General features: G+C 43.1%; 2 protein-coding genes across 4 annotated transcripts in view; both read right to left on the bottom strand.

Annotated features, from left to right (window-relative positions):
- LOC112234974 (serine/threonine-protein kinase 17B) overlaps nucleotides 1-9,114 on the bottom strand; it is a 21,691-nt gene extending 12,577 nt beyond the window's left edge. For 2 of the 3 annotated variants that reach the window (XM_024403321.2, XM_042315233.1), the window contains exons 1-3: nucleotides 8,878-9,113; nucleotides 8,370-8,505; nucleotides 5,498-5,710 (exon numbers count right to left, since the gene is read on the bottom strand). In XM_024403321.2, the coding sequence (XP_024259089.1) occupies nucleotides 5,498-5,710; nucleotides 8,370-8,505; nucleotides 8,878-8,944 (416 nt within the window). In that variant the 5' untranslated portion in view covers nucleotides 8,945-9,113. Of the gene's footprint in view, nucleotides 1-5,497; nucleotides 5,711-8,369; nucleotides 8,506-8,877 lie in introns of all 3 variants that reach the window. The other variant, XM_024403331.2, reaches the window with a different exon arrangement.
- Nucleotides 9,115-20,430: 11,316 nt separating this feature from the next.
- On the bottom strand, nucleotides 20,431-87,231 carry LOC112234966 (E3 ubiquitin-protein ligase HECW2). Its single transcript, XM_042315215.1, has 30 exons — nucleotides 86,572-87,231; nucleotides 63,690-64,512; nucleotides 61,376-61,483; nucleotides 60,357-60,451; nucleotides 60,191-60,260; nucleotides 59,297-59,466; nucleotides 58,733-58,872; nucleotides 58,374-58,474; nucleotides 57,386-58,245; nucleotides 56,240-56,540; nucleotides 55,883-55,975; nucleotides 55,036-55,186; nucleotides 54,686-54,792; nucleotides 54,384-54,508; nucleotides 53,840-54,025; nucleotides 48,925-49,059; nucleotides 48,437-48,533; nucleotides 48,238-48,334; nucleotides 48,028-48,111; nucleotides 47,784-47,869; nucleotides 47,363-47,483; nucleotides 47,106-47,219; nucleotides 46,530-46,682; nucleotides 46,238-46,336; nucleotides 45,750-45,879; nucleotides 30,753-30,899; nucleotides 29,363-29,477; nucleotides 29,000-29,085; nucleotides 28,334-28,446; nucleotides 20,431-22,031 (listed from the first exon to the last, which is right to left on the bottom strand). Exons 2-30 carry the CDS (start codon nucleotides 64,081-64,083, stop codon nucleotides 21,920-21,922), a joined length of 4,590 nt encoding a protein of 1,529 aa, XP_042171149.1. The 5' UTR covers nucleotides 64,084-64,512; nucleotides 86,572-87,231; the 3' UTR covers nucleotides 20,431-21,919.
- Between the last annotated feature and the right edge of the window lie 30,936 nt (nucleotides 87,232-118,167).

The raw sequence follows: 118,167 nt of genomic DNA, 5'->3' as shown, positions 1-118,167 counted from the left end.
TGCATTGACACAGGTCCCCTGGGATTCTGGTAGGAATGGGAGATTAGTTCTAGAGTCAAATTTAGGACAGGATCAAAAGTCTACAGGAACCGGCAGTACAAGAATAGTTAAGAGTTATACAGTGGGGCAAAAAAGTATTTAGTCAGCCACCAATTGTGCAAGTTCCCCCACTTAAAAAGATGAGGCCTGTAATTTTCATCATAGTTACACTTCAACTATGACAGACAAAATGAGAAAGAAAATCACATTGTAGGGTTAATGAATTTATTTGCAAATTATGGTGTAAAATAATTATTTGGTCAATAACAAAAGTTTCTCTCAATACTTTGTTATATACCCTTTGTTGGCAATGACAGAGGTCAAAAGTTCTCTGTAAGTCTTCACACTGTTGCTGGTATTTTGGTGCATTCCTCCATGCAGATCTCCTCTAGAGCAGTGATGTTTTGGGGCTGTTGCTGGGCAACACGGACTTTCAACTCCCTCCAAAGATTTCTCTATATAAAACCAGTTCATTTATTTAAGTCAGTTAAGAACACATTCTTATTTACAATGACAGCCTACCCCGGCCAAACCTTAACACGGATGACGCTGGGCCAATTGTGCGCCGCCCTATGGGCCTCCCAATCATGGTGGGTTGTGATACAGCCTGGAATCGAACCAGGCACTGGATCGGGAGCCCCAACTGTAGGCTAGGCCTAATAAAGATTACTTAATATCATTTAAAAAAAGAAAAGTCAGTCATTTCCCCCCTCCCCTCAGCTCACTCTTGCGCCTTGCTCCAGTTGTAGCCAGTCATGAGGCTACCTCAAATGCCAACCCATATCGGATAAATGATGAAGCCTTTGATGGAGGAATTGCAACGTCTTGCACCAGCCAAGGACCATCACTAACATTAGAGCCAAGGAAAGAGCAATGTTTTAGCTAAATATGATAAGAGTTGTCTTTAATAATGAAGGAACCAAGCTCAAGGAACCAAGGTCATCGAACATCATTCCAAAAATCATGGACATTAATATGGAGTTGGACCCCCCCCCCCCTTCACTGCAATAACAGCCTTCACGCGTTTGGTAAGGCTTTCCACTAGATGTTGGAACAATGCTGCATGGACTTGCTTCCATTCAGCCACAAGAGTATTAGTGAAGTCGGGCACAAGAAAGGGCCATCCCCGAACTGTTTCCACAAAGTTGGAAGCACAGAATTGTCTGGAATGTCATTGTATGCTCTAGCATTAACATTTCCCTTCACTGAAACTAAGAAGTCTAGCTTGAACCATGAAAAACAGCCCCAGACCATTAATTCCTCTTCCACTAAACTTTACAGATGGCACTATGCATTGGGGCAGGTAGCGTTCTCCTGGCATCCGCCAAACCCAGATCCAGCCGTCGGACTGCCAGATGGTGGAGCGTGATTCGTCACTCCAGAAAACGTGTTTCCACTGCTCCAGAGTCCAATGGTGGCAACACTCCAGCCGACACTTGGCATGGTGATCTTAAGCTTGTGTGTGGCTGCTCGGCCATGGAAACCCATTTCATGAAGCTCCCGACGAACAGTTCTTGTTGCTTCCAAAGGCAGTTTGGAACTTGGTAGTGAGTGTTGCAACCAAGGACAGGTCCTTCAGCACTCGGCGGTCCCTTTCTGTGAGCTTGTGTGGCCTACCTCTCAGAGAGCGGGACAAGCGGCATGAAGCTCTACTCCTAACAAGTTTACCTTCAAACCCAATTGTTTGCGTATTTAACTAAACCCATGCCATCTGAGGTGAAGAGTGATATATAAATAGATTGACTTATGCAGTACTGACGCTCAGGTTAATTTTGTGTTTTATGTTCAAGTTGTAAATGTTAATGTGTTGTAAATGTTCATATGGTATACAGTGTTCAGCTGTAGGCTACAGTTTTATGAAGGTGCTGAGCAGACCATCCTGCTGGGGGTCTGTCCTCATCCTCCAGCCTTAATCATCTACATTTAGGTCATTTAGAATACAGTCTTAACCAGATCGACTTAGGCCTACAGTCAGTGCAGGTAAGACAACTACATGTCACTGTCGCATATTGAATTACTGAAATTATTTTCAATACTTCCAAAACAAATAATAGCCTACATATTTCTGGCACAAAAATGAGCACGGGACGGGAGTGATTTTTTAAATATGGAAGGGACATGAAAGTTCTGAGGTTATAGAACTGTTGCAAGATCAGGAACAGTACAGGAAAATAATTAACATGACAAGATGGGACAGGAATTACCTTTCACTCCCTGTCAACCTCTACTAGACGTAGCCTACAAAAGTAACCTACAAAATGGATCGGCAGAAAAGCACCGCCTCCATTCACTTTTTGAGTGCATGCAGATGACATGTATTTTTTCGCCTGCCCATGTGATAACGGGCTATTCTAAATCGAAACTATGTTTACATTTTAGTGAAGACAAGACTCAATTGAGAATAGTCTGATCAGTGAAAATATGATAACTTGATGAGAGAACAGCTGTGCAGCCTGAGGCAAGGAACAGAGTGCAAGCTTTTTTTGGGGCTACTTTCTCAAATCATCAACAGCCTATAGTTGTACCATGCTGTTTTGATTTAGAAGACAGTCTAAGGTTTGTATCATTCACAACTAAAGTTACAAATAACTCTCAATCTAGCATATAGGACCTGTTTCAAATGATAACTTTTACGCTCAATACAGCCACTTCATATGCACACTCACTAATGGGAAAAATGTATTTATATTTTCTTTAGCTAAGTTCAATTATATGCCTCTTTCTATAAACTCAGATTAAAATAATGGCACGGGACTTAAGCATATCTTGTCTTCTAAATGAACATGCCTACAGCCTATGGCATGGAGCATAGCCAGATAACATAAGCCAACATTAGGCCAACTCATATTCTGTTCATCTGAAATACAAGAGCTTCCTATCATGTTGCTTTAGAACTAACTAAAATAACTAATGGATTGATTGTGATGGTGTACATTACATTTATTTATTATACTTATTTTTTTATGTAGATGTTCAAAAGGAGTGCATCAGCAGCTTGTATGGGTAGAAGCCTGGAAATGCTAAACAGGTTTACATTAATAAATGGTCAATTACTGTGAGACCAGCATTCTTTTGCATGACAATAACAGGCTGACAATTTCATGACCACCACAGCCCTAGTCATACATCTTATGTATTATATTCGCACAGCATACAGAGCCTAGTTGGCGCAGCAGCGCCTCTTCAACCTCAGGAGGCTGAAGAAATTCAGCTTGTCACCAAAAGCACTCACAAACTTCTACAGATGCACAATCGAGAGCATCCTGGCGGGCTGTATCACCGCCTGGTATGGCAACTGCACCGCCCTCAACCGTAAGGCTCTCCAGAGGGTAGTGAGGTCTGCACAACGCATCACCGGGGGCAAACTACCTGCCCTCCAGGACACCTACACCACCCGATGCTACAGGAAGGCCATAAAGATCATCAAGGACATCAACCACCCGAGCCACTGCCTGTTCACCCCGCTGCCATCCAGAAGGCGAGGTCAGTACAGGTGCATCAAAGCTGGGACAGAGAGACTGAAAAACAGCTTCTATCTCAAGGCCATCAGACTGTTAAACAGCCACCACTAACATTGAGTGGCTACTGCCAACACACTGTCAATGACACTGACTCTACTCCAGCCACTTTAATCATGGGAATTGATGGGAAATGATGTAAATATATCACTAGCCACTTTAAACAATGCTACCTTATATAATGTTACTTACCCTACATTGTTCATCTCATATGCATACGTTGATACTGTACTCTATATCATCGACTGCATCCTTATGTAATACATGTATCACTAGCCACTTTAACTATGCCACTTGGTTTACATACTTATCTCATATGTATATACTGTACTCGATATCATCTACTGTATCTTGCCTATGCTGCTCTGTACCATCACTCATTCATATATCCTTATGTACATATTCTTTATCCCCTTACACTGTGTATGACAGTAGTTTTTTTTTGGAATTGTTAGTTAGATTACTTGCTCGTTATTACTGCATTGTCGGAACTAGAAGCACAAGCATTTCGCTACACTCGCATTAACATCTGCTAACCATGTGTATGTGACAAATAAAATTTGATTTGATTTGATTTAGTTTGAGGAGCGGAATAGCCTATCACCTGTCAGACTGTGCGAGAGCACCTCCTGAAAAAGCTGGTAAGGGAGTGAAACGTGCTTTTATAAACCCAGTCATTGCCCAATAAATAACCATTCTAAATGCAATCGCTATTAAACTCTTGATGACCACGATTATTTCTCAATCTCAACTCGTAATTCAAGAGCACCTCACATTCCCATTCGAGGCCATAGGCTATAGTCAACAGTAGGAAGGCTATCAGTGCGTCACCCACCACTTTGCAACGTGAGCTTGAGGCAGTAAAATTGTTTGAAACCTGAACGTTTTACTTTACTTCAAATAATGAGCCATGTCTTACATTGCTTCAAAGTAGCCTAGCCAAAATCCTACCATAGAAACCTGGAGGAAATTTTATAAAGACATCCTCATGCCATTAGCGGCAGGTAGCCTAATGGTTAGAGCGTTGGGCCAGTAACCGAAAGGTTGCTGGTTTGAATCCCCGAGCTGACAAGGTAAAAATCTGTCGTTCTTCCCCTGAACAAGGCAGTTAACCCACTGTTCTCTGGTAGGCCGTCATAAATAAGAATGTGTTTTTAACAGACTTGCCTAGTTAAATAAAGGCTAAATTTAAAAAAAAATCTCTGTTTTATTGGTTTTTATATGAACTTTCTTTTGCTGTCCAGAAGCCTAAGGCACCATCCTAGCCATAGCAACCCATCCTAGTTGTTGGTATTAGATTCCCCATCTTTTAGGTTCTAACAGAGATTTTTTAGCTCTGTCATATATGGAACTGCTCACATTAGGTGCGCTGTTAAGAACTGTGTTTTTCCGCAAATTACATTTTGGCAAATATTTGAAAACTGCGTTTTATTAACTGCTTCATTACAGGGGTTGCATGCTCAATTATAGGATATAGCCTTTTGACTGTAAAATGATAGGCTTGCTATTGTTGCATGTTTCCATTAAGCTCTTAATGAAAAATGTCAGTTCCTGGTATGCATGCATAGTATTTTCTGTTGGTCACGTCCCTTTAGTCTTGTAAAAAAAATATAACCGTTTGCTGACCCGGTTAATGAGGGGGGCTTAGTCAGAAGCAAAATGTGTCTAAATTTGCATCCATAGGAATCACACATTATACTGTCTCAGGTATATGATAAACTGTTAAGATTTTAAATAGCCTATCATCTGTCCTGTACATTATACATTTAAAAAAAATTGAAACATACACGAGTTAAGGAGCTGACAGATGTAGTGGAGGAAGTTGATGGTGGTGTGAAGTGGATGTTGTGGGAACAATGAACATTTCAAATGTTACCGACTGAACTGATAGCATTGAGTGCAATTTTTTTTTTTTTTTTACATTTTAAATAATGACTCACTATTCCAGCAGCAGGATTATGTCGTGGTCTGTCTCGTAGGCAGCTTGCAGGTTGACCACACGAGGGTTGTTGCGGGTCGCCTCCAGCACGGCCATCTCGTGCACCACCTCGGCCCGGCAATCTCGGCCCTGCCTCCGCTTCCGCAGGAACTTGGCGGCGAACATCTTTCCCGTAGCCTTCTCCATGCACCGCTTCACCACGGCAAATTTCCCCCTGGCACCAAGGACAGATCGAGGGAGGGCTGAGTCATTTTTTAAAAATCACACACTATCTGGGTCATTTTCGTCTTCTCTGAAGGAGACAACATTGTTACCATTTGAACATCAGTTCACACAGTACCAGTCAAAAGTTTAAACACACCTACTCATTCAAGGGTTCTTTATTTTTACTATTTTCTACATTGTTGAATAAAAGAATACATCAAAACTATGAAATAACAAATGGAATCATGTAGTAACCAAAAAGGGTTAAACAAATCCAAATATATTTTAGATCCCTCAAAATAGCCACCCTTTGCCTTGATGACAGCTTTGCACAGGGGGCATTCTCCCAACCAGCTTCACCTGGAATGCTAATCCAACAGTTTTGAAGGACTTCCCACATATACTGAGCTCTTATTGGGTGCTTTTTCTTCTCTCTGCGATCCAACTCATCCCAAACCATCTCAATTAGGTTGAGGTTAGGTGATTGTGGAGACGAGGTCATTGATACAGCCCTCCATCACTCTCCTTCTTGGTCAAATAGCCCTTGCACAGCCCGGAGGTGTGTTAGGTCATTGTCCTGCTGAAAAACGAATGGCGTATCACTGCAAAATGCTGTGGTAGCTATGCTTGTTAAGTGTACCTTGAATTCTAAATAAAACACCGACAACTTCCCCAGCAATGCAGCCCCACACCATCACATCACCACCGCCATACTTCATGGAGGGAACCACACATGCGGAGATCATCCGTTTATTTACTATGAGTCTCATAAAGATACAGCAGTTAGAACCAATAATCTCAGATTTTGACTCATCCGACCAAAGAAGATTTTCCTCGGTCTAATGTCCATTGCTTGTGTTTCTTCGACAAAGCAAGTCTCTTCTTATTGGTGTCCTTTAGTGGTTTCTTTACAACAATTTGACCATGAAGGCCTGATTCACGCAGTATCCTCTGAAAAGTTGATGCTGAGATGTGTCTTTTAGTTGAACTGAAACATTTACTTGGGCTGCAATTTCTGAGGCTGGTAACTGTAATGAACTTATCCTCCGCAGCAGAGGTAAATCTGGGTCTTCCTTTCCTGTGGCGGTCCTCATGAGAGCCAGTTTCGTCATAGCGCTTGATGGTTTTTGCAACAGCACTTGAACTTTAAAAGTTATTGAAATATTATGGATTGATTGACCGTCATGTCTTAAAGTAATGATGGACTGTCATTTCTCTTTGCTTATTTGAAGTATTCTTGCCATAATATGGACTTGGTCTTTTACCAAATAGGGCTATCTGCTGTATACCACCCCTACCTTGTCACAACACAACTGATTGACTCAAATGTATTACGGAAAGAATTTCCACAAATTAACTTTTACCAAGGCACACCTGTTAATTGAAACACATTCCAGGTGACTAACGCACAAAGCTGGTTGAGAGAAAGCTTTGCACACTCTTGGTAATCATCAAGGAAAAGGGTGGCTACTTTGAAGAATTTCATATATAATATATTTTGATTTGTTTAACACTTTGGTTATTACATGATTATATGTGTTATTTCATAGTTTTGATGTCTTCACTATTATTCTAAAATGTACAAAAAGTAAAAATAAAGAAAAACCCTGGAATGAGTGAGTGTGTCCAAACTTTTGACTGGTACTGTATGTAAATGTAAAATGTACATTTAGGTCATTCAGCAGATGCTCTTGACCAACGTTTTAGTGGCCCTCCTGTTGACAGCAGAGAGGAAATGTTGCAGTTTTAAAGCAAGTTCTGGATTTTACACATTTTCCATTGGGCGGAGAGAACATTTAACAATTTTATAACAAATTTCATTCAATTCTACTCATTTCGCCATGTGGTAGTGGAAAATGAGCTGTTTTACAGCTAATTTCCTGCAATTCTACACCTTTTGCCACAGGGTAGAGAGAAACGTTTGCCGTTTTTAATATATCTGAGCGAGGCTGACTAACAAAGACAAGGGGGGTCCTGCGCCTGGTAATTCAACCATGATAACAGATCTTTGTTTGGGCACACATTCTTAATGTAGCCAACGTTTCCCCTTCAAACTTTGCCAACACCACCAAGAAAGAAAAAACACAAACTGGAAGTTGCCAGACATAGTTGATTTCCTCATTTCTTCTGTGGCTGAATTCAAGTCTGGTTTTCACATGCCCTTGCTTCCTTCCTCCTGAATTGCACTAGCAAGGTTGGGGACACCAGCGATGTGACATACCCTAATGGGTCCTTTATGATAGGCAACAAATGTTAGGTTTGGCTCATGTAGAGCACTTATAGCCACATCGCTTACAAAAGGACAATGTGGTAATCGTATGAAAATGGAACAAAAAATTTCCACCAAGTATGCATTTTCATGAAATTTCATAAAACGAAATGATCTTGTAAGAAATGCCTTTCCATACATCTATTTGTAGACTTGCCTATTTGGTGCAATTTCTAACATTTAGCCTATCCAACAATAAAAACTCTAGGTACACCAAAACTATCTGATACACAATCTTAGAGGTAGCCTTGCTAGCTATATTGTAGGTAGGCATTTACAGTTGGTAAACAAAGTTCAAGTATCAATGTAGTTAAAAAGTCTTAACTGTTAGTCAACTACTATTGCTACTACTATTAGAAAGCTTTAAAAGGGGGAAATAGTAACGTTAGCATTGGCTCACCTGCCCAACTCGCCGGTGATTTCGTACATACTGTCCATCGGTTCCGTATTGATAAGGGTTTGAATTTCTCCAAGTAACCCAGTAGGTCCATTGCGGTTGTCAAGCCGCCTCCGAGACATCGTTGTGGTTAGCCTGACTGTAGGAATAAATTAGCGCCTGTTAAGGCTGTAGACTAGCTAGCGAAATGTGTTTAGTGCTAAACCAGTTAAGGTTAGTTGGCAGTTGTATAGCTAACTAGCGTTTACTAACATCGTTATATTAGCTGGATAACGTTACATAGCTTACTAGCTAAATAACTAGCTAGTTGTAAATGTTTTAGCTGTTGAGAACTTGTTAGCTAGTTGTAGAAAAGCTAGCTAACGTTAGTTACTTCTTTGACAAGACAGGTCAAGAACAACGGTTAACGTCAGCTCATCTACGGTACTGCAGCTACCTAAACAAGCAAACAACACTAACACGTTAACTAGCTAACGTTAACCTTTTCTAGACAGCGAATTACGTCACTCACGAGTTGCCACTTGTGGGGTTGATTGACAAGCGTGCCGAAACTGTCCCTTGTGACATCGTTGAGCCATTTGCGACTTTAGTGTCTAGTTTGGTAACATCTGTCTAAAATCCTTCCCCTCGTCGATGTGCCCAAAACGTCTTTTATTTTTTACTACCAATCACCTGTCCACAGGTTTGATTTTTGCCGCTTCGTTATGCCCACAGCTTCTTCGTTGGTTTCATGGCGTTCGCACAATTTCTTTGTGCAATGCCGCCACCTGCTGTGAGGTATGGAAGGCCAAGAGCTTACCGGGAACACTTGTAATTATCATTTTTCACTTGCTTTTTTCAAGTGTCAAATGCAATTTTTTTATACTATCGATTTTTGTTCACCTGTCCAGTTCGTTTACAGGTGCTTTGAACGCTTGTTATGGGCATTTTTATATGGACGGTCAAGAGTTTCAAATCGTGTTGATTTGAACGCTTGTTATGGGAAATTTTACACGAGTTCATTACAGCTGCATTTACAAGGTGATTAGAACTTTTGAATATTGTGCTTTCAGACGCATGAAATTGTGCCATTGCACAAGAAAAAAATGTGCTATCTAGAACTTCAACAGTTATTCAGCTGTCCCTATTAGAGGTCGACCGATTAATCGGAATGGCCTATTAATTAGGGCCGATTTCAAGTTTTCATAACAATCAGACTTTTGGACGCCGATTTTGCCGATTTTTTAATAATTTTTTTACACCTTCATTTAATCTTTATTTAACTAGGCAAGTCAGTTAACATTCTTATTTTCAATGATGGCCTAGGAACGGTGGGTTGTTCAGGGGCAGATCGACAGATTTTTACCTTGTCAGCTCAGGGATTCAATCTTGCAACCTTACGGTTAACTAGTCCAACGCTCTAACCACCTGCCTCACGAGGAACCCGCCTGTTACGCGAATGCAGTAAGAAGCCAAGGTAAGTTGCTAGCTAGCATTAAACTTAATCAATCATAATCACTAGTTTTAACTACACGTGGTTGATGATATTACTAGTTTATCTAGCGTGTCCTGTGTTGCATATAATCGATGCAGTGCGCATTAGCGAAAAAGGACTGTCGTTGCTCCAATGTGTACCTAACCATAATCACCAATGCTTTTCTTAAAATCAATACATAGAAGTTTATATTTTTAAACCTGCATATTTAGCTAAAAGAAATCCAGGTTAGCAGGCAATATTAACCAGGTGAAATTGTGTCACTTCTCTTGTATTCATTGCACGCAGAGTCAGGGTATATGCAACATTTTTGGCCGCCTGGCTCATTGCGAACTAATTTGACAGAATTTTACGTGATTAATGACATAACATTGAAGATTGTGCAATGTAACAGGAATATTTAGACTGATGGATGCCACCTGTTAGATAAAATATGGTGTCACGCCCTGACCTTAGTTAACTTTGTTTTCTATATTATTTTGGTTAGGTCAGGGTGTGACGAGGGTGCTTTGTTTAGTTTTTGTATTGTCTAGGGGTTTTTGTATTGTCTAGGGTTTTTTGTATGTCTAGAGGTTTTGGTAGTCTAGGTGTTTATATGTCTATGGTTGCCTAGATTGGTTCTCAATCAGAGGCAGCTGTTTATCGTTGTATTTAGGTAGCCATATTCCTTAGGTAGTTTGTGGGTTCTTATTCTATGTTTAGTTGCCTGTCTGCACTAGCCATATTTGCGTCACGGTTAGTTTTGTTCAGTGTTCTTTCTTTATTAAAGAAGTATGTACGCTTACCACGCTGCGCCTTGATCTCCTCCATATGACAACCGTGACATACGGAACGGTTCCGTATTTCACTGAAAGAATAAACGTCTTGTTTTCGAGATGATAGTTTCCGGATTCGACCATATTAATGACCTAAGGCTCGCATTTCTGTGTGTTATTTTGTTATAATTAAGTCTATGATTTGATAGAGCAGTCTGACTGTGATGGTAGGCCCCAGCAGGCTCGTAAGCATTCATTCAAACAGCACTTTTGTGCGTTTTGACAGCAGCTCTGCTGTTTATGACTTCAAGCCTATCAACTCCTGAGATTAGGCTGGTGTAACGATGTGATGTGAAATGGCTAGCTAGTTAACGGGGTGCGCGCTAATAGCGTTTCAAACTTCACTCGCTCTGAGACTTGGAGTAGTTGTTCCCCTTGCTCTGCATGGGTAACGCTGCTTCGAGGGTGGCTGTTGTCGTTGTGTTCCTGGTTCGAGCCCAGGTAGGAGCGAGGAGAGGTACGGAAGCTATACTGTTACACTGGCAATACTAAATTGCCTATAAGAATATCCAATAGTCAAAGGTATATGAAATACAAATGGTATAGAGAGAAATAGTCCTATAATTCCTATAATAACTACAACCTAAAACTTCTTACCTGGGAATATTGAAGACTCATGTTAAAAGGAACCACCAGCTTTCATATGTTCTCATGTTCTGAGCAAGGAACTTAAACGTTAGCTTTCTTACATGGCACATATTGCACTTTTACTTTCTTCTCCAACACTTTGTTTTTGCATTATTTAAACCAAATTGAACATGTTTCATTATTTATTTGAGGCTAAATTGATTTTATTGATGTAATTTATTAAGTTAAAATAAGTGTTCATTCAGTATTGTTGTAATTGTCATTATTACAAATAAATTTGAAAAATCATCTGATTAATCGGTATCGGCTTTTTTCGTCCTCCAATAATCGGTATCGGCTTTGAAAAATCATAATCGGTTGACCTCTAGTCCCTATAGGATAACTTTTTGAAGAACCCTTGTTGGTTCCAGGTAGAACCGTTTTGGGTTCCATGTACAACCATTTTCACAGAGTGTTCTACCAGGAACTAAAAAGGGTTATACTATGGGGACAGCTGAAGAACCCTTTTGGAACCCTTTTTTCTAAGAGTATCTAGTTCTAATGCTATGTCCATATTACAGCCACAACATGATGATCATGTATTCAAGCATCTGAAGACTAACGAGGAGGGAAAAAGCCTGCTTTGGATGAGCAAGGAAGAACAATAACAACTAGCTATATCAGATAAACATGGTCAGGAAAAGCAGGGAGAGGACAAGCTAGTCGTAGTAACATTATTATTTGAAACCTCACATGCGCATGTATCTTTATATTTAAGCAATTAGGTGCCTCAGAGGTTTGTGGTATATGAACAAAATATCACGGCTTAGGGCTGTTCTTATGCACGTTGCAATGCGGAGTGCCTGGATACGGCCCTTAGCCGTGGTATATTGGCCATATACCACAAACCCCCAAGGTGCCTTATTGCTATTAAAAACTGGTTACCAACGTAATTACAACTGTAAACAAGTAAGATTGACACATACCCGTGGTATACAGTCTGATATACTATGGCTTGCTATTTGTCTCATGTTGTACCGATCATGAACAAGACTGAATTCTGTTGAATTGTCAACTTGTCTAAATTCTTGTTAGGAAGACATTGCTGTTCAGAATGACATGTTTATGACTGTTGGTGATCACAGGAATCTCCACATGCTATGTTGAACGAGCACCAGGGATGGAGGGGGAGGAAAACGGACAGCTTCTTTCTACCACACCTTCACCAAGTCATACAATGTTTGCTTCATGAACAATTGTTACATCTTAAATAAATACAGAATTATTTTAGTTTATTCTGTTTCTAATATTTTTTTATGATGGATGTGAGTAATTTAGCAGGTCTATAGTATGTATTGGTTCGAAACGTTTATTAAGTATCTATTCAGTCAACTCACTTTTATTTTTGCTAAAATGTATGTTTTGTACTGTTACTTTTTACATGCTGAAACAGTCTCATTAGTTTTGAGCTAGACTATAATCAGGGAAATGTCTACTGTAAATGTCTACTACCCTTTTTTTAAATGTTGATGAATGAAATTAGCACCGCTTCTAATAGTTTGTTGCTTTTGTCTGGTGACGAAGTGGGTAACATGGACTTCATTGGAGGAGGAAGGGAGAATTAATGAGAATCAGAACTTGGACAATGTCAGGAAATAAGTAGGATAAATGTACATCCTAGCAATGACAAAATAAATTGCAGAGGTAGCCTTAAGATAACATTAGATACTGTATGTGCATGTTATGTACTGGACAGATGGCCAGCCAGCTATTTTCAAAACATTAGATAACCAACTTGAGCGGTGATGTCTCAGTTTGCACCATATTTTCACATGGACGTATATACGTATAAATGTCCGTGATCGGTGTTCAAAAATGCTGATTACCGATTGTTATGAAAACTTGAAATTGGTCCTAATTAATCGGCCATTCTGATTAATCAGTCGACCTCTAGTCCAGATGTGAAACAGGGGGCTCAGTCCATGGCAGGGGGCTGCCCGTCTGAGGCCCAGGGAATGAAGGCAGGGAAATGGGGGACAAGGATGAGGGAACGGGGAATACAGTCCATGGCTCCGGGGAACCACGCGGTGACACAGGGAGGGAGACTGGGTGAGTGGGCTGTCTGGAGCCTTGTATGCAGCGCCTGGGTGTGGGTGCCTGGGGAATGTCATTGCCAGAGAGGGGAATTGTGGGGGTCCCTGGGGTTTGGAGAGAAGAGGCCCCTCTGTATGGGGCTAACCTGTCCCAGGACAGTGTCACCTTTCTCCCCCTGGGAGACAGCTGCAACCGCTACACAACCTCCCCTACCCTCTCCAGAATGCTGCAGGGCCCCACTCAGTGGCTGTCCAACTTGGGCCATCTGCCTTTCTTTCTCATGGGGCTGTAGACCTAGACCAGCTCCCCAGACACAAAGTCCCTTCCCCGGGTATGCACGTCATAGTTCCTCTTCTGCCTCACACCTACATTCATCAGCTGCTCTCTGGCAAATGTGTGGGCTGTCTCCAGGCAGTCCTGGAGTCTCCGGCCCCGGGGGAACAAGAGGGCTATACAGGGGCCGACCAAACGCCATCTCTGGAGGGGTGCGGATCTCTCCCCAGCATGAAGAGGGCAGGCGTGCAGGTGGAGTCTTGGACAGTGAAGCGGCATGCCATGAGGACCATGGGCACATGCTTGTCCCAGTCATGCTGATGTTTGGCAGAGACGATGGCCAGCTGCTGTCCAAGTGTTTTGTTGAAGCGCTCCACAAGGTGAGCAGTGCGGGTCTTGTGCATACCCAGCCTCTCACACATGGTGGTGAACACATGGGACTCAAAGTTTTTGCCTTGGTCGCTGTGGATGGACTCCGCAGCTCCAACATCCCTGCTGTCAGGGTGTTGACAATGGTCTCTTTCTCCTGGTCAGGCAGAGTATAGTCTACAGGCCATTTTGTGAAGTAGTCCATGGCCGTGAGCACCCAGTGGTTTCCACTACATCCACTCCCACCCGACTGCAGTACAGGGTCAACGGGACATGGCGTTGGAGTGGCGTGCCTCTGCCCTGTGAAGTCGTACGGCTGAAGCTCCTCCAACCAGCATGCAACCTGCCCCTCTGGCTCTTTGAAAGACATGAGCCACTGGAGAGCAGAGTGGTCAGTCCTTACAATAAAGGGCAGGCCACCCAGGTAGTACTTGAAGTGTTTGATGGAAGCCACAGCAGCCAGGAGCTCCCGCCGGGTGACACAGTAGGGGTGCTCATGTTTGTTTAATGTTTTGCTAAAGTATGCCACCACTGTCTCCCTCTCTGGCCCCAGCTGGGCCAGCACCCCACCCATGCCCACATTGCTCATGTCTGTGTCCAGGATAAAGGGCAAGGTGAGGTCAGGGGGGCAAGCACAGGGACCTTGATCAGTGCACGTTTGAGGCTGTTAAATGCCTTGTCTTTTGGCAGCATGCGGTTCAGGGGAGCAGCAACGCTTGGGAAGCCCCATACAAACCTCCTGTAGTACGAGGCCAGGCTCAGGAAGCTCTTCAGCTGATGCTGGTCGTTGGGGGTGGGCCAGTTTCGGACAGCCCCCACTTTGTCCTCCATGGTGCTGATACCCTTCTTCCCAAATTGGTGGGCCAAGAAGGACACCTCTCTCCTCATAAAGTGGCACTTCTCGGGGTGGAGCTTCAGGCCTGCGACAGGCACCCTCGCCAGCACATACCGTTGCGCCCCCAGGGCTGGCCGGAAGGAGCTGCCATGGGCCAGGATGTCGTAGAGGTATACCAGACACTCCTGTCGGGGGATGCCATCCAGCAACCCTGTCTATCAAACATTCAAATGTAACTGGATCGTTGCACAGGCCGAAGCACAGGACCTTGAACTGCCAGTGTCCTCTGTTAGTGGAGAACGCAGTTTAGGCTTCTGGGGAGAGGGGCACCTGTCAATAGCCACTGCGGAGGTCCAGTGAGGAGAACCACCAAACCAGGTCCATTGACTAATCGATATGGGGTATGAGTCCTTCCTGGTTACCTCATTCATCTGCCTGTAGTCCACACAGAACCTCAGCTTGCCATTTCAAGAACTTTGAAAGTTTCTTCAATTGCAGTCGCAAAAACCATCAAGCGCTATGACGAAACTGTCTCTCATGAGGACGTCTTTGTGAGACGCAGAGTAGGTGAACAGATGATCTCCGCAATGTGTGGTTCCCACCTTGAAGCATAGAGGAGGAGGTGTGATGGTGTGGGGTTCTTTCCTGGTGACACTGTGATTTACTATCTACTCCAGCCCGAGTTGTCTGTTTAGCTCACATAGACCTCTGTACAGTAGTGTGTGCACCCCATAGAAAATGTGTGTGTGTGTGTGTGTGTAAATAAATCCTTTGGGTAGGGGTTATGCACTGAGAAGTCCAAAACCAGGATGAAAACAGGCTTTCAAGAAATCGTAAGCATCTGTGTTGGTGTGTAGTGTATGCCCCATGCTTAAAAATGCTTCTATAGCTGTGTGGATGGTACTGAAGTACAGTTTTAACCATGTTTTGAGGCTACAAAGTCTCTCGTTACAACTGAGTTTTTAGTCGTGACCCAATAGGAAATGGACGCATCCCTTCGTAAAACAATGAGTAAAAGTGTCTCTCATAACAAGGCACGAGTCCGATGCCACAGTCTCGGCTTCCATATTCCTCAATCAACCACAGTCAGCAATTGTACAAGCTACACTTTGTGCGGCTCTGGTTTTTCTTCTTCTTTGAAGGCTCCTCAGTCTTCCAACTACGGTAAGCTGGAGGTTCATACATTCACTCTTTTGTGATACATTGATCAGTTCACTGAATGGGAGAACATTTCTTCATTGAGAAATAAAGCCTTTTGTTTGGCAATGTCTCAGTGTGTGTGTATTTGCAGCCAGGTGATGGATTTGTGATTTTAAGGTAACTAACAAGTTGCCCCAACCAGGCTGAAATGCCATAGAATAGAATGCTCTCTATGACAGCATGATAGAATAGGAGCATGTCCTTCTGTTTGACAAAAAAAACCTGAACCTACTCAAAAAATAAAGTCATTGTTGGACCCTGGTGCATTTGTAAAAGTAGACCTGAGTAATATCCACATTATGGACCACCACAGATGTGGTCGCCAACAGATTTGGGGGTTGAAAACCATTTCCTCAGTTTGCTTGACATTTAGGATGAACCTCTGTATCTCTTACAAACTTCTGTTTCTCTGACCTATACACAGTAGTCGGTCTCTTTACATTAGACCCAGAATGGCAGTATCATCAGAAAACTGGACAATATAGCTATCAGTGTGAATAGGATAGGTTCGCTCTGACCTGCTGGGTCCTGTTGGTCAGAAATGAGTGATACCCCCTGATGGTATAGGGTTTGACTGACATTTTCTGAGTTTACTGTGGAGGATGTGTGGCTGCAAGATGTTAAATGCTGAACCAAAATCCACAAATAGCAGTTGAGCATAGGCCGATGAGGATTGCTTCATCAGTGCCACATTTGTATTTGTAAGTAAGCTGATGAGGGTCCTTGAATACTCTTCATTTTAAGCTGCCCAATTCTATAAGAGTAATTATTTTGAGCCAAACACATTTGTCGTCATCATCTGACAGTCAAATAGATGCCATGAGTTATAATAATCAAACATAGATTTATTGGTAAAAACCAGTAGGCTGTTTGCTACCCAATTATTCAAGAGTTGTTATTTTTATTGGTAATAAATAAAGACTGATAGACTAATAACTGACATCAAAATTACTTTTATTTTCATATTTTCACTATACGTGAGGTGTTTTTTGTGTGTTTTGTTAACATTCAAATGGCACAGTATGATTCTCTATCAAGAATAGAGTGCCTTGTAGTTCTCCCAGTCTTGTTGCACACGGTCGGGAACCAACCAATAAAAATGTGTTAAGAAACTAAAAACAAAACACTCAATTAAAACCGCCTAACCAATTACAGAGCACTGGTGTAATGCCTATCGCTGTTGTTCCTCCCACTTCTGTTGACACGCCCACTTTCAGACAAACTCCACATACTGTATGCGGTTACCCATACTTGCAGCGCGTGGCTTCTCAAACACCATACTTACGATGAGGGGCTTCTTCAAACGGACGGCATCATCGATGTGAACCTAGTATCTCACAATGATAGGGTCATTCACACATGTATTGTACAAAAAGCTGTAAAGCATAAATACAATCATAGATCAGAAAAAAAAGAAAAATAAATGGGGCAATTCAATTGTTTAGCTGGAACTCTGTATTTTCCTATTTTCCAAAATACTTTATGGAATGCAGAGTTAAAATAAAATGTGTGTGTGCGTGTGTTTCTTTCTTTCTGCAAAAATAAATATAGAGAATAAAAAACCATGTCCATTTTATGCTGTAGATCTCTATATGCTGCTCTCTAAGTGTAATCCGTTTTGTCACCAAAGCCCCATATACTACCCACCATTGCGACCTGTACGCTCTCGTTGGCTGGCCCTCGCTTCATACTCGTTGCCAAACCCACTGGCTCCATGTCATCTACAAGACCCTACTAGGTAAAGTCCCCCCTTATCTCAGCTCGCTGGTCACCATAGCATCACCCACCTGTAGCACGCGCTCCAGCAGGTATATCTCTCTGGTCACCCCCAAAACCAATTCTTTCTTTGGCCGCCTCTCCTTCCAGTTCTCTGCTGCCAATGACTGGAAAGAACTACAAACATCTCTGAAACTGGAAACACTTATCTCCCTCACTAGCTTTAAGCACCAACTGTCAGAGCAGCCCACAGATTACTGCACCTGTACATAGCCCACCTATAATTTAGCCCAAACAACTACCTCTTTCCCTACTGTATTTATTTTATTTATTTTGCTCCTTTGCACCCCATTATTTTTATTTCTACTTTGCACATTCTTCCACTGCAAATCTACCATTCCAGTGTTTTACTTGCTATATTGTATTTACTTTGCCACCATGGCCTTTTTTTCCCTTTACCTCCCTTATCTCACCTCATTTACTCACATCGTATATAGACTTGTTTATACTGTATTATCGACTGTATGTTTGTTTTACTCCATGTGTAACTCTGTGTCGTCGTATGTGTCGAACTGCTTTGCTTTATCTTGGCCAGGTCGCAATTGTAAATGAGAACTTGTTCTCAACTTGCCTACCTGGTTAAATAAAGGTGAAATAAATAAAAATTAATAAAGTGTTGTGCCCTACTGGCTGAGCCCCTGCTTCACCTAAAAAAAATACAGAGAAAGAAAACACACATTCATGTATCGCTAATTAAAACTTGCCCTGTGCCATTGTCTTTTAATACAATCATTGGGGGTGAAAAGGAGAAATACAGGAGCTTTTGCATAGAGTGGAGTTCTGACAGTGGGATGTCCAATCCTATTGGTAATTGATCAGGCAAGGGGAGTGGTGGTGGCGGTGAGTTTTGTCCTTATTGGGCGAGAAGCAGACTGACTTTATTCTTATTGGACATTCGCAGCAGAAGAAAAAAGCCTTAGCATGGAAAATGTCTTGATTGGCAGAAATTCTTCGAACCCCATTGTGAAAGGTTACTGCCCATGCCACAAAGCTGTCCCTCCAAGCTCGAGGTGATGAGGGGATGTGTGGATGTTCGAGACTGGGGTCATTCCATTAAACAGAAATAGGGAGACATGGTTGACTATGCGAGCCCCAAACCATTAGTACATTTGGTGCAAAATAAACAGTACCAGTCAAAAGTATGGACACACCTACTCATTAAAGGGTTTTTCTTTATTATTACAATTTTCTACATTGTAGAATAATAGTGAAAACATCAAAATTTAAATAACACATGGAATCATGTAGTAACCAAAAAAAGTGTTAAACAAAGAGAATGCCAAGAGTGTGCAAAACTGTCATCAAGTCAAAGGGTGGCTACTTTGAAGAACCTCAAATGTAAAATATATTTTGATTTGTTTAACACCTTTTTGGTTACTACATGATTCCATATGTGTTATTTCATAGTTTTGATGTCTTCACTATTATTCTACAATGTAGAAAATAGTAAAAATAAAGAAAAACCCTGGAATGACTAGGTGTGTCCAAACTTTTGAATGGTACTGTATATGTATACACAACAGGGACAGACATACAGTACATGTACAAGTATATACAAAGAAAAGTGCTCTCACTTCCTCTTCGTCATTCATTACACCCCTATTGGTTCTCTGTGTAGCCATGAACTATGACCCTTAACCTCCATCCTCCGATATATCGTCACGACAAGTGAACACTTGAATGTAACAAAACAATTTCCCTTAAAGCGTGCTGGCACAGTTCTTCAGTAACACTCGTCATAACCTGTCACATAAACAACAATGCCTGTTATAACATTTCATAGTTAGTGAACCCATACACAATGGGACACAAAACAGAGATATATTTGACGTATCCCTCGTCATGTCTTTGGACGTATTTATAACAGTGCTACGAACACATTATAGCAACATACCCTAAAGTACTGTCTGGCTCCTCCCGCCATTTTCTCCACATCGATTGCGATATCCTCATGCAAAATCTAATAAGGACAAACTTGTGTTGCACTATTTCGGCATGCAAATATCGAGCTATAACACAACACCGTCTAGGGGTTCCGGACTCAGTGCAGCTCACAGAGTTGCTGAGATGGACCCTGCATGCAGTATCGAGCCAGGCTGAGATATGAAGGCTGCCTCCACAGTGCATCACAGTGGGGCTTCTATTACTATCTACTCCAGCCCAAGTTGTCTGTTTAGCTCACATAGACCTCTGTACAGTAGTGTGTGCACCCCATAGAAAATGTGTGTGTGTGTGTGTGTGTGTGTGTGTGTGTGTGTGTGTGTGTAAATAAATCCTTTGGGTAGGGGTTATGCACTGAGAAGTCCAAAACCAGGATGAAAACATGCTTTCAAGAAATCGTAAGCATCTGTGTTGGTGTGTAGTGTATGCCCCATGCTTAAAAATGCTTCAATAGCTGTGTGGATGGTACTGAAGTACCCATATATGATGTGCTGCCCTCTTGTGTTTGCATCCTGGAACTGTTTTGGAATACACTTAAAGCTAGAATCCTTAATTGAAAGAATAACAAAGTGGCACCCCGCCTCTGTTTTGGTAGAAAGCTGAGGGTTGGGCCTGGAGAAATGTAACCCCTCTCAAATTCATGTACAGAGCTATGGATGCAAGGACTGACCATCCATGATATAAAAAGTACAGTTTTAACCATGTTTTGAGGCTATACAGTTTGTTTACATTTACATTGTTTACAATTATTGGAGTAAAACAAGTTTATATTTTGGGTTCTGATGGGGTACAACTGTTGAACTAAGTTCATAATGCATTTATAAGTTATATACTTCAAGAATCAATGGGTATATATCATTAATTTATAGGTCCAAAAATAGATGTAGAAGCAACTAAGGATTCTAGCTTTAAAAGTTGTGTTTTTTGTGTGTGACACAGATAAACCTTTTGAATGTAATTTTGAACAATCAAATAGACAATACAAAGTCTCTCGTTACAACTGAGTTTTCAGTCGTGACCCAATAGGAAATGGACACATCCCTTCGTAAAACAATGAGTAAAATTGTCTCTCATATCTCTCATAACAAGGCACATGTCCGATGCCACAGTCTCGGCTTCCATATTCCTCAATCAACCACAGTCATCAATTGTACGAGCTACACTTTGTGCGGCTCTGGTGTTTCTTCTTCTTTGAAGGCTCCTCAGTCTTCCTACTACGGCAAGCTGGAGATTCATACAGGTTCATACACAGGTTCACTCTTTTGTGATACATTCATCAGTAAGTACACTGAATGGGAGAAAATTACATCAGTGAGAAATAAAGCCTTTTGTTTGGCAATGTCTCAGTGTGTATGTGTGTGTGTGTGTGTGTGTGTGTACATGCATGTGGACCTACATGCGTCTATGAGAAAGTGCATCTCATCTATTTGGAAAAAGAGTGACCCTACAATTGTATCCGTACGTAAGTGTGTGTCAGTTTTAAAGCCTTGCTCATGTAGTCTAACATAAGGTAAGTGCAGTGTGTTTTGGAGTATGACAATGCCTTTGGTGTCCCTTAGGAGCTCTGACATACAATTGAATCCCTTCAGAAATGATAACGGTCTTACTCATGAGGGTCATCTTGAAAGTGTGTGCGTTAGAAGCGTGTATGTGTGTATGTTCGAAGCCAAGGCATTAGTTCATTATGTATTATAGTGTGCATAGTCTGCAGCCCCAGAGTAGAAAATGAAACAGTTCTGAGGTCCAGAACACGAGGTCACTCCAGGAGGAAGCATAGGGGATTAGGATAAGGTTTCTCTGGGCTTGAAGTGCAGGCTGAACCCCTGGAGGAAGGAGGAGGACTGGAGATACAGTAACCAAGGCCATTAAACTGATAAGAGATAAAGCACAAGTGTGGTGGTTGTACGCAGGAATTGAATGGAGGGCATCAGTGTAGGTAAAAGAACAGTAACGTTATTCCAGGAAGTATGGGCTCATGGAGCAGGGAGGTATAGCAAAGCCAGGGGGTCAAATTGGGATTATCTTCTTGGTGAAATTGTCCCAAAGGTTGTTGTTTTTTCTCCACAATGATAATTTCTTGTCGATGTCTATTCAGTCTCCATTGTGTACTGTGAGTCCTGTCTCGCCTCAAGCTAAGGTGGTGGGGTTTCCTATCCACCATTGTTCTTACCCAATTCAACCCCTGGCTGTGGTGGACATTTTGGAGAGGTTACTCCAGGCCAAAGGTGCTGGTTTCCTCCACAGCCGTCAGCATTTTCTCGTAGAGCATGGAGAACGAAGGGTACGGCGGGAGGTCCAGACGGTTAAAGCATGTGTGGGCCCTGTAGAGAGACAGATCCATAGTGAGGAGTAAATTGACAGAATATGCACGCACCCACGCATGTACAATGTGCATAATATACATTCTACTTTATATGTGCAACAGTGGAGGTTGGTGCCATTTAAGATGAGGACGCCATTTAATTGTTTTACGAGCATGGCCTTATTTTTATTACAGCATATTGGATGACTGTCATTAATATTCCATTCACCTAACTCAATGCAACATCGATAGATCTAGGCTACTACATGATACTCGAATTTCCCAATACCCATCATGAGGTTGCTACAACCTAGCTTATAAATTAAAGTTTACAACTTCGGTGCACAGGTTGAGAGAATTTTTAGTAATCACGGTGACAGACAGTCACACATTCAATACCGTCATGCACACTCTTGCCTGTATCTAGCTGATCTAGGGTGTAATCATTAGTCCAACAGTTGCAAATGAGAGTTTCTATTGGACAAATTCAGGTATGTTTATCCCCGTTTCCTTCTGTTTAAGAATCAGTGTTCAACAGAATCAGCGGAATGAATACAAATCAAATCAACATTTTATTTGTCACATGTGCCGAATACAAACCTTAACCAACAATGCAGTTGAAGAAATAGAGTTAATAAAATATTTACTAAATATAGTTTTAAAAAATTGAATCAATCAATAGGTAACACAAGAAATGTACAAAACAATAACGAGGCTGTACACAGGGGGTACCGGTACCGAGTCAATATACGGGGGTACAGGTTAATAGAGGTCATTTGTAAAGAGACTATGCATAGATAATAAACAGTGAGTAGCAGCAGTGTAAAAACAAACGCGGTAATGCAACCAGTCAGGATGCTCTCGATGGTGCAGCTGTAGAACTTTGAGGATCTGGGGACGCATACCAAATCTTTTCAGTCTCCTGATGGGTAAAAGGTTTTGTCGTGCCCTGTTCACAACTGTCTTGGTGTGTTTGGACCGATAGTTTGTTGATGATGTGGACACCAAGGAACTTGAAACTCTCATCCCGATCCACTTCAGTCCCGTCGATGTTAATGGGGGCCTGTACGGTCCTCCTTTTCCTATAGTCCACTATCAGCTCCTTTGTCTTGCTCACATTGAGAGGTTGTTGTCCAGGCACCTCATTGCCAGGTCTCTGACCTCCCTATAGTCTGTCTCATCAATGTCGGTGATCAGGCCAACCACTGTTGTGTCGTCAGCAGACTTATTGTGTTGGAGTCGTGCTTGGCCACGCAGTCATGGGTGAACAGGGAGTACAGGAGGGGACTAAGCACGCACCTCTGAGGGGCCCCAGTATTGAGGATCAGTGTGGCAGATATGTGGTTGCCTGCCCTTACCATCTGGGGGCGTCATGTCAGGAAGTCCAGGATCCAGTTGCAGAGGGATAGTGTTTAGTCCCAGGGTCCTTAGCTTAGTGATGAGCTTTGTGGGCACTGTGGAATTGAACGCTGAGCTGTAGTCAATTTACAGCATTCTCACGCAGGTGTTCCTTTTGTCCAGGTGGGAAAGGGCAGTGTGGAGTGCAATTGAGATTGCATCTGTGGATCTATTGGGTCGGGTGTGCGAATTGGAGTGGGTCTAGGGTTTCTGGCATGATGGTGTTGATGGGGTGGCAGGGTAGCCTAGTGGTTAGAGTGTTGGACTAGTAACCGGAAGGTTGCAAGTTCAAATCCCTGAGTTGTCATTCTGCCCCTGAACAGGCAGTTAACCCACTGTTCCTAGGCTGTCATTGAAAATAAGAATTTGTTCTTAACTGACTTGCCTAGTTAAATAAAGGTAAAATAAGATTTAAAAAATGTGAGCCATGACCAGCTTGTCAACCGACGTGAGTACTATGGGGCAATAATCATTTAGGCAGGTTACTTTCGCCATCTTGGGCACAGGGTCTGTTTGAAACAGAGACCAGTTGAAGAGGTTGAAAATGTCAGTGAAGACACTTGCCAGTTGGTCCGTGCATGCTTTGAGTACACGTCCTGGTAATCTGTCTATCCCTGCGGATTTGTGAATGTTGACCTGTTTAAAGGTCTTGCTCACATCAGCTACGGAGAGTGTTCACACAGTCATCCGGAACAGCTGGTGCTCTCGTGCATGTTTCAGTGTTGTTTACCTCAAAGCGAGCATAAAAAGGCATTTACCTCATTTGGTAGGCTCGCGTCACTTGGCAGCTCGTGGCTGGGTTTCCCTTTGTAGTCCTTAACAGTTTGCAAACCCTGCCACATCCAATGAGCGTCAGAGCCGGTGTAGTAGGATTCAATCTTAGTCCTGTATTGACGCTTTGCCTGTTTGATGGTTCGTCTGAGGGCATAGCAAGATTTCCCATAAGCGCCCGGATTAGTGTTCCGCTCCTTGTAAGTGGAAACTCTAGCCTTTAGCTCGGTGCGGATGTTGCCTGTAATCCATGGCTTCTGGTTGGAAAATGTATGTACCGTCACTGTGGGTAGGACAAGTCCATGCACTACATCCCAGAACATATTCAGTCTGTGCTAACAAAACAGTCCTGTAGCGTAGCATCCGGGTCATCTGACCACTTCTGTATTGAGCAAGTCACTTGTACTTCCTGCTTTAGTTTTTCCTTGTAGGCAGAAATCTGGAGGATATAATTATGGTCATATTTGTCAAATGGAGGGCGAGGGAGAGCTATGTATGCATCTCTGTGTGTGGAGGAAAGGTGGTCTAGAGTGTTTTTTCCTCTGGTTACACGTGACATGCTGGTAGAAATTGGGTAAAATGGATTTAAGTTTGCCTGTACTTCTGGATGAGCATTTTTCTTGTTTGCTGATGGCTTCATACAGCTTGTTGAGTGTGGTCTTCATGCCAGCATCGGTTTTTGGTGGTAAATAGACGGCTACGAATAATATAGATGTGAACTCTCTTGGTAGACAGCTTATCATGAGGTATTTTACCTCAGGCGAGCAATACCTTGAGACTTCCTCAATATTAGACATTGTGCACCAGCAGTTTTTGACAAATAGACACACACCCTCTTGACAAAGCAGAATAGCCTTTGCGTCGGACTCATTAAAGAAATACAGATGAAGTCGGAAGTTCACATACACCTTAGGAAAATACATATAAACTAAGTTTTTCACAATTCCTCACATCTAATCCTAGTAAAAATTCCCTGTCTTAGGTCAGTTCGGATCACCACTTTATTTTAAGAATGTGAAATGTCAGAATAATAGTAGAGAGAATTATTTATTTCAGCTTTTATTTCTTTCATCACATTCCCAGTGGGTCAGAAGTTATCATGCACTGAATTAGTATTTGGTAGTATGGTCTTTAAATAGTTTAACTTGGGTCAAATGTTTTGGATAGCCTTCCACAATAATTTGGGTGAATTTTGGCCCATTCCTCCTGACAGAGCTGGTGTAACTGAGTCAGGTTTATATGCCTCCTTGCTCGCTGTAACGATTTTCGTCGTCGGAAGAAGAGTAGTCGGACCAAAGCGCAGCGTGGTAAGTGTTCATATTTTTCATAGAACTGAACACTATAACAAGAGAATAAATGAAACCGAAACAGTCCTGTAAGGTTCAAAACACTAAACAGAAAATAACTACCCACAAAACCCCTGTGGGAAAAAGTTACCTAAGTATGGTTCCCAATCAGAGACAACAATAGACAGCTGTCCCTGATTGAGAACCATACCCGGCCAAAACAAAGAAATACAAAACATAGAAGAATTACATAGAATGCCCATCCAAATCACACCCTGACCAAACCAAAATAGAGACAGAAAAAGCACTCTTGGTCAGGGCGTGACTCTCGCACATGCTTTTTCAGTTCTGCCCACAAATTCTCTATAGGATTGAGGCCAGGGCTTTGTGATGGCCACTCCAATACCGTGACTTTGTTGTCCTTAAGCCATTTTGCCACAACTTTGGAAGTATGCTTGGGGTCATTGTCCATTTGGAAGACCTATTTGCGACCAAGCTTCAACTTCCTGACTGGTGTCTTGAGATGTTGCTTCAATATATCTACATAATTTTCCTATCTCATGATGCAATCTATTTTGCGAAGTGCACGAGTCCCTCCTGCAGCAAAGCACCCCCACAACATGATGCCACCCCTGTGCTTCACGGTTGGGATGGTGTTCTTCTGCAAGCCTCACCCTTTTTTCCTCCAAACATAACGATGATCAAAATAGTTATGTTTCTGTTTCATCAGAACAAAGGACATTTCTCCAAAAAGTACACTCTTTGTCCCCATGTGCAGTTGCAAACTGTAGTCTGGCTTTTTTAATGGCTGTTGTTGTTCCTTGCTGAGCGGCCTTTCAGGTTATGTCGATATAGGACTCGTTTTTACTGTGGATATAGATACTTAACTACCTGTTTCCTCCAGCATCTTCACAAGGTCCTTTGCTGTTGTTCTGGGATTGATTTGCACTTTTCGCACCAAAGTACATTCATCTCTAGGAGACAGAACGCGTCTCCTTCCTGAGCGGTATGACGTCTGCATGGTCCCATGGTGTTTATACTTGCATGCTATTGTTTGTACAGATGAACATTGTACCTTCAGGCATTTAGAAATTGCTCCCAACAATGAACCAGACTTGTGGAGTCTACAATTTTCTTTCTGTCTTGGCTGAATTCTTTAGATTTTTCATGATGTCAAGAAAAGAGGCACTGAGTTTGAAGGTAGGCCTTGAAATACATCCACAGGTACACCTCCAATTGACTCAAATGATGTCAATTAGCCTATCAGAAGCTTCTAAAGCCATGACATCATTTTCTGGAATTTCCCACGCTGTTTAAATGCACAGACAACTTAGTGCATGTAAACTACTGACCCACTGGAATTGTGATACAGTGAATTATAAGTGAAATAATCTGTCTGTAAACAATTGTTGGAAAAATGACTTGTGTCATACACAAAGTAGATGTCCTAACTGACTTGCCAAAACTATAGTTTGTTAACAAGAAGTTTGTGGAGTGGTTGAAAAACAAGGTTTAATGACTCCAACCTAAGTGTATGTAAACTTCCGACATCAACTGTACATCTTCATCCAGATTGAGGTGAGTAATCGCTGTTCTGATGTCTAGAAGCTCTTTTTGGTCGTAAGAGGCGGTAGCAACAATGGTGGCAGCAACATTATGTACAAAATGAGTTACAACAAATGCTAAATAAATAAATACATAGCACAGTTGGTTAGGAGCCTGTAAAACGTCAGCCATCCCTTCCTGCTCCACTGTCTTGTTGTACTCCTAATTCCACGCAAAGACAGTTCACTTTCATAGCAGCCAGATACAGCATGATCACTTTGCTTGTTGTAATTCATTCTCGCAACTATGCGCTCTCCTCTCTCACCTTTTCCCTTCACTTGTGGACTTCAGTGCACAACACATTAGCTGTCTGTGACCAGGCAAATAAAAGCTTTCCAAGCCCAACATTCATATCATCCCCGCTACACACAACCTACATCATTGTCACCATCTCATGTCATTGTCAACATTGCTCATAGAACTAAACGCATTTGTAAACCCGCTACAATCATGCAGTACAGTGTACAGTCAGCAAGCACTTTAGCAGTTACACCTGTGTGCCCAATGGCAATAAATTAATAAAAACAAAAGCTTAACTTGACTTGGAAGCGTTCCAGTGTTTGATAGCAATATCCATCTAGCTAACATACTCTAGCATTCCTCTGTTTGAGCAAGCTAAACTGGCTAGCTAACTAAGTGAGTGAAAAAAATAGGAAACATAGCTAGCTCTCCCTCTTGCTTTAATTTGTTCAAAACTGTTAAACTCTTGTCTTTCTCTCTCTTTGAGTCAACTACTCACCACATTTTATGCACTGCAGTGCTAGCTAGCTGTAGCTTATGCTTTCAGTATTAGATTCATTCTCTGATCCTTTGATTGTGCGGACAAAATGTCAGTTCATGCTGCAAGAGCTCTGACAGGTTGGAAGATGTCCTCCGGAAGTTGTCATAATTAGTACCATGAGCCTCCAATGTTTTGCATTAGCTGTCCTCCGGCTACACCATGGTGGTTCCCTACAAAGTGCTGTAGACCTTAATTGCAAAACAGTGTGTTTTAATCAATTATTTGGTTACGTGAATATATTTAGTATAGTTTTATCTAAAAATTATTGTTTTTCTAACAGTGAAACTGTTTAATTTGTATTAAATTCACTGAGTATGGTCCTCCTTTTCCTCCTCTGAGGAGCTTCCACTGATGTGCGCACACACATCACATACACACAAACCTATAGTACACACAGGATAGTGACAGAAACAGAACATTTTGAATAGCTCACACAAACAGGTAGGCACATATACAGACAGACAGACGGGTGTACTGTACCTGGGCAAGGAGGTGATTTTGCCCCACTTCTCCACACAGAACCTGCGTGGTCCATTGCTACCTCTGAGGGAGGCAAAGCCCTCATAGGGAATACTGGAGGTGCCTGTCACAAACTAGGGAGAAATAAACAATGTCAACTATCCAATTTTAGGTAACACTATTTTTACAGCACCGAATATGGGATCCCGAGTGGCGCAGGGGTCTAAGGCACTGCATCTCAGTGCTAGAGGTGTCACTACAGACCCTGCTTCGATTCCAGGCTGTATCACAACTGGCCGTGATTGTGAGTCCCATAGGGCGGTGCACAATTGGCCCAGCGTCCGGGTTAGGGTTTGGCCGGGGTAGGCGGTGATTGTAAATAAGAATTTGCTCTTACCTGACTTGCCTAATTAAATAAAGGTTAAATAAATAATAAGCAGGTATTTACATACAAAATATTTGTAAAAAGGGCAATTGTATACATTTTGCACAAAAATTACTTCTTGTCACTAGGATATTAATTGTACCAGGAAGCACCAATTTTAAGCAAGTCATTTCACATTCAATACCAAATAAATACCAGTGGTAACCGAGCTGTTAAATAAAGAGCTATTGTAAGTTAAGACTGGGGAGGTTAGCCTTTCCTAAGTATCAAACTCTGTTGGAGTTTCCCCTGAAAAGTAGTACCTGCAGCAGTCTCAATTTCTGCTCATTGTTGAACCTCTCCACTGCCGCCCAGAACCAGCGGATTACTATGTGGTTGTCATGGTACCCTGGGGAGAAAGATGGAAGGCATCTCAGTCAGCCGTAGATCAAAATAAGCCTCCTGTTCTTAAAAGTATCTGTATCTTTCATGTCCAGTCAAAAGTTTTGCCCCTGCACTTGTTTATAAACTGGGTGGGTTGTGCGGGGCCAAGCAGTAACACCTGATTCCACTAATCAAAGTTATGATCTCATCTTTGATTAGTAGAATTATGGGTGTTACTACTTGGCTGGAGCAAAAGCATGCTCCCACACCGTCTGACTGACCACCACTGCTCCCATCTCTACCTCCTCTGTACTCTGTGTTGTTCCTCCAGTCTGCCAGGTCGATCTCTGCAGTGCCAGCGATCACCAGCTCCAGCTCCCGGGCATCAAACACAGATACCAGCCGCACGTCCACCACCTAACCAGTACATGTCACAATACTAACGTATTATCTATTACAGAGACATTCCCACCTGGCCAATACATATTGCAATACTGATACACCCCTAATAAATTTAGAGTAACCACATGGAATGTTAATGGCCTGCATGATTATCCATTTGAGTATATCTATTTAACATACATTACCACCTGCTGCATCATTATCTATTACACAATACACATACTGTACATTACCACCTGACCAATACATACTGTATCACAACGTAACGGTGCATCATTATCTATTGCAGATACAATACCACTTGACCAATACATATCAGAATGATGGACCATTGTTGGTGTGTGTGATGTCATAGGGCCCTGTGTTTTGTACAATCATGTCACATGACCTAGATTTGAACCTTTATTTAAAGCTTTTTCATCAAACTGTCCCATTCTCTTTTTATTTCAAATGGTCCAGCACCATCCTCAGACAATTTCTTTCATTTTTGGTGAAACAAATTCCAGGATAAGGCTTAAAATACAGGATAAAACTCATGCTACAGTGAGCTCCAAAAGTATTGGGACAGTGACAATTTTGTGTTGTTGTTTTGGCTCTGTACTCCAGCACTTTGGATTTGAAAAGCTACAACGACTATGAAGTGCAGACTGTCAGCTTCAATTTGACTGTATTCTTATCCATTTTGCATGAACCATTTAGAAATTACAGCACTTTTTGTACATAGTCCCTCCCATTTTAGGGGACAAAAGGCATTGTGACAAATTCACTTATGTATGTTTTAAAGTAGTCAAAAGTTATGTATTTGGTCCCATATTCATAGCCCGCAATCAAGCTTGTGACCTTACAAATTTGTTGGATTTGCTGTTTCTTTTGGTTGTGTTTCAGATTATCTTGTGCCCAACGGTAAACAATGTATTTTAGAGTCACTTTTATTGTAAATAAGAATAGTATATGTTTCAAAACACTTCTACATTAATGTGGATGCTACCATGATTACGGATAACGCTGAATGAATTCTGAGTAATAATGAGTGAGAAAGTTAGATGCACGTATATCATACCCTGCAAAAAATGTTAATCTCCCCTGTTACTGTAATGGTGAGCGGTTAACATGCCTTGGGGGTTTATTTGTGCAGCTGTAACAGTTGGCACTTTAACTTCATAGTCATTGCATCATTTCAAATCCAAAGTGCTGGAGTACAGAGCTAAAACAACAAAAAATGTGTCAGTGTCCCAATACTTTTTGGAGCTCACTTTATGTCACAAGATTGCACAAAACACAGGGCCCTACCTCATAGAAGCCTCGCACCAGGCTCTCCGTCTGCTGAGCCACACCCCTTTCGATGCGCCACTTAACCATACGCTCGATGTACTCCTTCTTATTCTTCTCTGACACTGGAATACCTGCCCCGCCTGGCTTCAGCTCTCTCTCTGTGATCTAAAAGGCCGTAGAGATTGATACACAATATGGGTGAAACCTAGTCTGGGTACCAGTCTTTTTAGCAAGCATTCCACTTCTTGACGCTTCTATCATTTGCCAAAGAGACTGGCCTTTCTTCAATCTTCCAATATGAACATACTATCATTGATGACCGAGGAGATCCGAGGATTTGATCTGGACTCGAAAACCCTCACAGCTATCCTCCAATCACAAAGGTTATGCAAATATTGGAACTCTTTGTCACTCTTTGTTCTCCACATGTCTGTTTATAGCGCACATCTAAATACATACTGCAATTCCAACCACAAAACATATTATACAACAACTTGCAAGAGCTAAATGTTGGTTTCTGACTTTTATACAGATGTTGGATGTTAACTTGATTACTCTTGTCACTGAGAATTTTCCTATTGTTTCAAGAAATTCAAATGAGCCTTGTGATTCCTTGAAAATGAACATTTGGCCTGCCATCAAAATAATATATTTCGCTCACTCAGGCCTAGGTCCCCTAACCGACTTGCCAAAACTATAGTTTGTTAACAATAAATGTATGGAGTGGTTGACAAACGAGTTTTAATGACTCCAACCTAAGTGTATGTAAACATCTGACTTCAACTTTAAGTGTCCCATGATCTCAGTATATATGCACCTGTTCTGAAAGGCCCCAGAGTCTGCAACATCACTAAGCAAGGGGCACCACCAAGCAGGCAGCACCATGAAGATCTCCAAACAGGTCAGGGACAAAGTTGTGGAGAAGTACAGATCAGGGTTGGGTTATAAATAAATATCCGAAACTTTGAACGGAGACCCACTAAATCCGTTATTAAAAAAAAGAAAGAAAATGGCACCACAATAAACTTGCCAAAGAGACGGCCGCCCACCAAAACTCACAGACCAGGCAAAGAGGGGGTTAACCAGAGAGGCAACAAAGTTACCAAAGATAACCATGAAGGAGCTGCAAAGCTCCACCGCGGAGATTGGAGTATCTGTCCATAGGACCACTTTAAGCCATACACTCCACAGAGCTGGGCTTTACGGAAGAGTGGTCAGAAAAAAGCCATTGCTTAACCTCTCTTGGGTAGAGGGCAGTATTTTCACGTCCGGATGAAAAGTGTGCCCAAAGTTAACTGCCTGTTACTCAGGCCCAGAAGCTAGGATATGCATACATTGGTAGATATGGATAGAAAACACTCTAAAGTTTCTAACACTGTTAACCTCATGAAACTAGGGGGCACTATTTTCATTTTTGGAAAAATAACGTTCCCAAAGTAAACGGGCTATTTTGTCAGGACAAGATGCTAGAATATGCATATAATTTACAGCTTAGGATAGAAAACACTCCAAAGTTTCCAAAACTGTAAAAACATTGTCTGTGAGTATTACAGAACTGATATTGCAGGCGAAAGCCTGAGAAAATTAAATCAGGAAGGGACTCTTATTTAGAAACCTCTGCGTTCCTATGCGTCCCTATTGAGCAGTGAATGGGATATCAACCAGCTTCCCTAATGTGTCTAGTGTCACAAGACATAGTTTCAGGCTTTTATTTTGAAAAATGAGCGTGAAGGACAATATTGCGGCCATTGTGCCTCTCGCTCCTACTGGGAAGCCAACTGTCCCGGTTGATATATTATCAAATAGATATTTGAAAAACACCTTGAGGATTGATTATAAAAAACGTTTGCCATGTTTCTGTCAATATTATGGATCTAATTTGGAATATTTTTCGGCGTTGTCGTGACCGCAGTTTCCGGTGGATTTCTCAACCAAACGTGAAGAACAAAAGGAGGTATTTCGGGTATAAAAATAATCTTTATGGACAAAATTAACATATGCTGTCTAACTGGGAGTCTCGTGAGTGAAAACATCCGAAGCTCAAAGGTAAACGATTTAATTTGATTGCTTTTCTAATTTGTGACCAAGTTGCCGACTGCTAGCTGGACATAATGCTATGCTAGGCTATCGATAAACTTACACAAATGCTTGTCTTGCTTTTGCTGTAAAGCATACATTTAAAAATCTGAGATGACAGGGTGATTAACAAAAGGCCAAGCTGTGTTTCACTATATTTCACTTGTGATTTCATGAATATGAATATTTTCTAGTAATATTTTTTGTCCGTTGCGTTATGCTAATTAGTGTCAGTTGATGACAATTCTCCCGGATAGTTCCAAGAGGGGTAGTTCAAAGAGGTTAAAATTATGTTTGTGAGTACAACAGAACTGATATGGCAGGCAAAACCCCGAGGACAAACCACCCCGCCCAAAAAGCAGCCTTTGAAAAACTGTTTTCTATGGCTGTCAATTTTATTTTAAGGTGAAATCCTCCCAGATTGCAGTTCCTAGGGCTTCCACTAGATGTCAACAGTCTTTAGAAAAAGTTTCAGGCTGGTTTTTGGAAAAATTAGCCACAAATTCTAGTTTTTCTAGGTGGATCCCATTTTGGCTGTAGTGTTTCCAAGCTCGTGGAAGAGAGCGCGTTCTTTGGTATTTCTCTCCGGGTAAAGACAATAACGATTCTGCCATCTTAAATTTGATTGTTTATTTACGTATTAGGGTACCAAAGGTTTGATTATAAATGTTGTTTGACTTTTTTGGAAAAGTTTATTAGTAACGTTTGGGATTCAACCCTGAGAATACCATCCCCTGTGGGGATGTTTGTCATCGGCAGGGACTCTGAAACTGGTCAGAATTGAAGGAATGATGCATGGTGCTAAATAGAGGGAAATCTTGAAGGAACCGGTTTCAGTCTTCCAGAGATTTGAGACTGTGACGGAGGTTCACCTTCCAGCAGGACAACGATCCAAAGCATACTGCTAAAGCAACACTCGAGTGGTTGAAGGGGAAACATTTAAATGTCTTGGAATGGCCTAGTCAAAGCCCAGACTTCAATCCAATTGAGAATCTGTGGTATGCCTTAAAGATTGCTGTACACCAGTGGAACCCATCCAACTTGAAGGAGCTAGAGCAGTTTTGCCTTGAAGAATGGGCAAAAATCCCAGTGGCTAGATGTGCCAAACTTATAGAGACATATCCCAAAAGACTTGCAGCTGTAATTGCTGCAAAGGGTGTCTCTACAAAGTATTGACTTTGGGGGGTGAATAGATATGCACAGTCAAGTTTTCTGTTTTTTTTTGTGTTATGTCTTGTTTGTTTCACAATAAAAAATATTTTGCATCTTCAAAGTGCAACATTTTACCACTTGGTCCTTGGTTGGTGGGTGTTTCTGAAACGGCATTCTTCCTCCTCTTCTGAGTAGGAGTAGCGAGAAGAATCAGAGGACCAATGCGCAGCATGATAAGTGTCCATAACGTTTATTTTAAGACATAAACACTATGAAATACAAAACAATAAACGCGAACATGAACGAAACCGAAACAGTACCGTGTGGCAACAAACACTCACACGGAAACAAACACCCACAAACCAAAAGTGAAACCCAGGCTACCTAAGTATGATTCCCAATCAGAGACAACTAACGACACCTGCCTCTGATTGAGAACCATACTAGGCTGAACTCAAAACCCCAACATAGAAAAACACACATAGACTGCCCACCCCAACTCACGCCTTGACATACTAAATAAAGACAAAACAAAGGAAATCAAGGTCAGAACGTGACAGATCCATGTATCCGGGTAAGAGTCTAACTACATTTTCAGTTCACATTGGTGGTTATAGTATGAGTTGGGATTATGACGGTTCATTGCTAGCTAGCTACCTAAATGTCTAAACAAAAGACTCCACTTCGCAGATGATAACATGACCCATCAAGTCAGCCAGGTGTATTTCATGTCTAGACAATAGTGACCCATCCACTTAGCTAGATGTGGCTGGGGGGTGTTTATATAATTTCTTTCACATGACCCATCAATTTAGACAAGTGTGTTATAATCTAATAATTATAAAATATTTTTATCAGGACACTTTCTGTTTTTGATATTGCTACTATGCAAATATACAAGTAACCATTTCACTGTAATGTTTACATCTTCTGTCTCCTGTGCATGTGGCAAATTGACTACTCACTCTCTTTAGCACATGGCCTCACATGTGAATCCTTAAAGAGATGGGTGGGGCGAAGGCTTAAGAGGGTGTGAACGATTCTTAATGAGTGTAGACAAAGAAGAGCTCTCCAGTAGGTGTACCAAAGCATTCAAGGGCCATTTTCACAAAAGTAGGGTTACATTCAGGTTTATCAACTTTAAAAGCAGAATTACTGTCCCATTATTCCTCAACTGTAGTGTATGATATAGCATTTTCTAGCTCGGAGTCTCTACTTTTATCCAATGTAAAAAACACGATTTAAAATGTGGCTACATGGGACCGAATCCAAGTGGTGTGTAAATAGGGGTGCTAATTTGCATTCGTGTAAAGTACCTAAGTAAAAATACTTTAAAGTACTACTTGAGTAGTTTTATGGAGGTATCTGTAGTTTACTATTTATATTTTAGGCAACTTTTACTTTATTACATTCCTATAGAAAATAAAAGTACATTTTACTCCCTAAATTTTCCATGACATTCAAAAGTACTCATTACATTTTGAATGCTTAACAGGACAAGAAGATTGTCCAATTCACACACTTATCAAGAGAATATTGGGGTTAAGGGATAAGGGGTTGTCCCTACTGCCTCTGATCTGGCGGACTTACTAAACACAAATGCATCTTTTGTAAATTATGTCTGTGTGTAGGGGTGTACCCCTGACTATTCGTACATTTTAAAACAAGAAAATGGTGCCATCTGCTTTGCTTAATATAACTCATTTGAAATGATTTATACATTTACTTTTGATACTGAAGTATATTTAGAACCAAATATTTTTACTCAAGTAGTATTTTACTGGATGACTTCCAATTTTACTTGAGTAACTTTCTATTAAAAAGGTATCTATAATTTTACTCAAGTATGACAATTGGGTATTTTTTACACCGCTGCTAATTTGTCCCAAAATGTTAAATAGAATTATATGGGAAAGCTGTGCCTTCCTGGTGCTTTTCTCCACAGTAATGTTTTAACAGTGTTTAATATCTATTTTGGGGTGAACCTTCTTTTTAGTGATTCTTGTCTGCTGATAGTTACTACAGGGTTTTTGAGTCTACCAAGGCAGTAGGATCAGTCCAACTGTTGTTTAATTCTGAATTATATCGACTTTAAAATAGTTGTTAATCACTGTTGTTTCTAATTAACGCATTTGTATCTCTTTTAAAATTATAACTAGTTTGGCATGTATTCGCGTTGCGAGTGCTGTGAGGTTTGCCATTAAGTAGTGTGCTTTATTAGAGCTTAGTAGTTGTAGTTGTTGGCTCACTTCAAAAGTAAAAGATCATATTCCTGTAAAAAAAAACATTTTATGGGCTTTTTCTAAGATAGTGATTTATTTCTCTTTCATTTGAATTTCTAACTCAGATTTAACTTTTGCAGAGTATGAGATTATCATTTCCCTATATGTACGCCTTAAAAGCATCCCAAATTATATCAAAGGTTGGCTTTTCTCTGTCCTCTATGTCTACATTTGTAATGGTTTTTATTTTTTCATTTAAATATGTAATACATTTTGGGTCTTGAAGATGTACTCTGTTCCTTCTCCATATTCTGTCGCTAATTGTATTTTCTGTTGATGTAATTAAGCATGAGATACAGGTGAATGATTTGATATGTCATGGATTTTATAACCAGTAAATTGTGTGCATTTTTGCAAGAAGCAAAAATGTAGTCAATTCTTGAATAGTATTTCTATAATAGCTTTTCAATAAATATTGTTTTGTAGTTGGGAATAATAATCTCCAGGTGTCCTGTAAATTATTAGTAGCGATGACATTTTTCCACATCACTGGAGGCTCAAGGAAAAGTTCTTTATTGCGACATCTGTCAAACTTATTGAATGTGTGATTTAGTGTTGCCTGCTAAAATAATAGTTCATGTCTGGATTTGATTTAATATAGCTTGAATTCTATCTATAATTAACAGATTTCACATTTGATTTGCATTCGCCTTCAACACACAATTTCAACAGTAGAACTATATCTGCAAAATAACGATCGTACTGCAGAACTATTTAATATTAAAAAATGCAGTAGGTAAATAAAGTGCAACTTGCCTCTGATCACATCTGACTACGAAACAAAAATATCCTCCAGGAGTGAAGACGTGCGCTTCACTTTAAGAGCCGAGGTGGAGGCACAGGGTTTGAAGGACAACTATGAGAGCCAATGGAATTAAGAGTTCTGATGACAAGCTATTTTGAAAACATTTCATTGTTGGTCAAGGGGTCGTGAAACATTCATGTAGAATTAAATGAACAGAATTATACAGATTTAAATAAAATAGTATCGATTAATGTACAAAAATAGCACTCACTTCTGTCATCATGAAGTGCTCTGAGAGGCTAGGATCATATCACCTCCACCTTACCTGACACCCTAGACCCAATGCAATTTACATACTGCACCAATAGCTCCACGGATGATGCAATCGCCATCGTACTGCACACTGCCCTATCCCATCTGAACAAGAGGAAGACCTACATAAGAATTATGTTCATTGACTACAGTTCAGCCTTAAAACACCATAGTACCCTCCAAGTTCATCATTAAGCTTGGGGCCCTGGGTCTGAACCCCGCCCTGTGCAATTGGGTCCTGGACTTCCTGACGAGCCTATCCCAGGTGGTGAAGGTAGCCAACAACACCTCCACTACGCTGATCCTCAACACTGGGGCCCCACAAGGGTGAGTACTCAGCCCCTTCCTGTACTCCCTGTTCACCCATGACTGCATGGCCACGCAGGTCCCCAACTCAATCACCAAGTTTGCGGCCACTGTTGTGCCAGGTAAATAACCTCTCCCTCAACATCAACCATGCGAAGGAGCTGATCGTGGACTTCAGGAGACAGCAGAGTGAGCACGCCCCCATCCACATCGATGGGGCAGCAGAGGAGAAGGTGAAAAGCTTCAAGTACCTCGGCGTACACATCACTGAAAATCTGAAATGGTCCACCCGCACAGAAGTCGCAATAGTGTCTCTTCAAACTCAGGAGGCAGAAGAAATTTGGCTTGGCCCATAAGACCCTCACAAACTTTTATTGGTGCGCCATTGAGAGCATCCTGTCGGGCTATATCACTGCCGTGTATGGCAACTGCACCACCCGCAACCGCAGGGCTCTCCAGAGGGCCCCCTCCTAGTACCCTGCCCTGAACTGTAGTCACTAGTTGGCTACCACCCGGTTACTTTACCATGCTGCTGAACTATGTATACTTAACAGAAATATAAATGCTGCAGGCGACAATTTCAACAAATCTACAGATTTACAGTTCATATAAGGAAATCCTTACATTGAAATTAATTCAAACCTAATCGATGGATTTCACATGACTGGGCAGGAGCGCAGCCATGGGTGGGCATAGGCCCACCCACTTGGAAGCCAGACCCAGCCAATCAGTGTTTGTTTTTCTCTACAAAAGAGCTTTATTACAAACAGGAATACTCTTCAGTTTCATCAGTTGTCCGGGTGGCTGGTCTCAGACGATCCCACAGGTGAAAGAGCCGGATGTGGAGGTCCGTGGTCTGCGGTTGAGGCCAGTTGGACGCACTGCCACATTCTCTAAAACGACATTGGAGGTGGCTTATGGTAGAGAAAGTAACATTACATTCTCTAGCAACAGCTCTGGTGGACATTCATTCAGTCAGCATGCCAATTGCACACACACTCCCTCAAAACCTGACATATGTGGCATTGTGTTGTGTGATAAAACTGCACATTTTAGAAAAGCCTTTTATTGTCCCCAGCACAAGGTGCACCTGTGTAATTATCATGTGGTTTAAATCAGATTTTCTTGGTATGCCACACCTGTCAGGTGGATGGATTATCTTGGCAAACTGAGAAATGCCCACTGACAGGGAAGTAAACATATGTGTACACAACATTTGAGTGAAATAAGCTTTCTGTAGGTATGGAACACTCCTGGGATCTTTTCTTTCAGCTCATGAAACATGGGACCAACATTTTACGTTTATATTAATTGTTCAGTAGACAGTCATGGAACTGGTCACTTTAAATAATGTTTACACACTGTTTTACCCCATTCATGTATTCGTCAAAGCCTATCCCAGGCTGTCTAGGAGCTCTACGGACAATTCCTTCAACCTCATGGCTTGGTTTTTGCTCTGACAACTGTGGGACCTTGAATAGACAGGTGTGTGCCTTTCCAAATCATGTCCAATAAATTTACCACAGGTGGGCTCTAATCAAGTTGTAAAAACATCTCGTAACCAAATGTGTTAAAGGTCAAGGGGTCTGAATACTTTCCGAAGGCACTGTACACACACACACAGGTTTTTTTTTTTTTTACTATTTTCTTCATTGTAGAAAAATAGTAAAGCGATCAAAAGTATGAAATAACATATGGAATCATGTAGTAACCAAAAAAAGGTTAAACAAATCTAAATATATTTTAGATTCTTCAAAGTAGCCATCCTTCGCCTTAACAGCTTTTCACACTTAGTATTCTCTCAACCAGCTTCACCTGTAATGCTTTTCCAACAGTCTTGAAGCAGTTCCCACTTGAAGCAGGTAGCCTAGGGGTTAGAGTGTTGGTCTTCTAACCAAAAGGTTGCAAGATCAAATCCCTGAGCTGACAAGAATGTAATTCTGCCCCTGAACAAGGCAGTTAACCCACTGTTCCTAGGCTGTCATTGAAAATAAGAATTATTACTTAACTGACTTGCCTAGTTAAATAAAAGGTAAATAAATAAAAAATACGCTGAGCACTTGTTGGCTGCTTTTCGGTCACTCTGTGGTCCAACTCATCCCAAACCATCTCTTTGCAGCAATTCAACCATGAAGACCTGATTCACACAGTTGATGTTGAGATGTGTCTGTTACTTAAACTTTGTGAAAGAGTTGTTTGGGCTGCATTTTGAGTCTGGTAACTCTACTGAACGTATCCTCTGCTGCAGAGGTAACTCTGGGTCTTCCATTCCTGTGGCGGTCCTCATGAGAGCCAGTTTCATCATAGTGCATGATGGTTTTTGCGACTGCACTTGAAGAAACTTTGTTATTGAAATGTTACGGATTGACTGATCTTTGTGTCTTAAGGTAATGATGGACTGTCATTTCTCTTGGCTTATTTGAGCTGTTCTTGCCCTAATATGGTCTTTTACCAAATAGGGCTATCTTCTTGTCACAACACAACTGATTGGCTCAAACGCATTAAGGAAACAAATTCCACAAATTCACTTTTAACAAGGCACACCTGTTAACTGAAATGCATTCAAGGTGACTACCTCATGAAGCTGGTTGAGAGAAAGGGTAGCAACTTTGAAGAAGCTCAAACACACTACCGTTCTAAAGTTTGAGGTCACTTAGAAATAGTTAAAAGCACATTTTTGTCCATTAAAATATCAAATTGATCAGAAAGACAGTGTAGACATTGTTAATGTTGTAAATGACTATTGTAGCTGGAAACAGCTGATTATTAATGTAATATCTACATAGGCATACAGAGGACCATTATCAGCAACCATCACTCCTGCATTCCAATGGCACGTTGTGTTAGCTAAGTTTATCATTTTAAAAAGGCTAATTGATCATTAGAAAACCATTTTGCAATTGTTAGCACAGCTGAAAGCTGTTGTGCTGATTAAAGAAGCAAATCAAACTGGCCTTCTTTAGACGAGTTGAGTATCCGGAGCATCAGCATTTGTGGGTTCGATTACAGGCACAAATGGGCCAGAAACATAGCCCTTTCTTCTGAAACTCATCAGTCTATTCTTGTTCTGAGAAATTAAGGATATTCCATGCGAGAAATTGCCAAAAAACGTCAACAGTGAAAAGGCAACTCCGGGATGCTGACAGGAAGATTGGAAAAAAGTGTTTGAGGTGTTCGGATCACGAAGAACATTCGTGGGACGCAGAAAAAATGAAAAGATGCTGAGGAGTGCTTGACGTAATCTGCATGGTGGAGGCAATGTTATGGTCTGGGGTTGCTTTGGTGGTGGTAAAGTGGGAGATTTGTACAGGGTAAAAAGGGATCTTGAAGGAAGGCTATCACTCCATGCCATACCCGGTGGACAGCACTTAATTGGAGCCAATTTCCTCCTACAACAGGACAATGACACAAAGCACATCTCCAAACTATGCAATAACTATTTTGGGAAGAAGCAGTCGGCTGGTATTCTGTCTATAATGGAGTGGCCAGCACAATGACCGGATTGTGGGAGCAGCTTGACCGTATGGCACGTAAAAAGTACGTACCATACGTAAAAAGTGCCAATCAAGGCAATCCAACTTGTGGGAGGTGCTTCAGGATACATGGGGTGAAATATCTTCAGATTACCTCAACAAACTGACAACTAAAATGCCAAAGATCTGCAAGGCTGTAATTGCTGCAAATGGAGGATTCTTTGACGAAAGCTATGTTTGAAAGACAATTATTAATTCAATTTTTTTTTAAATCATTATTTATAGCCTTGTCAACATCTTGACTATATTTGCTACTCATTTTGCAACTAATTTCATGTATGTTTTCATGGAAAACAAGGACATTTCAAAGTGACCCCAAACTTTTGAACAGTGTATTTTGATTTGTTGAATACTTTTTGGTCACATGATTCCATATGTGTTATTTCATAGTTTTGAGGTCTTCACTATTATTCTACAATGTAGAAAATAGTAAACATTTTTTTAAAAATGGAATTAGTAGGTGTGTCCAAACTTTTGACTGTCACGCACGCACGCTCCAGACTCAGATGTTGCTCGTCCTAATATTTCTTAATTAAATTATTTTACTTTCATATGTGTGCATTGTTAGATATTAGTGTACTGTTGGAGCCAGAAACGCAATTATTTTGCTACACCCGCAGTAACAAATAAATGCCAAATGTGTATGCGACCAATAAAGAACAGTATGCCTAGGGTGGCTGGAGTCATTTTTAGGGCCTTCCTCTGACACCGCCTGGTACAGAGGTCCTGGATGGCAGGAAGCTTGGCCCAGGCGATGTACTGGGCCGTATGCACTACCCTCTAGTGCCTTGCAGTTGGAGGCCGAGCAGATGCCATACCAGGCAGCAGAGGTGTGGACTCGAGTCACATGACTTGGACTCGAGTCACAAATATGACTTGCAACTCAACTTTGACTTGAACACCAATGACTCGTGACTTAACTTGGACTTGAGCCTTTTGACGTGACCTGACTTGATACCCTCCTCAAGCCCAGATATAAAAAATTATGCTATGAAAAAAAGGGTGCAGCGCATAAACTCTTCATTAAACAGATTACAATTTGAATTGGAAAGCAGCCAATCAAATTGTGCCAGCTGAGAAAAAAGGGCGTGTGGCAGTGCAGAGGAAAGTCGGCTGGTGAATTCAGATGGAGCCCTTGGAAAGATGATACCCAAAATTATTATTTTTGGATATAAAGATTACGCTGTATCAACAAAAACGGATTGCAACTTGCAAAACATGCGGGAAGAAAATTATAGACGGAGGTGCAACAATTTCCAACTTTGTTCGACATTTGAAGCTGCACAAAGAACAGTAATTTGTGGCAAATATAGCCGACAGCTATATAATTTATATCTTTGTTAGTGTAGTATGTAGGCTAACATAACGTTAAATCAATGAGCCTCCACAGTCAGTGCAGAACGTGAACATTGCACACAAGATTGAGCTCCAACTGTCTATGCAGTTGGTAGCCTAAATCCTGCCGGATGTTACTGCTGTTCCTAAATCCTTTGACATACGTTAGCCTAATGTAACCACACACAGGGAATGTGTGTGTGCGTGTTAAGGTTGGGAGATTGTGTACAAGCCTACGTCGCCCGATTGCGCCCAATAGCGATCTTCGATAGTCCATTTCTATGGGGGGGCTTTCTCGTGGCTACCCATGTATTTCCATGGAAATGCAAAGTTTATTTGGAAAGTATAAATACACTGCTCAAATAAATAAAGGGAACACTAAAATAACACATCCTAGATCTGAATGAATTAAATATTCTTATTAAATACTTTTTTCTTTACATAGTTGAATATGCTGACAACAAAAATCACGCAAAAATTATCAATGGAAATCAAATTAATCAACCCATGGAGATCTGGATTTGGAGTCACACTCAAAATTAAAGTGGAAAACCACACTACAGGCTGATCCAACTTTGATGTAATGGCCTTAAAACAAGTCAAAATGAGGCTCAGTAGTGTGTGTTGCCTCCACGTGCCTTTATGATGTCCCAGATGTGCTCAATTGGATTCAGGTCTGGGGAACGGGTGGGCTAGTCCATAGCATCAATGCCTTCCTTTTGCAGGAACTGCTGACACACTCCATCCACATGAGGTCTAGCATTGTCTTGCATTAGGAGGAACCCAGGGCCAACCGCACCAGCATATGGTCTCACAAGGTGTCTGAGGATCTCATCTCGGTAACTAATGGCAGTCAGGCTACCTCTGGCGAGCACATGGAGGGCTGTGCGGCCCCCCAAAGAAATGCCACCCCACACCATGACTGACCCACCGCCAAATCGGTCATGCTGGAGGATGTTGCAGGCAGCAGAACGTTCTCCATGGCGTCTCCAGACTCTGTCACGTCTGTCACATGTGCTCAGTGTGAACCTGCTTTCATCTGTGAAGAGCACAGGGCACCAGTGGCGAATTTGCCAATCTTGGTGTTCTCTGGCAAATGCCAAACGTCCTGCACGGTGTTGGGCTGTAAGCACAACCCCCACCTGTGGATGTCGGGCCCTCATACCACCCTCATGGAGTCTGTTTCTGACCGTTTGCGCAGACACATGCACATTTGTGGCCTGCTGGAGGTCATTTTGCAGGGCTCTGGCAGTGCTCCTCCTGCTCCTCCTTGCACAAAGGTGGAGGTAGCGGTCCTGCTGCTGGGTTGTTGCCCTCCTACGGCCTCCTCCACGTCTCCTGATGTACTGGCCTGTCTCCTGGTAGCGCCTCCATGCTCTGGACACTACGCTGACAGACACAGCAAACCTTCTTGCCACAGCTCGCATTGATGTGCCATCCTGGATGAGCTGCACTACCTGAGCCACTTCTGTGGGTTGTAGACTCCGTCTCATACTACCACTAGAGTGAAAGCACCGGCAGCATTCAAAAGTGACCAAAACATCAGCCAGGAAGCATAGGAACTGAGAAGTGGTCTGTGATCACCACCTGCAGAATCACTCCTTTATTGGGGGTGTCTTGCTAATTGCCTATAATTTCCACCTGTTGTCTATTCCATTTGCACAACAGCATGTGCAATTTATTGTCAATCAGTGTTGCTTCCTAAGTGGACAGTTTGATTTTACAGAAGTGTGATTGACTTGGAGTTACATTGTGTTGTTTAAGTGTTCCCTTTATTTTTTTGAGCAGTGTATATGTATATATATATATATATATATATATATTTTTTTTTTTAAGCATTCATGATTTGCATCAATGTAATATACTATTACTCTTATGAAATGGTGTTACATTTGGTGAAGAGCACATTATGACTTGTTTAGGACTTGACTTGGGACTTGAGTGCTAAGACTTGAGACTTACTTGTGACTTGTAAAACAATGACTTGGTCCCACCTCTGCCAAGCAGTGATTCAACCCATCAGGATGCGCTCGATGGTGCAGCTGTATAACTTTTTGAGCATCTGAGGACCCATGCCAAATCTTTTCAGTCTCCTGATGGGTTTTGTTGTGCCGTCTCCACGGCGGTCTTGGTGTGCTTGGACCATGTCAGTTTGTTGGGGACGTGGACACCAAGGAACTTTTAGCGCTCAACCTGCAGCCCCGTCGATGAGAATGGGGGCATGCTCGGTCCTCCTTTTCCTGTAGTCCACAATCATCTCCTTTGTCTTGCTCACATTGAGGGAGAGGTAATAAGTAATACATGGAAAGTAATAAATGGAAAGCAAAGTTCTATTTTTCTCCCGCTGATCCGAACAATGAACCGATCCGTAAGTCAAAACTGCAATCCGATCCCTGAGTTTTGTAATCTGTTGCACCACTAAAATCTAATGTAACTGAAGTGATTTGGTAAAATGTCAAGGAGTAAAAAAAGCAGGTTACTTCCTTCAGAAATTACTTGAGTATGAGTACAAGTACAACCCACAGAGAGTAACTAGAAAAGTACTAGTTCCTCCAAAAATTCAAAGGGCCAACCATGCCAACTCTGGCATATGTGTGCCGGGGTCAGCGGCTATAACAGCTAGACCACACAGGCAACCAATCATTTATTCGACCTATTGCTTTCCTTGAAAATAAAATAAAGCAATTAATAAATAGTTCATATAATAAAACAATAACTGTTTTACCCCTAATGAAAAAAACATCTACACCTTACAAATATAAGAATTCCCACGAGACCCACTGTAGCCTACAAACACTGCTTCCAGCTGTCCCCAGAAGCGACTATAACTAAACATTCTATATTCATTCAAATCCTGCTGCTGAAGGATTATTTTCCTCCTGCGATGAAAGGGGTGACATTAAGATCCGACATATGTATAATTCTAATTTTGAGGCCCCACATATTGTCATGGAAAGTGTTATTTCCAACAACCAACTCTGGTGGAAATCAAGCTGCACGTTGAGATTGCTGAAAGGCCAGTCTCTTTGGCAAATGACAGGAGGGGCAAGGAGTGGAATGTTAGCTAAAATGACTGATAGGTGAATCCTACCTTCCCATTGACATCAATGCATGACTAAGCAAAAATGTGACTTAAGTAGAAGTTAGGATTCAGCCACAAGTACAGCACATTGCAACAAACAGTCAAATATCAAATGCAGGGCAGTGTATTTAGTCTAAAAACCATTGAAGATGCATACAATATATTCATTAAAACAATCATGCATACACACACCTGTCCAAAGACCTCCTCGTTGACAGTAAAGGTGAGGTCCAGCATGTCCTCGATGTCATTGTCCTTCATCCACTGTAAACTCTGGTGAAACTCCTCATCCAGGAACTCCAGGTCACTCAGGTCACATGGGCTGCAGGGGTCAAAGGTCAACAAGAGGAGAACAAGGTTAAATAGAGGTCAAAGATTGAACTCCTAACTCTACAACGAATACGTCTTACATTTCAGTCATTTAGAATGTGCTTATCCAGAGTGTATATCAACCACTTAATATAAGCATGGTAACTGAATTATTAATGCCAAATCCATTTAATCAACTTCTGTCGGTTCAGCTTCCACCAGGTCAGTAGTTTTGTATAAAATATTTTACGTTAAAGCATAACTCGCTATTTGACATGGTGGTTGTGTTTCCAAAACTTATTAACAATGCGTGTTCATGACAATAGGAGCCCTAGCCAGCTGCTGGCTGGGGGCCTGATTGAGACACTCACATGCGCAGCAGGCCCTTGTAGAACGGGCGGGTAAAGAAGGCATCCAGCAGATACTGGTGGATCAGAGCCAGGCCCAGGATACGTCCACTGAAACGGAACCTGGAACACAGAGCAACATCACTGCTAGGTGTACAGTGCAGTGTGTTTATGATGACAAGTCAGATGTTATGGGTTTTTGTGTCTTTGTTCTTTATTTTACCTACAGTAGGTCTGTCCAGCATGTCTGTCTGTCTTCCTATATCCATCCACCCACTCACCATCCATATCATTGTTATGTAAACTTGTCACTCACCACTCATGGTGGTTGTCCACGAAGGCAGACATGGGGCTGATCTGCACAGTGTAGGTGTCGTTGGCGGAATACTCAAACAGGCCGTAGTAAGGGTTAAACAGCTCCCTCGACACCAGGAAGAAGAACTCCCTCGAGGGGCCGCTGTAGTCCAGTCTATGAGACACACAACACACTTTTGTAAACCATATATATTAAGATTATGGAAAATATACACAACTTACACAGCTATGGGCTAGAGTTTAGAGCGTTGGGCCAGTAATGGAAAGGTTGCTGGTTCGAATCCCAGAGCCGACAAGGCGATCTGTCAATCTGCCCTTGAGCAAGGCACTTAACCCTAATTGCTCCAGGGTCACCGTCAATAATCTCTGATCCCTGGCCGTGACCCCACTCGCTGAAGGTGTCTCAGGGGGAGTTGGGAAATACAAAAAACACATTTCCATTTGACACCAACACACTTGTAAAACACAGGACAAATATAAGCACCCACCTATCCGACCTTGACATAACAACCGATGCATATGAGCAAACATAAGGAAATGTGTAGCATATATGAAATACCTAAACCCAAACACTCACCCTTCCTCGCCCACAAAGCTGACGTAGAGCTTACTCCTCTGCAGGTCTTTGCGGGAGTAGCACATTATCTGATTGAAGGCATCCTCCAATAGGTGATCTCTACGAATGATCAATCTGGAAGGAGAAACACACAGACAGTCACGAACGTGCACACCACACATACACACAGTTTAAGATTAAGCAATACAGGATACGGCTGATATTTATCTGTTCTCTCAACCTGTTGAAATACGTCGTCAAACAGCAACAGTACTCACTTGACTTTCCCAGGTCCCTGGCCATAGCCTTTCGTCTCCAGCTTGCGATAGAAGTTTCTCAGTTTGGCCTCAAAGTCACGTTTGTAAGGGGCAGGGGCGCGTGCATTCGCCCGCTGAGTACCTGAGAGGGGGGCAGAAAAGGAAGAGCAGAGAGGAGGAAGATGAAAAATAGACAAAAATACACAAGTTCATCAGAAAATCGTGTATCTCATTATTACAACTTTCATTAGAATAGAATTAGTTCATATGAAACACTTCACTTTACTGATTGAGAGCGCTAAAGCAACTTCTACGGCTCAAGGCTTAATCTCACTGTCTTGCCCTGGTTAGGATGGATAGTTTGGATTAAAAGCAAAGCTATGGGAAGAAAAGGCATGAGGAGAAAGTGTGTGCGCACGCGGCTTTGCATGTGTGTTCTCACCGGGGGAGCTCTGAGGGGAGGAGCAGTAGCTGGGGTGCAGTAAGGCATGAGGTGGCACATAGGACATAACCTCCTCTTCAAACAGGCTGAGGGAGAGAGGGGTGCTTAATAACACACACACACACTTATCACAAGCACACTAACAAACACAATACTCAAACATACAGTCACACACACATGCAACACCATCTCGCACACAAACACACACTAATCACAAACAGACATTAACCCCCTGAAGACACACCTGAGCAAAATGACTAGATCAGCATCGCTAGAGAGACGAGCAAGCCCAGAAACACCCTCACTGCGAATGAACTGTAACCTTTCCCTGCAGACACACACAGGTTAACATTTGTGATACTGCTGTATGGCACAAACATAATACACATAGAGGGTTAGGATTTAAGGTTAAATATCTGGTTAAAGGGTTCCCATGGTGATTGGGGTGACCTACTTGAGTGAGTGGTTCCTGACGAGCTCTGGCTGCCTCTCCTGCAGGATCTCAATTATGTTGGGTTGCCGTAGAAATGCCACAATCTTGTCGTTGTAGGCTGGGGAGAGACCTGTGTCAATATCAACATTCCTGGGTCTGTAACTGCATGTGTGCGTGCGCCGGCGTGTGTGTGTGTGTGTGTATAAGCCAGTGTACTCACCCACAGGCACCAGGTCCTGATTGCGAGTGGACCCACTGAAGGTGCTGGAGGGGCAGGGCACGACAGGTGGGCTGGAGTGTCGCATGTCATCTACCACCTGCAACATAAGGGGACACACATTTTAGTCAATTCCATTAACCTGCATTATTAGTTTTACAATAAGCATTATGATTGATATTGGTCTTGTTAAAGCAGCTTGTGTAAAGTCTTAGTGCTGATCTCTGGCCTGTATTCCAGTGTGTCAGTAGTGCAGTGGGTATAATAGACTACATTTAGAGCTGTGATGGCAAATTCCGTTGAGGCCGACTGAAAATACCATTCACTTTGGCAGTATTGTCTATTTTGGATGTGTAAGCTAGCATGTTCTTCAAACCAGCTAGCCAGGCAAGCTGCCAAGCCACATGTACTGCGGGGTAGTCCACTAGTTTGCATGCTGTCCGGTCTGACCATGTCTTGAGTCGCCTAAGGGAATTTAGCAGTAGTCTCACCTCGCCTGCGCTGTGGCTGCGTTGGCGGTTAAGGTGCTGTCGGTGGGCCAGCAGGCTAGTTGAGTGTGCACTCTGGAGGGGGAGCCGCGGGTCGATGAAGGTTGTGGAGCGACAGTTGTGATCCACAAAGAAGGGCTGTGGAGACACACAGCCAGCCACTTACATTAAGATAGATAAACTACAGTTTATAAAGGTGTACTGTACATACAGTTCCAGTCAAAAGTTTGGACACACCTACTCATTCAAGGGTTATTTATTTTTACCGTTTGCCTTGATGACAGCTTTGCACACTCTTGGGATTCTCTCAACCAGATTCCCCTGGAATGCTTTTCCAACAGTCTTGAAGGAGTTCCCACATATGTAGGGCACTTGTTGGCTGCGTTTCCTTCATTCTGCAATCCAACTGATCCCAAACTATCTCAATTGGGTTGAGGTCGGATGATTGTGGAGGCCAGGTCATCTGATGCAGCACTCCATCACTCTCCTTGGTCAAATAGCCCTTACACAGCCTGGAGGTGTGTTGGGTCATTGTCCTGTAGAAAAACAAATGACAGCCCCACTAAGCCTAAACCAGATGGGATGGTGTATCGCTGCAGAATGCGGTGGTAGCCATGCTCGTTAAGGGTGCCTTGAATTCTAAATAAATCAGTGTCACCAGCAAAGCACCCCCACACCTCCATGCTTCGCGGTGGGAACCAAACATGTGGAGATCATCTGTTCACCAACTCATCTCACAAAGACACGCCAGTGGAAACCAAAAATTTCAAATCTGGACCAAAAGGACAGATTTCCACGAGTCTAATGTCCATTGCTCGTGTTTTTTGAACCAAGCAAGTCTGGTCTTACTGGTGTCCTTTAGTAGTGGTTTCTTTGCAGCAATTCAACCATGAAGGCCTGATTCACGCAGTCTCCTCTGAACAGTTGATGTTGAGATGAACTCTGAAGAATTTATTTGGGCTGCAAATTCTGAGGCTGGCATCTCTAATGAAGTTATCCTCTGCAGCAGAGGTAACTCTGGGTCTTCCTTTCCTTTGGCAGTCCTAATGAGAGCCAGTTTCATCATAGAGCTTGATGGTTTTTGTGACTGCACTTGAAGAAAATGTCAAAGGTCTTGAAATGTTCCGGATTGACTGACTTTCATGTCTCAAAGTAATGATGGACTGCTCGACAAAGATGGCACTGATGGAGATAGCAGCATCACGACTAGCTCTTAGGAAAATGCAGTATTTAGTTTGTGTACTATTTTTACATTAGCTCAGGAAATGTTGTCATTACATACAGCCGGGAAGAACTATTGGATATTAGAGTGCCGACTCACCAGAACTACCAGACTTCCCTGGAGCAGATCCTTTGTTCACTCTCCCCATAGCAATTTAACTTATTCCAGAGGCCGACACAGAACGTCACCGGCGGAGGAGAGGCACTCGACGCGGCCTGCTGTTTTGACCTAGGAGGCGTGCACACCATCCACCACTTCTGAGTATTTAACTCGCTTATGTTCGGTCTTTGGATTTAAAAAAAGTTGAGCTTAGAGCAAGGATTTCTATCCAGAGAAACATTGCGTACTTTGATTCACGGAAACATGGCTCTCTCGGGACACTGTCGGAGTCAGTAAAGCCAGCAGGATTCTCAGTACATCGCACAGACAGGAATAAATATCTTTGGGAAGCAGAAGGGCAGTGGGGTGTGTTTCATGATTAATGACTCATGGTGTAATTCTAGGAACATACAGGAACTCAAGTCCTTTTGTTCACCCAACCTAGAATACCTCACGATTAAATGTTGACCATATTATCTCCCAAGAGAATTCTCCTCCGTCATCGCCATGGCCGTTTACATCCCACCTCAAACCGAAACCTCGACGGCCCTCAAAGAACTTCACTGGACTTTATGAAAACTGGAAACCACATAACCCGAGGCTGCATTTATTGTAGCTGGGGATTTTAACAAAGCAAATCTGAGGACAAGGCTGCCAAGGTTCTATCAACATGCTGACTGTCCTACCTGAGCTACTAAGACTCTCAAACATTGCTATTCAAACTTCCTGAATGCTTAAAAGGCCCTCCCCCGCCCTCCTTACAGCAAATCTGTCCACAACTCCATCTTGCTCCTCCAGTCCTATAGGCAGAAACTCAAACAGGAAGGACCCATGCTTCATACTATTCAACGCTGGTCTGACCAATCGGAATCTATGCTTCAGGATTGTTTTGATCAAGTGGACTGGGATATGTTCCAGGTAGCTTGTGAGAAAATAATCTAGACGCATATACGGAGACTGAGTTTATAAGGAAGTGTATAGGAGATGTAGTACCCACTGACTATTAAAACCTACCCTAACCAGAAACCGTGGATAGATGGTAGCATTCATGCAAAACTGAAAGCGTGAACCACCGCATTTAAGAATATAAACAGTGTAGTTATCCACTCCGCAAGGCAACCAAACAAGCTAAATGTCAGTATAGAGATAAAGTGGAGTCGCAATTTAACGGCTCAGATCCGAGACGTATGTAGCAGGGACTACAGACAATCACGGACTACAAAAGGAAAACCAGCCACATCGCCGAAACCGACGTCTCGCTTCTGGATAGGCTAAACACATTCTTCACACGCTTTGAGGATAACAGTGCCACCGACGTGGCCCGCTACAAAGGGCTGTGGGCTCTTCTCTGTGGCAGATGAGAGTAAAACATTTAAAATGTGTTAACCCTCGCAAGGCTGCCGGGCCCAGACGGCACCCCGAGCTGCGTCCTCAAAGCATGTGCAGACCAGCTGGCTAGAGTGTTTACAGACATATTCAATCTCTCCCCATCCCAGTCTGCTGTCCTCACATGCTTCAAGATGGCCACCATTGTTCCTGTACCCAAGAAGGCAAAGGTAACTTAATGACTATTGCCCCATAGCACTCACCTCTGTCATCATGAAGTGCTTTCAGAGACTAGTCAAGGATTATATCACCTCCACCCTACCTGCCACCCTACACCCACTTCAATTTGCTTACCGCCCCAATAGATCCACAGACGATGCAATCGCCATCACTCTGCACACTGCCCTATCCCATCTGGACAAGAGGAATACCTATGTAAGAATGCTGTTTATTGACTATAGCTCAGTATTCAACACCATAGTACCCTTCAAGCTCATCATTAAGCTAGCGGCCCTGGGTCTGGACCCCACCCTGTGCAACTGGGTCCTGAACCTAGGTAGGAAACATCACCTCCACTCTGCTGATCCTCAACACTGGGGCCCCACAAGGGTGCCTGCTCAGCCCCCTCCTGTACTCCCTGTTCACCCATGACTGCGTGGCCAAGCACGCCTCCAACTCAATCATAAAGTTTGCACACGACAACAGTAGTAGGCTTGATTACCAACAATGACAAGACAGCCTACAGGGAATAGGTGAGGGCTCTGGGAGTGTGGTGCCTGGAAAACAGCCTCCCACTCAACGTCAACAAAGCAAGATGATCGTGGACTTCAGGAAACAGCAGAGGGAGCACTCCCTTTTCTACATCGACGGGACTGCAATGGAGAAGGTGGAAAGCTTCAAGTTCCTTGGCGTAAACATCCCTGACAAACTGAAATGGTCCACCCACACAGTCAGTGTGGTGAAGAAGACGCAACCTCAGGAGGCTAAAGAAATTTGGCTTGTCACCTAAAACCCTCAAACATTTACAGATGCACAATTGAAAGCATCCTGTCGGGCTGTATCACCGCCTGGTACGGCAACTGCAATGCCCACAATCGCAAGGCTCTCCAGAGGGTGTTATGGTCTGCCCAGCGCATTACCGGGGGCAAAATACCCACCCTCCAGGACCCAATGTCACAGGAAGACCAAAAAGATCCTCAAGGACACCCGAGCCACTGCCTGTTCACCCCACTATCATCCAGAAGGTGAGGTCAGTACAGGTGCATAAAAGCTGGGACCGTGAGACTGAAAAACATCTTCCATCTCAAGGCCATCAGACTGTTAAACAGCCATCACTAGCACATTAGAGGCTGTTGCCTATAGGAATAGACTAGAAATCACTGGCCATTTTAAGGAAAGGAACACTAGTCACTTTAATAATGTTTACATATCTGGAATTACTCATCTCATATGTATATACTGTTTTCTATACTATTCTAAGGTATCTCATTCACTTAATGTTTACATATCTTGCATTACTCATATGCATATATTGTTTTCTATACCATTCTACTGAATATTAGTCCGTTCCGCTCTGACATCGCTCATCCATATGTATATAGCCTTAATTAATTCCTACTTAGATTTGTGTGCATTGGGTATATGTTGTGTAATTTGTTAGATATCACTGCACTGTCGGAGCTAGAAGCACAAGCATTTCGCTACACCCGCAATACATCTGCTAATCACGTGTATGTGATGTACCAATAAAATTTGAATTGACTATTTGACTTTGCTTATTTGAGCGGTTCATGCCATAATATGGACTTGGTCTTTTACCAAATAGGGCTATCTTCTACATACCACCCCTACCTTGTCACAACACAACTGATTGGCTCAAATGCATTAGGAAGTGAAGAAATTCCACAAATTAACTTTTAACAAGGCACACATGTTAATTGCAATGCTTTTCAGGTGACGACCTCATGAGGCTGGTTGAGAGAATGCCAAGTGTGCGCAAAACTAGCATCAAGGAAAAGGGTGTCTACTTTGAAGAATCTAAAATATTTATTTTTTTAACACTTTTTTGGGGGGTTGCTATATGATTCCATATGTGTTATTTCATAGCTTTGATGTCTTCACTACTATTTTACAATATAATACAAGTAAATAAAAACCCTGGAATGAGTAGGTGTCCAAACTCTTGACTGGTACTGTATATCCACACACGCCCTGCTCTTACACCCAACCCCACTTCACACACACCCCTACCCCCCACACACTGGTCCAGACCTTGCCAGTCTGGTCGTGCTTCATCTCCCAGCCCCTGGGTAGCTCCAGCTGGCTGTTGGTGAACATGTTGAGGAAGGCCACCAGGTCCCGATTGTGCTGGTAACGCTCATAGTGGTGGGCGTCCCGACGCACCTTACTGATCATGTGCTTCAGGCAGGTGTTGCTCGTAAACATGCTGTAGGCACTCTGGGGAGGGAGGGGGGGCGGGGGGGGGAACAGACTGATGAGGACATCAAAAGAGGGACATTAAATGCTGGGTTCTTCTGTAAATGGGGTTATTACTTTGAGCAAACACATTAAGGGAGAATGATGAATGAAAACCCAGGTAGCATGGCTCGTATTTATATATCAATTAACCTGATGAAGGCAAGTAAACGAGAAAAGAGCAGTTCACTCCAAGAAGCTCTTTCCTTACCATACACACCTTTGCAGATCATTATCAACTACTGAGAGATATGACATGGTAAGGGTGACCTTGAGGGACCAAAGGTGATCCATAAGAAGGTGAAAGGTGAGAGTTGAGCGCCTGTGCAGCCAGACTCACAGGGTTAGAATGCAGCACAGTAAAGAAGTCTGTGCTGCACAGGAACTTTGCGCTTGGGGACTGGAGCAGCAGAGAGAGACGCGACCGAGAGCTGGAGTGACCCACTGCGCTCTCTCTCCTGTACTCTACAACAGACAAAACAAAAACTGTTAGAGGTAAATATATGTTGGAAAGGGTGTGTGTGTGTGTGTGTGTGTGTGTGTGTCTGTGCGTGCGCTTGTATGCGCGCACATACAGTATGTGTGCATACCTCGTGTGTGTTATCAGTGCGTGTGTGTATGAATGTTAGTGTACAAGCACACCAGGGATGGTCTGGGGTAGAAAGTCACTCTCTGTGGGCTCTGGCGGGAGGTCAACTGTGTTCTCCTCAGACCTCTCACTGGTCATTGTCCTCCTGATGCTCTGATATCTGACAGACAGAAATAGAGTAAGAGGGAAAGAAGGACAGTGTGAGAAAAAGAGGAAAGGGTGTGAAGGGTTAAGGAGAGAGAGGAAATGTAGAGGATTGAAGTTACAAAAGTGTGTGTTCACCTGAGTGTGTGAGGGAGAGAGAAGGTGTGAGTACGTATATGTACGTACATATATGTGTACGAGTGTATGAGCGCATGGTGTGTATGTACGTGTGTGTGTGCGCCTCTACATGATTACAGACCTGCGGTTGAGCTGCTCCATCTGTTGGATGGAGCTGGAGCGGGTCAGGCCCTGGGGAGCGGGGGGTCCGGTGGGGCGCTGCCACGTGGTGGTCCGGTTCACGTGATCGACAAAGAAAATACGACCGTGACTATCGATCCTCGCCTCCCAGTCTGAGGAGAACAAACACATGGCTTTACATTTGCAAACACACACTTAACATGAGACAGAGGCTATGTCCCAAATGGCACCCTAGTTCCTTTATAGTGTACTACTTTTGACCAAAGCCCATAGGGTGCCATTTGGGATACAACCACAGTCAAACTAAATTCACACATGGTTGACATGCAGATGCATTCTGACAGAACCATGACACCTCGAATAGCATAAAAATACAGTATATCAAATAGTATACCATTGTGTATATAGCAGTTAGAAATGTAGGACAAGTCATAGATTTAGATAGACAGCTCTAATGACACAAAGCGTGTTTTAGCATGGGCAGTGCCATTGAGAACTGTCACCATTTTGAAGTAGATATGCAGGTCATAAGGAAAGGATCAGCCAATTAATCATAATCCTCAGCAAACATTCCATAACTGCATGTGGCAGTAAATTTCCAACATTGGTTTTATACATGTTCAGACAACACACTCCAGGTGGCAGTATGCACCCTTTCATTTTGTCTACATACTTATAGAAGTAATAGTCAAAGAAGCCATTAAGGCACAAATACAAAGAAGCCCCCTCTATCAGCCTCTATGGAGCCAAATATACACATTGTATCAAGCAGCCTTCTTTCTCTCCTTTTTGTCATCTTCCATCACCTCAAATACATACAGATATAGTATGTACAGACAGAAACTTACTAGGAGGTAACGGTTCGTCCACTCGTTGGTAACGGTGAATGTCATGGCGCACTGAGGGGAGGCAGTGCACGGGGTGACCGTTCACTTGAGCACCTGAGGATACATTCAGGAAAAGAGCACATGAGCCTTTTTACAGTTATGGTAATTCACTATTAGTTTCTACATGACTGGATTAATTAATCATATTTAATGATCATTTCAAGTAGGGGTGTACGTGGATGCTTTGATGAATCCCACGGAAGCAAAATAGTAATATAATGTAGTTATAATTTCATCATGTAATTTCTAAGATACTACAAGGTAAATATTAGACAGCAAAATAAAGCATAAATTATTTTAAAAGTGGTAGTTACACACCGTCTTCTCCATCTGCCTCCATGGCAACTGCATCTGAATCAACAGATACGGCCACCCCTGCGGGTCTTGGCTCCTCCCCCTCCTCATCCTGGGGAACATCCCCAGATATCTGTAAGCTCCACATCCGCTCACTAATCTCCTCCCCTGGCTCCAGCGCATAGGCAGACGGAGCATCTCCTTCAAACTCATTGGCTGATGTATGCCCGCCCCCCTCGTCGTCTACGTGCTGGTGGGTGGGTGGAGTGCCAGTGAAGGAGTCTCCCCCTGGGTCAATGGCAGCTACTGCCCTCTCCTCTGCCTCCTGCAACATGAGGGCTCAAAGAGGTCAGAACAGTGTTTCCCAAATGATGGGTCAGGACCAGGGATGTAGTGAAGCATTAATAAATGATGTTAACACACCTTATTTGCTTTGGTGAATAACGTTTGTGCGCCTATAACACTAAAATTACATTGTTAGTATTTGCGCTACCTGCCGGCATCATCTCGAAAGGCGTGAACAAACCCACCTTTTTTTTAACCACTAACCACATCTCTGGGTAGGACCCAATGGCGGGTTGTGGTTCATTGTTTTAGAACCGCAGCTTTTTTATTTTTGATACCTTACTTTGTGAGGATTTTGTTTGAAACAAGGTAAGGTCCTGGCTAGAAACATTGTTTGATGTAGTGTTGTATTAGCTCTGTTTTCAACCTCAGAATGAGAACCAATCCTGAAACAGGAAGACCACTCAGTGAGCAAGCAACTTTATAGCTTTAAATCCTGAATTGTTCCTTTACTAAATGTCTCATTGACAGACACGCATAACTGGTATCCTAGCATCTGTCAACAGACGGACATCTAACGAGGAACTTTGATCCGATATTTCATCAATCTTTCGAATATCAGATGGGGAGGGGACATTTGGCCCATAGAATTGCCTGTAACCTGCAAAGAGAGCTACCGCCCTGCTTCCACTCCTCATTCTAGCATATTTTCTAACGTGTCGAATTTAATCGAGCATCTGACACAATCACGCAAGATTTTAGTTCTGGGTTTCCGTGATTGTTCCTTGACTTACTACTACAGATATATTACAGGCTTTTTTATGTATTGCATAGAGAACCTTTAACCACGGGTATGATCTACTCACTTAACCACCAGTCACTCACCTCAGCCGTGGACATTGTGATTGGGCAACTCTCTGAGGAAGAGAAGACTGTCTGTGGGGCCATTGCCATGGAGCAGGTGTCAATCGGCGATGAGGGGTTGTCAGCGGGCCCCTGGCCCTCCTCTGGCCCCTCCAGGCCCACAGCCAAAAGACTCTGGGACAGTGCCTCTGAGAAGAAAGGAACTTCCTCCACCTCCGAGAAAACATCAGGCTCTGAGGAGTCCTCGAAGTCGAGGGCCAGGTCTAACTCAGGGGCCACATTGGATTCACCACCAGGGGCACCATCTTCCCCCGTTACCACCAACTGTTCATCTCCCACCACCCTGGGTTCCAGCTGCTCAGGGTCAGGATCCTGCTGTAGCTCTGGGACAACGTCTTCTTCTTCAGGCCCCTCGGGACCCCCGTTGAGCAGCAGGGGGGACCCAGGCACCGGGTAAATGTCAGTGGGCCCCGAGCGCTCCTCATCTTCATCTGAGTCAATGTGCAGCATGGCACTGAGACGTGTGTGAGTGGGAAAGCTAGAGCGCAGCTTCGGTGAGGCGGCGCCCAGGGGCCTCTCTCCGGGGCCCTTGGGGGCCTCGATGGCATCCAGGCCTTCACTCAGGGACCTCTGCAACCGCAGAGGGCCAGAGTAGGATTCACCCTCTGTGGTTCTGCCCTCTGTACCGCTAAAGTCCCTGTAGTCTGGGACTGGATAGGCTGTGGCCCCGCCTTCCCAGGACCTCTGTGAGCCCAGGGAGCCAGTAGGGGAGGGGCCTCCAGTAACCACCCCCGGGAGTAGGTGGGGCAGATCCTCATCATCTGATGGAGTCCCAGGGGCCCCGTTATTGGGCACACCGATGATAGAGTCTGGAGAGGCCCCTGAGCATGAACGAGATCAAGATTCATAATTTTGTAATACCTTTTTATTCCATTACAATTCAGCAGTGTGTACTTCAATTAGGTATTGTTGTTTACAAACACAATAAATTACAGGCAATGGCCCTCACCGTCAGGTCCAGTGGATGTGAGCTCCACCCTGAACTGCATCTGGCCACTCACGTGCTCAGTGGGCAACCGTCGACACAGAGAGAAGCTCAGAGGCTGGAGACTGAGGATAGACGGACAGACAAACAAACAACCAAATGTAATTACTCAACTATAGTTAACACGCAATGATAAAGTATAGAGAACAATCAATAATTATGAGCATGGGTCTAAATGAGCATCATTAAAAACACGTATGTCTTTGAGTGTGTATAAATTGTTTGTTTGTTTTAAAGCACATTTTGTGTGTGTGTGTGTGTGTGTGTGTGTGTGTGTGTGTGTGTGTGTGTGTGTGTGTGTGCCCGTTTTCCAGGTTACCTACCCAGGTATTTTCTCAATCAGCCTCTGCACAGGAATGGTCAGCTGACCAAGGAAGCGTTTGATGATTGGTCGACTTTTGGCAAACTTGTCCTTCACCTCGATGTTCAGAATGTCTGTCATCAGTGCTACAAAAGTGTATTTCTACAGAGAGAGGGAGAAACAGACTGTTAGCTAAGCACCATCTGACCTTTCTAAGTAAAAGTGATTTGCGGTGAGCAGAGGATTAGCACCAATGTAAGTGGACAGCAACTTAATTGGAAATCTGAAGTGCAACACCATGACAATCTGAGCAAGGAGAAGCCTAGCGGGGAAGGCTCGCTCGGCTCCCCATGAACTCTATATTTCGCTAGACTCTTCAGCCATATTGATTTCAAACGTTTAATCGTTACAATATTGTAAATAATAGGGAACACATCTAGTGAGTGAACCAGTGATCTATGAGTGGAGTGAGTGTGCACGTTTGTGTGTATGTCTGTGCACGTGTGTGTGTGTGTATGTCTGTGCACGTGTGTGTGTGTGTGTGTGTGTGTGTGTGTGTGTGTACACATGCATGTATATAGATCACCTCTCCGCGCCACTTGGGGTTGGTGGTATTGGCGATGATGGCGGAGCGTCTCTCCTGTCCGTGGTGGCTGAAGGTGGGGAAGCCACTTCTCTTCCCAGGGTGGATGGACATCTTCAGGTAGGGATCCGGGTTGAAGAACATACCCTTCTTCAGCCCCACCGCATGCATATCTACACAGAGGATGACCGTCATTAAATCAGGGGCTGTATATGTCAAGAGTCTCCGAGTAGGAGTGCTGACCCAGGATCAATTTAGCTTTTTAGCTCACAACGAATAAGACTACATGGCGGGTGTGGGGGGGGGCATCACTCCTACTCTGAGACCCACTACATTACCTTGTTATTTAACCTTCCAAAATGGACATGTCAAGCCATTTCAATAAAGGCTTTTTTCTGCAACTGCACTTTTGCCCAAGTCCAATTGTTAATGTCACAAGCCAGGGAAACCAAAGAGCAGCTTACCATTTGAACTCATATTGCAAACGAAGAGTTGCAGAAACTTTGGCTTTTTCACTAGTTGTCGGAGGTTTATTGCAAGGGAAGGATGACATACATACACATTCATTCGGTTCTACTTTTGTGATAGAAATCCGTGCTCGAGGCCAATTGGAAGAAACTTTAGTCAACGATTGAGGCTGACTGTATAACTGCTTGCATGTCGGATGTTAGGAGCAATGCAAAGTTGGAACTTATTTTCAAGTGGGAATAACACATGTAAGGAGGAATAAAAAGGTCAAATAAAGAAGTAGTAGTAGATTGTAATAACGAGTTCATCGATAATGGAAAACTTTGACGCTCTTCTATTAAATCATTTGAATCCGAACTATAGAGGGCACCTTTTCTAAGTCAGAGTCAATGAGGACATCTTCCTGGTTTTAGTCAAACCACACCTCACCTGTCAAAGTAAAGCTGATTAGTTTGCGAGGATGATCTGTAGATGACTGCCCCTCACTTTGACCTTCTCCCTGAGAGACACAGAGAAGTTGAATGTAAAACACACACACAGACACACCACACACACACACACACACAACAAACCATAAACACACAGGCAGACACACCAGGACTCCAGGGTTCTTCACAGTGATGCAGGGGGTGGTTGCTCTCAGGGCTCCACTGACGCCGTGATAGTACTTGAAGCAGATCTTGGTCTCAGCTAGAGGGAAAACAGAGAGATGCATGATATGAACACCATCCCTCGTTTCTCTCTTCACCCACTCTTTGGCTGGCTGCGCCTCAATCATGAGACGGGACTTGTAATGTTCTTACGCAACAGGGAAGTACGTACATGGAGTAATGCAAAACAAATCTTGCTCACAATTACTTGTGTTTGCATGTATTATAGAATTAACAAGTCAATTAAAAGTAGTATACTGTGTAATTGCAGTGTAATTCCCTTCTCATTAGTTACCCATGGAATAACGCCACTATGGTTGTTCCCTATAGGCCCTGCTCAAAAGTAGTGCACTACGGGGCCTCCCGAGTGGCGCAGCGGTCGAAAGCACTGCATCCCAGTGCTAGAGGAATCACTACAGATCCGGGTTCGACCTGTAGCGACAATTGGCCCAGCGCCATCCAGGTTACGGAGTGTTTGGCCGGATGGGATGTCCTTTTCCCATCAAGCTCTAGCGCCTCCTTGTGGAGGCCGGGAGGATGCACGCCGACTTCGGTCGCCAGCTGTACGGCGTTTCCTCCGACACATTGGTGTGGATGGCTTCCGGGTTAAGCGAGCAGTGTCAAGAAGCAGTTTGGGTGAGCGAGGTCGTGTTTCGGAGGACGCAAGGCTCTCGACCTTCGCCTCTCCCGAGTCCGCACGGGAGTTGCAGCAATGCGGCAAGAGTAACTACCAATTGGATATCACGAAAGGTACAAAAATAAAATTGTGCACTAGATAGGGAATAGGGTGCCATTTGGAATGAAACCGATGTCAATTATTAAGTATTGTATCTCCCCCTTCTTAATCCTGTCCCATTGTAATGAGTGTGGTCCAAAGACCTTTTGAAAAGTAGTTTCGACATTATACTTGATCATATTTCTGACTGTATGAATTCCACTGATGCTTTCTCTCCTCTCCTCTCACCGTCCATGAAGTAAGGCCCAGGCTCCAACCGCCAGACGATCTGGCCCCTCTGTGTCCCATTCACCCCACGGTTCTTACAGTCCCACACATTGGATGGGCTGATTTCATCTGGGCCGGCGAACAGAAAGAAAGCGGCGTCAGTCCAGTCAGTATGTGTGTGGGCTTCTAAATGAGTACATGGTTCTAAAATGTGAGTGCGTGCGTGTTGTGTTCTATGAAGACATGACAGTGACAGACAAACTTCTGGATTATTGTCCAACTTTGAAAATGGTTGACCCCAAATAACATTATACATGTTATGGTCAGATGTTTATTGAACAGCACTTGTCTACGCTCCACATTGCAGCCTTATCACAGCTGTTGTTCCATGTCTGTTTAGCCTCATGTCATATAACCATGACAGATACCTAACTTCAGACAATTTTCCTTTAATCCATAAATGTAGTGCCTAAAATGCATTCTCTGCAACCTCTAACACAAAGGACAAGAAATTGTAACCTACCAAGGTGTTAAAACTGAGGGAATTACGCTGTACGTAGCACTTTCGCCCCCCCCCAAAATAATGAACCACCACTTCAGGCTGAACTGAACGAGCACGAAGCAGCACAATGGGAGGGGGGAGGGGGGGTAGAAGAGGAGGAGGTGATATCATTGAATGTCTGCTTAGTAGTGGAAAGTGGGAGAGCACGGGGCACCCCGGGGATTAAGACCCTGACGCTAGTAATGAAGTGCATGATGGCCTCATGATCGATAGCCACGTGGCCTGGCGCCCTCCCTGCATGCTTTCTCTGCTTTCTCCTGTCTCTCATATTTCAGCCTTACAGTGAACCCTTGGGATCCTTCTTCCTTAAAGGAGGGAAGTCCAGTGAGGTCAAGGGGCGGGTAGATAGAGGACTCATGGAGCGGCTAGAGGTCGACTTACTGTCCGACAGCCAATTGGTATATTTGTAAACCGGTAAATGAGTATTAGAGTCAATCATAATGTGGTTGCTCTAGCTTTCTGTTAAATAAATACTAGAGAGTTTGTTGGCTGAATGTCTCTAGTGGGTATGCATAATTGCATAGAACCGAATTGGCCATACTGTAGTTTCAAACAATATGTGGTTCATAATATGAACAAATTTGAATATGCTAGATAGGTTGCTTTTCACTGCAACAAGGGAACATTTAGACTTAGTAGCCTTATGCAGTGTGCTGCTAAATCAGGGCTATCATGTTGGGGACCACCCAGAATAGTCTAAGTATATATGGTATACGTGATGGTGTGTGTGTAAAGCCTATCGCATGTTTCCCAGCCAAAACAGTTTGCGTATATATTATGACAATTTGTGTGCGACGTTTTGGTTCATTTTGGCGTTCGGTTGTTTATCGGGCTGCACAACGTATTTTCTTGAGTCAAGTCGAAGTTTGGTAGCCGTAGTCTATGCCCCTTCATCGTTGATTGGTCAACAGTACTACTGCTAGTAGGAGTGGGAACTATGGACGGGATTGTTCAATTAAGTGTTTGAGAGACGACTCATTTTCATGCACGTTTTCTTACATGAGAATGTAGTTAGATGTAAAATCTGCAACTAAGAACTCCCCTGCAAAATTATTATTATTTTTTTTTTTCAATAAATCTTAGACTAATTCTGACTATATGAGGAAGTGTATACTGGCTGTGTTGTTGCTATGGCCTCTCAAGAGGGACAAACAGTAATATTGCTGCTTTCTTCTAGTTTTTCATGCATATGTCTTTTAAGAGAGCATGCGCGGTGGCACACATTTAAGTCACCTAGCTGAGTTCTGCTAGGAGCAAACAGAACCTAGTATGCGGGCGCCTTTATAGTACACCAAGTCAGAAGTATTTCATGTTGACTCAGGCCTCCCTTCTGTGGAATTTCAACAGCTCCAGTTTCAATATGGACTCTGGAGACTCCTGCTCCAGAGACTTGATATTCTCAACTCTACAAAACTAACTAGAATCAGCCAGTCCTACAGAGCAGCTATCTGTTCAGTCAGCTCAGTACAACTAGTTAATCAAAGAAACACTACTGTTATATAATCAATGAATATGGAACATTTCTTTCAACCTTTCATTCCATGCTCCACCAGTAAATGGACATGTTTCTCAACTCCAGTTCATTTTTGTTCAGGCAGATACTAACACTCCCAATTCAACAAATCAATGGCTATATTATTAGTTGAGAAGTTGAATCAGGTGGTGTTCATGCTGGACTATGTTCGTGCTGGGGCAACCAGTACAGGTGTTCTACTTTAAACTTTCCTAGTTATGAACTACACCATTGTGAAATGAACATACTGAATGTCTCACCAATGTGATACAGTCCGATCCAGTCGGTGGCGTCCACCTCCTCCTTGATGTCCCAGGAGATGACCAGGTTCTGGCCCCTCCCCAGCGTGAACTCCAGTGTGGACGCAGTCAGCGACGAGCGGCCCTGCGAGGTCACCAGGTCTGTGTCGCTGTTGGCCCTCGGGAGACCCATGGGGCTGCTCACCACAGAAGCCGTGTCCCTGGCGGCACCGCCTCGCTCCGCCAGGCTCCGCAGGTTCTCTGGGCTGAGCGTGTGTCGCAGGTGTGGGCTGCGCCTCCGTGGGGCCGACAGGTGCTCCCGCCCCACGTGTGCAGACAGTCCGTGTGCATTGTGAGGGGGGGCTGTGTGGGGATGGTTACGGGTCCTGGGAAGGACCGCGAGTGAGGGACGCATGGTGGCTGCGGAGGAGGGACCAACGCAGGAAATTTAACGTTTGGCAGGGTTACGGAAGACGGAAAGGTGTTGATGGGCCACAGATAACAGGAAACCCTTGGACTTAGTAGTTGGGTTAAGCATCAAAGATATGGTCTACCTCGGCCACTTAACTATAGTAGCTTGCTACAGCTTTAGCTTTCCGATGGTGATGTCAGTAGTGTTTGGTGTGGAGGCTGCAGACCTTATTCTTCCATAGAAGCTCTGTGGTGTGTTGTACCTAAAGTTCTGACAATTCTCCCTCTGGCCAATGTACAAACAGAAGCATGTCTTGAGTGCAGTATGCCATCCAGGAGCAAAGACAGGTTGAAGACACAGCCAGCATTGTCCACGCCGCTACCCCAAATTGACACTGTCCAACAAGCAAAGATCAAGAGAGAGACCTCGAGGCTAGGAAAGAAGAGAACAAGGCAAGATGGAGGGGAAAATGGAGGGACAGAGGCAGACAGACGTCAGTATTCCTAACAAACGAAATTTCTAACAAACACGTCAGTATTCCTAACAGATGCTCTACACACACAGCAAATGTAGTGGACACTGCTGTCAAAGATCCAGTCACCTTGCCTAACTACCCAAACGCTACCTAACGCCCACAGACATGACTTTCTTCCACACAATGAGTCTGGATTCGAGTAGCTCCCCAACAATATCTAGAATGGAAATCTATTCAGGACCATCCGATTGGTTCCACACGTGGGTAAAGCAGTGTTTTGAAAATTCGTCATTGGCTTTGATACTCTGATTGGTTAGAGATACAGTCACTGATGACTTTGTTTTGTACAGCACCCCTCATTTTGACACCACCACATGACTTCAATGACGGCAGTCTCCGACTGAAGTATGTAGCGAACGATAAGAGCAGCAGAAGAATTTTGTTTGAGGCGACAAGCACCCAGTCACCAATGCAGTACTAGACGTAGCCATTCCAATTTACACACCGCGTCATTCTCTACTTCTTAAATCAACCTTCCAAATGAATCAGGAAATCTGTGTGTGTGTGTGTGTGTCTCAGATTGACTGCCCCAGAAAAGGCAAGTGGAGAAAGGCAGCTGTAACTGCTTCTCTGGAAGCTCCTAATTCAGCAAAGGCAGCTGGGGGATATCAGGTGGGGAGGACTGTCTGATTGGCTGTCGGATTCTGAACCACAGCCGTTTAGTAGGAAAAGGGGGACATGCGACTTAATGATCCAACAGGAGCTTATTTTAGATGTGCTGAGCAACAACCAAGGCTTTTTGAAGCTTGGGTATAATTTGAGCTAATGCTAGCGCAAGTCATTTTTGATTTGGGCTGATCTATGCTGGGCTCGTCTCGTTGGCTGGTCAGCACTATTTTAGCCGACTATGCTGTTCTGGCTGCTTGGAGACCATTGCATAGTAATGTAGCTCCTCTGTAAATTGAGGCGATTTTTGACGAGCTTAAGGGGTGCGAGCTAAATCAAGCACCTAAACTATCTGAAAGAATAAATGTTAGGAGCCAGGTCTACAGCCTTCAGAGTCAGCGATGAAGAGGCGACTCCGGGATGCTGGCCTTCTATGCAGAGTTGCTCTGTCCAGTGTCTGTGTTCTTTCCCCCCCCCCATCTTAATCTTTAATTGGCCAGTCTGAGATATGGCTTTTTCTTTGCAACTCTGCCTAGTCAGCATCCCGGAGTCACCTCTTCACTGTTGACGTTGAGACTGGAGTTTTGCGCGTACTACTTCATGAAGCTGTCAGTTGAAGATTTGTGAGGCATCTGTTTCTCAAACTAGACTATGTACTTGTCCTCTTGCTCAGTTGTGCACCGGGGCTTCCCAAGCTTTCTATTTTGGTTAGAAACAGTTTGTGCTGTTCTGTGAAGGGAGTTGTGCACAGAGTTGTACAAGCTCTTCAGTTGCTTGGCAATTTCTCGCATGGAATAGCCTTAATCTCTCAGAACAAAGAATAGACTGATGAGTTTCGGAAGAAAGGGCTTTGTTTCTGGCCATTTTGAGTCTGTAATCGAACCCACAAATGATGATGCTTCAGATACTCAAGTAGTCTAAAAGGCCAGTTTTATTGCTTCTTTAAATCAGAACAGTTTTCAGCTGTGCTAACATAATTGCAAAAGGGCTTTCTAATGATCAATTAGCCTCTTAAAACTATAAACTTGCATTAGCTAACAACATGCCATTGGAACACAGGAGTGATGGTTGCTGAAAAATGGGCCTCTGTACACCTATGTAGATATTCTACAAAATAAAATGTGGTTTCCAGCTACAATAGTCATTTACAAAATTAACAAGTGTCTACACTGTATTTCGGATCAACTTGATGTCATTTTAAAAATGGACAGAAGTGCTTTTCTTTAAAAAAACAAGGACATTTCTAAGTGACCCCAAACTTTTGAATGGTAGTGTAGTTTAGAATGATGTTTCTGCAATAGACATGATTGCCAGTGTTCTATTTGTGACACTTAGGGTGTGGGTTGATGGTCACTAGACTTGATGCCCTGATGTTATAGACTGTTCTCATATCTGTAAGTAGTGCTTGACACCAGAGCAAGTTACTGAAGGTCCAAGGACCGAGGACAGACAGTTTATTCACTGTTGCATTGATGACATTGTGTGGACACGGATGTTCTGATTACATTGTGACTGCCCTTTGATGTAATTGATTACTGATGATCGTCTGACTACTGTGATCGCTCTATTGCGGTTTTCTGTAGTAGCTGATATTTGTAACGCTGTAGCAGGAGACAAAGGTCACTGCTACACTGGGTTTTCTATAAGCCCCTAGGGCTAATGCTGTCAAAACAGTTTCCTGTCTGATTGGGGTATAAGGGCTTGTTTAGAGAAGGCCAGGTAGACTTTATCTGCTTCTGTGCTGGGTGGTGTCTCCCTGTTGCAGCTTGTAATACAGAGTGATTTTTGATTGCTCTCCTTTTGTTCAACTGGACATTCCTATAACAGACACATACTGTGCGTATGTGTGTGTGATGATTGCCTGTGCTTCCAGACTGATGCTGAAACTGGAGAAAGGGATGCCTGCATGGATGTCCCGGAATCAACCAGACTATATAACTGGGGCACACACACGCACACACAGATATGGGCACAGCTACATGCACACACTTACTTGTGGGAAGAGGAGCAATTTCAGTAAACAATCAGAGGCTTTACAGTCGAGAGACAAAAGTCTGTACACTTGCATAGAAGTTATGTAACTGTTCTTGAGGTCAGTGGCGCAGCTGTGTAAGGCACTGCCTCTCAGTGCAAGAGACGTCACTGCAGTCCCTGGTTCGATTTCAAGCTGCAACACATCTGGCCATGAATGGGAGTCCCATAAGGGCAGCACACAATTGGGGTCGTCCGTCACTGTAAATAAGAACTGACTTGCCAAGTTAAATAATGGTTAAATAAAAAAATAAAACATGTAAAACAGTCCTCAGATTCTATGTCTGTGTTCTGTTGTTTTCACTGATCTGAGTGGGAGAAGTCTGGGTTGTCTTTGTCACTGAGCTAACGGGATAAGGAGTATGTTTCACTACCTCTACACACAGGGCCGTGACCTGAAGACCCTTCTTCCCTTCCTTGAAATAATTACTGATCTATCATGACTGGATGAAAGCTTCCACTACACTGCTTTCATCCATCATGTCATGTGAGATCTGTGATTTATTGACATCTGAGAAGAAAAGGAAGCAAGGATGGTGGTAGCCATTTCTGTTTAGGACAAGAAATGCAGGTTTGAAAGGTTGGTGAAATAAAAGGATGCTCTTGTGTAGTGGGACCCACAGATTCCATCTAGTGCCTTGAAATTCTGGTTATAACTGCATGAAACAGTGTATTATTAGGCCTATAAATAAATCAAAGTTTGATTTTGCGCTCATTGGACACCAAGCTTATGGTAAAGCCATAGAATCTTTTTGTTGGACAAGAATACCAGAGTGACATTTTGCTTGGCACAAATACTGGTAATTTCAACTAAGAAAATATTTTTTTCCCCTCCTGATAGCGTTGAATCAACGTGGAAAACTGACTGGATTTGAAAGCAGTCATCGACATAAAAAAGGAATTTTGAAAACGTGTGACTTTTTCCTCAAGCAAAGTTGAACCTAAAGCCAATGGCATGGTTCCAATTTTTGTCGATATCAATTTGAAATTCCAAACTAGATTTTGAACCTCCATCCCTTCTCTCAAGGAACGTCACTGATCTGACTAGGTCGGTGAAAGATATGTTGTTGACTAGGTACGCTTTCTCCGGTTCAGTCATGCTAAATCAATCATTACTTCAAGGAAATAAGAAAGGAAGACGAAAGGGAGATACATGCAACGTTTTATATCGAACGACAGGGGTGAGTATAGATATTACCCTTCGGGAGTTTGTAACATCACTGCGCGTCACTATTACAAATCCCGCACACCTCAGACCTGGGACCCACTTCCAATGGCCACACAGTGTACCATCCCACTTCTAAAACACCAATGTAGTGAAGAATGGGGTTGATTACCTCCCTGAGAGCGGATGGAGCCATGGCTGCCTTACTCCAAAAGCAAAAGTGCTAGCAACAAACCTTGGTTAAGTTCACAACTACAGTATTCATTCAAAACGGGAAGTTGGTGAACTGTTGTGTTCATCGCATGTGGCGAAAAAAAATTGATACGAAATAAACTATTACAAAAATAGAATGCCTGGAATAAGAATATTGCCTTTCTTGGCAATTGACCCGCATTCTACCAACACCACTGGACACTTAGTGGGAAAGGTATCACTCCCTCTCTCCTTATATGTCTGTGTCCCTGCTGGAGGGTGGTTGGCCCTGTGAATATTGATTGACAGCGGTCTATCTTCCAGGCTTCCTGTTGATATCAGTCTGTCCAGAGGAGACCGGGGCCTCTCAAAGACTGAAACACTCAGGGAGGATAGATGACAGTATGGAAGAGTGCACACACACACACCTCTTGCCAAGGAGAAGTGCTGAATCTTCACAACGCAAGGTGCTGTATACAGCACTCTTTTGCAGCACACACACACACACAAACTTGCACTCCCATTATGTCATGCGCATGAGTGTGTGTACACACTGACAGTAGTATGTTAGCAAGTGTGTGCACACTATTGTTTTTTTGAACTGACAGCACAGACCTGTATTGTTTATCAAATACTGTAATGGAAAAGAGTTTGTGCATAAATGTGCATAAATCAATGTCTGGGCTTGAGTACAATATGCTCCTCCTGTGATGTCAGCAAAGGGGTTCCTTTACTGTATGTGTGTTGATGTCAGCATAGGGACCCCTCAGTGCTCCTGTGGAGGTGACTGCAGCACTTTCCTGCTTGACAGAACAGGCACCTTGGGGAGCTGGCACGAAGAGTGTCACCAGGATCTAAATGTGCCTCAAACACTTTCAGTAAGGACTCAGACATACAGCCAGCACACACACAGGCATATGACGCATACACATATGGCACCCCCAGAATCACACACAAAACCACGTGCAAAGTGTGCTCATAGTCCACACAAAACACAGCTATGAGTATGACACTATGCTAACATTACTGTAGATGTAGGCTAATCCTTCATGGACCCGTGCACCATGGGTAACGCAGTGCACCATGGGTAACGTAGTTCATCTAAACATGTACATTTTGTCAATGCACAGAGACCTCATAATACTGAACGCAGTTCTTACTCACAACGACAGCAGGAACAGACTGTTCCCGAGTATTCCCAGCAATATGCCATGGAGTTACAGTAAGGGCTACTTTGCCGGCTGCTTCCCAGTGAGAATATGTTCTTGGAATGAGTCACATGCTGGGAGGTATCCCAGCAGAAAAAGTATGACAAATGTATGCACTCACTACTGTAAGTCGCTCTGGATAAGAGTGTCTGCTAAATTACTTAAAATGTAAGTATCCCATAATGACCTGCAGTGTGAGCGAGCACCACGAGCATCACTTTCTGTATTCATGAAGGATCACTTTAGAATGCAGATATAGTTATAAAACACAATGGAAGTGAAGGCTGCTAACATATGCACACTGCACAGGAATCTGTACCTTAAATGTTACCTTTACTGTAGACGTACACACACACACACACACAGTCAAAAAACACATGAAACAAGCATACAAACTGTACAGCCAACCCCAATGTGCTGTCATTACTCAACTTTTGAGGAAACCAGCTACACTTTACGTCTGAGCCGTTTAAGTGATTTTGTAGTCATTACTCAAACCGATACAGTCACTGTGACCCTGTAGGAGGTCCAGATGTGAGTTGTATCAGCTTGAAAATGTTGACTAACTCCCCCACTAAGCCACACCTCTAATTTCATTTCCCAGTGTGTCTTGCCTTCAAGTTAAAAACACATCAATGACCATGTCTCTATTTTCAGTCCTTTGGCCTTCACTCAGTGAGTTCCTAGGCACATATCATTAAACTCTTTATGACAATACATTACATATCGCATAAGGTCTTATTTTGAGGCCTAGATGTATTGTAACAGTGGCCTGAAACTCATGGTTTACAGGGCACACCATGCCTACAAGTATGATTCCAAATTACAGTAACAAATTACCTGATAAAAATACATGGATTTCCAGGAATCTTACAACCAGGATATCTGTAAAACCTGTGAAATTTACCAGAATGTTGCAACCCTACTTGCAAGTCACATTATATGTAATTCCCATTGGAATCCAGACAGAATTAGGATATCCAACAAATTGTTATTCACCCACAACCTGCATTCATAAATGACTGCCAGGGACAGGAACAATGTGAAGAGACTACATAAGCCATTTAAACTGGAACAACTATTTCAGTAACACGTGCAAAAAACTAAATTATTAGATTCATTTCTATTTTCATATATCTTTGTCTTGCATAAATCAATCACTCAATGTACATGCAAAAACTCATATTAAAAACAATGAATTTTTTTACCCGTAGTAAAGCATGCTGGTTAACTTAAATTGTTATCTTTTTTTTTTTTAATTGATGATGTGACTTCATTTAGTTGAGTCAGTACCACAAACATTTGAAGTAATAATTACTTTTCATTGACCGAGTTCAACTTACTAGAAGTATTTGAGTTAAAAATGCCTTGGGGTTTACAGGTCATTGTTCTTACTCTCCCTACTTACTGTACATCACTGTGTCCGACTACACCTACACTGTAGGACTTACTTTCCCCGCAAAACAGATGGCAACAAAGACAGCCAGAGACAACGAGGGACAATAACATGCAAACGTTACCACTCTGGGTTGCCGATAGGCACAAACCTAGCATCAGCTTTCTCATCTCTGAACCGTGACCTTAGAATGGCGTCGCCCAAACGTTGTTATGTTTTTTTAACCATTTCATTTTGAGTTCAATTTCGTTTCCTGAAATGGGTTCAGATGTAAATGATCATCTCGACCCTGTTGGTGACTGCATTCGTCCAACCAAGTGAGGCTTGGCAGGACTTAGAAGTTTGTGAATATGGGCAGTTCCATCTATACTGAACAAAAATAACAATTCAACATGTAAAGGGTTGGTCTCTTGTTTCATGAGCTGAAATAAAAGAGCCAAGAAACTTTCCATATACACAAACAGATAATTTCTCAAATGTGTCACACATTTGTTTACATCCCTGTTAGAGAGCATTTCTTCTTTGCCATGATAATCCATCCACCTGACAGGTGTGGCATTTCAAGAAAATTACCGTGCTGGGTCATTACACAGGTGCACGTTGTGCTGGGAACAATACAATAAAAATGTGCAGTTTTGTGACAACGAATACAGTTGAAGTTGAAAGTTTACACACACTTAGGTTGGAGTCATTAAGACTTGGTATTCAACAACTCCACAAATTTCTTGTTAACAAACTATAGTTTTGGCAAGTCGGATGGGACATCTAGTCTGTGCATGACAAGTAATTTTCTCAACAATTATTTAGAGAGATTATTTCACTGTATCACAATTCCATTGGGTCAGAAGTTTACATACACTAAGTTGACTGTGCCTTTAAATAGCTTGGAAAATTCCAGAAAATGTCATGGCTTCAGAAGCTTCTGACAGGCTAAATGACATAATTTGAGTCAATTGGAGGTGTACCTGTGGATGTATTTCAAAGCCTACCTTCAAACTCAGTGCCTCTTGTGGACCTCTGCAAGTCTGGTTCATCATTGAGAGCAATTTCCAAACGCCTCAAGGTACCACGTTCATCTGTACAAACAATAGTACGCAAGAATAAACACCATGGGACAATGCAGCCATCATACCGCTCAGAAAGGAGACACGCTCTGTCTCCTAGAGATGAACGTATTTTGGTGCAAAAAGTCTAAATCAATCCCAGAACAACAGCAAAGGATCTTGTGAAGATGCTGGAGGAAGCAGGTACAAATGTATCTATATCCACAGTAAAACAAGTCCTATATTGACATAACCTGAAAGGCTGCTCAGCAAGGAAGAAGCCACTGCTCCAAAACCGCCATAAATAAAGCCAGACTACGGTTTGCAGCTCACATGGGGACAAAGATTGTACTTTTTGGAGAAATGTCCTCTGGTCTGATGATACAAAAATAAAACTGTTTGGCCATAATGACCTTCGTTATGTTTGGAGGAAAAAGGGTAAGGCCTGCAAGCCGAAAAACACCATCCCATCATGTTGTGGCGGTGCTTTGATGCAGGAGGGACTGGTGCACTTCACAAAATAGATGGCATCATGAGGTAGGAAAATTATGTGGATATATTGACGAAACATCTCAAGACATCAGTCAGGAAGTTAATCCCAAGCATACTTCCAAAGTTGTGGCAAAATGGTTTTAGGTCAACCAAGTCAAGGTATTGGAGTGGCCATCACAAAGCCCTGACCTCAATCCCATAGAAAATTTGTGTAAAAGTGTGTGAAAAACTGAAAAAGCGTGTGCGAGCAAGGAGGCCTACAAACCTGACTGAGTTACACCAGCTCTGTCAGGAGGAATGGGCCAAAATTCACCCAACTTATTGTGGGAAGCTTGTGGAAGTCTACCCAAAACATTTGACCCAAGTTAAACAATTTAAAAGCAATGCTACCAAATACTAATTGAGTGTATGTAAACTTCTGACCCACTGGGAATGTGATGAAAGAAATAAAAGTCTGCCATTGCATGACCAAATCTGAAGCAATCATAGACGTCCATGTTTCACAAGTTTGGACATCACAGTACAGTATAACACAGTTGAGAACAGCACAGTAAAGAAAAGTACAGTACAGTACAATACTGAACCTATATTTACTATAATGTACTGAACTCTACTGTGCCGTCTATGTTTAACAAAAAATGTAGACATCTATTTCAGATTTTGTCTGGTCCGGCTCAACAAAAAAAGTGGTCTTGTTTGGGGGCAGAGCGCATTACAATTGCCAGTGTGTAGAAAGAAATACCCAAATATGCAATAGAAGGATATTGCACATACCTGTTTGTAGCCATAATTCTGTATAGTACAGATCAGGGACCTATGATGTAATTCCGTTACCGGATGTTGATCCACTTCACCTACTGTAGTAAAATAACCAAAATGTATTATATTTTTTTTACTCAAAGTGTCATGTCATAACTGACACCCTACATCTTTGAATCTTAATTCGGAACAGATAACAGGTTTTGGAAAATGTGGTCGCATTAAAAAACTCAGGGAGATTTTAATCGTCATTCTGTTACCAAAGTTTGCATCTACACATGTGTTCCTGTAAATGTGTTTTATGAAACTTTGTAAAACTGCGCAAAGTAGTCCTTGTGCATAGTGTTGTTTTTGTTTTTTTACTTTGAGATCAATGGTTTTTGTTTGGAATACATTTTAAAGCGTAAAATCTGATGTTAATGTTGGTGGTAAAGGTTTTTTAAAAATTATTATTAAATAAAATGGACATTAGGCCTATATAAAAATGTCAATATAAGATGTTACAGTTTGCTTTGATAAACCAAGTGTGATACACCCAGGATGTGAGGTGACTATACTGTATGCAAAGGCCATGGGGCACAGTTCTTGTCTTCAGGGGCTACAGTGGTGCTGTTTTATCTCGCTCCCTGTACTAGCACTGAATTGATCGATTTAAAATCTCTGATTTCCCAAAGAATGTACACACATGAAGACAACTGAGCCGAACCAAGCCCAAATCAAGGCGTACTGAGCTCGCATGGTTACAGGAACCATTCTGAAAATAACAATGTGAAATAAAAAATAAACTGAGCCAGCACAAAATGGTTTGGGTCTGCATAATAACGTGAAAGGGTTTCCATTTCCCAGGACTCAGTCTCAGATTAACAGGATAGGACGAGAACCAGCAGACATGTCGGCCCTTGAAGACCGGACCTGTGACACCCTGGCTATAGGCATAAACCCACTCGTAACATTTGGCATGATGACAATGTTAATGCTTAGCTGCATAGGCACATGGCGTAAGCATTATTCTGTACTCCCCAGGGAATTATTCACCACAAAGTTGTTACAAATCGGTAGCCTATCATAATGTTTAGCAAATTAAATAGTTAGCTCATCTTACTATAGCATCTAGCACTGGTATTCAGCCAGTAGCACAAATGACGACATCACTTTCCTATGCGAATGAGGAAACCATAAAAATAAAAGCCTGCTTTTGAAAATATTGCGATGTGAATAAGTCATCAAATGATATTGAATTTTAAAATCAAATGGCCATATTTATTGTGCCAACAAGAAAATGCAATAAGTAATTTCTGAAAACAAATAGAAAATATATGTTTTAACCTTTTCAAGTGTGAGATCCAAATATCTAACGGTCGCCGCAGCGTGAGTTTTTTTTATGCGCATGATGTCAGGATGCACTCACTCAATGTGATCTTTACACAACAGGACATAGGGCTGGGCGATATGGCCAAAATTTCATATCCCGATATAGGTCATTTCATATCCTGATAATGATACATATCACGATATAGCACATTTTCTGTAAATTCAATGAATAAATAGTTTATGTAAAATGACCACATGTAAAGGCCTATTTTTTATTTCATTTTGAATTATACGCAACAAAAAAAAATTTAAAAGGTACTTACTCATGATATTATTTCTCCTTTTAGAACCTTTGTGCAAATTTTCAATTAAGGGTGTAACCAAAATATAAAATATTAATGTATAAAATAAAAATAAAAGGTAAATAGAAAAGACTTCATGTATAGTTGCAAGCAAAATAAATATCTATTTATTTATTATTGGGGGGAGACTTGTCTGTTTTGCATGTTATTTTGGCATTAACACGTGCCACATGTCAATTTGTATGTGGTACCTGGGGTGGCAAGTAGCCTAGTGGTTAGAGTTTTGGGCCAGTAACCGAAAGGTTGCTGTATCGTATCCCAGAGCTGACAAGGTAAAGATTGGACATTCTGCCCCTGAACAAGGCAGGTAACCCAACGTTCCTAGGCCGTCGTTGTTAATAAGAATGAGTTCTTAAAACAGACTTGCCAGGTTAATTAAAGGTTAAATCAATTAAATTAAATGTTTAAAAAAACTTGGGTTGACTCACGAAACCCCTGTTTCTCTCCCGTGTAAATTGGGGCCATGTCTTTGCAGACGTAAGTTGTAATAGCAGCTGTTATCTCCTTCAGTCTTCGTGATTCTTTGCCATATGGTGTGCCGGGGGCAATAGCCTTTTGCAATGTCTGAGTCAGGGGTTTGTTTTGAGCACTCGACTGTAGACTCTCTCCGTACGTTTCACATGATTCTTGGGTAGGTGGTAAAAGAGGTTAATGGTGTTTCAGCCCGTTGTCGGGACCGACCTGCATATTTTGCAGAGGACGGTTTTCTGGTCCATGTCAGACTTTTCATACCCGAACCACGTCCATGCAACCAAAGTAGCCCCTCTTAGTGCTGTGTCTGCTTTGTGTCACATTCACTCTCGTCCATGTTTGTTTGTGTTGCAAATTTCCTTCCATACGGCACGCCAAGCGTCGTCCAATTGGTGAAAAATATTGCCATAGAGTGATTTGCGACAACGAAATAAACGACAGAGCATAATATGAAACAATAGACATTTTTCTATTGTCACACGATATATCGTCATAGAGCCCAGCCCTAACAGGACAGTTAATTTACGCTGCCTGAATTATCTATAGAAGGTTCCAACTTGTCAATTTCAAAATTACTTTAACAGGTTTTATTTTCTAACAGTTGAAATTGAGGTGTGTGCCACCTCATTAATTCGCATAAGTAGGCCATTTTCACTGTTAGAGAGAAGTTTGTCTTGGCTCCGTAACACCTTCGACAAGAACCCAAGCACTTCCCCAGATCAAGTATCTCTAGTCAGAACAGGCCTTGCAAACTTTTCCCTCCTGGCCAGTGGTGTAAAGTACTTAAATAAAAATATTTCAAAGTACTACTGAAGTTGTTTTGTGAACTTTTACTTTACTACATTTTTTAAGAAAATGTGATTTTTACTCCATACATTTTCCCTGACACCCAAAAGTACTCCTTACATTTTGAATGCTTAGCAGGACAGGAAAACTGTCTAATTCACACTCATCAAGAGAACATCCCTGGTCTTCTCTACTGCCTCTGAGCTGGCGGACTCAAAACACAAATGCTTCGTTTGTAAATGATGTAAATGACGGGATATCCCGTAAGTTAAAAAAAAAAAAATTAAAAGCCTTCTGGTTTGCTTTATATAAGGAAATTGGATTTTATACTTTGATAGTTAACTATATTTAAAACCAAATACTTTTGAGTAGCATTTAACTGGGTGACTTTCACTTGTCATTTTCTATTAAAAAGGTATCTTTACTTTTACTCAAGTATCAAAATTGGGTACTTCTTTCACCACTGCACCTGGCACATTTTCTGTCTGGCACCCGCATTACCTTTTATTTATTTTTTAAGGAGAACAAACTCTGCGAATGTACATGTGTGCGTTCCTATCAAAGTAAGTACCTTATTTTCTGTATATTGTTTTGTTGTTTCTACTGTAGTATACCATATGCATGTATGGAGCGTAACGTATTTGTTTTATTCACATTTTCAAGTACTGGTGAAGAATCATCCATTCCGATTCTTGCAAAGATTGTAATAGACACGTGTTTAGAATACTTTTTTGAAGGTTGTACTGATTATGATGAGCTAATGCTAAGCTATGTGTGGCGCCATGTTTGTCACGAAAGCGTCTGTCAGACCAAAAATGTTATAACGAAACGAGATGAAGTAATAATTTGCTCGACTTGTGCTTTCACGACAACTGGGAACTCTGAAAATACGTGAGCTTCAGATCGGAAAGTCAGAGCTCTAACAAGAAGCCAGAGTTCCCCGGATGGAATTACGAGTTGGATAACCGTTAAACGATTTTTCCCAGTTTTTGTACGAGTTCCCAGTTGTCTTGAACACGCTGAAGTCAGAAATTGGAGATTTCCCAGTTGCCGTGTTCAAGACATCAGATTGTTACTATGGTACCTCAGGGTTGCCAGCGCAGAGCCCCCTTTCCAGGGGTTTTATTTAGCATAAACGTCTGTGTTTGCCCCCCTTTTATTGATAAATCCCCTATAGTAATATTTCCTGCATCATATCCCCCCACGACACCTTCCCTCCCATGGACTTGAAAACCCCCACAAATTAAATGAACACCCCCACAAATGGTTCCATCCCTGTTTAGTTTTTGCTCTACTGTTAGGCTAGTATTTGAGGTGATGATCTGTGAGGATATAACATTTCATTTGCAATGCGATTTGTCTAATACTGTAAATGACTTGTCAAGTCATGTCCTCCGGTTCTTGTATATACAGTAACAAGTACATCGAAGATGTGCAATATGCTGAAAAGTGACCAAAGCTCAATTTTCAGGCAACGGACACAGCCATCTTTGACCGTAACTTTGTTTATTTGCATGTTATAGTGAATAGCATTCTGGGATTGAGTTTTTGCTTGTCAAAAATAAATAACCATGGCTGCCAGCAAAGAAGTTAGCTGCTGTTAGCTTAGCTGACACGCATCTCTTTCTAAACAATATTACATTTCTCCCATCTGCTCACCAGAGATGTTAGGTCGCTAACTTATGTTTTGTTTGTTGTCAGCGCAACCTGTTATTTAGACTGGTTAATGGTATGAATTTGGCTGTGGATGTGTTCCATGTTATGCTTAGATGATGAAATTCGCATTTATCTTTCACAATAAAAAGGTGAAATTGAGGAATTTATGTTGTGAAGACCTTTATTTCCCATCAGTACAAAACATTGTTTAGATGCTTTTCAGACAACTCTTCCAAACACATATTTGCAATGGTATGCTGCAGGGACCACTCAACAATGATCACAAATATGTGATCGTACACAAAGGGTTAAAAACATTTAAAACCAATAAGGAAAGAAATACAATGTTGACACTGGTATGTTGAGAATATTGGGCTGAGTAAAAGCTTGTTGAGGGGGTGGTTGGGGGGTATGTCCCTACGGGGAGCAGCAGGTAGCTGACTAGTGGTGGCTATTTAGCGGTCTGAGGGTAGATACTATTGGCCAGTGTCCCAGTTTTTGCCATGATGCTCCTGTACTGCCCGTGTCTGAGTGATTGAATCATGGAAAACAGGGCATGGATTGGGTGGCTGGGGTCCCTGATGATCTTCTTGGCCTTCCTGCGACACCGGGTGTTGTAGGTGCCATGTAGGGAAGGCAGTGCACACCCAATGGTGAGGTCGGCTGCACGTGTCACCCTCTGAAGCGCCTTCCGGTCCGCGGCGGAGTTGCCGTACCAGGCTGTGATGCAGACTGACAGTATGCTCTCGATGGTGCTCCTGAACACTGAGGGCCCTCAGAGAGAGGCTGAAATTCTTCACTTTCCTGAGGTTGAAGAGTCGCTGTCATGCCTTCACCACGGTGTCCGTGTGGTTGAACCATTTCAGGTTCTCCAAGATGTTTAAGAGGAGGAATTTGAAGTTATTGGCAGTCTCCACGGCAGCCCTGTTGATGAGGATGGGGGCGTGTCCAGCCTGGTTTCTCCTGAAGCCCACAATCAGCTCCTTTGTTTTACTAACATTAAGGGAGAGGTTCTTTACCTGGCACCATTCCGCCTACATCCTCCCTGTAGGCTGTCTCATCGTTGTTGGTAATCAGGCCTACTACTCTTGTGTCATCAGCGAGCTTGGAGTTGGAACTGTGGGAGGCCACAGTTGTGCGTATACAGAGAATACAGAAGGAGGAGGTAATGTTGCCTACCTTCACCACCTGGGGGGGCAGGATGTCTAGGACCCAGTTGCATAGGGAGGAGTTCAGACCCAGGGCCATGAGCTTTGTAATGAACTTATAGGGCACTATAGTACTGAAGGCCAAGCTGTAGTTGATGAACAGCATCCTCACATATGCATTCCTTTCTGTGGACCTATCAGGGCGTCAGGCGAATTGGAGAGGGTCAAGGGTGTCGGGGAGGGAGATATGGTCTTTGACTAGCCTCCCAAAGCACTATATGCTGATGGAAATCAGTCAGTGCTACTGGTCGGTAGTCATTCAGTTCAGTTACTTTCCCTTTTTGGGAACAGGGATGATAGTGGACATCTTGAAGCGGGTGGGTATTAGCGGCCCGAGTTTGGGAGAGATAGAAAATGTTTGAGAATACAACAGCCAGCTGGTCTGCACATGCTCTGAGGGCACGGCTATGGATGCAGTCTTGGCCGGCAGCCTTGCGAGGGTTAACATGTTTGAATTACTTACATATGTCCTCAGTGGAGACCGTGTGTAGCGTTGTCAAAGGGGCTCTCCTCGGCAGCTCAGAGTCATTATCCTCGAATCATGAGGGAAAAAAGGCGTTTAGCTTCTCCGGTATGGTGGCGTTGGTGAATTCGATGTGGCTGGCTTTTTATTTGTAATCCGAGATTGTTAGGAGCCCTTGCCACTTACGCCTTGTGTCCGATCCGCTGAATTTCTTCCCCACTTTTTCCCTATACTTGTATTTCGCCATCTTGATCGATCTGCGTAGGTCGTATTTGTATGGTTTAATCAAACAATTGTCCCTGGTTACCTTGCCCTGTTTATAAGCAGCAGCTCGCTCTTTCTCGCTCATTTTTTGAGTCGGGAACGTTTAGAAAGACATCGGTATCAAGTCATCTATGCATTTTTTGAATCCGGTGACTGTTGACATATTCATCTCCAGAGGCAACCCAGAACATATTCCAGTCCACGTGATCAAAACAGTCTTGGAGAATGAATTCTGAATGGTCAGACCAATGCTGTGAAGACATCACCACGGGAACATCCCTCAAGTTTTTGTTTGTAGGTGGGGAGAAACACGATGGAGTTATGGTCGGATGTGCCGAAAGGAGAAATGGTCAAGAGCAGAATGAAAGTTGGACAGTCAATGTGTTGGTAGTAATTACTTGTTAAATTCCCCCACAACAATGAATGCTGCCTCCAGGAATGCGGTCTCCAGTTTGTTCAGGGTCCAATTAAGATCTTTGAGAGCCTTTTTTGTTTCGGCTTGGGGCGGGATGTACTCGGCCATTGCGATAATCACTGAGAACGCTCTCGGAAGGTAAAAAGGGCGCCTTTTGATGACCAACTATTCCAAGTCGGGGGAGCAGAAGCTCGCAAGCTCCTGTACGTTTCCACTGTCACAAAATGGGTTGTTGGTCATAAAGCAGAGCCCACCACCTTTGCTCTTGCCAGAGACAGCCCGCTTACAACCTGCTTAAAAAAACAGTAAAACCCGCTGGTTGTATATAATCCGTTTGGATGTCAGGGGAAAGCCAAGTCTCAGAAAACCAATATGTTGCAGGATCTGATGTCCCTCAGGAAGGAGATCCTCACCTCAAGTTTGTTTATTAATGGTTGAACATAGGCGAGTAGCATGCTTGGTAACTGAGGATGGGTCACCCGGCGTTGTAATCTTATTAAGACCCCGCCACATCTACCTCTCCATCAGTGTCGTCGCTTCGTACTCTCCAGTAAGACTGCCAAGCAGCTCAGCGCCTAGTCCATTGTTCCGCCATCTCAAGGATTCCAGGGAGGTTGAATGGACAGTGATTACCAAGCGATTTGTATTCCAAAAGTTCTACCCAGATGTATGTAGTAATGTAGTAAAACTGATTAACATTTCAGAAAACGCACAACAAAAAAAAAGTAGAAACCGGCAATGTTTTATCGGCGCTCGAGGCGAGGCACCCTTCGTCGGCTCCTTCTTAACCACCTACACATTACTAGAGCTTGGGATGCGTATAACAGTCAAAGCTCTGCTCTTCGATCACTCTCTACAAGCCAATATGTATCCCATGTACAGTACAGTGGGGCAAAAAAGTATTTAGTCAGCCACCAATTGTGCAAGTTCTCCCACTTAAAAAGATGAGAGGCCTGTAATTTTAATCATAGGTACACTTCAACTATCAAATCAAATTTTATTTGTCACATACACATGGTTAGCAGATGTTAATGCGAGTGTAGTGAAATGCTTGTGCTTCTAGTTGCGACAATACAGTAATAACCAACAAGTAATCTAACTAACAATTCCAAAACTACTGTCTTATACACACAAGTGTAGGGGGATAAAGAATATGTACATAAAGATATATGAATGAGTGATGGTACAGAGCGGCATAGGCAAGATACAGTAGATGGTATCGAGTACAGTATATACATATGAGATGAGTATGTAAACAAAGTGGCATAGTTAAAGTAGCTAGTGATACATGTATTACATAAAGATGCAGTAGATGACAGAGTACAGTGTATACATATGAGATGAATAATGTAGGGTATGTAAACATTATATTAGGTAGCATTGTTTAAAGTGGCTAGTGATATATTTTTACATCATTTCCCATTATTAAAGTGGCTGGAGTTGAGTCAGTGTGTTGGCAGCAGCCACTCAATGTTAGTGGTGGCTGTTTAACAGTCTGATGGCCTTGAGATAGAAGCTGTTTTTCAGTCTCTCGGTCCCAGCTTTGATGCACCTGTATTGACCTCGCCTTCTGGATGATTGCGGGGTGAACAGGCAGTGGCTCGGGTGGTTGTTGTCCTTGATGATCTTTATAGCCTTCCTGTAACATCGGGTGGTGTAGGTGTCCTGGAGGGCAGGTAGTTTGCCCCCGGTGATGCGTTGTGCAGACCTCACTACCCTCTGGAGAGCCTTACGGTTGTGGGCGGAGCAGTTGCCGTACCAGGCGGTGATACAGCCCACCAGGATGCTCTCGATTGTGCATCTGTAGAAGTTTGTGAGTGCTTTTGGTGACAAGCCGAATTTCTTCAGCCTCCTGAGGTTGAAGAGGCGCTGCTGCGCCTTCTTCACGATGCTGTCTGTGTGGGTGGACCAATTCAGTTTGTCTGTGATGTGTATGCCGAGGAACATAAAACTTGCTACCCTCTCCACTACTGTTCCATCGATGTGGATAGGGGGGTGTTCCCTCTGCTGTTTCCTGAAGTCCACAATCTCCTTAGTTTTGTTGACGTTGAGTGTGAGGTTATTTTCCTGACACCACACTCCGAGGGCCCTCACCTCCTCCCTGTAGGCCGTCTCGTCGTTGTTGGTAATCAAGCCTACCACTGTTGTGTCGTCCGCAAACTTGATGATTGAGTTGGAGGCGTGCGTGGCCACGCAGTCGTGGGTGAACAGGGAGTACAGGAGAGGGCTCAGAACGCACTCTTGTGCAGCCCCAGTGTTGAGGATCAGCGGGGTGGAGATGTTGTTGCCTACCCTCACCACCTGGGGGCGGCCCGTCAGGAAGTCCAGTACCCAGTTGCACAGGGCGGGGTCGAGACCCAGGGTCTCGAGCTTGATGACGAGCTTGGAGGGTACTATGGTGTTAAATGCCGAGCTGTAGTCGATGAACAGCATTCTCACATAGGTATTCCTCTTGTCCAGATGGGTTAGGGCAGTGTGCAGTGTGGTTGAGATTGCATCGTCTGTGGACCTATTTGGGCGGTAAGCAAATTGGAGTGGGTCTAGGGTGTCAGGTAGGGTGGAGGTGATATGGTCCTTGACTAGTCTCTCAAAGCACTTCATGATGACGGAAGTGAGTGCTACGGGGCGGTAGTCGTTTAGCTCAGTTACCTTAGCTTTCTTGGGAACAGGAACAATGGTGGCCCTCTTGAAGCATGTGGGAACAGCAGACTGGGATAGGGATTGATTGAATATGTCTGTAAACACACCAGCCAGCTGGTCTGCGCATGCTCTGAGGGCGCGGCTGGGGATGCCGTCTGGGCCTGCAGCCTTGCGAGGGTTAACACGTTTAAATGTTTTACTCACCTCGGCTCCAGTGAAGGAGAGGCCGCATGTTTTGGTTGCAGGCCGTGTCAGTGGCACTGTATTGTCCTCAAAGCGGGCAAAAAAGTTATTTAGTCTGCCTGGGAGCAAGACATCCTGGTCCGTGACGGGGCTGGTTTTCTTTTTGTAATCCGTGATTGACTGTAGATCCTGCCACATACCTCGTGTCTGAGCCGTTGAATTGAGATTCTACTTTGTCTCTATACTGACGCTTAGCTTGCTTGATTGCCTTGCGGAGGGAATAGCTACACTGTTTGTATTCGGTCATGTTTCCGGTCACCTTGCCCTGATTAAAAGCAGTGGTTCGCGCTTTCAGTTTCACGCGAATGCTGCCATCAATCCACGGTTTATGGTTTGGGAATGTTTTAATCGTTGTATGGGAACGACATCTTCCACGCACATTCTAATGAACTCGCACACCGAATCAGCGTATTCGTCAATGTTGTTGTCTGACGCAATACGAAACATATCCCAGTCCACGTGATGGAAGCAGTCTTGGAGTGTGGAATCAGATTGGTCGGCCCAGCATTGGACAGACCTCAGCGTGGGAGCTTCTTGTGACAGGCAAAATGAGAAAAAAAATCCAGAAAATCACATTGTAGGATTTTTAATGAATTTATTTGGAAATTATGGTGGAAAATAAGTATTTGGTCAATAACAAAAGTTTCTCTCAATACTTTGTTATATGCCCTTTGTTGGCAATGACAGAGGTCAAACATTTTCTGTAAGTCTTCACAAGGCTTTCACACACTGTTGCTGGTATTTTGGCTCATTCCTCCATGCAGATCTCCTCTAGAGCAGTGATGTTTTGGGGCTGTTGCTGGGCAACACAGACTTTCAACTCCCTCCAAAGATTTTCTATGGGTTTGAGATCTGGAGACTGGCTAGGCCACGCCAGGACCTTGAAATGCTTCTTACGAAGCTACTCCTTCGTTGCCCGGGCGGTGTGTTTGGGATCATTGTCATGCTGAAAAGACCCAGCCACGTTTAATCTTCAATGCCCTTGCTGATGGAAGGAGGTTTTCACTCAAAATCTCACAATACATGGCCCCATTCATTCTTTCCTTTACAAGGATCAGTCGTCCTGGTCCCTTTGCAGAAAAACAGCCCCAAAGCATGATGTTTCCACCCCCATGCTTCACAGTAGGTATGGTGTTCTTTGGATGCAACTCAGCATTCTTTGTCCTCCAAACACAACTTTACCAAAAAGTTATATTTTGGTTTCATCTGACCATATGACATTCTCCCAATCTTCTTCTGGATCATCCAAATGCTCTCTAGCAAACTTCAGACGGGCCTGGACATGTACTGGCTTAAGCAGGGGGACACGTCTGGCACTGCAGGATTTGAGTCCCTGGCGGCGTAGTGTGTTACTGATGGTAGGCTTTGTTACTTTGGTCCCAGCTCTCTGCAGGTCATTCACTATGTCCCTCCGTGTGGTTCTGGTATTTTTGCTCACCGTTCTTGTGATCATTTTGACCCCACGGTGTGAGATCTTGCGTGGGGCCCCAGATCGAGGGAGATTATCAGTGGTCTTGTATGTCTTCTATTTCCTAATAATTGCTCCCACAGTTGATTTCTTCAAACCAAGCTGCTTACCTATTGCAGATTCAGTCTTCCCGGCCTGGTGCAGGTCTACAATTTTGTTTCTGGTGTCCTTTGACAGCTCTTTGGTCTTGGCCATAGTGGAGTTTGGAGTGTGGCTGTTTGAGGTTGTGGACAGGTGTCTTTTATACTGATAACAAGTTCAAACAGGTGCCATTAATACAGGTAACGAGTGGAGGACAGAGGAGCCTCTTAAAGAAGAAGTTACAGGTCTGTGAGAGCCAGAAATCTTGCTTGTTAGTTGGTGACCAAATACTTAGTTTATTGGCCAAATACTTATTTTCCACTATAATTTGCAAATAAATTCATTAAAAATCCTACAATGTGATTTTCTGGATTTTTTTTCTCTCATTTTGTCTGTCATAGTTGAAGTGTGCCTATGATGAAAATTACAGGCCTCTCATCTTTTTAAGTGGGAGAACTTGCACAATTGGTGGCTGACTAAATACTTTTTTGCCCCACTGTATATTACAGGGTATTGCATTGAGGGCTATGGATGGGGTAGAGCGCAAAGTGCTGCTGGATATGTACGACACATTCCCTCTCCAAAACTACACATATTTGATTAGTAGTGCCCCTACTGGGTATTTCCCACCCCACATTAGCTGAGACAGGTAGAAAAGTTCACTACAAGACAATAAGTATCCCATATACCGTGTATTGCATTGCAGTGAATGGCGTGGGAGTAGTAAGGAGTCACCAGTGCTCTGTATTAAACCGGTTGCCAGCACAAGAGACCATTTAAGTTTCAGAGTAATTCTGTATGGAGTAATTCCAAATAACACATTTGTATTTCATTGAAAGTGTGTTTATTTTAATATTGCCTACACAACAGCTTTCAACCACAGGAGGTTGGTGGCTCCTTAATTGGGGAGGACAGGTTCGTGGTAATGGCTAGAGCGAAATAAGGGGAACTGCATCAAATAAAACATGGTTTCCATGCGTTTGATGCCATTCTATTTGCACTGTTCGAGCCATTATTTTGAGCCGCCCCTCCCCTCAGCAGCCTCCATTGCAAATACCAGTATTTGTGTAAACTTTCAAAAGAAATGCAGGTATAAATACAGTATTAAACTTCAACAAATTATCCATTTATTTTGTCAAATGAGGTTGCAGTGTTGTGAATAAGTTGTACTGCACTAGAGTCCAGCCCCCCCAATTAAAAAAATATATATATCGATATTCCCAAAGTTCAGCATGTCTTTGCAGGGGGACTCTTATTTTGAATATAAAAATACCCGATCGTGCTGCAGGCATACTATCCTGCTGCTAGGAACACGGTAATGCAAGTACTACCGACATCGATTAATTTGCATGTCAATATGTTTCTGTGGTGCGTCGAGCCCACAGGCTCATTGCCTTGCACACAATCCTGAATAGGGACTGTACTGAACAGTATGCTACCAATACTTGCTATTGGGTTACTCTGGGATTTCCCTACGTCATTTCTTAATGCACATCTCATTAATAAGACGCAGGCTTTAAATCAATCACTTTCACTTCATTGAAAGTGATCAAGACATGCACACATGACGCTTATACCAATGTAGTGGTTTGACTATAAACATATTTAAATTCCTTTTGTTGAATGGTGACAATGAACGATAATAAAATATAATATTCTGACCACGGGTGAATCGGGTAGCCTACCCATGACTTACCTTTTGCGCAGAGGTACGAGATAACGGACCCACAAAAATAAGCGTGAGCACAGCCTTTATCCGCAGTTATGGTGTTGATATCACGATGAATTAATTCGTCTCCGTTTTGTGCAGTCTCGGATTTATGGACGGGCGGGGTACCGCTTTAGGGGGCCCAAGTCCACCGCAGGGGTGTAGAAGTACCCTGGGTTTGAGTCACGTACAGCGTCGGCATCACTCCATCGGTTGGCAGCACCTTTGGTGTGAAATTTTCGGGTTGCGGAGGCAGGTCGGCCTTTTTGTAGCAAAATGTCACCGTGTCTAAAGGTGCGCGCTAGCAACACCATTCTCCTTAATTATTACAACTACACGGTTCGTTTTGTCTCCTTTTCAACGTATCCCCCATATTTGCTTCTTCATCGCAATGCGCCTTCTACACCCTCACGAATAAGGTCCTCCCTATCATCTTCTCTGGCAGCAGATTCTCAAATCCGAACGCCCTGTCCCGCAAGCAATGCAGGTTTGGAGCCAAACCTACCGAGTAAGATGGCGAATGTAGCCAACTTAATTATCGCAGTTTGGTTATGAGTCCTTTTTCTAACATTTTTTGAAATTATGCATAATATACCTGATGCGTGAGCCGTTCCTCCTCACTGTTGATATGGTTTCATTATATTATGGGGGAGAGCACAACGTGGGCGGTGACTTAAAAGGGAGAGACCAGCGTTTCCCAAACTCGGTCCTCGGGACCCCAAACGGTGCACCTTTTGGTTATTGCCCTAACACTACACAGCTGATTCAAATTATCAAAGCTTGATGACTAGTTGAGTATTTGAATTAACTGTGTAGTACTAAGGCAAAAACAAAACGAGTTTGGGAAACCCTGGGATAGACCCATCCTGCAAGAATGTGTGTGTGTGTGATATTTTATAATTCATTGACGTGGTTTAGGTTAATATCCCATCCATTGTGGGCTCTGCCTGCCATGTAGCTAATGGTTTATAGCCAGCAATCCCATCCAGAAAAGCAATATTTTGAAATATATATGGTGGAAGGGCAAATTGTTTTTTTAAAGGTGACAGGCTAAAGTCTCCATGTAAACCATAACACTTAATAATAATGCTAATTTAGGCTTCATTAAAGGGGCAACCTGGGTTCTAACAATAACAACGTGGCAACTGATTTTGTAAATAGCTGAGGGATGTGGCTGGAGAAATGTAATCACACTCAAACCCATGGACAGAGCTATGCATACAGGGACTAACCATGCATGAAATCAAGATGATAGCCTAAAAGCATGGTTAAAACTATAATGTTTGTTTACATTTACATTATTTACCAACAAAGGTGTAAAACAAGCTCATATTTTGGGTACTGATTGGGTATGACAGTTGACCTAAGCTCATGAAGCATCTATGGGTTATATTCTTCAATAATCAATGGATACAGTGGCTTGCGAAAGTATTCACCCCCTTGGCATTTTTCCTGTTTTGTTTTCTTACAACCTGGCTTTGTATAATTTAATGTACACAACATGTCTACCACTTTGAAGATGCAACATATTTTCTGGGGGGAAACAAACAAGAAATAAGACAAAAAAACAGAAAACTTGATCACACATAACCATTCACCTCCCCAAAGTCAATACTTTGTATAGCCACCTTTTGCAGCAATTACAGCTACAAGTCCCTTGGGGTATGTCTCTATAAGCTCGGCACATCTAGACACTGGGATTGTTGCCCATTCTTCGAGGCAAAACTGCTCCAGCTCCATCAAGTTGGATGGGTTCTGCTGGTGTACAGCAATATATAAGTCATTCCACAGATTCTCAATTGGATTGAGGTCTGGGCTTTGACTAGGCCATTCCAAGACATTTAAATGTTTCCCCTTCAACCACTCGAGTGTTGCTTTAGCAGTATGCTTAGGGTCAGTGTCCTGCTGGAAGGTGAAACTCCGTTCCAGATTCAAATCTCTGGAAGACTGAAACCGGTTTCCCTCAATAATTTCCCTGTATTTAGCGCCATCCAGCATTCCTTCAGTTCTGATCAGTTTCCCAGTCCATGCCGATGAAAAACATCCCCACAGCATGATACTGCCACCACCATGCTTCACTGTGGGGATGGTGTTCTAGGGATGACCAGAGTACCTTCTTCTTTTTTCTGGCCACTTTTCCACAAAGCCCAGCTCTGTGGAGTGTACAGCTTAAAGTGGTCCTATGGATAGATACTCAAATCTCCGCTGTGGAGCTTTGTAGCTCATTCAGGGTTATCTTTTGTCTCTTTGTTGCCTCTCTGATTAATGCCCTCCTTGCTTGGTCCATGAGTTTTGGTGGGCGGCCGTCTCTTGTCAGGTTTGTTGTGGTGCCATATTCTTTCCATTTTTTAAGAATGGATTTAATGGTGCTCCGTGGGATGTTCAAAGTTTAGGATGTTTTTTTATAACTGTAACGTTCTGGGTGTCGTGAGTGGGAAGTCAGGAGCAGGAAACAGAGTTCAATATAGTGCTCTTTTAATGCACACACGGTGAACAACGGCCACCCCACGAAACACTGGGTGCTCAAAACAAATGCCCCAGACACGGGGGATGAAAACTGTCCAGCAAACTCCACGAACATAAAGCAACACGTTCGTCTACACCAAACACAAAGGTTACAATAATTAATCCCGCACTAAGAAACGGGCGGGCCGGCTGACTAATAAAGCCCAACTAATTACAACAAACTCAAAACAGGTGTAACCAATAAACACATAAGGAGGGGGTGGAAAGAATCAGTGGCAGCTAGTAGGCCAGCCGACGACCGCCGAGCGCCACCCGAATGGGAAGGGGAACCACCTTCGGTCGGAGTCGTGACAATAACCCATCACTCATCACTCATTCATATATCAAATCAAATGTATTTGTCACATACACATGGTTAGCAGATGTTAATGCGAGTGTAGCGAAGTGCTTGTGCATCTAGTTCCGACAATGCAGTAATAACCAACGAGTAATCTAACCTAACAATTCCAAAACTACTACCTTAAGCACACAAGTGTAAAGGGATAAAGAATATGTACACATTCTAACTTCCTAGGAAACTATGCAGTATTTTTTTTTTTATGTGTTATTTCTTACATTGGTACCCCAGGTAATCTTAGGTTTCCTTACATACAGTTGGGAAGAACTACTGAACATAAGAGCAACGTCAACTCACCATCAGTACGACCAGGAATATGACTTTCCCGAAGCGGATCCTGTGTTCTGCCAGTTCAGAGATGAACGTACTTTCGTGCGAAAAGTGCAAATCAATCCCAGAACAACAGCAAAGGACCTTGTGAAGATGCTGGAGGAAACAGGTACAAAAGCATCTATATCCACAGTAAAACAAGTCCTATATGGACATAACCTGAAAGGCCGCTTAGCAAGGAAGAAGCCACTGCTCCAAAACTGTCATAAAAAAGCCAGAATACGGTTTGCAACTGCACATGGGGACAAAGATCGTACTTTTTGGAGAAATGTTCTCTGGTCTGAAGAAACAATAATAGAACTGTTTGGCCATAATGTCCATCGTTATGTTTGGAGGAAAAAGGGTGAGGTTTGCAAGCCAAAGAACACCATCCCAACCGTGAAGCACGGGGGTGGCAGCATCATGTTGTGCGGGTGCTTTGATGCAGGAGGGACTGGTGCACTTCACAAAACAGATGGCATCATGAGGAATGAAAATTCTGTGGATATATTGAAACAACATCTCAAGACATCAGTCAGGAAGTTAAAGCTTGGTCGCAAATGGGTCTTCCAAATGGACAATGACCCCAAGCATACTTCCAAAGTTGTGGAAAAATGGCTTAAGGACAACAAATTCAAGGTATTGGAGTGGCCATCACAAATCCCTGACCTCAATCCTATAGAGAATTGGTGGGCAGAACTGAAAAAGTGTGTGCGAGCAAGGATGCCTACAAACCTGACTCAGTTACACCAGCTCTGTTTGAAGGAATTGTCCAAAATTCACCCAACTTATTGTGGGAAGCTTGTGGAAGGCTACCCAAAACGTTTGACCCAAGTTAAACAATTTAAAGGCAATGCTACCAAATACTAACTGAGTGTATGTACACTTCTGACCCACTGGGAATGTGATGAAAGAAATAAAACCTGAAATAAATCATTCTCTCTACTATTATTCTGACATTTCACATTCTTAAAATAAAGTGGTGATCCTAACTGACCTAAGACAGATAATTTTTACTCAGATTAAATGTCAGGAATTGTGGTAAACTGAGTTTAAATGTATTTGGCTAAGGTGTATGTAGACTTCTGACTTCAACTGTAGATGGATAGGTAGATATTAAAAGTATTATTTACCTCAAATCTGTAATCCTCCAAGAAGCTAGCCAGAAACTCCAAGAAGCTAGCCTGAAACTAGCCAGAAGCTAGCCCAGAAGCTAATCCAGAAGCTAGTTCAGAAGCTAGTTAGCTCCTTTACTGGTAAATCGTTAGTATTCAGCTAACCACGGTTTGTGGTCATCAGCTATCCTTTAGCTCGAAAATCTATCGCCAGTTCTGTACGGCCTAGCGCGGCTCGGAACGGAACATACCGGACCAATTTTTCTCTCCATGTCCCTGGATTTCGACTGCTCTCTGGACATTCATACCCGGATCTCACAGCTAGCTAGCTGCTATCCGTGTGACTATCGGCCTTCGTCGATTCCGGAGCAAACATCAATTATTCCGGAGCTAGCCAGCTCCGTCAATCACTCCTGAGTTCCATCAATCACTCCTAGGCTGCAGTCACCTATCCGGACCCGTTTTACTGCCTACGCGGAGCCCCACCGGGCCTTCACAACTGGACTGCCGACGTTATCTACCCGAAGGAGATCCGGCTGGCTCCTCCGTCGCGACGTTACCTGAACGCCCATCTGCGGCCTGCTAACCGTTAGCTGTCTTACCGGCTGCTATCTGAATAGACAATCGGACAATTTATTTATTTTTATTATTATTATGTTTTCTTCTTGGGCCTCTATAACTATATCTATTGTTTTTATTTTTGTTGTTGTTGTGTGATTTGGATTAATCCCCTCTACCACACGGAACCCCACTAATCTACTGACGGAAAGCAAGAGGTGGCTAACAACAGACCTCCATCCTATGCTAGCTTGCTACCGATGGCCTGGCTAGCTGTCTAAATCACCAACCAACCTCTCCACTCACTGGACCCTTTTGATCACTCGACTAAGCATGCCTCTCCTTAATGTCAATATGTCTTGTCCATTGCTGTTCTGGTTAGTGTTTATTGGCTTATTTCACTGTAGAGCCTCTAGTCCTGCTCACTATACCTTATCCAACCTATTAGTTCCACCACCCACACATGCAATGACATCTCCTGGTTTCAATGATGTTTCTAGAGACTATCTCTCTCTTCATCACTCAATACCTAGGTTTACCTCCACTGTATTCACATCCTACCATACATTTGTCTGTACATTATACCTTGATGCTATTTTATCGCCCCCAGAAACCTCCTTTTACTCTATGTTCCAGACGTTCTAGACGACCAATTCTCATAGCTTTTAGCCGTACCCTTATTCTACTCCTCCTATGTTCCTCTGGCGATGTAGAGGTGAATCCAGGCCCTGCAGTGCCTAGCTCCACTCCTATTCCCCAGGCGCTCTCTTTTGATGACTTCTGTGACCGTAATAGCCTTGGTTTCATGCATGTTAACATTAGAAGCCTCCTCCCTAAGTTTGTTCTATTCACTGCTTTAGCATACTCAGCCAACCCGGATGTTCTAGCTGTGTCTGAATCCTGGCTTAGGAAGACCACCAAAAATTCAGAAATTTTAATTCCAAACTACAACATTTTCAGACAAGATAGAACTGCCAAAGGGGGCGGTGTTGCAATCTACTGCAAAGATAGCCTGCAGAGTTCTGTCCTACTATCCAGGTCTGTACCCAAACAATTTGAACTTCTACTTTTAAAAATCCACTCTCTCTAAAAACAAGTCTCTCACCGTTGCCACCTGCTATAGACCACCCTCTGCCCCCAGCTGTGCTCTGGACACCATATGTGAACTGATTGCCCCCATCTATCTTCAGAGTTCGTGCTGCTAGGTGACCTAAACTGGAACATGCTTAACACCCCAGCCATCCTACAATCTAAACTTGATGCCCTCAATCTCACACAAATTATCAATGAACCTACCAGGTACCTCCCCAAAGCCTTAAACACGGGCACCCTCATAGATATCATCCTAACCAACTTCCCCTCTAAATACACCTCTGCAGGACATTCAACACCATAGTACCCTCCAAGCTCGTCATCAAGCTCGAGACCCTGGGTCTCGACCCCGCCCTGTGCAACTGGGTACTGGACTTCCTGACGGGCCGCCCCCAGGTGGTGAGGGTAGGCAACAACATCTCCTCCCCGCTGATCCTCAACACTGGGGCCCCACAAGGGTGCGTTCTGAGCCCTCTCCTGTACTCCCTGTTCACCCACGACTGCGTGGCCATGCACGCCTCCAACTCAATCATCAAGTTTGCGGACGACACAACAGTGGTAGGCTTGATTACCAACAACGACGAGACGGCCTACAGGGAGGAGGTGAGGGCCCTCGGAGTATGGTGTCAGGAAAATAACCTCACACTCAACGTCAACAAAACTAAGGAGATGATTGTGGACTTCAGGAAACAGCAGAGGGAACACCCCCCCATCCACATCGATGGAACAGTAGTGGAGAGGGTAGCAAGTTTTAAGTTCCTCGGCATACACATCACAGACAAACTGAATTGGTCCACTCACACAGACAGCATCGTGAGGAAGGCGCAGCAGCGCCTCTTCAACCTCAGGAGGCTGAAGAAATTCGGCTTGTCACCAAAAGCACTCACAAACTTCTACAGATGCACAATCGAGAGCATCCTGGCGGGCTGTATCACCGCCTGGTATGGCAACTGCACCGCCCTCAACCGTAAGGCTCTCCAGAGGGTAGTGAGGTCTGCACAACGCATCACCGGGGGCAAACTACCTGCCCTCCAGGACACCTACACCACCCGATGCTACAGGAAGGCCATAAAGATCATCAAGGACATCAACCACCCGAGCCACTGCCTGTTCACCCCGCTGCCATCCAGAAGGCGAGGTCAGTACAGGTGCATCAAAGCTGGGACCGAGAGACTGAAAAACAGCTTCTATCTCAAGGCCATCAGACTGTTAAACAGCCACCACTAACATTGAGTGGCTACTGCCAACACACTGTCAATGACACTGACTCTACTCCAGCCACTTTAATCATGGGAATCGATGGGAAATGATGTAAATATATCACTAGCCACTTTAAACAATGCTACCTTATATAATGTTACTTACCCTACATTGTTCATCTCATATGCATACGTTGATACTGTACTCTATATCATCGACTGCATCCTTATGTAATACATGTATCACTAGCCACTTTAACTATGCCACTTGGTTTACATACTTATCTCATATGTATATACTGTACTCGATATCATCTACTGTATCTTGCCTATGCTGCTCTGTACCATCACTCATTCATATATCCTTATGTACATATTCTTTATCCCCTTACACTGTGTATGACAGTAGTTTTTTTGGAATTGTTAGTTAGATTACTTGCTCGTTATTACTGCATTGTCAGAACTAGAAGCACAAGCATTTCGCTACACTCGCATTAACATCTGCTAACCATGTGTATGTGACAAATAAAATTTGATTTGATTTGATTTGATTTGCTGTCTTCAACCAAAATCTCAGCGATCACTGCCTCATTGCCTGCATCCGTAATGGGTCAGCGGTCAAACGACCTCCACTCATCACTGTAAAACGCTCCCTGAAACACTTCTGCGAGCAGGCCTTTCTAATCGACCTGGCCGGGGTATCCTGGAAGGATATTGATCTCATCCCGTCAGTAGAGGATGCCTGGATATTTTTTTAAATGCCTTCCTAACCATCTTAAATAAACATGCCCCATTCAAGAAATTTAGAACCAGGAACAGATATAGCCCTTGGTTCTCCCCAGACCTGACTGCCCTTAACCAACACAAAAACATCCTATGGCGTTCTGCATTAGCATCGAACAGCCCCCGTGATATGCAGCTGTTCAGGGAAGCTAGAAACCATTATACACAGGCAGTTAGAAAAGCCAAGGCTAGCTTTTTCAAGCAGAAATTTGCTTCCTGCAACACTAACTCAAAAAGTTCTGGGACACTGTAAAGTCCATGGAGAATAAGAACACCTCCTCCCAGCTGCCCACTGCACTGAAGATAGGAAACACTGTCACCAATGATAAATCCACCATAATTGAGAATTTCAATAAGCATTTTTCTACGGCTGGCCATGCTTTCCACCTGGCTACTCCTACCCCGGACAACAGCACTGCACCCCCAACAGCAACTCGCCCAAGCCTTCCCCATTTCTCCTTCTCCCAAATCCATTCAGCTGATGTTCTGAAAGAGCTGCAAAATCTGGACCCCTACAAATCAGCCGGGCTAGACAATCTGGACCCTTTCTTTCTAAAATTATCTGCCGAAATTGTTGCCACCCCTATTACTAGCCTGTTCAACCTCTCTTTCGTGTCGTCTGAGATTCCCAAAGATTGGAAAGCAGCTGCGGTCATCCCCCTCTTCAAAGGGGGACACTCTTGACCCAAACTGCTACAGACCTATATCTATCCTACCGTGCCTTTCTAAGGTCTTCGAAAGCCAAGTCAACAAACAGATTACTGACCATTTCGAATCTCACCATACCTTCTCTGCTATGCAATCTGGTTTCAGAGCTGGTCATGGGTGCACCTCAGCCACGCTCAAGGTCCTAAACGATATCTTAACCGCCATCGATAAGAAACATTACTGTGCAGCCGTATTCATTGATCTGGCCAAGGCTTTCGACTCTGTCAATCACCACATCCTCATCGGCAGACTCGACAGCCTTGGTTTCTCAAATAATTGCCTCGCCTGGTTCACCAACTACTTCTCTGATAGAGTTCAGTGTGTCAAATCGGAGGGTCTGCTGTCCGGACTTCTGGCAGTCTCTATGGGGGTGCCACAGGGTTCAATTCTTGGACCGACTCTCTTCTCTGTATACATCAATGAGGTCGCTCTTGCTGCTGGTGAGTCCCTGATCCACCTCTACGCAGACGACACCATTCTGTATACTTCCGGCCCTTCTTTGGACACTGTGTTAACAACCCTCCAGGCAAGCTTCAATGCCATACAACTCTCCTTCCGTGGCCTCCAATTGCTCTTAAATACAAGTAAAACTAAATGCATGCTCTTCAACCGATCGCTACCTGCACCTACCAGCCTGTCCAACATCACTACTCTGGACGGCTCTGGCTTAGAATACGTGGACAACTACAAATACTTAGGTGTCCGGTTAGACTGTAAACTCTCCTTCCAGACCCATATCAAACATCTCCAATCCAAAGTTAAATCTAGAATTGGCTTCCTATTTCGCAACAAAGCATCCTTCACTCATGCTGCCAAACATACCCTTGTAAAACTGACCATCCTACCAGTCCTCGACTTTGGCGATGTCATTTACAAAATAGGCTCCAATACCCTACTCAACAAATTGGATGCAGTCTATCACAGTGCAATCTGTTTTATCACCAAAGCCCCATATACTACCCACCATTGCGACCTGTACGCTCTCGTTGGCTGGCCCTCGCTTCATACTCGTCGCCAAACCCACTGGCTCCATGTCATCTACAAGACCCTGCTAGGTAAAGTCCCCCTTATCTCAGCTCGCTGGTCACAATAGCATCTCCCACCTGTAGCACACGCTCCAGCAGGTATATCTCTCTAGTCACCCCCAAAACCAATTCTTTCTTTGGCCGCCTCTCCTTCCAGTTCTCTGCTGCCAATGACTGGAACGAACTACAAAAATCTCTGAAACTGGAAACACTTATCTCCCTCACTAGCTTTAAGCACCAACTGTCAGAGCAGCTCACAGATTACTGCACCTGTACATAGCCCACCTATAATTTAGCCCAAACAACTACCTCTTTCCCAACTGTATTTAATTTTAATTTATTTATTTATTTTGCTCCTTTGCACCCCATTATTTTTATTTCTACTTTGCACATTCTTCCATTGCAAAACTACCATTCCAGTGTTTTACTTGCTATATTGTATTTACTTTGCCACCATGGCCTTTTTTGCCTTTACCTCCCTTCTCACCTCATTTGCTCACATTGTATATAGACTTGTTTATACTGTATTATTGACTGTATGTTTGTTTTACTCCATGTGTAACTCTGTGTCGTTGTATCTGTCGAACTGCTTTGCTTTATCTTGGCCAGGTCGCAATTGTAAATGAGAACTTGTTCTCAACTTGCCTACCTGGTTAAATAAAGGTAAAATAAAATAAATAAATAAAATATACACCAAAAAAAGATGTGTGTGTATATACACTACTATTAAAAAGTTTGGGGTCACTTAGAAATGTCCTTGTTTTTGAAAGAAAATGCATTTTTTGTCCATTAAAATAACATAAAATTGATCAGAAATACAGTGTAGACATGGTTAATGTTGTAAATGACTATTGTAGCTGGAGACGGGAGATGTTTATGGAATATCTACATAGGCGTACAGAGGCCAATTATCAGCACCCAAAACTCCTGTGTTCCAAGTGTATTATTTTAAAAGGCTAATCGATCATTATAAAACCCTTTTTCAATTATGTTTGCACAGCTGAAAACTGTTGTCCTGATTAAAGAAGCAATAAAACTGGCCTTCTTTAGACTAGTTGAGTATCTAGAGCATCAGCATTTGTGGGTTCGATTACAGGCTCAAAATGGCCAGAAACAAAGCCCTTTCTTCTGAAACTCGTCAGTCTATTCTTGTTCTGAGAAATGAAGGCTATTCCGTGCGAGAAATTGCTAAGCAACTGACGATCTGGTACAACGCTGTGTACTAATCCATTCACAGAACAGCGCAAACCGGCTCTAACCAGAATAGAACAATGAGTGGGAGACCCTGGTGCACAACTGAGCAAGAGGACAAGTACATTAGTGTCTAGTTTGAGAAAGACACCTCACAAGTCCTCAACTTGCAGCTTCATTAAATAGTACCCGCAAAACAACAGTCTCAACGTCAACAATGAAGAGGCGACTCCGGGATGCTAGCCTTCTTGGCAGAGTTCCTCTGAAAAAGCCATATTTCAGACTGGCCAATATAAGAAAAGATTTACATGGGCAAAAGAACACAGACACTGGACAGTGGAACTGTGCCTAGAAGGCCAACATCCCGGAGTCGCCTCTTCATTGTTGACGTTGAGACTGTTGTTTTGCGGGTACTATTTAATGAAGCTGCAAGTTGAGGACTTGTGAGGTGTCTTTCTCAAACTAGATACTCTAATGTACAAAACACTCCAAGGCCCTTTTCTCAAAAGTTAATCAACTTTCACAGCAGAATTATTTTCCCATTGTTCCTCAAAAATGCAGCGTATGATATACCATTTTGTACTTAAAAAAAAAAAATCAAATTTAGCTACAAGTGACCAAATCCAGGTGGTGAGTCACATTTGTTTATATCAAATGAATTCCCATAATTTAATTTAATAATTTAACATTAGTGAACTCTGTAGTTAGTCTGTCAGGCAATAAAGCAAGAGTGGGTTGGAAAGAGAGTGTGTGGAATAGGAGGTGTGTTACTGTATCACACTATTTATTATTAGGAAGAGAGTATGTGTATGGTTGAGAAAAAGAGAGGAAGGAAGAGAAAGAGTGTGAGAGGGAGATTATGTTCCTGACCGCAGTTGTATCCTATTTGTTGCTCCTCTCCCTCTGTTCTTCTTGGTCAGTGAAAGTGAGGGAAGTGATGTTGAGAGTCAGGGCTCAGCAGAAAAAGGCAGGGAGGAAGATGAGTTATGGTGATTAGATGAGAGAGATTTGGAGCAAGGAGGGAGGAGTGGAGTGAGGCGAGAGTGGAGGGAGAGAAGAAGAGGAGAGTGAAGGAGGGATGACTGGAGGTGGAGAGGAGAGTAACAGGGAGAGGAGGAGAAGGGAGAGTAATAAGCAAAGGGAGAGGAGGAGGCAGAGGGAGTGGAGGAGGGAGAGGAGGAAGCGGAGGAAGAGCACACCCGAGTATGTCTGCCCCAAGTCCCACCATTCGCCCTTGTACCACACAGCCTGGGCCTAAAGTGAAAGTGGCAGGGGTTTTGGAGTTGTTTTTGTAAGTGGTAGGAATTTATCTGTTCCAGAGCTTGTAATAGATTACAAGAAGAAAATTGGAGGTGTTGACCATCTTGCCCAATTGAGGAGCTATTACAATGTTGGACGCTCAGGCAGAAAATGGTATGTGTTTTGGGGGATGCTCAACATTCATCAATGCGTACATTGTGTGGGGGACCCTGCAAAGGCCCCTTCCCAGAAACCGCAGGCGCTGGTCCCTGAAGGCATTCAAAATTCAGCTTGTGCATTCACTTTGTGATATGGCTACAGTGGCAGGAAGGGGAGTGTGGCACCAGGGTGTGTGGACCGAGTAACTAATTTGTGTGGTGTTGCATCCGGAGTGGACGCAGGGCAAAGAGTGGGAGATGTGTAGAAACCTCCTTTGGGTGCTCTACGTGTTCTGTGGCACTTTGCAGGATAGGGCTGTGCTTCCAGAAGTTCCATGACATGTTGTAGACTAAATGCAAACTCTAAAGTGACCGTGTGAAATATGAATTTGTCCTACAAACATTTTATTGTCTCTGAACAGTTGTTGTATTTTGTATCTTCTCTCTTTATCTGTCTCTATCTAATACTTGATGCATTCACTGAATTATTGTCAGTGTAGGCTACTATATGTACATTGTGTGTAAGGCCTGGCCTGTGCTAAATCTAATAGAGAGAGGTTACCTAAATAGTTGTTTGCATTTTTACGTTGTTACAGAAGTAAGAATCGTTGTCAATCAAATAACCTACTTTGTGTGGGTTTTGAAATACTTTCTGGATATTGTTCTCTGGTCCCATAGTATAAATGTATTTATTTATATGTAAATATTATTTATAAGTATAATGAGTGAGTAATTTATTCAAATTTACTACAATTGAATTACTCTAGGGTTTTTTGTTGTGTTAGTTGCTTTTTGATAGTGAGTGTATTTACACAATGGAAGACAACATTTGTGTTATTCCTATTGACATGAATGTGGTATCATATTAAAGAAGAGGTTGTGCTTTGTAAAGTTAAGTTAACTTGAAATTGGCATTTGTTCTTTGTTTTAGAGCTATTTCTGTTTGTTTGAAATGTGTGAGAAAATTAGTTTTATTAGAACACACAACACTCTGTGTGGAGAAAAAAAGGTACAGCACACCAACATCAAAACCTCTTCCCAACTGTAAAGTATAGTGGAGGGGCCTGGACAGCTTGCTATCATCGACGGAAAAATGAATTCCCAAGTTTATGAAGACATTTTGCAGGAGAATGTTAGGCTATCTGTCCGCCAATTGAAGCTCAACAGAAGTTGGGTGATGCAACAGGACAACGACCCAAAACACAGAAGTAAATCAACAACAGAATGGCTTCAACAGAAGAAAATACGCCTTCTGGAGTGGCCCAGTCAGAGTCCTGACCTCAACCCGATTGAGATGCTATGGGATTACCTCGAGAGCAGACATCCCAAGAATATTGCTAAACTGAAACAGTTTTGTAAAGAGGAATGTTCAAAAATTCCTCCTGACCGTTGTGCAGGTCTGATCCGCAACTACAGAACATGTTTAGTTGAGGTTATTGTTGCCAAAGGAGGGTCAACCAGTTATTAATTCCAAGGGTTCACATACTTTTCCCACCCTGCACTGTTAATGTTTACGTGGTGTGTTCAATAAAGACATGAACACGTATAATTATTTGTGTGTTATTAGTTTAAGCAGACTGTGTTTGTCTATTGTTGTGACCTAGATGAAGATCAGATAAAATTCTATGACCAATTTATTTTGAAATCCAGGTATATCCAAAGGGTTCACATAATTTTTCTTGCCACTGTATAACAGTAGTGTATGGTCCAACAATGAGACAATTATTAGAGACTGTTGGAGGGTAATATACTGGACTGGTCTGCCTTGTTGTTCAATGGAGTCTAATGAAACCCGTCTTTCAGGAGTGGGCACCAGAAAAGAAAAGCAAAAAAGGGAAGAAAGAGTCACAGCAAGCCACAATAGAGGTGAGCATGTCTCTATCTATCTTCATGACCTCATGCTACAGTACAACCTTATTTCAGTGATGCTAAATATTTGGAGTCATTCAGTACTCATACACCATCTCATTATGATGAATCATAATTTCCTAATTATTATTATTATTATTGACTGGTTTGGTAATTGTTTGTAGATAGTGTTGTGTATCTGTGTGTGTGTGTGTGTGTGTGTACATAAGGATATGGAACGGAGTGCTGGGTAGGCATGATGTAGGCCAGGTCAATGAGAATGACATGAGACTGCTAACTCTATGTGCCGAGCATGATCTCATCGTCACTAACACCTTGTTCCAGCAGAACAACAAATATAAAACGTAATAGATTCACCATTGACACTAATTCCATCCTGCTGACACTTGCCATGAGGGGTGCTGAATGCTGGACAGATCACCGTATGATACTGGCTAAACTAGTCCCCCCTAACGCCTGCAGAACACTGTGCCCGGCTTGAGAAAGCTGCAGTAAGGGACGAGTTCCATCGATCTCTCGCTAAAAGGCTGAGGGAGATTGAGGCTATTCTGAGCACAGAGGATCCCATTGACCGGAAGTGGGCATCTATTAGCTCAGTGATTTATCAGGCAGCGGCCCACTCCATTGGCTACAGAGGTAGGAAACATCAGGACTGGTTCGATGAGAACTCAGACACCATCACAACCTTACTGGACTATATGCATAAAGCACACAGGGCTACTCTCAACAGCCCCATATCTACTACTCTCCGCCAGCAATGGTGTGCATCACGCAAGGAAATGTATGCAGACAAAGACAACATGCTCAATTTCTACAACTTAGCTAAAACTATCTTTGGCCCTAGAAGTCGCTCCATCACCCCCCTGAAAACAGCTGATGGTCTGACTCTCTTGAAGGACCAAAACCAGATCCTGCTGGGCTGACCACTTTGAAGCACTACTCAATCAGCGCTCACCTAAAGACCACTCCATTCTGTAAGAACTGCATGACCGTCCACCCATTCAAGACCTCAACCATTTGACAACCTTCCAAGAGGTGTTATCAGCTATCCATTCCCTCAAGAACAACAAGACTCGTGGCACTGACAGCATCCCGGCAGAGCTACTTAAGAAGAGAGGTTAATCCTGCGCCAGATCGCTCCACCAGTACATCACAGAGGTTTGGGACCAAGAGATCGTCCCCAAACAGTGGCAGGATGCAAACATTGTCACCATCTATAAGAGCAAGGGTGACAAGTCCATCTGCGAAAACAGCAGGGGGACATCCCTTCTGGCTGTTGCCGGCAAGGTCCTAGCCAAGGTGATGCTACACAGGCTGGCTAACAACATCACAGAGGAACTGCTGCCAGGGTCACAATGCAGCTTCAGAAAGAACAGGAGAAGTGCCGTGAACAACATCAGGACCTTTTCATGGCCTTTCTCAACCTCTCCAAGGCCTTCCACACTGTGAGCACGGAACTACTATGGGGCATTATACTCAAATTTGTCTGTCAACATCCAACATCTTTGCCAGTTCCATGATGGGATGATGGCACGGGTGGCCATACGAGGGCAGGAGTCAGTGTCGTTTGGAGTAAGCATCGGTGTGAGGCAGGGGTATGTGCTGGCACATGTACTCTTTAACATCTCCCTCCTATGTGTCACACAGCTTCTCCATAAGGAGTTTGAGGACAGCAGTGGGGTTGTGGTGGACTTCAGGCTGGATGGAAACCTATACAACCTATACAACATCAGGAGGTTCCAAGCAACCACCAAGGTTTCGAGGGAGCGTGTTCTTGAGCTGCAGTGTGCAGTTGACTGTGCTCTTGTGGCCCACACTCAAGATGACCTTAGCAGGATGGGACTGTCTATCAACACCACCAAGACAGAGGTGGCCTGCCAATGGAGATCCAGCCTTCCACCCTCCATGCTTGTCTTCACCATTTAACACAAATCACTGGCAATAGTCCCGTTATTCAAATAACTTGGCAGCATCCTCTCGGAAGATTGCGGCATCGACCTCAAAATTAATAGCTGGCGCAAGCAAGCATCAGCTGCCTTTGGGAAAAAGACGCATTGTCTTGCAAAACAGTGATCTCCACCTCCAGACCAAAGTCTGCATCACCATACAGCTGTGAAGCCTGGGTCACTTACAGTCGCCACAACAAGCAGCACAAGCGATTACACATAAGATGCCTGCAGCACATCCTGGGAATCACCTGGTACGACCGTGTGACCCATACAGAAACACTTGCTAAGACCAACTGCAAGAGTATGGAGGACATGGTCACCCAACACCAATGGCGCTGGCTTGGGCATGTCATTAGAATGTATCAGGAGCGCTTGCTGCGGAAGATCCTGCATGGCCATCTACACCTTGGCCGGTGGTCTGCAGGGAGGCAGATGAAGATGTCATGATGTGACTACCATTAACGTGATGTCATTTCCTCATATCAGTCTCATTTTGAAAGTCGTTGACCTTGTAAATCTGCATGAACCCTAGACTAAGTCATGAATAAGCGATATTGGCTTAATTACTATTTCAAATCAAATCAAATCAAATGTTATTTGTCACATACACATGGTTAGCAGATGTTAATGCGAGTGTAGCGAAATTCTTGTGCTTCTAGTTCCGACAATGCAGTAATAATCCAACAAGTAATCTAACTAACAATTTAAAAAATAAAATAAAAACTACTGTCTTATACACAGTGTAAGGGGATAAAGAATATGTACATAAAGATATATGAATGAGTGATGGTACAGAGCAGCTTAGGCAAGATACAGTAGATGGTATCGAGTACAGTATATACATATGAGATGAGTATGTAAACAAAGTGGCATAGTTAAAGTGGCTAGTGATACATGTATTACATAAGGATGCAGTAGATGATATAGAGTACAGTATATACGTAAACATATGAGATGAATAATGTAGGGTATGTAAACATTATATTAGGTAGCATTGTTTAAAGTGGCTAGTGATATATTTTACATAATTTCCCATCAAATCCCATTATTAAAGTGGCTGGAGTTGAGTCAGTGTGTTGGCAGCAGCCTCTCAATGTTAGTGGTGGCTGTTTAACAGTCTGATGGCCTTGAGATAGAAGCTGTTTTTCAGTCTCTCGGTCCCAGCTTTGATGCACCTATACTGACCTCGCCTTCTGGATGATAGCGGGGTGAACAGGCAGTGGCTCGGGTGGTTGTTGTCCTTGATGATCTTTATGGCCTTCCTGTAACATCGGGTGGTGTAGGTGTCCTGGAGGGCAGGTAGTTTGCCCCGGTGATGCGTTGTGCAGACCTCACTACCCTCTGGAGAGCCTTACGGTTGTGGGCGGAGCAGTTGCCATACCAGGCGGTCATACAGCCCGCCAGGATGCTCTCGATTGTGCATCTGTAGAAGTTTGTGAGTGCTTTTGGTGACAAGCCGAATTTCTTCAGCCTCCTGAGGTTGAAGAGGCGCTGCTGTGCCTTCTTCACGATGCTGTCTGTGTGAGTGGACCAATTCAGTTTGTCTGTGATGTGTATGCCGAGGAACTTAAAACTTACTACCCTCTCCACTACTGTTCCATCGATGTGGATAGGGGGGTGTTCCCTCTGCTATTTCCTGAAGTCCACAATCATCTCCTTAGTTTTGTTGACGTTGAGTGTGAGGTTATTTTCCTGACACCACACTCCAAGGGCCCTCACCTCCTCCCTGTAGGCCGTCTCGTCGTTGTTGGTAATCAAGCCTACCACTGTTGTGTCGTCCGCAAACTTGATGATTGAGTTGGAGGCGTGCGTGGCCACGCAGTCGTGGGTGAACAGGGAGTACAGGAGAGGGCTCAGAACGCACCCTTGTGGGGCCCCAGTGTTGAGGATCAGCGGGGTGGAGATGTTGTTGCCTACCCTCACCACCTGGGGCGGCCCGTCAGGAAGTCCAGTACCCAGTTGCACAGGGCGGGGTCGAGACCCAGGGTCTCGAGCTTGATGACGAGCTTGGAGGGTACTATGGTGTTGAATACCGAGCTGTAGTCGATGAACAGCATTCTCACATAGGTATTCCTCTTGTCCAGATGGGTTAGGGCAGTGTGCAGTGTGGTTGAGATTGCATCGTCTGTGGACCTATTTGGGCGGTAAGCAAATTGGAGTGGGTCTAGGGTGTCAGGTAGGGTGGAGGTGATATGGTCCTTGACTAGTCTCTCAAAGCACTTCATAATGACGGAAGTGAGTGCTACGGGGTGGTAGTTGTTTAGCTCAGTTACCTTAGCTTTCTTGGGAACAGGAACAATGGTGGCCCTCTTGAAGCATGTGGGAACAGCAGACTGGTATAGGGATTGATTGAATATGTCCGTGAACACACCGGCCAGCTGGTCTGCGCATGCTCTGAGGGCGCGGCTGGGGATGCCGTCTGGGCCTGCAGCCTTGCGAGGGTTAACACGTTTAAATGTTTTACTCACCTCGGCTGCAGTGAAGGAGAGTCCGCATGTTTTCGTTGCAGGCCGTGTCAGTGGCACTGTATTGTCCTCAAAGCGGGCAAAAAAGTTATTTAGTCTGCCTGGGAGCAAGACATCCTGGTCCGTGACTGGGCTGGTTTTCTTCTTGTAGTCCGTGATTGACTGTAGACCCTGCCACATACTTCTTGCGTCTGAGCCGTTGAATTGAGATTCTACTTTGTCTCTATACTGACGCTTAGCTTGTTTGATAGCCTTGCGGAGGGAATAGCTGCACTGTTTGTATTCGGTCATGTTACCAGTCACCTTGCCCTGATTAAAAGCAGTGGTTTGCGCTTTCAGTTTCATGCGAATGCTGCCATCAATCCACGGTTTCTGGTTAGGGAATGTTTTAATCGTTGCTATGGGAACGACATCTTCAACGCACGTTCTAATGAACTCGCACACCGAATCAGCGTATTCGTCAATGTTGTTATCTGATGCAATACGAAACACATCCCAGTCCACGTGATGGAAGCAGTCTTGGAGTGTGGAATCAGCTTGGTCGGACCAGCGTTGGACAGACCTCAGCGTGGGAGCTTCTTGTTTTAGTTTCTGTCTGTAGGCAGGGATCAGCAAAATGGAGTCGTGGTCAGCTTTTCCGAAAGGAGGGCGGGGCAGGGCCTTATATGCGTCGCGGAAGTTAGAGTAACAATGATCCAAGGTTTTTTCAGCCCTAGTTGCGCAATCGATATGCTGATACAATTTAGGGAGTCTTGTTTTCAGATTAGCCTTGTTAAAATCCCCAGCTACAATGAATGCAGCCTCAGGATGTAGAGATTCCAGTTTGCAAAGAGTCAAATAAAGTTAGTTCAGAGCCATCGATGTGTCTGCTTGGGGGGGAATATATACGGCTGTGATTATAATCGAAGAGAATTCTCTTGGTAGATAATGCGGTCGACATTTGATTGTGAGGAATTCTAAATCAGGTGAACAGAAGGATTTGACTTCCTGTATATTTCTGTGATCACACCACGTCTCGTTAGCCATAAGGCATACGCCCCCGCCCCTCTTCTTACCAGAAAGATGATTGTTTCTGTCGGCGCGATGCGTGGAGAAACCCACTGGCTGCACCGCCTCCGATAGCGTCTCTCCAGTGAGCCATGTTTCCGTGAAGCAAAGAACGTTACAGTCTCTGATGTCCCTCTGGAATGCTACCCTTGCTCGGATTTCATCAACCTTGTTGTCAAGAGACTGGACATTGGCGAGAAGAATGCTAGGGAGTGGTGCACGATGTGCCCGTCTCCGGAGTCTGACCAGAAGACCGCCTCGTTTCCCTCTTTTACGGAGTCGTTGTTTTGGGTCGCCGGCTGGGATCCATTCTGTTGTCCTGGTTGAAAGTCAGAACACAGGATCCGCTTCGCGAAAATCATATTCTTGGTCGTACTGATGGTGAGTTGACGCTGATCTTATATTCAGTAGTTCTTCTCGACTGTATGTAATGAAACCTAAGATGACCTGGGGTACTAATGTAAGAAATAACACGTAAAAAAACTAAAAACTGCATAGTTTCCTAGGAACGCGAAGCGAGGCGGCCATCTCTGTCGGCGCCGGAAGTAAGTTGTAACCAATTTAAATAATCACACAGAAATACATACACATACCCAGTATAGATTATCGATTACTAACATAATGCATATGAAAAATCCCTAGTGTGCTAACCCGATATGATGGCTTGTTACACAATGAAAAGGGGGTGGGGAAAAGTAAAGAATGGGAGAGACAAATAGAGTGGACTTATCGTACATACATGTACATGTGTAAGCTATGGTCATGGGAATAGATCATTTGCACATGAAAGACCACTCATTCAGAAAATAAACACAACACATGTTTATGCGTAGATGTCTTTCTCTGTTGTCTCTCTGATGAACTCGATGTTCTATGGGTGTTATCAAGGGATGCGAGACTCTGGTTGTGTAAGTCTCTGGTTGTCCAAAAGAGGTCACAATGTCCTTTGTAGTTGTAGTAGGCTTCTTTGTCTCAGAGTGATTGTTAGACTAGATACTCCAGATGTTAGAATGGATCCTTCAGAGGTACCTATAGTGGTGAAAGGGATCTATTTTTCCCCTCTCGTCTTCGGTTGAGTTTCCAAGACTACCAGTACTTAAACAGCTGTGAATGTTCCGGTGTAGTCTTTATCTTCTTCACTCAAGAGTTTCAGAGGGTTTTACCATTTTCTGGTCTTGTAGTTTTAACCATTTCCAGCTGTGTAGCCACCGCTCCACGCAGTCTGGTATGTAGAGATTTAACCATTGGTAACCTATTCAACTCGCCCTGCACCTAGACTGGTCTCAATGGTTGATTATTCAATGTACAGCTAGGACCACTTTACACACCGGCAGCAACCCAGCATGTTTTGGTCTAATGTAAACTTCGTCACAAGTCTTTTTATGCTTGGGTAAATAGGGGGCGTTCCATCATGTTGACACAAAGTCTGTGCTCACGTGGGCATGGTTACTGACTTGGCAAAAGTTTACATGAAAAACATTTATCACATTTAGAAGGCTAAAATCATATTTTATCTTCACAAAAGTATTCTTATACGTAGATCATCTAAATGTTCTAAATAAATGATTATCTGATCTATACATTGTGAAGCTTTTAAAGTTACAATGTTATTTAGTTATACCATCCTTAATGATATCACAAAATAATAAACTTTTGACAGGTTTATTGTTTGGACCCCCACCAACCATTCCAAATGTTTGGATTTCAAAACTAATATTTCAATGTCCAATCTTTTCATGTTAAAGTTTTTAGCAAGTCTCTCTGTAACACTCAGACATTCCATTCTCAATACTGCAGAGCCAAACAAGAGTTTCTGCCAGGTATTTACGATCCGGTTGATGAGTCATAAAACCGGGCCAACTCCCCCAGGAGAGAGAGAGTTTGGCTATCTGTCAGCCATTGGCCTAGCTGATGGGTCCTTTTGGAGAGAGAGTCGTGACAAAGCGCTACAAGGACCATCTGAAAACGTTGCTGTAGAAGTGCAACATCAAACCCACAGACCTGGAGGACGCTGCTGTCGACCTGGCGGTAGCTCTGCCAGGGCGGTGTACATTGGTGGGAGGAGGAGAGGAGCACAAAGAAACAGCAAAAACAGCTCAGGAGACATACAACCGTGCCTGCCCCACACTAACACCTATTACACATGCCCCACCTGCAATCAAATCTGTGGATCTCGTATTGGACTCAACAGTCACCAAAGAAGTCACCGCTAACGCAAAGATGGAAGTCATCATTGCATACGATGGACTACCATAACGTAACGTGTGTGCGTGTGTGTGTGTGTGGATGGATGCATTCACAGACACAGCGTTCCGCTTGTGAGGGTGAACTAGGAGCACAGTGCTTTAGCGGTGGGAAAGAGGAGATGGCAACAGAGAGGGCTTCGTCCTGACCCCTATACTACAAAATCAGGTTTGAGGAGTTAGCAAGATAACTTTGGTCAACCGGTACCATAAAAGTGGCTTACCTTTTAGTCAGGTAAATTTCTATGGCAACAAATCCTTCAGAACTAACCTACTCTGTGGCAGGCTAACTCATGGCTAGCTTAATTTATCCTGAATGAAGTGACTGAGCCACGAGTTTAGCACCATTGAAATCAGATATCCTCCATCTCACAATGATTGTGTCATCATCCCCTTCATTTGAGGTAGACAAATATTTTATTAATCAACATTCTTTTTGCGTGTAATTTTTTTTGTAATGTTAACACTACAGTTGAGGAACAATGGGAAAGTAATTCTGCTTTTAAAGTTGATAAATGTGTAAAATGGTCTTTGAACGTTTTGGTACTACTACTGGTTGGCCCTCTTTGTCTACACCCATTCAGCATCATTCACACCCTCTTAAGCTTTAGCCCCAACCATCTCTTTAAGGGTTGATCCGAGCGTTCTGTACTAACAATAGCAGTCAAGCACCCAAGCTAACTTGCTAGCTACTTCCAGACACAAATGAGAGAACAGCTCATTGTGCATTACTCACCCTAGCAGGGATGGTTAGACTGTTATGGTATCCAAAGCGTTGGTGACTGCAACTGTGCTGTCAGATTGTCTGTTCGTAAATTCAGAGCGTTTCGCTCTCGGAGCGTACAGAGCGCACACTGGACACTGACCGATGAGTAGGGTTGATCCAAATGTTCTGACCTCACAAAGGCAGTCAAGCACCCAGGCTAATTGGCTAACATTGGCCAACTTGCTAGCTACTTCCAGACACAAATGAGAGAACATTTTACTCGCCCTAGCAGAGCTGGTTAGGCTGTTATCATGCTATCCAGAGCGTTGGTGTCTGTAAATGTGCTGCTGGCAACAATTTAATTAATCTTTTTTTGCTGACGTTTACTGACACCGGCCATATTCAACAGGTGTTGACCGTTTGTAAATTCATTCATTATTCTGCGCTCTGGCAAACTCAGATGAGAGTGCTCTGAAGTTGGAGTAGATGGAAAACAATGAACCATAATCCCAACTCATGATGTTACTACCCTGCATGAATCTGCATGTAGCTAACCAATCAGGTTCAATGTTAGCTAGCTAACATTAGGCTATAGCTAGCCAAGCAAAGGGCTCTGAGATACAAATAATGAGATCATACACATAACGTTAGCTAGCAAGTCAGCCATATAAGATTAGCTAGCTAGCTAACAGTACTCTTTAACTTGAAATGAAGCCACTTTCTGTCAAAATTAGAAATGTGTAATATCTGAAAATGTAGCTAGCTAGACTATTTTACCCATATACATCATTCATGGATGGATGCGTCTCCTGTTGGATGCCATGGTTGCCCTTAGTTTGAAAATGTAATCCGGAGACGGTGTTTTCTACATCTCCTGAGCTATCATACTTGAATTCCACTCATTTCAAAACTCGGCTTCATCAATAAGTGCATCGAAGACATCGTCCCCACAGTGACTGTACATACATACCCCAACCAGAACCTATGGATTACAGGCAACATCTGCACTGAGCTAAAGGGTAGAGTTGCCGCTTTCAAAGAGCGGGACCTTAACCCCGAAGCTTATAAGAAATCCCACTATGCCCTCCGACGAATCATCAAACAGGCAAAGCGTCAATACAGGACGAAGATCGAATCATACTACACCAGCTCTGACGCTCGTCGGATGTGGCAGGGCTTGCAAACTATTATAGACTACAAAGGGAAGCACAGCCGCGAGCTGCCCAGTGACATGAGCCTAGAGGCGAAAGAAACGCACACCCATTTAGGCGAGGCGCTGAGTAGCGGAGTGGAATGCTTTAAAAAAAATAAAGGAGAGCTGCACACTCTAGGAGCTCAGATGCAAAAATATTGATGTCCAACGTTTCGACAGACAAGCTGTCTTCATCAGGGTATAATGACAAACACTGCGGGATGACTAATTTATATGACTAATTTATATGACTAATTTATGTCAAAAGACATACAGGTGTCTGTAATCATGGCCGGGTGTGGCCTGATATCATTGGTTAATTCTTATATATTAAAATAGCATACAAAAAACATAAATGGATAGCGTACGATCATAGATACGATTTGGCTACATAAGCCTACAAACATTTAACAAAATCACAAGAATGGCTTCAGATCAAAGTCTACGTTGAGACCGAAGGGAGCAAGGGTCTTGCAAACTATTACAGACTACAAAGGTAAGCACAGCCGAGAGCTGCCCAGTGACACGAGCCTACCAGACGAGCTAAAAAACTTCTATGCTCGCTTCGAGGCAAGTAACACTGAAACATGCATAAGAGCATTAGCTGTTTCCGATTGTGTGGTCACGCTTTCCGTAGCCGATTTATGTAAGACCAGGTCAACATTCACAAAGCTGCAAGGCCAGACAGATTACCAGGAAATGTACTCCGAGCATGTGTTGACCAACTGGCAAGTGTCTTCACTGATATTTTCAAACTCTCCCTGTATGAGTCTGTAATACCCACATATTTCAAGCAGACCACCATAGTCCCTGTGCCCAAGCACACGAAGGTAATCTGCCTAAATGACTACCGAGCCGTAGCACTCACGTCGGTAGCCATGAATTGCTTTGAAAGGCTGGTCATGGCACACATCAACACCATTATCCCAGAAACCCTAGACCCAATCAAATTTGCATACAGCCCCAACAGATCCACACATGATGCTATCTCTATTGCACTCCACACTGCCCTTTCCCACCTGGACAAATGGAACACCTATGTGAGAATGCTATTCATTGACTACAACACCATAGTGCCTTCAAAGCTCATCACTAAGCTAAGGACCCTGGGACTAAACACCTCCCTCTGCAACTGGATCCTGGACTTCCTGATGGGCCACCCCCAGGTGGTAAGGGTAGGTAACAACAACACTGATCCTCAACATGGGGGCCCCTCAAGGGTGCGTGCTCAGTCCCCTCCTGTACTCCCTGTTCACTCTTGACTGCATGGCCAGGCACGACTCCAACACCATCAAGTTTGCAGATGACACAACAGTGGTAGGCCTAATCACCAACAACGATGAGACAGCATATAGGGAGGTCAGAAACCTGGGGGTGTGGTGCCAGGACAACAAACTCTCCCTCAGCGTGAAAGACAAGGAGATGATTATGGACTACAGGAAATTGAGAACGGAGCACACCCCCATTCTCATCGACGGGGCTGGGAGTGGAGAAGGTTAAGAGCTTCAAGTTCCTTGGTGTCCACATCACCAACAAACTATCATGGTCCAAGCACACCAATACAGTCGTGAAGAGGGCACAACAAAACCTATTCCCCCTCAGGAGACTGAAAAGATTTGGCATGGGTCCTCAGATCCTCAAAAAGTTATACAGCTGCACCATCGAGCGCATCCTGACTGGTTGCATCACTGCCTGGTTTGGCAACTGCTCGGCCTCCGACCACAAGGCACTACAGAGGGTAGTGCGTACGGTCCTGTACATCACTGGGGCCACGCTTCATGCCATCCAGGACCTCTATACCAGGTGTTGTCAAAAAATGTCAAAGACTCCAGCCACCCTAGTCATAGACTGTTCTCTCTGCTACTGCACGGCAAGTGGTACTGGTGCACCAAGTCTAAGTCCAAAAGACATATTCTACCCCCAAGCCATAAGACTCCTGAACAGCTAATCAAATGGCTACCCCCCTCTCTTTTACGCTGCTGCTATTCTCTGTTATCTATGCATAGTCACTTTAACTCTACCTACCACCATAATTTGCAAATAAATTCATAAAAAATCCTACAATGTGATTTTCTGGATTTTTTTCCTCATTTTGTCTGTCATAGTTGAAGTGTACCAATGATGAAAATTACAGGCCTCTCTCATCTTTATAAGTGGGAGAACTTGCACAATTGGTGGTTGACTAAATACTTTTTTGCCCCACTGTACATTGTACCTCAATTACCTCAACTAACCGGTGCCCTCGTACATTGACTCTGTACCGGTAACCCCTGTATATAGCCTCGCTATTGTTATTTTACTGCTGCTATTTAAATATGTGTTACTTTTATTTCTTATTTTTTTACTTAACACGTATTTTGTAAGTAAGCATTTCGCTGTAAGGCTGTATTCGGCACATGTGACAAATAACATTGGATTTGATTTGTATCTCTGTTAGTCTAATGGCTGGGATGCCAGTAAGATGTTAAACTAGAATCTGCACTGAGTCAACTCCACCTGTGGCATCCTCTACATCTGCTATTCCCAAACTGGGGCATGCGCAATGACGTCGGGGGGATGTCAAATAAAAATGTGATTCACATTTTCAAACACTCCATTTAGATTTTCCAACGGGGCTATACATTAGGGTGATGTTTTTTCTCACCTGAGTAGTCTCGTTTCACTCCTAAAAAATAAAATTAAACCATCAAGTGTTCAGCAAAATAACAACACGATGTTAAACACAGGTAGCCTTGTTAAATAATCAACATCCAATCACATTAACCATTACTCTCTCACGGGAATTGCACTAACGGTCCGTATGTAGCCAAACGTAGCTGCTGCTCATTCCGTTTGCTTGAAAATTGATGAATGGTTAAAAAAAGTAAGGCCTACCGTCCATAGATGCACATACCTGCACCTGTTGATGACACAAGTTGTTCTGCTTCCACGAGCACATCCAATGCTAGCATTAGTAATTCTACATTTGTTGCTAGCCCAACTAGCATGGACACTAATAGTTGTGAATCTAATGCAGCCGAAGAGCTACTGCACCCTTACACTGGAAAGCGCCGAACAATAGACAGGGACGTTGGGCCATCGACGAGGCGCAAATATGATTAGAACTACATTGATTTGGGGTTCACATATATTGGGAGTAGTGCCTTTCCTCAGCCACAGTGTGTGCAAAAGTACTACAGTTGAAGTCAGAAGTTTACACCTTTTACATACACCTTAGCCAAATATATTTAAACTCAGTTTTTCACAATTCCTGACATTTAATCCTAGTAAAAATTCCCTGTTTTAGGTCAGTTAGGATCACCACTTTATTTTAAGAATGTGAAATGTCAGAATAATTTTAGAGAGAATGATTTATTTCAGCTTTTATTTCTTTCATCACATTCCCAGTGGGTCAGAAATTTACATACTGTATACTCAATTAGTATTTGGTAGCATTGCCTTTAAATGGTTTAACTTGGGTCAAATGTTTCGGGTAGCCTTCCACAAGCTTCCCACAATAGGTTGGGTGAATTTTGGCCCATTCCTCCTGACAGAGTTGGTGTAACTGAGTCAGGTTTGTAGGCATCCTTGCTCGTACACGCTTTTTCAGTTCTGCCCAGACATTTTCTATAGGATTGAGGTCAGGGCTTTGTGATGGCCACTCTAATACCTTGAATTTGTTGTCCTTAAGCCATTTTGCCACAACTTTGGAAGTATGCTTGGGGTCATTGTCCAGTTGGAAGACCCATTTGCGACCAAGCTTTAACTTCCTGACTGATGTCTTGAGATGATGCTTCAATATATCCACATAATTTTCCTACCTCATGATGCCATCTATTTTGTGAAGTGCACCAGTCCCTCCAGCAGCAAAGCGCCCCCACAACATGATGCTGCCACCCCCTGTGCTTCACGGTTGGGATGGTGTTCTTTGGCTTGCAAGCCTCACCCTTTTTCCTCCAAACATAATGATGGTCATTATGGCCAGACAGTTCTATTTTCATTTCATCAGATCAGAGGACATTTCTCCAAAAAGTACGCTCTTTGTCCCCATGTGCAGTTGAAAACCGCAGTCTGGCTTTTTTATGGTGGTTTTGGAGCAGTGGTTTCTTCCTTGCTGAGCGGCCTTTCAGGTTATGTCGATATTGGACTTATTTTACTGTGGATATAGATGCTTTTGTACCTGTTTCCTCCAGCATCTTCACATGGTCCTTTGCTGTTGTTCTGGGATTGATTTGCACTTTTCACACCAAAGTACGTTCAACTCTAGGAGACAACGCATCTCCTTCCTGAGTGGTATGACGGCTGTGTGGTCCCATGGTGTTTATACTTGCGCACTATTCTTTGTACAGATGAAGGTGGTACCTTCAGGTGTTTGGAAATTGCTCCCAAGGATGAACCAGACTTGTGGAGGTCTACAATTTTTGTTCTGAGGTCTTGGCTGATTTCCTGTGATTTTTCATGATGTCGAGCAAGGAGTCACTGAGTTTGAAGGTAGGCCTTGAAATACATCCACAGGTACACCTCCAATTGACTCAAATGATGTAAAGTAACCTATCAGAAGCTTCTAAAGCCATGACATAATTTTCTGGAATTGTCCAAGCTGTTTAAAGACACTGTCAACTTAATGTATGTAAAGTTCTGACCCACTGGAATTGTGATACAGTGGATTATAAGTAAACAATTGTTGGAAAAATTACTTGTGTCATGCACAAAGTAGATGCCCTAACCGACTTGCCAAAACGATAGTTTGTTAACAAGACATTTGTAGAGTGGTTGAAAAATGAGTTGACTCCAACATAATTGTATGTAAACGTCCGACTTCAACTGTATCTCACTGCTCGATGAAGCCTTCATGCTTGCGCAGACATTTAGAAACGAGACATGTCAATTTGACAAATAAGCCATGGGAGTTTTATGAGCGAGAAGTAAGACTACTTTCGAGTAGTAAGGCATGTATAAAAGCAACAGATACCATTAATAAGAAGGGGCTAGAAGCGTTTTATATGGTGAACTACCGAGTGGCTAGGACAGGTCAGCACCATACTATTGTGGAGGACTTACTTATTCCTGCTGCTGTGGATATGGCTGGGGAAAAGGCCAAAAAAACTATACAGACAATGTCTTCATCAAACAACATTGCTTCATGACGTGTCAGTAACATGGCAGGAGATGTTTTGAAACAATTACTGCTTCGCATACAAGACAGTGAATTCTACAGGGAAAATGGTTAACTTTGTTAAAGCAAGGCCCCTGAACTCTCGTGTATTTTCTGCATTATGCAATGATATCGGCAGCAACCATGTAACGCTTTTACAACATACAGAAGTGCACTGGTTATCAAGGGGCAATGTATTGACACGTTTTTTTAAAATTGAGAGACAAGCTTAACGTTTTCTTTACTGACCATAATATTCACTTGTCTGCATGATGACGAGTTTCTCACACGACTGGCCTATCTGGGTGACGTTTTTTCTCGCCTGAATGATCTGAATCTAGGATTACAGGGACTCTCTGCAACTATATTCAATGTGCAGGACAAAATTTAAGCTATGATGAAGAAGTTGGAGCTCTCTCAATCTGCATTAACAAGGACAACACACAGGTCTTTCCATCATTGTATGATTTTTTTGTGTGCAAATGAACTCAAGCTTACAGACAATGTTAAATGTGATATAGCGAAGCACCTGAGTGAGCTGGGTGCACAATTACTCAGGTACTTTCCCGAAATGGATGACACAAACAACTGGATTCGTTATCCCTTTCATGCCCTGCCTCCAGTCCACTTACCGATATCTGAACAAGTGGTTCTGTGAAAATGTTATTTAATCAGAAGTCACTGCCAGAATTCTGGATAGGGCTGCACTCAGAGTATCCTGCTTTGGCACATCACGCTGCTAAGACACTGATGCCCTTTGCAACCAGTACCTTTGTGAGAGTGGATTCTTGGCCCTCACTAGCATGAAAACTAAATACAGGCACAGACTGTGTGGGGGAAATGATTTAAGAATGAGGGGCTTATACAACCCAACAATGCGGAGTTATGTGCATCCTTTCAAGCACACCCTTCTCATTAACCTGTGGTGAGTTATTCACAATTGTTGATGAACAAATAAAAGATTTATATGTAAAATGGCTAAATAAAGAGCAAAATTATTGATTAGTATTATATTATTATTTGTGCCCTGGTCCTATAAGAGCTCTTTGTCACTTCCCACGAGCCGGGTTGTGACAAACTCACACTCACTCTTATGTTTAATAAATGTATCGTATATAAATGTAGTGTGTGTGTGTGGCAGGCTTACAATGATGGCAAAAAAACAACATTTGAGAGTGGGTTGACCCTGGTGCTAGAGGGGGTACGCAGCTGGAGGTTGAATGTTTGAAGGGGTACGGGACTATACACATTTTGGGAACCACTGCTCTACATGTACACGTGAGTATCCTCCCCTCAGCTCCTCAAGCGCTCCTCAATGTGTTTTTTAGAAGGTTTAGTAAGCAACCCATTTGCAATCAGAATACCTGTATTTATACTGGTATGCCTTACTGAGTAAGACCATGTCAATTTTCTCTCCTTCCCATTTACCCCTCTCCCCTCCATTAGTTCCTCTGGAGAGGCCTGCCTCGGATGAATGAGGCAGAGGGCAATCCACCCAATGCCACCACCTCATCTCACTGAAGAACGAAGATGGCAAGACTATGAGGAGTACATGTAAAGTACCTTGGTCTAAGAGAGAGAGGCGAAATGAATGAGTAGTGCCAAGGGCAAGTGGGTCACGAGAGGAATCGCACTAATACATGATCACGTACAAACGTGTAATAGAGTTAAGAATGTGCCGTTTACCTCACTCCACAGCTAGCTTAAAATGTCGCGGATGGTGCCATCCAATTGGTACCTTTTGGTTGGCTCAAACTGTCGATAGGTTGTCAAGGAGGATGTTCATGTGTGTTTGCGAATAGAGGATCACTGGTTCGAGCCCAGTGTGGGACAGGGACAGTGGAGGAAGATATACTGTTTTTGCATTACCACTACACACCTGACTCAAATCATTGACACTTGATGATAAGTTGATCATTTGAATATGTTGTGGAGGCAAAAACAACAATGTGCACCCCTTTGGGTGCCCAGGACCAGCCTAAGAAGTGCTGTTCTATCTAGACTAATCACATTCCCCACCTCACCTATCCCTGGAGACCGTATGTAGACATGATACAACTCTGTGAACACATTGACCATACTATAATGAATGTTTGTTACGTGTGCCTATTTGCTTTTTTTGCCGACGACAAGCATGTAGGTTAGATATGAAAGCATTGCTTGGTTTTTAAAAAAAGTGTTGCTACCGTTTGCAAACAAAGTAACTGTGACACTTGTGTTTTTAAGGTGATTCCCTAGAGGACTCTAGTCCTCGGAATGCAATTAGTTTAATCAGGTGTGTTAGATGTGGAGGACTGGAGTACAACGATGAGGATGATCAGATCGAGATGGAATCAACAGATTCAACGCAAGAAGCAGCTTGATCTGATACATGGCTCTACTGATTCTAATAACTAGCTGGTTGATAAGCTACAGGAGGGTAACTTTCCAGGAGATCTGAACCTCCACCTAGTCCCCCCACCCTTTTCTTTTGTAACCTTTCTCCCTCTACTGTAGCCGTGTTTGGTGATTGGACTGAGAGAGATGTAAACACAGACAGCTTGCAGCGACCACGTTACATCATAATTTAAAATAAAGTGAATAATCTTTGTTTCATATTGTTGTTTGTTTGTGCTAAGGTTAATTTGAAAAGTACTGATGAATGTATTAAAAGTTGACTTGAGTGACATTTGTTTTATGTTTTGGTATTGTATTACTTTCTGTAACTGGTGTATTCACCTGTTGCTTGCATTTCAATAG

The sequence above is a fragment of the Oncorhynchus tshawytscha genome, linkage group LG03 (genome assembly GCF_018296145.1).
Source record: "Oncorhynchus tshawytscha isolate Ot180627B linkage group LG03, Otsh_v2.0, whole genome shotgun sequence".
In the NCBI taxonomy this organism is placed as follows: Eukaryota; Metazoa; Chordata; class Actinopteri; order Salmoniformes; family Salmonidae; genus Oncorhynchus; species Oncorhynchus tshawytscha.
The sequence above is the reverse complement of the archived record's forward strand: the minus strand, read 5'-3'. Positions and strand labels throughout refer to the sequence as shown.

Excerpts from the sequence above, each read along its gene's own strand:
- LOC112234966 (XM_042315215.1), bottom strand. The coding sequence starts at position 64,083 with ATGCGTCCCTCACTCGCGGTCCTTCCCAGGACCCGTAACCATCCCCAC. Across the intron at positions 48,534-48,924 it reads GCAGCCACAGCGCAGGCGAG|GTGGTAGATGACATGCGACA; the intron begins GTGAGACTACTG and ends CTTATGTTGCAG. Across the intron at positions 45,880-46,237 it reads TACAAGGGCCTGCTGCGCAT|CCCATGTGACCTGAGTGACC; the intron begins GTGAGTGTCTCA and ends TGACCCCTGCAG.